Source organism: Caretta caretta, chromosome 3 (genome assembly GCF_965140235.1).
Source record: "Caretta caretta isolate rCarCar2 chromosome 3, rCarCar1.hap1, whole genome shotgun sequence".
Lineage (NCBI taxonomy): Eukaryota > Metazoa > Chordata > Testudines > Cheloniidae > Caretta > Caretta caretta.
This window is the reverse complement of record NC_134208.1, coordinates 101,453,017-101,585,029: the sequence shown is the minus strand read 5'-3', so window position 1 is coordinate 101,585,029 and position 132,013 is coordinate 101,453,017. Positions and strand designations below refer to the sequence as shown.

General features: G+C 42.0%; 2 protein-coding genes across 5 annotated transcripts; one reads left to right on the top strand and one right to left on the bottom strand.

The window, feature by feature from the left end:
* The first annotated feature begins 30,713 nt into the window (after positions 1–30,713).
* CCN2 (cellular communication network factor 2) lies at positions 30,714–34,247 on the top strand. Its single transcript, XM_048844537.2, is given in 6 exon segments — positions 30,714–31,050; positions 31,053–31,150; positions 31,274–31,496; positions 31,860–32,111; positions 32,352–32,566; positions 32,929–34,247. Coding segments are annotated over 6 exon segments (1,407 nt in total). The 5' UTR covers positions 30,714–30,728; the 3' UTR covers positions 33,226–34,247.
* A 19,766-nt stretch (positions 34,248–54,013) lies between these two features.
* Positions 54,014–127,271, bottom strand: ENPP1 (ectonucleotide pyrophosphatase/phosphodiesterase 1). 4 transcript variants are annotated; one of them, XM_048844529.2, is made up of 25 exons: positions 126,791–127,261; positions 99,904–99,976; positions 98,573–98,689; positions 97,640–97,765; positions 97,158–97,218; positions 94,519–94,616; positions 87,468–87,547; positions 85,641–85,760; positions 83,736–83,863; positions 80,803–80,868; positions 79,391–79,463; positions 77,219–77,327; positions 75,327–75,458; positions 74,401–74,432; positions 71,968–72,095; positions 70,084–70,153; positions 67,370–67,457; positions 65,345–65,517; positions 64,757–64,808; positions 61,938–62,092; positions 60,067–60,202; positions 58,471–58,548; positions 57,494–57,626; positions 56,505–56,661; positions 54,014–55,537 (listed from the first exon to the last, which is right to left on the bottom strand). In XM_048844529.2, exons 1-25 carry the CDS (start codon positions 126,959–126,961, stop codon positions 55,370–55,372), a joined length of 2,724 nt encoding a protein of 907 aa, XP_048700486.2. In that variant the 5' UTR covers positions 126,962–127,261; the 3' UTR covers positions 54,014–55,369. The 4 variants fall into 4 exon arrangements, 3 of the variants coding, with proteins under 3 accessions (XP_048700486.2, XP_048700487.2, XP_048700488.2); XM_048844530.2 differs by having other exon boundaries at positions 83,754–83,863; positions 126,791–127,260; XM_048844531.2 differs by lacking the exon at positions 98,573–98,689.
* Positions 127,272–132,013: the final 4,742 nt, after the last annotated feature.

Here is a 132,013-nt window from a genome sequence, read left to right as displayed (position 1 = left end):
CCTGAGGTGGGCTTTCTTAACCCCAGCACAACCCCTTTCTGGAAGTGTGTGGGGAGGGCCCGGCAACTTATTCTCCCCTGCTTGTGCTCTATAGCACCTTCCTGCAATTTTACATGGGAAGGAGGAGCCAAAGCAGCTCATAATTCCACCAGGTCTATGTGTTGATCTCAGTAATTAGTGCCAGCTCCTTCCACCAGCTTTCATGCAGAGAGTGTTATATACTGGCTAATTCACTCAGGCCACATCTATACTATAAACTTTCATTAACACAAGTTATGCCATCATACAGATACTAAAGTGTGTACATCGTTTGTGCACATGAATACTTGGCTGCTTGTATCTGCGCTGCATGTACCCACCAGGAGTGCTCGTGTCAATGCGAAGTGTGGTGCACCACGGGTATGTATCCCCATGTGCCACATGCCACCATTTGCTGCAATGCCTTTTGGTAAAGTTTCACTATGTGCTGGTGGGGGTAGAACTGAGTTACTCAGGGATCTCTGTGAGCTAGGGTGTCAAGTCCCCAACATGCAATTGTCTCCATCCCATAATGCCATCCATAGCCCATAATTTTCACACTTATGCTTTTAAATACCACAACCGACATGGCACTTTTTGGTGTGTGCCATCTCTGACAGAAGCATGGAGCCTGTAGAGTTCTGCACTATTCTCATGAACTTTACAAATAAAGGATGCAAAATATTTCTGTACTTGCAGGCCCGCAAGAGGAACCGCAACAATGATGGAACTTGACAATTTCTTTGATGACAGATTGCTGAAGGATATAGCAAAAAACAATTCAAGGTTTAGGGGGTGGCATTCATGGAGCAGTTGCAGACTGGATGCAAAAGGCCACACTCATGGATCTGTGTGCCCAGCTCAGCCCAGCCCTCCTGCGTAGGGGCACCAGAATGAAAGCTTCACTGACAGGGGAGAAGTGTGTGTTGATTGCCCTCCGGAAGATCATAGAATCATAGAATCATAGAATATCAGGGTTGAAAGGGACCCAAGGAGGTCATCTAGTTCAACCCCCTGCTCAAAGCAGGACCGATCCCCAATTAAATCATCCCAGCCAGGGCTTTGTCAAGCCTGACCTTAAAAACTTCTAAGGAAGGAGATTCCAACACCAGATGGCTACCGGTCACTGGGAAATCACTTTGGAGTTGGACAAGTCACAGTGGGGGGCATTGTCACACAAATATGTAGGGCCATTAAGCATCTCCTGCTATGCAGGCCTGTGACTTTTGGTAATGCAAGACATAGTGGATAGATTTGCAACAACGGAGTTCCTGAACTGCAGTGGAGTGATAGATTGCGCACACATTCCTATTTGGGCACCAACCCACCTTGCCATTGGTACATCAACAGAAAGGGTACTTTTCTATGGTTATGCAAGCATTGGTTGGTCACCAGGGATGCTTCATTGACATGAGTGTAGGCTGGTGAGGGAAGGTGCATGACACTAACCTCTCTAAGAACACAGGACTATTCAGAAAGCTGCAAGCAGGGACATTTGTTCCTGATGGGCAGATTACCATTGGTGATATTGAAATGCCAGGAGTGATTCTGGACCCAGCCTATCCCTTGCTTCTCTGCCAGTCATACACTGTCCTCTTGACAACACCAAGGAAAGATTCAACTACCGACTCAGCAGGTGTGGAATGACAGTTAAATGTGCTTTTGGTAGAATGAAGGGGCACTGGTATTTAGTCACTACACTAGATCTCAGTGAGAAAACGGTCCCAGTGGTTATCGCTGCCTGCTGGGTCTTGACTTCTGCATCACGTCTGTGAGGCAGAGTGGGAAAAGTTGCCACCAGAGTGGAGGTGGAGTGGCTGTTTGCTGAGTTTGAACAGCCAGACACAAGGGCCATTACAAGAGCCCAGTGTAGAGCTATGTGGTTGAGGGAGGCTTGGGAAGAGCACTTTAACAGGCCATCACTGTAGTGTTCTTGGCCTGGAGCTTTGGGTGTTGGTGGGAATTGTGCAGTGCTTGCTCTACATGTATAACTGGGACCGTGTATTTTACTGAAGCTAGGAATCATGCAGTGTTTACTATACATTCATAAATATGACCAGGTGTTTTCTTGAACCTATGAGTTCTGTGATGCTCTACACTGGATGCTGAGGACCATTAGGCATTCTGCAATATGTGTTGTGAATTAATAAAGGTGATTTTATTTTCAAAAAATAGAAATGTATTGAGTGACAAAAACAGTGCAAAAAAACAACAGACAACGCGACGCAATCTATAAAGGTAAATTAACATGATGGAACTTTAAAACTGGAGAGGCAGCAAACATTTCTATCCATTTCAGTGCACAAAGAGTCTGTGGTGGTTGCACATACACCAACTGTGATTCTCACAGGTCTGTGTGTGTGAAGCTGTGGTTTTCCTGGCTGTCCCTGGGCATGGAGTGGTGAGGGTATGGATGTGGCCTGTGAAGCCACATGGAATGTTGAGGGGTGTAGGGAGCTGCTGGTATGGAATTCTCCAAGGACTGCAAAGGATGGGGATGCTAAGATTTTTGGACCTGTAGGTCAAGCAGCATTTTTTGCAGCATTGGTATTTGCTGCCTGAAAAGGCCCACTATGTCCTGGTGCATCTCCCTCTCCTTTTCCTAGTCTTTTTCCCTCTCTGTTCTCTCCTTCTCCATGCTGTCTGCGATGTTGGCCCTCCAGGCCCTTTGTTTGCAATCCAACACATCATTGGCTTGCAGGATTTTGCTGAACACGTTCTCCCTCATCCTCTTCTTTCTCCTCATCAGGGTCAGGCATTCTGTTGGTGTGGAGGGGTTACCTCTCAAGTCTACAATGGCAGATAAAACAGACAGATGTATCATTGGGTTTACAATCACAACAGAAAGGGAAAGATAAATTTCAAAACTCCCTTCTCTTACTGCCATAACTTTCAGTAAGACATGTTTATTGAGACTCCAGCTTTAAAGCACTTCTTCACAGCCCGACTCTCCAGCCCCAAGCATGATGAGTATGGCCCAGCAGGAATGTTAGATGGGGAGGAATGCTGGTTGCACAAGACAATAATATTTGGGTCCTTATTCCACGGATACAGCTTTAGGGCAATGGAACTGAATATAGGCAGTATTTTCCACATGTGGTGGTGATTTTAGCCGATATCTCACTCCTGAGGGTTAACAAAGACACAGAAATCCCAGAGGCTACTGGCATCCTGAAACTGCTCAGGCCCTTATGCCACTAGCCTGTGTACTGCAATGGTGCCTGTGAGCTTGTTGTGGAAAGTGTCCTTCTGTGGAGGAAGAAATAAGGCAGCCATCCCTAGAAACCTTCAGGAATGGATTGGAGAATATCTCAATGAAAGTTTCATCGAGATCTCAGGAGGATACAAGGGATAGCCCTAGTACAGAAACAGCCTAACCCTAGAGGGGAATGAAAAGCAGATAACCCTACCTCTGTTTGTTGTACTGCTACCTCTTCTTGTACAAGTAAAACAATGAAATGTCAATACCTGTGTCCTGATACCTTGGGGATGGGCCAGGCACCATCTTTAAATTTAAACATTGCAAGACAAAATACCTGCACACCATTACCTGAGATCCCTTCCCTTTCATTGGGCTTGTCCATGCTCAACTGCTGAGACTGGCTAGAGTGTGGTGGTGTCTTGAACAGGTCCTGGCTTGTGGCATGGCTGGACCCTGTCAGCCGCATCTCCCCCCTCCTCTTCCTCCTCCTCCTCTCTGTCCACAGCAGGGGTCCTCTGTCTCAGGCTCCTCCAAGGAATCCAGAGTGGTCTGCAGGATGCTGCAGGATTTCTGCCAGCTATGGCATGCAGCTCATTCTAAGAGTAGTCTGCAGCTCAGCACCAGATCAATTGTTGGCCTCCCTGATCCTGTGGTATGTCTGCCACAGTTCCTTCTCTTTCCCATGGCACTGCTGCTGATCCCTATAGTGCCCTTTGCCCGCAATCTTTTTGTGAATGTCCACATTTCTACAGCTGGTCTGTAGCTCTGCCTGCACACCCTTTTCTCCCCACAGGCTCAGGAGATCCAATACCTCCTGTTTATCAAGGCAGGAGTGTGTCTAGTGCGTGGAGCCAGCATGGCTGGTTGGGCAGTTGCACATAACAAGAGAATGCTGCTAGGTGTGTTTGTCAAGGTGGGCAATCAGGAAAAGGCATTGCAAAAATATGTGAGAGGTTGTAAGGGGGTAGGGAGATGCTTCCAGTCTCTGTGGTGTATGGGCAGTGAAGTTCACAACTGTGACCAGAGCAGTCACTGTCACAGGGAATGGGGCATTGTGGGACAGCTGCTAGAGCACTGTTAGGGTTAATACATGTGCAGTTATCGACATGTGGACTGCGTCGACTTCAGTAGGTCGACCATGATTCCACAGCTTTTTGGGAGATGGTTTTACAGCGTCACCATAACAGGGCACTTATGTCAGCAGAAGACAAATTTGAGTGTAGACACAGGCACAAATAGGTCGACACTAGGCAATTTATTTTGACCTAACATCATAGCGTAGATCAGGCTCAATGATGAAGGAAACAGACATATAGGAGAGAGTCACAGTTGAGCCCTGCTTCTTTTTGCCATTCTGCTGGTATAAAGGGGCCTTAAAGGGAATGCACTGGCTTGCACAGAGCTGTCAAAGTAGTTTTTTGCTCCTCCCAGTCCCCAGTGTAGCAGGTATGAGACGGTGGGCTGGGAGAGGAAATGTGCATAGCCAAAACTCGGTGCTCCAGCTCTTCTCTGCTTCCCATGTCCCAGGAGGCCTGGAAGCCCCCAGATGAGTCCAAAATATAGTGAGCACAAAGGTGACTTAAATGATAGATTTCATGATTGTAAGAAAAGGAAGGAATAAGAGTAGCAGAGTAAGAACAATGATTTTCAAAAAAGCAGATTTTAACAAACTCAGAGAACAGGTAAGTAAGGTCCCGTGGAAAAAAAACATCCTAAGGAGTTCAGGAAAGCTGGCAGTTTCTCAATGAGACAATATTAAAGGCACAACTACAAACTATCCCAATGCAAAAGAGAGATAGGAAGAATAGTAGGAAGCCAATATGCTCCTTCAGGAGTTCTTTAATGATCTGAAAAGTCAGAAAGGAACCCTACAAAAAGTGGAAACATGAACACATTGCTAAAGAAGAGCACAAAAGAATAGCACAAGCATGTAGGAACAAAATCAGAAAGGCTAAAGTACAAAATGAGTTACACCTAACAAGGGCAATAAAAGGCAATAAGAAGCAAAAGATAGATGAAAGAAAGTGCAGATCCTCTATTTAGGGTGAAGGAGAGCTAATAACTGATGACATAAGAAGACTGAGGTGTTTAATGCCTATTTTGCTTCACTCTTCACTAAAAAGATTAATGGTGACCAGATACTCAACACATTTAATATTAACAACAAGGGGGAAGGAACACAAGCCAAAATAGGGAAAGAACAGGTTAAAGAATATTGAGATATGTTAGATATATTCAAGTTGGCAGGGCTTTATGAAATTCATCCTAGAGTACTTGAGGAACTAGCTGAAAGCAATCTCAGAACCATTAGCAATTATCTTCAAGGTGTCATGGAAGAAAGGTGAGGTCCCAGAGTACTGGAGAAGGGCAAACATAGTACCTGTCTTTAAAGGGAAGCACAAATAGGACCCAGAGAATTATAGACCCGTCAGCCTAACTTTGATATCTGGAAAGATACTAGAACAAATTGTTAAATGATCAAATTTTTAAGCACCTAGAGCAGTGGTCTCCAAACTTTTTGGCTCGCGCACCCTGAGGGTGACCTGCCGCAGGCGTGCCACCGACGGAAGAAGACTGGAAGACCTGCCGCAGGCGCACCACCGACAGAAGAAGACTGGAAGACCTGCTGCAGGCGTGCCGCCGAAGGGGAACACCAGCCATGGACGTGCAGAGCTGCCGCCGAAGAAAAAAAATGGTGGAGTGCTGTCCAGTGGCACTACTGTGGCCGCGGACCCCCTGGGATCATCTCGGTGCGCACACCCCAGTTTGTAGACCACTGACCTAGAGGATAATAGGGGTTATAAGAAATAGCCAGCACAGATTTGTCGAAAACAAATAATGCCTGACCAACCTCATTTCCTTCTGTTACAGTTTTACTGGCCTAGTGAATGAGGGGAAAGAAGTCAATGTGACATATCTTGATTTTAGTAAGGCTTTTGACCCAGTCTGACCTGACAGTCTTGTAGACAAACTAGGGAAATGTGGTCTAGATGAAATTACTATAAGTTGGGTGCACAACTGGTTGAAAGACGGTACTCAGAGAGGGGTTATCAATGGTTTGCTGTTAAAATGGAGGGAGTAGTTAGTGGGGTCCCACAGGAGTCAGTCCTGGGTTCAGTACTATTCAATATTTTCATTAATTACCTGGATAACAGAGAGTATGCTTATAAAATTAGAGGATGACACCCCGCAGGGAGGGGTTGCTACCACTTTGGTGTGTATTAGCATGAGTGTTGTACACAAGGAACGGGCGGTAATTGTCCTGCTCTATTCGGCACTGGTGAGGCCTCAGCTGAAGTATGGTGTCCAATACTGGGTGCCACACTTTAGGAAAGATGTGAACAAATTGGAGAGAGAGAGATTCCAGAAGTGAGCAACAAAAATGATAAATGGTTTAGAAAAGCTGACCTGGGAGGATGTTTAAAAAATATCAGGAATATTTAGTCTTGAGAAAAGAGGACTGAGAAGGCACCTGGTAACAGTCTTCAAATATGTTAAGGGCTGTTCTAAAGAGGATGGTGATCAATTGTTCTCCATGTCAGTTGAAGGTAGGGCAGGAAATAATGGGCTGAATCTGCAGCAAGGTTAGATGTTAGGAAAATCTTTCTAACTACAAGGGAATAGGTTTCCATAGGAGGCCATGGAATCCCCATTATTGGAAGTTTTTAAGAACAGATTAGAAAAACACCTGTCAGGAATGGTGTAGGTCTACCTGGTCCTGCCTCAGCATAGGGGGCTGGATTTGATAATTTCTCAAGGTCCCTTCCTGCCCTACATTTCTATGATACTATAATTCTCTCCTAATCCTCTTATCCTTATGCTGAGGAGGGGAAGAGTGTAACAAAGAATCAAGGCCATGGTGTGAGCAGCTTCTTCTACACTGCTGATGGCAATTCCTTGGACCTCAGTGCTCAATGGTCCCAAATATGACATCTACCTTTATACTCAGAGCCCAGAGCCCCATGCTAAAAAGGAGTTTACCTTAATCTGCCACTGGTGGCCAGAGTAGAACTAGGTCTGTTCTCTCTGGAGATTGTGGTGATCTTTATTTACATGCATTTGGACCAACCATCAACCTGCTTGAGAGACTCAGGTATTTCCATCCTCTGTTTAAAAGAGCTAGCACTGTACAATTTATAAGAGATAGGATAGGTCTCCTTCAGCTCTTTCATTGCTTGGGAAATGCCAGGATGGCATCAAATTAACAATGGCCAATAAAAGAGAGACAGGGGCTGGGTCAGGAGTGATGGGGAACTGGGTGACAGAACTCATTGGAATAGGGAGCCTTTCATAAGACTTTCTAAGATTATGTCTACACTGCAATTGGACACCCATGGCTGGCCCATGCCAGCTGACTCAGGCTCATGAGCCTGAGGCTAAGGGGCTACTTAATTGTGGTGCAAACATTCAGGCTCAGACTGGAGCCATGGCTCTAGGACTCTGCAAGGCGGAAGGGTCCTAGAGTCCGGGCTCCAGCCTGAACCTGAATGCCTACACTGCAATTAAACAGCCCTTTAGCCTGAGCCCTGCGAGCCAAGTCAGCTGGCAGAGGCCAGCCACAGGTGTCTAACTGCAGTGTAGACATACCCTGAGTTTACTGCTTCAAATTCATCCCCAGTCAGTAGTGACTAAAGCTTTTCTATTTGATCACACTTTTGGTGACCTTGGCATGGTAGCTTCAGTCCAGCTCCTAATCAAGAAGCGTCCACATCCCTGAACCATCACCACTAGGGTTTGTAACCTGGTTTGCAGGACTGGCAGAAACCAGTGATGGAAAGGGCCTGGAAACTGGATCACTGTATAACTCCTAGAGGTGGCCTGTAAAGTCAAGAATATGATAGATTGCAGGGAGGGTTGATGGGGTAGGGCAGCCTGCACTGTACCTGTTCTGGGCCTAATTTGCCATTGCTCTGCATCTTATGGAATCACTTACTCTAATTCAAACAGTGAGTGTAAAAATGTTGCTACCGAGTTAGAAAGGTAATATTTTACACTCATTTTGCACTGGTGTGAGTGACTCGGCACGATGTGGGAAACCATGAATAAAGAGAGGCCTTCAACCAGAGCTGTCAATCCAGCACCTTTCACAGGCTGTAAATTCACTTACAAGGTTTTTTTAGTTCCTTTTTTTTTTTTATTACCCCAGAAACAGCTCTAGTCGCCTCAGACTGAGTAGCAAACAAAACACTCTGTTTGTCTTGGCAGCAAACACACACATATAAAACCTCCTCCCCACACACAAAACAAGGAATTTGTCTGTCTCTTTTCAAGTGTATACCAGCAGGAATGTACATTGTAAAAAATGGAGCACGACAACATTAACAGTAACATTTTCCATACATTTGGTTTTATTCTGCTCACAACAATTCCTTCTACTGTTAGCAGGGGTAAAAAAATTACAGTTGCAGGCAACACTGGAGTTAGCTGTGCAATCGCCAGTCGAGGCACCATGCAAATGAGACCACACCTTCCAAACATCCTCCTAACAGTAAGGAAAGAACTAGCTGTAAATAAAAATACCACCCCTTCCTTGAACCAGCCTCCTCTCATCGTGTAAAACAGGAGTTTCCATGTAAATAAGGCCGCTCCTTCTGAGGGCCTGCCTGCTCTCATTTGTGAAGACAGGCTCTTAAGTACATTGGTCTGTCCTTTTTCCAAACTATCAAGCAGAACTAAGAGGGGTGTAAATAGCATTTACATTCTTTTTACTCAGGGAAAATCTAGTTCCTTCTTTTGGAAAACTAAGTCCTTAGGTTCCATCTGTGTATTAGATTCCATGAGTCAATCCAAGTCTTTCCTCAGTGTTCCTCTAAGGGAGATTGCTTTATGCACAAATTACTTTCCAATAGAATATGGAAATATGTTTTAATATGGAAAAGTTACCTTACACAGTCAAGCCTTCTCAGGCTTTTACAATGATATTATATTGGTCCCTTAGCTCCAACTTATGTTTTATGGACTCTGCTAACAATAGAAACAATGACGTTTTAAATACATCCTCATTTTCCACACACACATATTCCAAATAAAGTGCAAAGTTTATTTGGGGTATTCCCACCTCCGTACAAATTCAGGATGCATTTCTAATAGGTAAAGAACTAAACTGCAGCCAGTAGTCAACATAAGCTTTTCCAGATGCCACAATGGTTTTCAAGGCCAACTGAACTGTCTCTAAATCAGCTCTGTTTGGGGACAATAAACAGCATAGATACCAGTAAAACATTATCATTGGACAGTAAATGAATTATCTGGAAACACTTACGATTTCTAGGTTGAAAAGGGAATCAACTTGAAGGCATTATCAAAGCAAAAACATAGGTCTGAAATATGCTCCTCACTTACAGTAACATTTGAGAAATGAAATATGTGGACTCCTGGTTCCCTAAACTAGATATATGGGACATAATGAAAGTGCTTGTAATGGCCTGCACTGTAGCCAAGAAGATGGTTTTTATAAAACTGGGAAAGGGTGGATTGCATTCCCACAGAAATTATGGAAACACAGATGTTGTCTAAGCTTTAAAAAGTAAAATTACCCATGTTTTTGATGTTTGCACCAAAGGAGGAACTACTTCTTGGACCATTTGATGGAAAAGTATTAAAGAAAACCATTAATGATAGTTATTGGGCTCCCACTAGCACTAGAAGAGTTCAGAGTTTGCCAGCATTTTCATTATAAATCCATTTTTCAGAAGAATATCTTTTGACTAGATGTATTAAGTTGGGGCTGAAATATGGAATGCATGCTTTCAATTTAGAACTGAAAGCCAACTTGGCCATTTACAAAATAATAGTCTGCAAAAAAACAATAGAATTTGTATTAGTTTTAGTCATTTTGTTATTGTTGTGTTACAGTGGTCATCAGTGATGAGCAACCTCAAGAGGTTTGAAATCAGTTCAGATAAGCATCCAAATTTTGTGTGCTCACTTAAACGATCCACAACAATCAAACCTGAAAAATTCAGCTGGAAATCATGAAACAGTTCAAAAATAATTCTCAAAGTCCCACAAATAAAACCCATTATCACAACACAAAGATTCACACTCAGTTCTGGCTCTTCTGCCAGACATGGAACTTTTCTTCTGTCCCAATCTGCTCTTCCTGGAGCCAACATTCCCAGCACTTTCTATCTGGAGCTCAACTTTCTGGCTCAGGCGTCCTTCTCTTTTTGGCATCTCTCCTGTTCTGAAGTAGAAGGCAGCGTATATACTGCCCTCCTTCAGAGAGCTCATCCTGATTGGCTGGGAGAGAGGGGACCCGTGTCCACTCTATACAAAAGGACCCTTAAAAGGACAGTGTCCTGGGTTTTTCCCATCCAACTACTAATTCTCTGGGATCCCTTTCTCTTTTCCAGATTCCACCATTTCCTGCACTTTTATTCATTCCAATATTTCTGGAACAAGGTCTTCTGGCTGTGTAAAGAGGTTAGCTGGGGCTCGTCTCTATCCAGGGCGGCGGGGAACCACACCGCCTCACTAGACTCGGGAAGCTGTCTTGTGGGGAATTAGTTCGGTCGTGGAAGTCTTCCTCTGTGGCCTTCGTGAGGACAGAAATAAACACGGTAAGCCGAGGCCCTAGGTCAGGGTGGGGCAATGGTGAGTCGGGTGCTCAGGCCCTCAGGCAGGGGCTGAGCCTTAACAGTGTATAATCACAAGCCCAGGCCCTAGGTTTCAAAGGGCCTGGGAGAGGGGGAGATAGCCACCCACGAGTTGGGTGGCAGGGGGGATGCAGGCCCTCCCACTCCACTGCGTCCCAGCCCAGGGCCCTAGCAGAGGCAGAAGACACGCTGCTGTGTCAGTGGGGATCCTGGCCGCAACACACTGACTTGGGTTCTGGCAGTGCTGCAGCCAGACTAGGGTCGGCTGCCCCTAGGCTACTTCCAGACTCCCCCTCCTGAGGTACCTGGGTCGGGGTGGTGTCCTCCGGGGGATCCAGTACCATGGGTTCCTCGGGATAGCTTGCGCAGGGCAGACTCATCAACTCCTCCGGGTAGCTGGCGAGGGGCAGGTTGGGCCAGTCCTCGGGTTTACCGCAGGCCGCTGGGGTTTCCCAATCACGAGCTAGGCTGGAGGCGTCAGGCCTCCCCGGCGGCTGCTCTCCCAGTAAGCTCTGGGGTCGGGCCTTTATACTTCCAGTGCAACGCCTGATCCTCTGGGGGGTGGGCTCAGAGCTCCCTGGCTCTGCCCACTCTGGTGTCCAAAAGGACTCGTCTCCCTCCAGGGCAGCAGGGAACCACACCGCCTCACTGCATGTCCCCTGTAGGCTTAAAATGCCAGTATATCTTACTACAAATGCTTATTTTATTTTACTGCACCACAACAAGGTACCTCCTGGGATCACAATACTAGCTTCTATCTGCTACTGTTGCACTGCTCACTGTTCACACTGAGCCAAAAATCCCCTTCACGTACACACGTCCCCTTTCACCTCCTTTCTGTCTATTTCTACAGTCTTCGTCCACATTTCAACCACCAGACCTGTAGAAAGAAGAATTGAAGACCATGAAATCCATTGGGGAATCTCAGTGTGAAAATAAAACTAACCTGTGAGACATTCAGATAACTATGGTGATGGGCTCTAGTACAAAGGCCAGTTACCTAGATGCACAGAACCCCCATGGAACAGAAACAAACAAGCCCTGGCCCAGGAGATCTCCCATCACAGACAGCAGCAGCTCCACCAGGGCCATGCATGCTTTCTACCCCATAGCCTTCCTGACATTATTACAATCACTGACCTTTAAAACTTGGACGCTATTGACCAGACTTTACAAAAGCTTACATTTAGGCACCAAAATAAGTGTCCAGCTACTTACTCCACACATTAAGTCACAAGTGTCACAACAGGAGTTGCTGGGTATAGTGTTCATTTGAAAATCTGGCCTTATGTTCCACCATTGTGGATGTTCCTCTTCTCAGCATTCCCCTCTCTACTACCACCACTACTCCTTAGTTCCCCAACTGTATAAATATAGACCTACATTAGACCGGAGTGAACTATGATTTTAAATTAAGTTTGGATGTTAGTATGTGTGATAGGCCAAAAGTATGTGACTAAAAAGAATGGGTGCATGAGAAAGAAAAGATGTTTGTGTTAAATTTGTAGTGATCTTGGAAATACCAGTGTAATCTTATTGAAGGTCTGGGCTGCAGTAATGGAAATAAAGTAAACATGGTTAACTGGGGACCAGGTGCAGTGTTTAGCCCTAAGACTGTGTGTGTGTGTGTGTCTCTCTCTCTCTCTTTGGCTAAAGTCTAATAACACCACTTGTTTTTTATGGCATATAAAAAGCAAGGTCTTCTAGGGGTTCGTTGTCAGAGCTTTTCCTCACCCCTCTGGAGTCACACCATGGAGGGAAGATGTATCCCAGGCCTGAACCTCTTGTAAGTATGTTGGCCAATGCTTATAACTATATTGTTACTAGGATAGAAAATATGAGGATGTATGTGCATACCCTGATATTTTGGATGTAATCAGTACCAAGTGGCCTTTGAACTAACAAAGGAATGCTTGTGTGGAAATTAAGTCATGGTAAACCTTAATAAATTTATTAGGGACATTATTTACTACACCAACCATCTTCACCCATGTTCTCCTTTTCTCCCTTGTAGCCACCCCTCCAATAATTCTCTCCTCTCCCTCCCTTTACCGTTAGCGTCCTCCTACAATCTTCAACCCTATCCACCCATTCTCCTGCTCCATTTCAACTTCAGTTTCTCCCCTAAACTCAAAATAACTGACCTGTGATGTTAAAATTGTTATTGTTGAATTACCATATCCCCTATGAGCCCTAGTCACAGACCAAGACCACACTGTGCTAGGTGCTGTACAAACATAGAACAAAAAGACTGTCCCTATCTCAAACAGTTTACAGTGTAAGAATATGACAAGAAACAACAGCTGGATACAGACAGACCTGGGAGTACGTGGAAACAATGAGACAACATTGACGATAGGCAGAAGTCACAGCACACCAGCAGCCCAACCATTGTCAGGTTTGTTGTAGGAATCGAGGCAAAGGAGAGTGTTGAAGAGGGATCTGAAGGTGGATAATGAGGAACCTCATGTTTCAGTATATGACTAATACCTAGTAACCATGGCACCTTCTTGTTCACCTCCTTCTCCTGCATGCTGTGTCTTAGATCCCTTCATCTGTGCAGAACAACCTGCAGGATCAGAGCCTTTGACTGTAAGCTCTTCAGTTCAGGGACAGTATCTTACTATGTGCTTTTTGCAGCAACTTACACAACTGAGCCCCAATCCTGATCAGAGGTTCTAGGCACTAGCCTAATATAGATAAATCACACACACCCTGAAAGTATGGCCTAGGATCACAATCCTTCCCTAGCTCAATAAATGGTGTAAAATACCTTATTTTAATTGTTTGACTATTTAGATATATTGGAAAGATTTAACAATGTCACTAATTCCTCCACTAACCCTCCCTCCCTCTCCCCCCCCCCCCCCATTTGTCTGTGAACAACATCTACATATTAGTGCCTGGAAAGTATCTCGGAAACAAAACAAAAAACAACCAGTTGGTGAAAGACCAGTAAACGCACCCTAAATCACAAAGGTTTGAACAAGGAACACTGATCCCTGCATGGCTGTTCCAGAAATGGAAAATGAAAGAGATTCTTAACATCCAAATAGGGTGAGAAGACAGTGTTCCAACAACAGATTAAAAAAAAATGTCTTTTCAGATCCAAATGGTTTTGAAAATGAAAACTGGGATAAAAAAAAAAGAATTAAAAAATGGAAAGCTGAAACATATTCACATGATTTTTTTTTTATTGTTTCACTTTAAAAAAAATACTAAATACAAAACAGGTCCTGCTGTCACGCAGCACCCTGTGTATTTTCTGTAGCTTGCAGATAAGGTCCTTTTGACAAAGATGGGATTTAAGACAAGTACAAATAGCCAAAGCTTCATTTAAAAACATAAATGGAAAAGGTGGGGGGGGGGGGGAATCAATAATTTATAAACCATTAGGAAGATTCTAGGCAGATCAGGTGCCATGGGTTGCTCCCACTTCAACTTTTCTTGGTGGGAATCTGTCATGGTGATTCTGAAACAGCAGCTGATCTGAACTCTTATCCTGTCCATGCTTCACAGGCCTTCCCTTGTGGGATTCTATTGCCCTTTGTTCTCAATAGGCGGGAAAGCATGGGTAGTGTGATGTGTTTGATAGCAGCTCTCTTATCTCAAGATAATATTTTGCATTATACAGAGCACTTTTCCATCCAAAGGTTTCAAAGTGATTTCAAAGGCTGGGTAAGCATTAATATCCCCATTTCACAGATGGGATCACTGAGGCACAGAGGATCATATTCATCCGTACTCCCAAGCAGAGTCTGACACAGGGGCAGGGAGTGAACAAGAATGGTTCACTTGTGAGCTGCCCTATCTTGCACCTGGCTATCAACACCTTTTATGGGCTGTACTGGTAGCTGTGAGGAAATGACGTGTTAGAACCTTTAGCCACACTCCCACTTCCCTGGAAATGCCACTGCTATGTCCCCTGTGCTTGGGGCTCCTGAGGAGGCATGACATATAGCCAGCTCAGACTACTGGAAATGCTTCCTATGACGAGTAAGTTCCACAGGGCCAGTTAGGTCAGCTTTATATTGATATTTTGGAGATGGTGAATCAGGCCCAGGCAGGTTAATGCCAACTCTGCAAGATGTAGAGCCCCTCCTGAGAAATGCAGAGCACTCCCAGCTTCTCATTGTGAGATCCTGTAGGACTGGGTCCTAAGCTCTCTTTACCTCAGTAAACTCATCTGTAAACCTAAGGAAGAAAAAGTGCTACATATAATGCAAAGTATTATCTAGGGATGCGGAAGCTTCAGCAAAAAAATTTAAAAAAATACATTACACTTTCAAATGTCACTCTCCTCCAGTTGATATGAAGAGCAATGGAATCCTGTAGGTGGAGTCTGGGAAACTTGTACTAAGTTGAGGTAACAGTCAATGGGAGCTGAGGGTAGGTAGCACCTCACAGTATTGGCCACTCAGTCATTTGCTCAAAGTCGCCAAACATGTTAGTGGCAGAGTCAGTAATAGATAATATTAGATAATCTAGATAGTCTAGATAATACTTAGTCCTGCCATGAGTGCAGGGGACTGGACTAGATGACCTCTCAAGGTCCCTTTTAGTCCTATGATTCTATTAATAGAAGCCCAGATTTCTGGATTCCCAGCCCTTGTATCCAGGAATTGGATTTTTACACTACTTAACCCACCCAGGCTTCACAGAGTAAATCATTCATAATAATAGGCTTAGGGTTGCAAACACCCACAGTAATGGAAAGCAATAAAAATGTTTTTCCAAGTATGTTTTTACATAACAGCCTTTACTGGCTCAGAACAAATTATTAATCTAGGGGTATAACCTGTAAAAGAAAAATTAACTTGACAGACCATAACGGCTTCTATAGGCCTGCTTCTGTCAGTGAGAAAAATCATGTTTATATGATCCCTAAATTCAATTTTTAAAAAGATTATTGTGAGCAGGAGGTGTTCAGATACACAAAGGGCATTTAGGCACCCAACTCCTTATTGGCTATCAGTGAGAGTTGGGCAATTAATTGCCCTTTGTGCCTTTGAAAATCTCCCCTCATAATTTTCACTTCTGTTTTAAGATATCACTACTTTGTCCAACTGACAGACCACAAGAGTCTCCAAAGATTATTAAAAAAAAAAAAGAAGAAGAAGAATTGCTATTCCCATCCTGGTTCTCCTGCTTGGCAAGCACAGTTTCCTCAGTTACTGTACCTTCCTGTGACAGGAGGAACAGGTCTGCAGTGCTTCAAGGAGGTGGACCCAGAGCCCTGCTGCACCCCGCCCCAGTGGCGTCCTTTGGAAGTAGCTGCACAGGGCCAAAAAATGACCCGGAATTTCAGGAATTAATTGTCAGCCAGGGATCAGAGGCAGCCCGGGGGGGCATCTCCTTAGGTTTAATACCTTGAAAGAAAGGGATGCTGCTCTGGAGACAAAAAAGGAGACTCATCAGAAACCAGGGTGACCGAACCCTGGGGAACATCTGCTATTTTTACCTTTCTGTGTGGTGAGAAAGGTGCAACTCTTTCCTTCCTTCCTTTCCTTAAATGCAGATGTATCTGTTATAACCACAAGGAACGGCAGGAGCAGCTTAGAGGAACCTCAGGAAGGTACTGGGGAGGGGGAAGCACAGTATGTGGAGAGATACTGGCCCAGAAGGCTGGTTGTGGTGGCAGGGGTAAAAAATTAATAGAGAAGAGTTTGTAAAATTAAATGGGGGTGGGACAGAAATCATATGGAGTGAACTGAATGTTTTGGCAGGGGTGAGAGGAAGAATATTCTGTCCAAAAATGTTGCATGGATCATTGATTAATTGAAATTTTGGCAGCACACCACTGGCTCAGAGACTGCTTCTGAGTCTTTAACTATGCCATCGCAATAGTGACGGGAACAGGTGCTCAAGTTAACTACTCCCTGGTGGCAGGGTGTTTTTCTGTGAGGGATTTTCAGCCATGGAACAAATTCCTCCACTTGTTCTGGTAGAATCAGTGGACGTTCAGGGCACTTGTATTATTGCAGTGCCATATTTTAAGGTGCACCTATTTTCTCATACTTCTGGTAAGAAGCTGGGCTGAGGGTTATGAATTAGGCAAAGGGGAATTTATTGTCCTGTAATTTGCTTTTTGGGTTCAATCCGATTGATTAGTTATATCTAGATTTAGTTTATGTATTTCTGATTGTATAAACGCCTACACCCACTTTCTTCAGCTGCTCCTCACTTCCATAAAAACATTTCTTTAGGGCTGAAGTATCTTTGTGCTTAGTCTCAGCTCAAAATTGAATTTGTTTAGAATCTTTGAGCAAAATATATTCAGTTATTTCTGTAACTATGCAAGGGTGATAAATAAAACACTCTTTACCAAATGTTTTTACTGCAAAGTTTATACTCACAACTCAAAAATAGCTAACTAGCTAAAATAGCTAAAAATAGACTGTTTAAAGTTGCCATTTTCATAGATCAACAGTAAAAAATGTCTTTCCTTTTTTAGAGAAGTTTTGTTGTCATCCCTGTTTAGGACCCTTTGTTACAGTCCAGAACCAAGAAATACTAAACCAATTATCTTGAAATTATGGCCGATAGTGAGACTTTAAAAAAACAACAACTTAAAGTCGCAACATCATAAGCTGAATAATCATAACACAAAATTGATTCCACTATGTACACCTTTCCTTTTCTCATTAACAATCTTTGTCACAAGGAAGAGAAATCATTATTTGAGTGCCTCATTGTGCCTGGCCCTACTCTCATGTAAGTCAAATGGAAAAGGTCCCATTAGCTTCAGTGGTGTCAGTTCAGCACCATACTGTGCAAATATAGCAAGGAGTAAAACTACTCTCACTTTTCAGAATTAATTTGCCTCTTCTTCTTCCTTGCAATTCCCATCCTGGTTCCCCCAACAGCTCCCAAGCATGAGTTCATTAATTCTGGGAGTGTTGGGTATGCTGTGAGTCTTGTTTAACTTGGCTATTTAAAGGGCTAACCTTGTTGTAACTTGGGCTCTTGGCAATACCATGCCTGTATATGACAGACCTTTTTGTTAACTTGGCTTTTTATTTGTGCATATTAAAATATTTTTAATAATTAAATAGTGAGAATTTAGGGCTACATGTTATTCCTAGAGAAAAGCCGGGCTCCAAAATGAATTTTGAACAAAAAACACAGCTTTGACAGGATTTGCATCAATAGGCCTTCCAGGAAGAAAATCAGACACCTCATCCATTCATCAACGAGTTCAGACTCCAAACACAGTGCATATGTTTTTATTACTGGAATTTATCATAATAAAATGAATAACACATTTTAATATGTTACCAAAATTATGACTCGCCTCCATGAAAGAGGTATACGATAGACTCTCTGAAGAAATTGAGCCTGTGACTTTTAGAACCAGAAGCACATATCGCCACCACTTGAGCTAAAAGAGTATCTATTACATTATAGAAATAGTAGACTCTTCTCTTCTATGTGGACTAGCGGCAGTGGGGGCATAAACACATTTAGCCAGAATGTTACGTAGGCCTTATTTATCCCCATTTTACAGATGGAGAAAACTGAGATACAGAAGGCTAAATGATTTGCTCAAGGTTAAGCAATAAGTCAGTGATAGAACCAGAAATCCTGATTCCATTCTTGTGCTCTACTATACAATACTTTCTCAGAAGCAAAACCCAGAAATAGGATTACTGTGATTTTCTCCATCAAACAACCAACTAACTGCCCAACAATGAACACCTTTTTTTCTGAAAAAAATAAAGTGATGAAACCTGAAATACTCATGAAAAGTTTATGAAATGAAACCCAAAACACAGAATTTGTTCACTTTGTAAGCATATTTATTTCTCAAACATTCAAAAGCCACACATTGTCCAGAATGGATAAAAACTTGCAATTTTGTAAGACACGACAACACAATAATCAGGTCTCGAGGCTCCTAACTAGTTAGAGCCATCGCTCTTTAATATCTGCCCTTACATACGGAGTTGTTGTCGCTATGTTAATCCCAGGATATGAGAGAGACAAGATGGGTGAGGTAACATCTTTTTTGGGCGAACTTCTGTTGGTGAAAGAGACAAGCTTTAAGTTTCACAAACCTGAAGAAGATTTCTGTGAAGCTCGAAAGATTGTCTCTTTCACCAACAGAACTTGGTCCAATAAAAGACGTTACCTCCTTGTTACCAACTTATTTGCCTTTTCAGCACCTGGCCAATTGTGAACTTCTGGATAAACTAAATTGAAATGTGCTTTAAAAAAGTACATGCATGATAATGAGCTAGCTGGACAGGAGCACAAGAATCTTGAAAACTCTGAATTAAACTATCTTGTCTTCCAAGTTTTTATTTCTGTTGTTTTCTACCACTTTGGTGCAACAGATTGTGACACAATCTCCTTTGTAAATAAAGATTTAGGGAAGAAATAGGATCTTCAATTTGAAATTCTATGAGAAAAGGGAAGAACAGAAGACAATATTCTAGTAGATGCATTTCATTCTCTTTCAGTTCTGAGTTCACTCAAAGATCTTTGTATTTAGTATCAATTGGGTTGGGTAGTGGAAAGATTACATAGCTGCTCTGAATTATTTTCTTATTTTGTCTTTGTGCTTCCAGTTTTAACTTGAATTAGCTCAAGCCAGACCTGCAGTGAGACTCTGAAATAGTGTCAAGTCCCTGTAAAAATGCCTTCATTTTTTTTGTAAATTTGCTGCCTCTCTAGATTTCCTTGTTGTGTAAAATGTTTGCTATGATTTGATCAAAGATATCCTTGCGCTCCATGAGAATTTCAATATACTGGCTAAATTCAAACATGGAAACACTATCTTCTGAAAAGTCTTTCAAGTGTCCTTTGGAAGCCAAACCCTCAATTCTCTTTTAAAGTCAACCATTAGGCTGATGGTGGTTGTGAAAGAGTTTTTAAATTTCTCAATGTGCTTTATGAATGTGTTGCTACTTTCTCAAAAACATTTGAATAGCGTGCTGCACACTCCTCCATCATAAGTGTAGATAGATTGTATGTGAAGAGTTCACTCATTTTTCCGAGTTTATTTTCGGTGTCCAAGTTAAGGGCAAGGACTTCCTTACCATAATTTTTTTGTATTCTTGACAGGCATCTTCAGCAACTTGGACACAATATTCTGTACTGGTGCTTGTAGCAGGCATTGTTGGTCATTTCTCATATTAGACCAATCATCCTGCATTAATGTCAGAGTTATATCTAATTTCCTTCATATAACTCATTCTCTGGTGCATAATATTAAAGTGGAATGCATTACAGTTGGTGAAATACCAGATTGGAACACACTAGCATGGCCCTTTCCAAACTTATACTCCCCCCTGTGGCAGCTTGATGGCAAAAAAAGAAAAAAAAAGAAGAAAAAGGAAAAGAAATCCAAGGCACACTTAGTGAGTCACGTACAGCACCATCACTATTTACAAGGAAAGAATTAGACAAATGCCTGTATAGAGTCTCAGGAAGTGTAGGCCAGAGAAATGAGAAAATAGCTGTTCCCAAGAATTCCACACCTACATGACACCTTTTCCTTAAGAATGATCTTAACACAGAGGCAGTTAGTTTACAGAGGATTTTACAACTCACTTGAAATTTGTAAAAGCAGTTTGTGTCATTGTGTCCCTAGCTCAGAGGAATATTGTGAGAATTAATTAGTGTCTGTCTTGATCTGAAGAATTCAAGAACTATGTAAGTGCAAGGTAATAAAACAATAGAAGGCAATAAATGAAAATCCCAGAGCAACCACAATTTAATCCAAAATAATCACAAATATTAACTGCACCATTGAATTAACATGTTTTTTTTCTGTACTGTATTCAACATGCTCTTTCATCAGAGGGCACCTCTTCGCTAGAAATTGACCTCAGACAAAAGCCCAAGCAAACTTGAACTTCACAACTGAATCCACTTTCCATACAGGTTAAACCAAAATGCCAAATACAAACAACTCCAAATATTGTGAAAGTCTAGATTCTAACCTGTGAAGTTGGAATTTATATTTATATTTCTTATACAACTTTTTTTTTAAAAAGTAGCAATACTGGTCAAAAACACTTTGGTGTTATTGTTACATTATTTCTAAATATTCTATGTTTATTAATTAAAGGGCACCCATCACCATTGTGTCTGTAGTAACAGTAGTGTAAACTGTAGTCTTCTGCACCATTACTGTAAAATACAGTTGGAGGGGAAACCCAATGGGTATCGAAGACAACTCTTTTTTCTGGTTGAGTTCCAGTAGGAAATCAAGATCTCTTAGAAATGTACCTCATGTTTCCCCTCCTCCCCTTGCATATTTCTCCCACACTCTACTTTCCTCGTCTGTATGTGACAAACTGTCTGAGAATGAATTCCCCACAGACACTGGTGAGATTATGGTTATAAGATGGTTTTGAGACCTGATCCTTTAGTTGTTAAATTTCCCATACATCCGCAGGTCAACAAGGAAGCCCCATCAACATAACCTTGGATGTCCTTAGCTACATCCTAGGTTCCCCATCTGCGTCACTTGCAGAGATCTATTTACATAGTGTGCATATCACAGAACACTAGCTGCAAAACTAGCCAACCATGCTGGCAGCTAAATCATCTGGAATCATTCTCCCAAAAATTAAACAATTCTAATAAGAAGCTAGTGTGTTGCAGTCACTATGTTCTTTTGTCAATTTATATAGTTTTCCTATCAATGTCTCTACATGCAAATACAATTTAAAGGCACATACAATAATCCAACTCCACCACCACCTCAGTAAAGCCTGAGTAAACACAACAGCCCTGTCATGTTACAACAAGGTCAACTCGCTCAGGCTGTGTCAGACCAAGGAGGGAAGTGAATTCCTGAGACAAGGACCCATCATTGAAGACACCCAGACCCCAAATGTATAAATCAGGGAAATGCCAGCTCAAGCACCTCAGCTGTCAGGGAAGAGCACAAGGAGAGAAGGAATCTCAAAGAAAACCAGGACCCGGACCACAGAGGGCTTTCCCAACCAAGACATTCCTAGTTATAAAAGATTCATGAAAACAATTCATCTACACTACTGCTAAGGCCCACTACAAAGGCATTGAAAATAATGCAGTGTCAATGAGTTTCATAAGGTTCTATGTGATGGTGGACAACCAATTTGGATGCCACTAATATACTAATAGAGCTGTCATTCACAAGGATCACCATAAGCAGTTGTTTTTTTAAAACCAAATGAACAAGAAATTTTAAGAAAATATACTCATATACATGTAATATATATTACACACACTGATCATAGACACTGCCATTTTCCTTGGCATCTCCCCACTTCACAACAACATAAATTAATATCTTCATAGACTGTTGCAGTTTTAATTCCATTTGTTAATTGCAAGATAATTTGGCCAGGCCCTAAGTATACCCTGAAGCTCTCAAATTTGGTCTCTGTGGATTACCAGAGGGAACAAACAGACTGCAAAACTGTGGGCTCTGCAGTGAAGAGACCAAGCCAGTTTCAGAGAGCTCAGTTTAAGTAATCAAACAGTAAGGGGGATTCAGACTGAAGTTACCAGGAAGAGTCAGAAACAAAAAAAGGTAGAGCATCCAATTACTTGGTACCAGAACATTTTAGGACGGTCTGAATGCAATCCCAGCCAATCTGCATTTTCTTTAAAATCTTCAGAGCAGGAAGTGTTGTGTCTTATACAGCCCTGAGCACAACATCAGTTCTTAATAGGTATCAATACTTTAAACTACACTCAGAAGCAAACAATACACCAACACGCAACACCCGAGCAGAGTCGCTCCTTTCCAAAAGCAGCAAGCTGCTGTATTTTTCACTAGCTGAAGCCTCTTGTTTCTGAGAGTGTCTCAGACATAGCCCCAAGTAGCGCACATTGCTGTAATCTAGCCTTTGCTGCAAGATTACAAAGTTTGGTAATAGTGTGGATGCACTACTGCCCCTCTGCTAGACAAAATCAGAACTATTCAGCTGTGAGTCATAAACCCTAAACTACTAATCACAGGTGCTGACTTTCATTTTTCTGGATGGGTGCTCCATCCCCGATCTGCCCCAAGGCCCCGCCCCCACTCCACCCCTTCCCCCAAGGCCCCACCTTCACTCCGTCTCTTCCCACCCCGCTCTCCCCATTCTCCCCATGCCCCACCCTCGCTCCTCCACTTACCTCCCCTGCTCCGCCCCCCCAAGCATGCCCCACCCTTGCTCTCTCTTCCCTCCCCTGCTCTGCTCCTCCCCTTCCTGAGTGTGCACCACCCTCACTCTGACTCTTCCCGCCCTTGCTCCACCCCCTCCCCCAGTGCCCCACCTCACTCCACCTTTTCCCCCCCACATTGCCCCCTCCCCCCAGCACCTCCTGCCTGCCACAGAAGAGCTGATCAGCAGGGGCCACTGAACAGCTGATCAGCAGGTGGCTGGTGGGTGCCTCAGCCCCAGAGCTCCCAGGGAGTCAGTGAGTATGCTAGTAATAGCTAGGGGAGACAGAGTAAACAAACCGAGGACTCCAGGACTTATTATTTGTTACTCTTCTGGCCACTCTGAACTGCATAGAGCAAGTAGGGCTAGAAGTTGAAGCTAGATAAATTCAGACTGGATATAAGGCATACTTTTGTAACAGTGCGGGTAATTAACTATTGGAACAATTTACTAAAGCTTGTGGAGGACTCTCCATCACTGACAATGTTTAAGTCAAGACTGGATATTTTTCCAAAAGACATGCTCTAGTTACAACAGGAATTATTCTGGAGGAGTTCTATGGCCTGTGTTATAAATAGGCTTGGCAGAATGCTATTTTTATTTTTTTGTAATTTTGATGGACAATATAGATGTTTATTTTTAAGTATTATCTGCAATTTTTACCAATTTAAATTTCACAGTTACAGGAAATTATGGGGGATGGGGAGGAGGATCAGACACCAGGGCGGGTCAACAAATTATTGAACAAGAGAGACAAGGTGGGTGAGGTAGCATCTTTTATTGGACCAACTTCTGTTGGTAAAAAGAGACCAGCTTTCAAGCTTACACGGAGTTGTTCTTCTGTTTATACTCCACTGCTTGTCTCTATCGCCATTTGGGCCAATGAAAGATATCACTTCGTCCATGTTCTCTCTCTAATATCCTGGGACCACTGTGGCTACAACAACACAGCAAAAAATATTTTTTTAACGACAGTAGACATTTTCAAAAAGTTAAAAGCTTTATGACCAGGATTAAAACTGCAGCAGTCTACAAGGATCTACTAATATAAACTGTCAACATCACATGTCAAAATATACAAAGTAAATATCCTTAAATCAAATCCTAATAAGTTCTCAAGAAGCATTTTCCTTACTTTGCCTATCTGTAAATTTCTGCTATTAGTGATGGACATATGTTTCCCTGGGTTTGTGTGTGTATAGCGAAATTGATGTTTACTGATATTTACAAATAAAAATATCCTAATCCTTCCAAGTCTAGTTACACAAAATAGATCATCCCAATGGTCCCTTCTGAGCTGGCCTTGGAATCTATGACTCTATGGATGGAGTTCAAGTGTCCTTCCTCCAAAGGGATGGGCTTCTATCACTTGACCTAAAGGGACACCATATACTTTTATTTTGTCTCTATCATAAAGACAGAGAAAGAAAAAAAGGATCCAGAGTGATGAGGGTGTGGCACAATCGTTTTCAATCAACAAAATTGTTCAAACACTAGAAATAAGAATATTGTCCATATGAGACTTTCCCGCCTTTACATATGCTCATACATTCTATAGTTACAACAGAAGTTACTGCTGTATGTTAATTTGATACTCACAGATAGAGCTCCTGAAAACAGACATCCCTGTCTGACTGATGCAACAGAACTGTCGTTGTGCATCAAACTGTCAAACCACCAGTTCTTGCAACACTTTTTCTTCTTTTTCTTGTTCTTTTTCAATGACAGAGACCTGCTGGGTGACTCAATGACTTTCTGTCATTCTGTGGCTCAATACAAATGGGACACCCCAAAAAGTTTATTGATTGGGCAAAATTTTCTGGAAGTTTAGCCACTTTTCCCTAAGTGTCTAAGTAGGGACTGAGGTGTCCAGGTGTAGATACACATTCAAACATTTTGGCCTTTATTTTCAACATTCTGTCAGATGAGCATATTGCTCAAATATGTATGGGATGGCCCTAATTGCACCCCTGCAGCAAGGGTAAGAGAGAGAAATTCATAATGGCTTTGGCATGCAGAGCAGTAAAACGATCACAGTGGATTTCAGACCTCCCTTGGGATGTGACCAAGTCTCACTATTTTTATGAGAACATGCTAGGACTTCCAGTAATACCAGAATGGGTGATTCAGGACCAGGAAGAAGCATACAAGTACAGAGGCAGGAGAAATTCATGCATACCACGACATCCTTTATATTACAAATAGAAGACAACATTAAAGTTTAAAAATGAACTAAAAATAATATTGTACATGAAATAAGTATTCCTAAGATCTTACATCAACAAGGGGACCATCCTACTCTCCTAACTCAGCAAAGTATCCTTGATTTGGCCCCAATAGAATGTATTGCAAACTTTAGAAAATCTGAGCAAATGCATTTTAAAACAAAATGGGATTGATTTGCTGATGTAGGAGATCAGGAGGGAGGGGCACCCTCCTGCTGTGCCATCAAGGGACATTAGCCTTCAGGAGAGGGCAGGCAATGTTTCCATCACCACTCTCCCAAGGGGTTCCTCCAGGAGAGGGCCTCAAAGGTTGCCTAGGGGAATGAACTGAATCCAGAGGCTTAACCAAAGGAACTGTATCAACTGAAGCTGATGCAGGCACACACATACCGGGTATAGCATGTCCCAGCTCCAGCCACCTCCACTCACTTTTTTGGACTGTTCAAGCCGTTGTCAAAGCAGGGTGAGGAGTGATTGTTTTGAGTCATTCCAATCCCACACTAGTTGGACTTACCACGGCTGGAAATCCTATACCCTCTAGCAAAACCTGGGAATAAACAGAGCCTGATAATTGAGAGTCAATTCCCTCTTCACTCACATGCCATGACCTGTGTTACGGGCTCTGTTTTTCCTGGCAAATACTGATGACACTGCTGACATCTACATTAGTGCAATGAACGCAGCTCCCTGCACTGTTAATGGTGCCATCAGATGCTTCAGGGGAAATCCAGATGCTCTGGACCTGGGTCTTGGCAGGTAAAATGCCTTTCAGTTCACTTTAAAGGTAATCTTGACTTAATGTAGACAGTTTTATATATGTTTGGAATACTCTCATGATTAAGATTATTTTATTTCCAGTAATCACTTTACCACTTTAAGACCACACATGTCCATGAAAAACTATGGTGACTTTTCAGAGAATTAAGCCAGAAGTTTAAAGCAACCCTTCTAGTGACATTTTCAAGTAATAAAATATCACATATTTAAGTGACAATATCTATGATTAAGGAATAAGAATGAACTCAGGACTATGAATAGGGAGTTACATATTATGGCATAGCCTTACTCATGCTGCTGAACAGTACTTAATTCCACAAGTGGTCTCCAGGGTAACAATTTGAGGCCAAATTCTCTGCTGGTGATTTTGATTTCCAAAAGAAGCTCCACCAACATAGAATCTGCCTCTGTGTCTTTAGTATTGGATTTGAACCAGCAATCTAGTAATAAACAGCTTTGTAGGTCAGAAGCCATCCCTCACACCACCCAGTCTCTCTTTGCCTGTATGCTTCTAAGAAGAGTTAATGACATTAACAAGTAAAATCTCATTGGCAGGATTAGCGGGTATAAATTGGTGAAGTTTCATTTAAGAAAATGTACACCAGCTGAGGATCTAGCCCACAGTTTTATAGTTATACAGATCGAATAAACTAGATGGAAAATATGGAAAAGCTGCTTGACAGTTCTTAGGAAAAAGAAGTGTTTTCTCTCCATTTTTCTCTGCCTTCGCAGATTCACTAGCTCATGAACCCCCCACCCCAAAAAGTTAGTGAATCTGTAGCAGTTATTGTACCTGAGCACTTTCTATACCTGTGGATATACTGAATGAGTCATCACATGAATTCTACGAAAGCCAAACAGAAAGGCAGCAAATTCAAGACAGAGTTCAGCTTTTTATTTTTACTTTATTTCCATTTCTGCGCTAGCACAGCAAATCTTGCTTGGAGTCTCTATTTTAAACAAATACATGTTGATGTACGTTTAACTGGATCCCTTAGGATTTTAGGATAATATTTATTACAATTTAAGAAATATTCTGGAGAGCTTTTGGGGAGGGAAATTCATGTACATCGTTAAACCTGAGGCAAACTAGAAATGTCTGTAGCCCACTACAAGACCATCATGATGAAAAATAGCTCAGGGTACACATGTCCATATACGGCCAGACTTCCTATAAGGAAGACGGGACTGTATGTGCATTGCGTATGGCTCCTGGATCAGATTCACATTCCTTGGGTATGTTTCTCTGGGAGCTTTTGATTTCCGCTTTGAGGGCTGGCTCAGACTTCCAATTGCTCTTATAAGAAAATATCTGAGACTGAAAGTTGAAAATGTGCAAGATTCCTTCTTTAAGTACACAAACACTCCAAGTCTAGCCACTTTCCTGTAGTTCTGCCAGGTTTTCAGTATGTCTGATACTTGATCAAGTGAACTTTTTGGGGAGAAGGAAAAAAAAAAAGAAGGAAAAACATAAGGGAAGGAATGTAGCATATCCACACCTGTACATTTTACAAGACTTAACCAAAGGAACTGTACCAACTGAAGCTGATGCAGGCACACACATACCGGGTAGAGCTGTGTCAATAGGGCTGTGCTGCCAACATAGTGAATTCTTAATTTCACCAGAAAAAATATACTGGCTAAAAAGCATTTTCTGTATAATCACCTTATATAACTCAATATTAGTGCATTTTAACCTTTTATGAATCAACCCTAAGATGTATTTCTTCAAACCATGACATGCTGCTCATCAATAAGAATAGGCTAGAGAAGACTTGATGAGTCATTTATAAACAGTGAAAGAAATAAAACAACATGAAGCCAAATTCTCCAGGGTTGGATTCTGGGCATATTTACACTGGTGAAACACCTTAGATTCCAGTGAGGTTACTCCCAATTTACAGCAGGGTAAGCGAGCACAGAATTAGTCCTGCAGACAAACTCTTACTGAAGACAATGATGGATGAGGACTGCTGTATTTGGCCCATTATGCGATTTGAGTTAAGAACAGACTTGGCCCTTCACTTTGGATTTCCTGGCTTTCTGGTGGTTTGTTACTTTTAAACATACTTTTTCTGTCAATGGACTTCTTAAGTTTTTGTTTAATAAAAAAATTATTTCTCTGAAAAAAATTCTTACACAGAAAGCTATAAAACATGTCTAGAGCCTCTCTCTGACGATCTCCTACCATATTTAGGCATTTTAAAAGGCAGTCTGTTTACCTGGTTACATTTGCATTTTGGTATGCATGTTATACATAGTTTGGTATGCATATTATTTACCCAGTACTGGGGTCATCACAGTCTTTAGGTAAATATGGATTTTGGAAAGCTTCAGAAGTTTGGAAATGTATTATTTACCATAACTGTTCCTCCAGATTTTTTTAAACAGCAAAGATATCATTTTTTTATGAAAAATTGGGATTTTTAGCAGAAGTGAGTCAAGAACCTTAACTTGAAGGCAAAGAGGAATGCCAAGAAGAACCTTAACTTGAAGGCAAAGAGAAGTGCAAGAAGATAAATACACTTTTGCAGTACAATATAGAATATAGGGTTTTTAAATGAGAGAGATTTTGAGGTACATTCTCCACTCCACACATACTCAGTCTCCCCAATGACATTAATGGAAGTTACAAACACACACACACACAGGAGAGATTATGATTATCATCTTCACAGATCAGCTACCATATAACTGACCCAAATTTCATATGCAAATATCTGAACAGGCCAATCAAATCTTGCATTTGGACATTCAGATCAGCACCTCAGTACTACAGCCCAGTCTAACTTCCATTAAAGTTGAATGAAAGATTACCATTAGTTTCCATAAAAGCTGGATAGGGTCTATAGAATGGCCATTAACATGCCTAAAGGTCAAATGTTGCCCTCAGAAAAGCAACAAGCCAGTGATGTATTTATCTGAGGACAGAATTTAGCAGAGGTACCAATCTGAGCATCCAAAAGTAGGATTTCGGTTTCTCATAAAGGCCACATATTTGAAAATTAGGCCCAGAGTGTGAATTCTTGATAACATAAATAACCATTTGCAAGTGATATTATTTATAATGGAATTGGACTGATTCAGTTTGTTAAAATTCAGTAGAAGAGATGAGATCACTTTCTGAATTTAGTTAATTTAGATAGGCTGTAAAACTGCGTAAATCCATGTTGATGTATCACAAGTGTGAAAGTGTGGGAGGAGGGAGTGGTTATATGCAAACATCTTTTTAAAAATATCCATCATCTAGACTTCAATTTGACTAACAAAGTGCATTAACTCTGTCTGTCTCATTAAACACAAGCATACTTAAACAGGTCAAAAGTCAACATGCTGGCATTCATTGTGTTAAAGCTGGGGTCAATCAACATGACAGCACAGCGCAGACAAATGATGCAGAATTGGGAAGCCATCCTTCCTGCTGAAATAAATAAGAACAGACGTGGTCCAGGATTATTTAATAAGGACCAAGATACTTAGGAGCCACAGGTTTTGGTGACAAGCCAAACTGATTTTTAATCTTATGAGGCATAATCAGCAAGAGGGAAGCAGAGATGCCCTAGGAATGTGTTACTCACAAATGACAGCTGCAAGCAGGCAGTGGGAAATAAGAGACAGTTCTTCCATGCTTCAGCCGCACTTCATTGTGCCAAGTATTTCAGGGTAAATAGGCACTCTCTCTATTCATAGAGAACATCTATTGGGGAAGGAACACATTTCAAATATTCAGTATGATTCAGTAGCACACAGACTCAATTTATAACCAGTCCTCATGATATAATTATGACTTTTTTTGGTAGTAACAAAATGCCCAGAGTGTTCAGTGCTCCAAAACTGGTTGCCAAAATTGAAAAAGTGTGTATCTAGGGAAGGCTAGTCACCCACTCTCCAAATAAGTCAGCAGAGAGCAATCCACTTTTTAAAATTAGTAGTGTCTTGTATTTTCTAGCCAAGAAATAAAAAAGAAAGAAAGAAAAAGAATTCCCATGGTTGTTCCTAGCAACCATCCCCACAACCTTTCTCCCTGCTTCCCCCCCCCCCACTTGAACTAGCTGCCTGTCACAGCATTAATCGCTTGTGTTGAATGGAACAACAGGTTCTTATCTACTATTGATGAGTATTTTTCTCTGGAATAATTTAATATCAAAGAATGTGCTTCCTTGAAAGACAGAATAATGGAACCTCCCCTCCAAATAAAAGGTTAATTTTTAATTATAGCAAATTAGTCTCAGCTATTATAGGCCAATAAACTTGATTAACAGTATCCATTAATTCCTTTCCCTCTAAATTACACCCTCTCCGATAATATTATAAGCAGCAGCAGCAATAGTTAGTATGAAAAAGTTTCTCCTTCCCTAATGAAGAATGCTGAGTTCATAACAGATTTTACATGCAGTTTCTTTTGAACGCCTGTGGGTTTTAAAACAGCTCCTTTCTTGTTACCAGGGCTGCTGGTGGTGGTTCAAATGTATCCTAGATATAGATATTTAAGACGTCTCAGCTGGTTCAGAATTCCCAGGAGTTTGTATCTTGTAGTGAAGTGCCTGTTAATATGATGTGTGTAATTTGGAGGTAGGGTGGGCAAAGCAAAAGCCGTTTGAAACAGAGGTTTGTCATCTAAAAAAATCATTTTAAACAGTATTTTACATCACGTCAAATCAGGAGTAGGAGGCTGGAAGGGGGGGAAATGCCATTTGGGGATGGAAATACAGCGCCTTTTTTGTGTGCTGAAGTGTGCCAGCTTTTGCAGACAGGCGGAATGCTGCGTGTCAAGGGGTCAGGATCAATCCGGTGCGAGCTGATGAGGCAGGAAGGTGGGGAGGAATGTCAGGAATGTCGCTGTTTGTGTAGGACTCCATTCAGCCGATTGGCGAGCCCGGGGCGCCTGGAGGGTATAAAAGCAGCCAGGCTCCCTGCTTCAGACCCATAGAACAACTCGCCTGCCAGAGAGACGGGCCTGTCGCGAGGCGCGGAGCCGAGGCGCTCGGACACAGCAGGCGGCCTTGGCCAGCGGGCAGGAAACCCAGCGCCACAGCGCGGCCCACGGGCTCGGACTCGGACTCCCTCCGCCCGCAGGACAGAGCAGCTGAGGAGCCTTTGCGCCGCCTATTGCCGAGCTTGGCCGCACGGATGGGACCCAGCAGCTTCGCCGTGGCGCTGCTCGCCGCGCTCCTCTGCTGGGTAAGTGGCCCCCCGCCCAGGGCAGGACTGGAGGGAGGTTCAGGCGGGGGACGCGGGGAGCCGAAGCGCTGCCAGCCGGGGGCTCCCCTGACCCCCCCTCCCCCCGTCTCCTTCTCCCTGCAGGAGGTGTCCGGCCAGGACTGCAGCGGGCAGTGCCAATGCGGGGCGGGGCCGCCCCCCGCGTGCCCGGCCGGGGTGAGCCTGGTGCAGGACGGCTGCGGCTGCTGCAGGGTGTGCGCCAAGCAGCTGGGCGAGCTGTGCACCGAGCGGGACCCCTGCGACCACCACAAGGGGCTCTTCTGCGACTTCGGCTCGCCGGCCAACCGCAAGATCGGCGTGTGCACCGGTAAGTGGAGTCCGGGGGGGCCCGGCTTCTCCCCGCGGGGAGGGGGCGCAGCACGGGCAAGCCGAGATCTGGGGTGCGAGAGTCCCCTCATGTTGCCCGGTTTAAGAGCCCAGTTCATGCCCACCCCCCCTCTGGCTGCCTTCCACAGGAGAGTGGGCCCTCTCTACAGGGCCCAGCTCCATTGCACTCGGGTGATCTTGTCGTCCAGCCTCCTTCCCTCCTCCCCCCCCAGCAGGAGCCATGGAGACTACTGGCTCCACCAGGTCCTGCTGCCTGCCCTCCCCACAGTGGCAGCGTGAGTCGCTGGGCTGCTGCCTATTCTGGAGTGCTTATGCCGGGCTGTCCCTCTCTCCCTGCCTGCAGCTCGGGACGGCGCCCCTTGTGTGTTCGGAGGGATGGTGTACAGGAGCGGGGAGTCCTTCCAGAGCAGCTGCAAGTACCAGTGCACTTGTCTGGACGGGGCAGTGGGGTGCGTGCCCCTGTGCAGCATGGATGTCCGGCTGCCCAGCCCAGACTGCCCTTCCCCCCGAAGAGTCAAGCTCCCCGGGAAGTGCTGCGAGGAATGGGTGTGCAATGAGCTCCGAGAACAGACGGCAGTTGGACCCGCTCTAGCTGGTGAGTTGAGATCTTAATGAATTTTGTTGGCCTCCCAGTGCAATAGATTGAAATACACAGTGCAGTGATGATGATCCTAATGGACCAGATTCAGCCCTGATGTGACTCCAGTGCCTTCAGTGGAATCACACCAAAGACAAATATGATGCCCTACCTCTATGCAGCATAATACACTAAAAGGATAGCAGCTGCACTATTGCTGTCTGCCACAATCTCATCCTGTTGACCTGTGCTCCACAGCTTACAGACCGGAAGACACTTATGGACCAGATCAAGCAATGATGATGCGTGCCAACTGCCTGGTCCAGACCACGGAATGGAGTGCTTGCTCAAAGACCTGTGGAATGGGCATCTCCACCAGAGTCACCAATGACAATGCCTTCTGCAGACTGGAGAAGCAAAGCAGACTCTGCATGGTCAGACCTTGTGAGGCAGACCTGGAGGAAAACATCAAGGTAAATATCCCATCTAATATACACTTCTAAGGATGTTTCAGCATAGATCCAGTTTTACAGAAGATGTATAGCTCTAACTTAGCCACTTTCAGAACCAAGTAAATATTATACAAGGTCTCATCCCAGTAGTGAATATTTAAGAATTAAGTTATAAATAAATGCACCTATTTTAGCCATTCGATAAATATAATGCCATTTGAACACTATTTAAACTATCTTGTTTGCATGTGAAACCTTCATGAGGATCAGAGTATTAACCTCTTTGCATATGACAGGATGAAATTAATGGATAGAAATATGAATGGGAATTGTACAATCTTTAAAAAAAGGCTTCTAAACTTCTTTCATTTGTTGCCCCACAGAAAGGCAAAAAGTGTATTCGCACCCCCAGAATCTCCAAGCCCATCAAGTTTGAGCTCTCCGGCTGTACCAGTGTGAAGACCTATCGAGCTAAATTCTGTGGGGTCTGCACTGATGGACGTTGCTGCACCCCCCACAGAACAGCCACTCTTCCTGTGGAGTTCAAATGCCCCGATGGTGAGGTCATGAAGAGGAGAATGATGTTCATCAAGACCTGTGCATGCCACTACAACTGCCCTGGAGACAATGACATCTTTGAGTCTCTGTACTACAGAAAGATGTATGGAGACATGGCATAAAGCAGGAGACACTAGGCTCTCAACTTGACCTGATCGGCATCTCATTTTGTAACCATGATTCGATAGCACAAAGTATTTAAATCTGTTTCCAAAAAGTTCAGACTGCTCCATGTGACTAAGACAAATTGTCTTCCAACCCCAAACATTGGTTTGAAGAAGAAAGTAAAATGGCTCATGGGACCACAGCAAAGCACAGCTTCAGAGGACACTGTTCATGGAGTGGTGTTTAGGGAGTACTAGGGGGCATATGCAGGAAGATCAATGTTCCCTTAGTATGGTAACGTGTGTTCCACCTAGTAGTGCAATTGAAGGGGAGATCCTTAGCATGTTTGCTGACACTGAGTGACAGCAATGGCTGGAATGTAAATTACCCAGCAAGGTGCTAAGTAAAATGTGTTCTGGTGGTCAGGACTGTAATGTTTCAGCTTTGACACTGATTCAAATGACTTGTTCAAGAAGAATCAGAATCATGTCTATTTGACTGGACAGCTTGTGGCAGTTAGTTTGCCTGTAACGAGCTAGATTTTATTAATATTGTAAATACTGTGTGTGTATATATGTACAGTTATCTAAATTAATTTAAAGTTTTGTGCCTTTGTTAATGCTTTGATACTTTAATGTTAGCTTTTTTTGTCTGTTTTGAAAGAAATAGGTAGGACGTAAAGCTTGTCTGACAATGCATTCAAAGCATGAAATAGATCCTCTAATGGAAATTGTTCAGTTAGGGTGACCAGTGAATCAAACTCAAGACAGAGATTGTTTGCGAAAGATGAGGTGCCTGCATCCTTGGGAAGCATCCATTTGTGTAGTTAAAATATGGTTGCCTCGGCTTTAGTGAACAAATGGCTTTAAGTAAAATGAATGGCTTTTCTGTAGCTGATCAGTTTTTCCACCTGGGAGCATTTGTTTCTTTCTTTGACCGTGGCTGTTTGAACAGTTTGTTATTTGTTGAGAAGTGTGACCAAAAGTTACATGTTTGCACCTTTCTAGTTGAAAATAAAGTATTATATTTTTTATATAAATGACTTGGAATTTCATTTGCCCAACACTACCCCTACTCTCTTCCTACATATTCATCAAAACAAGGGTTTATTTTGTGATATATAAAAAAATCAATGTTTTGTTAGTGGGGGTTTTTGTGTGGTTTTTTGATTCCCCAGAAATCAATACACTGAGACTTAAAACTTCATATCTATTCCAACACAAACTTGCCAGCTCATAATCATTGGTAGGTCAGTGAAAGATGGGAGGCCATTTAGTCTTTCAAACTTTAAATAGGGGTCCTGGAATGTTGAACCCAACACTGTTAAGGCACAGCTGGTTCATCAGTAACTAGGGCATGTATATAGCACTAAGTAGCTTTAGACTTCAGCTCTCTAGGTTTTTATGCCAAGCTTGTCATAACGTTGCATAGCAGGTGCTGAGATACCATCTATGTAAGCTGTTCAGTGTTACTGGACTTTTTTAATAGTTAAGCACCTAGATTCCTTCTGAGCTAAATTATAGCAAATATTTTTAAAAGCATCATTAAATTGAAACTGTCTAATTTTTGGGGTCAAATCTAGAAGTCTGGTAAAACTTCTATTGAAGAACCAGGGGGATTTCTGTTTGTGAGGACTATAATGTGGCTTAATGGATGGAGCCCTGCACTGAGATTCAGGAGACCTTGATTCTATTCCTGGTCCGTTTGAGCCTGCATCATGCTGAGCACCTTCAAATGCCCACTGATTTCAGTTGGAACTTGGGTCAACGGACACTGCACCAAGTCTGCATTAATGACAGTCTAACTGAGGTTATCTAAAGCCTGTTGAAGTCAATGAGCCTCTTTCCAGTGAGTCAGTAGACACTGGATAGGGCCCCTGAAGCATTTCTGCTTCCTCCCCAAAATGTGAGGAATTCAGCTGGCTTGAGGAAGTTGTTTTCTGTGCCCATCTGAAATATTTTAGGTATCCTCTGCCTCTAATAGTTCCTCTTGTTCTCCAGTATTTTCCTTGCAGGTTATGAATATGGTGTAGCAGCTCTCTGTTCACTCTGGAAACACTCTATATTCACATAACCAGAAGGACTGTTTAGGCAACCACTACCTTAGCTCCACCCCACCTCCCCCAATAATAGCAGAGCTGTCATTTCTACCTGAAAAACAAAAACATACCTGGACTTCAGCCACAGTTATCACTGTAAATGCTCTGTGAATTAGACACTTGAAAAGATAATCACTGTCTAACAGGCAGGGTGATGGAAGTAGTGACCACAGAGGTTTGGTGTTTGACATTGTTAGTGTTCCTAATAAAGTTCAAATTAGGTAAAAATTGATATAAAATACTGTACGTGGATGAAAATTCCCTATGTTGTTTCATTTCTAATGAACACTTAATATTGTCACTCAAGGTCATAACTGCCAAAAGTGATGCTGCTTATAAGTTGCTTGACAAGTTGTGGCTCTTCTTTGAAGTATTATGTAAAAAGTCAACAACTTCATGTGTAACTGTAATACACTAAGATCTTCATTTCTCTCACACCAAGACCAGTCATGACTGCCATTTTGTAACATAGATGGGTGCAGCCACATTAGTAGAGAAACCCAGTATCCTGAATATGTTGTTGCAGGGCCTTATGGGAATGTAATTATGTATTGTATGGTTGTAGCACTTCCTTCCAAAGACACACATATTTTCTGGTATCAAGAAGTCCATGTTTAAAAGATATGGAATCATAAGAGTACACATCGGTAAAAATGTAGGCCTCTCAACCTTAATATTGTTCCCTGCTTTCTGCCCTCGTGCTTATGATTTAGAGATCAGTAAAATCAGAAAGTGAACATAACAGGAATTATGTTCTAGGAATGGGGCAGTAAAAAGGAAATAATTTAAAAAAAATCAGTTTCCATCTAGTTTGCTTCTTCAGAAAGCTCTACCACACAGATTTGCTGTGACAGCATTTTTAAAAAACTTGTTTACTGTATTTAAGTATATTCATTCAAATGAATGTTCTGCTACATTAATACTATAGTAATTAGAATGCCACCACATATCTGACACTGATTTAATGAACACTACTCAGTTAGCCATTAGAAGAAGCAATCTACCTGGCTGCAGACCAGAGTGTCAACTGACTTGTCAAAAAGCATGAGCTCCTTTCCCCATTTCAGTATTTTGTACCATGGGCAACCACGATGCATTTGCATGGTTTGCAGCTCAGCATTCTAACACAATACAGATGTGAACTACAGACATGGATTACATCCCCATCATATGAGGCAAGCATTGTTCTCCAGATGGAATTTTGTCAGATTCCTCATAACTAACAAACATAAAAAAGACGTCCATTAAGAAACTCTTTAAGAATGAGCCACTTTTAATGATCTGTAACCACATAGGAACAAATAAGCTTTTTGAACAGAATCCAGTTGTTTGAATCACAAAGAAAGGGAGTCAATTCAGAAAACTGGTTTTTGGACACGCAGCTAGAAATAGCAAACAGCAGTTAGATCATCTGCATTCCTTCTTGCAGTGTAACATCTTTACCAAACACTGTGCTGAAAGAAAGCACCCTAGCTGTTATGCTAAATATTAAGGTCACAAAACAAGTAAAAGAACAGGAATATTCCATCCCACCATGTAACTTGATCCCACCTTCCTGACTTTGTACCCTATCCCTGAATCCCCAGCTTCTTTAGAAACAAAGCTAAAATGTGGTTTTAACTCATTCATAAGGTACTATACTTTACTTCCATATGGAGGCATATAATTACCCCCCAAAAAATGTCCAGCCAGTTAGGATGAAATACCAATGCAAGGCTTTGCCCCAAAACCAAGGAGAATCTGAGCAAAATAGCTCAGTTAACATTTTTTGATCCCATTTTCCACTTTTTCCCCTCCTTCTAATTCACATATGCCCATAGATGGAAGTACCAAAACCTACCGCATTCTTACAGTATTTTCAGTCTGACCGGAACCAGGAAATACCAGAAATTTCTTGAGAGAACCTGGTCCCAAAGTGTGCTAAAGCTCTTGACACATTCAACGCTTTAACAGAATTCAGGAACATGATTAATGTTACATCTGCACTAAAAGAATGAAACTGTATTTTTCCTGTATCAGAAGATAACTCTTGGCAATTGGATTTCGATACAGCTGTAATTGTATTGTGGATTACCCATTAGGTGAGCAGAAGCAGATTGTAGGAATTTAGGAGCGAAATTATAGGATCTGGCCTTTCAGATGCTAATTACACTTTGGCCATGTCTACAATACGAAGTCAAACCATTCCCAAATTGAAACATAGTTGGAGTAAAAAGAAAAGGAGTTCTTGTGGCACCTTAGAGACTAACCAATGTATTTGAGCATGAGCTTTCGTGAGCTACAGCTCACTTCATCAGATGTATACCGTGGAAACTGCAGCAGACTTTATATACACACAGAGAATATGAAACAATACCTCCTCCCACCCCACTGTCCTGCTGGTAATAGCTTATCTAAAGTGATCAACAGGTGGGCCATTTCCAGCACAAATCCAGGTTTTCTCACCCTCCACCCCCCCACACAAATTCACTCTCCTGCTGGTGCTAGCCCATCCAAAGTGACAACTCTTTACATAATCAAGTCGGGCTATTTCCTGCATAGATCCAGGTTTTCTCACATCCCCCCCACCCCCATACACACACAAACTCACTCTCCTGCTGGTAATAGCTCATCTAAACTGACCACTCTCCAAGTTTAAATCCAAGTTAAACCAGAACATCTGGGGGGGGGGGGGTAGGAAAAAACAAGAGGAAACAGGCTACCTTGCATAATGACTTAGCCACTCCCAGTCTCTATTTAAGCCTAAATTAATAGTATCCAATTTGCAAATGAATTCCAATTCAGCAGTTTCTCGCTGGAGTCTGGATTTGAAGTTTTTTTGTTTTAAGATAGCAACCTTCATGTCTGTGATTGCGTGACCAGAGAGATTGAAGTGTTCTCCGACTGGTTTATGAATGTTATAATTCTTGACATCTGATTTGTGTCCATTTATTCTTTTACGTAGAGACTGTCCAGTTTGACCAATGTACATGGCAGAGGGGCATTGCTGGCACATGATGGCATATATCACATTGGTGGATGTGCAGGTGAACGAGCCTCTGATAGCGTGGCTGATGTTATTAGGCCCTGTGATGGTGTCCCCTGAATAGATATGTGGGCACAATTGGCAACGGGCTTTGTTGCAAGGATAAGTTCCTGGGTTAGTGGTTCTGTTGTGTGGTATGTGGTTGTTGGTGAGTATTTGCTTCAGGTTGCGGGGCTGTCTGTAGGCAAGGACTGGCCTGTCTCCCAAGACTTGTGAGAGTGTTGGGTCATCCTTTAGGATAGGTTGTAGATCCTTAATAATGCGTTGGAGGGGTTTTAGTTGGGGGCTGAAGGTGACCGCTAGTGGCGTTCTGTTATTTTCTTTGTTAGGCCTGTCCTGTAGTAGGTAACTTCTGGGAACTCTTCTGGCTCTATCAATCTGTTTCTTTACTTCTGCAGGTGGGTATTGGAGTTGTAAGAAAGCTTGACAGAGATCTTGTAGGTGTTTGTCTCTGTCTGAGGGGTTGGAGCAAATGCGGTTGTATCGCAGAGCTTGGCTGTAGACGATGGATCGTGTGGTGTGGTCAGGGTGAAAGCTGGAGGCATGCAGGTAGGAATAGCGGTCAGTAGGTTTCCGGTATAGGGTGGTGTTTATGTGGCCATTGTTTATTAGCACTGTAGTGTCCAGGAAGTGGATCTCTTGTGTGGACTGGACCAGGCTGAGGTTGGTGGTGGGATGGAAATTGTTGAAATCATGGTGGAATTCCTCAAGGGCTTCTTTTCTGCAGAAGTAAAGAAACAGATGGATAGAGCCAGAAGAGTTCCCAGAAGTTACCTACTACAGGACAGGCCTAACAAAGAAAATAACAGAACGCCACTAGCGGTCACCTTCAGCCCCCAACTAAAACCCCTCCAACGCATTATTAAGGATCTACAACCTATCCTAAAGGATGACCCAACACTCTCACAAGTCTTGGGAGACAGGCCAGTCCTTGCCTACAGACAGCCCCGCAACCTGAAGCAAATACTCACCAACAACCACATACCACACAACAGAACCACTAACCCAGGAACTTATCCTTGCAACAAAGCCCGTTGCCAATTGTGCCCACATATCTATTCAGGGGACACCATCACAGGGCCTAATAACATCAGCCACGCTATCAGAGGCTCGTTCACCTGCACATCCACCAATGTGATATATGCCATCATGTGCCAGCAATGCCCCTCTGCCATGTACATTGGTCAAACTGGACAGTCTCTACGTAAAAGAATAAATGGACACAAATCAGATGTCAAGAATTATAACATTCATAAACCAGTCGGAGAACACTTCAATCTCTCTGGTCACGCAATCACAGACATGAAGGTTGCTATCTTAAAACAAAAAAACTTCAAATCCAGACTCCAGCGAGAAACTGCTGAATTGGAATTCATTTGCAAATTGGATACTATTAATTTAGGCTTAAATAGAGACTGGGAGTGGCTAAGTCATTATGCAAGGTAGCCTGTTTCCTCTTGTTTTTTCCTACCCCCCCCCCCAGATGTTCTGGTTTAACTTGGATTTAAACTTGGAGAGTGGTCAGTTTAGATGAGCTATTACCAGCAGGAGAGTGAGTTTGTGTGTGTATGGGGGTGGGGGGGATGTGAGAAAACCTGGATCTATGCAGGAAATAGCCCGACTTGATTATGTAAAGAGTTGTCACTTTGGATGGGCTAGCACCAGCAGGAGAGTGAATTTGTGTGGGGGGGTGGAGGGTGAGAAAACCTGGATTTGTGCTGGAAATGGCCCACCTGTTGATCACTTTAGATAAGCTATTACCAGCAGGACAGTGGGGTGGGAGGAGGTATTGTTTCATATTCTCTGTGTGTATATAAAGTCTGCTGCAGTTTCCACGGTATACATCTGATGAAGTGAGCTGTAGCTCACGAAAGCTCATGCTCAAATAAACTGGTTAGTCTCTAAGGTGCCACAAGAACTCCTTTTCTTTTTGTGAATACAGACTAACACGGCTGTTCCTCTGAAACCTGTCATAGTTGGAGTATGCTCACACTCATCATGCTGACTTGTGTTCTGCATTGTTGCAGTTTTGTCCCTCATCAACACTGATGTGTTCTAAGCCATTTCAGTCACAGTGCCCTCTGGGTACTTCCTCCATAGTTCCCAGAATATATGCCAGAGGCAGTGAATTCTGGAAGATTTTGAATAGCTTCAGGTGCACTGCAAGACAGAAGGAAGAGGAATATTTAACTGTTTGTGCTATCTCCATTAGCACTGAAATGGTATTTAGATTTGCCAAAAGCAAGTCTAATCTGGTATGGTATATATGCTACTAGAAACACTTGTGTGTAGGGATGCAAGGCATTTTATAATCATTCTAGAAGAACCAAAAGATTCATAGCACTGTGCATTTCTCTGGTGTAGACAAGATTTTAGATTTAGATGTGCCTGCATTTATCACTCAGGCAAAACTGGCTGGGTCAGAGAGAGAAAGGCACTCCAGACATTTGCTTGTCTTTTAAAGTTAATCCTATGAAAGGTAAAGAAAGATTTTTACTAGTTTTCAGCACATAACGCGAACTTTTTCCTTTTCAGAAAAAAAGTGTAACTGATTTATACAACAGGGGCCAGATCCTTAGATGGATTAGACTACCATAGTTCCAATGAAGTCAGTTGAGCTTCATCAGTTCACACCAGCTGGCCCAAGGTCCTGTTTTTATTTGACTATAACAGAGATATTCTTCTCCGCATCATCTAATACTGTACTTCCACAGCAGGAAAAGACAGAGACTGGCATCTAGTGGACAAGCAGGGTAATAAGTTATTGAGATGAACACAAGAATTTGGAAAAAGAAAAGGAGTACTTGTGGCACCTTAGAGACTAACCAATTTATTTGAGCATGAGCTTTCGTGAGCTACAGCTCACTTCATCGGATGCATACCGTGGAAACTGCAGCAGACTTTATATACACACAGAGAATATGAAACAATACCTCCTCCCACCCCACTGTCCTGCTGGTAATAGCTTATCTAAAGTGATCATCAGGTTGGGCCATTTCCAGCACAAATCCAGGTTTTCTCACCCTCCACCCCCCCACACAAATTCAGAGTGAATTTGTGTGGGGGGGTGGAGGGTGAGAAAACCTGGATTTGTGCTGGAAATGGCCCAACCTGATGATCACTTTAGATAAGCTATTACCAGCAGGACAGTGGGGTGGGAGGAGGTATTGTTTCATATTCTCTGTGTGTATATAAAGTCTGCTGCAGTTTCCACGGTATGCATCCGATGAAGTGAGCTGTAGCTCACGAAAGCTCATGCTCAAATAAATTGGTTAGTCTCTAAGGTGCCACAAGTACTCCTTTTCTTTTTGCGAATACAGACTAACGCGTCTGTTACTCTGAAACAAGAATTTGGAGATTTAGCTGAATTACATAGGAAAACACATTGTGAATGGCTAAAATTATAACCTACTAGGCAACTGAGAAGTTGTTGTGGCTGATAAGCAAAAGGTAGTTGTATAGAATTCAGAAAATAAGCCTCTGAAATATTAATATGCTACTCAAGCTTTAACCCTAGAGATATGTGATATCCAGAAAGATGTTAGACATTATTAAAGAATGATACTGTAATATGCTACAGTGCTAGATATCCCTTTATTTCTCAAGTTACAGTGTGAAAAATCCTGAAGTCTTTACTCAATCCTTCATTAGACAAGGCACCCAATGGCTTCACGTTTAACTGAGTAAGGACTTCAGGATTTGGCCCAATATAATGTACTAGGATAAAGTCATTAGTTCTCCCCAAATCAAACCCTGTGTTTATTTTTCATTTAGGAACATAGGAATTGCCAGCCTAGACCAGCCCAGTGGTCCATCTAATCCAAAATCCTGTCTGACAGTGGCCAGTACCAGCTGTTTCAGACAGAAACAGGGTTTTAGTTATGGAATAAGTTATAACTTTGATTCATGCCTTGAAGCACAAGTAGTTCAGATGCCTTTCAGAACTCTTACAGTTTGTTTTGGGTTTTTCTGTTTAAATCCCTTATATTACAACTACGGCTGTTTCTGATATCTATATAAATGGCCAGTCTTTTTTTGAACCGTGATAAACTCTATGCTCAATGATTTATTAGTTAGTTTAGTGTTGGTGACGGGTTCCAGACTGACCACCACAGAGATGGAAGTCCTTTGCTTATTAACAGAGAACAGGTAGGTCACAGCCATGCATGGAGCAAGCTTCCTCACTCTGCTCACCAGAGTGCCTTGCTGAGCAAGAGAGGCTAGGAGTGAGAGGGTGTTCAATCTACATGACAGTTCATTTCTTGGCCTTTCTTCCAAATGTGTTACCAGGTACTGCTGAGTGGAGTGGTGTATTTTTTTTTTTACTGAAGAGCCATAGCATTTTAAGCCAGCATTAAACACCCTGAGAACTTTGGGACAGATTGTGCATGGCCTTACCTGCAGGGCAGAGGAGGACAGAAAGGAGGGCAAATAAGATCATGAACAGCCTCCCCCAACCCACCACATTAAAGTCAGATAGAATTGCAGCCCCTTTTTTTGAGAGAACACATGGACTGTTCTGTCTCTGCTCTCTTAGGTCTCCATCCACAGCATCCCAATGAGGGTAAGATAGGACAGTGGAAGAGGCAGCCTCATAGGTCTACCCCTCTGACATAGTGTGGAGGTAGGAGCTGCACCCCAGAATAGGGTACAGCTAAGGCTTCTCTGGCACAATGCAGTTCCATGCCTCCCTTTATGATGCTCTGCACATACGCAGCACAACCAAAGCCTTTCTTGCTTTATTTTCATCTCACTAAACATTCTACTCTTGAATTTTCCCCAAAAGCTATTTCAGCCGTGCAGTTCCTTGTTTTCAGTGGCAAAGTACCATTGTTTTGACTTCTCTCCCAAATGTATATTCTCCTGGGTACCATATATGTGAGAAGACACAGTGCAATGGAAATGTGAGCCATTTACAGGGGGGAAAGTAGCACCTGCCCTTTGTTCATTTGCACACATTCTTCTAAGGCTAGATTTGTGCCAAGGTGAAATAGCTATCTGCACCTATATTTGTGACATCTGATATGCCAAGAGCTAATGGAGGCAGTGTTGCAGCTGTGCTGGTCACTGAATATTACAGAGACAAGGTTGGTGAGGTAATATCTTTTGTTGGACCAACTTCAGTTGGTGAGAGACAAGCTTTCAAGCTTAAACAGACCTGAAGAGCTCTGTGTAGCTCAAAAGCTTGTCTCTCTCACTAACTGAATTTGGTCCAATAAAAGATATTACCTCACTCACTGTTTGTTCTCCACAAAGTTTTTTAAAATATACCTTAGATTCGTCAGAACCCATTACACAGATTCTGGAATTTGTGTTTTGTTCACCGGAGGCAGCCAAAGTCTGACCTGTGGGACTAGCACAACTGCATATTACTACAAGAAGATCCAGCTCCGCCCAAGAGAATGAAGAATTACATGCTGGAACCTGAAGTGTCACTTGGCTGCCCTTCCCTGTTAAAGATGAGGGCAAGTGCAATCTGCTCTGTTTTATTTGATGTGAGTATTTAGGTAGCTTACTGCAGCCCTTGGTGGGTCAATATTTGAGCACTTCTGATATACAATGTTGTTCTATATCCTGGGTAATAGAAGTACACTATACTCTAACCTAGTTTTTACTTATTTTCATATTAGCACCTTGATTCAAGGTTAAAGCAATAACTCCCCAAATCCTTAAACTAACACATACTACGTACCTATCACGTGCTATATATCTCTTTTCAGTGACCTCTCATTCAAATCTTTTCCTATGATTCGAGAGGTTACAGTTCAGCAGTTTTTCAAATACTACAACAGCGGCTTGTCTTCTTAGATTACACACAAAGAAAAGGAGGACTTGTGGCACCTTAGAGACTACAAGCCTATGCTCAAATAAATTGGTTAGTCTCTAAGGTGCCACAAGTCCTCCTGTTCTTTTTGCGGATACAGATTAACACAGCTGCTACACTGAAACCTTACATTACACTGACACCTTGTGGTCACTATGGCATATTTGCAAAAGGGCTGAACCATGTTTAGTGCAATGGTTGCACTAAGGTAGCTGAAAACAGCTCAAGACTATTTCTGTTGTCTTCAGTTACACTTGCGCTATTGTGTTCCAAAACACATTTCTAAGTTGCTGTTTCTTGGGTTTTTTAAAAGACATCTAAGTGTAATACGTTGCTTATTCTTCAAGGTGAAACCACGGGTGGAAAATTCTGGACTGAAATATATGAGAATTACACGAATGGCATAAATTAAATGTATAGTTATTAGAAAACACTTTCTAATGGAGTTATCACATACTATTTATTATGAGTGCTAGCTGCATTGGTTATGATAAACCAGAATGCATTGTTTTGTGACATGTACTTTATATTTCACTGCTGTATCTATTTTAGAGCTGCAGAAAATACAGAACCTGCAAATTTCAAAAAATTGTCCACTTAAGGAATCTTCAGAAACCAATTGTTGGTCATTAATAGAGGTTGTTACATCAGATCCCCTATTTTCTAGACTTCTCTGGTGTTCCAAGCTCCCTACAGCGTAAATAGCAGCAGTTGCACCTCTTAGGCCCTCCCCTATGTCCCATATCTTTGAATGCACACACACACCTTTTCTTCTTTGGCAATAGCTCGCAGCAATTTTCCCCCCGTGAATATGCATAAAACTCATCTTAAATAAAGTAGTGTTTATTTACCAAAGAAAATAAAGAGACAACCAGAGTAAAGAGAATTTAAAGAGAGGCAGCCTGGCTGTGTCTGCAAATTTTGCGAGAGTTTAGCTCACCAGACTTTAGGGTTGCCAAGCCTCCAGGATTGTCCTGGAGTCTCCAGGAATTAAAGATTAATCTTTAATTAGATTATGTAATGTGAGGAAATCTCCAGGAATTTTTCCAACCAAAGTTGGCAACGCTAAGGCTAAGAAAGGTCTGAAATAAAAGCTTTAAACAGTACCTTCAACATCTCTGCAAACAGTTCTTCCCCCAACTTTCTGCAAGAGAGAAGATACACGTTTGGACACTGTCCCCTCCAAGAGTGTGATACCTCAGCATCTGGCATTGCAACAGTGTCCTCAATTAATGTAAGTCACACCTCTTTCTTATTGGCTAGTTTACAACTTCAAATGAACTTCTGAGTAAGCCACTTACTGAAAAATTTATTTCTCTCTGGGTTTCCTCTAGATACATAGATCACAATTCATGTCTCCTTTGTATAGCCCTTACTTTTTTTATGTATGTATGTATTTATTGCCTTCTAAAACCAGAGCTACTCCTGACCCTGGGCACCAGTTCCAAAATCCTCTCTAACTTTGGGAAAATTAAGATACCAACTTCTTGCTTGGGTCCATCTCTCTGAAATGAGTATGAACTTATGCATCTGTAATGGGCAAAGACTGGTGCTGAGAAAATACATAACCATTATGTTCCTGCACCTCAGTTTACTTCTGAGGCAGCACAGGCCAGAGTTCTATCTTTGCAGGGTTTGGGGTTGTTTTTTTTAAGGATTCCTCAAGGATACAGTATGCAAAACCCTGAATACAGGTGTTAGTAAGCTGCTAGTCATATTCATACAATTTCTTATTGAACAAACATTTAATTCTTACACAAACAGTATTTGGCATATTTTTGAATAACTTCTTTAAAAAACTACAAGATGGTAGACCTGTGTGTTCTCTATAGTCTCCCCCACTTTGTTGCTGTTGCAATTTTTAGTACACACAGACCTCCACAGATGATTTCTCAGTCTCTGTGGTGAGATCCTGAGGAGAACATCAGCCTCAGCTCCCCTCCAAACACATTAGAATTGCCTGAGCAAAACAGTCTGAACATCCTGACAGCCAGCAGCAATTCCAGGACCTGAGCGAATAGTTGACTGTCTCACTAGCGAGACTGGTGACAGGCTACAGATTCCCTAAATCAGGGGTGGCCAACCTGTGGCTCCAGAGCCACATGCAGCTCTTCAGAAATTAATATGCGGCTCCTTGTCTAGGCACCGACTCCAGGGCTGGAGCTACAGGTGCCAACTTTCCAATGTGCCGGGGGGTGCTCACTGCTGAACCCCTGGCTCTGCCACAGGCCCTGCCCACTCTCCACACTCTCCCCTGACCTGCAGTGGCCTTGGTCCTCTCCCTCCCCACCACCAGAGTCTCCTGCATGCCACAAAACAGGTGATTGGGAGGTGTGAGAAGCGCTGATTGGCGGGGCTGCCAGTGGGCAGGAGGTCCTGGGAGCTGGGGGGGAGCTAATGAGGGGCTGCTGACATATTACTGTGGCTCTTTGGCTATGTACATTGGTAAATTCTGGCTCCTTCTCAGGCTCAGGTAGTCCAAGCGCTGTGGCATAACCTTCACAGAACACATCTCTTGATCAGCTGCTGAGTCCACAGGTCTGTCTCCCACTTCCATATTTGTAACCATTTCCCCCTGAGCTCAGATTGTCTCAGCTGTCAGAGTGAAGGTATTGAGTCTGCAAGTCTGCTTGCTTTTAATAGAACCTTTCAGTGAAGAAGACTCCAAAAGCCAGTGAGAATGTATACGCAAAAAGAAAAGGAGTACTTGTGGCACCTTAGAGACTAGCATAAGCTTTCATGAGCTACAGCACACAAGTACTCCTTTTCTTTTTGCGAATACAGACTAACACAGCTGTTACTCTGAAACCTGAGCATGTACAGTAATAATTACTACACCCCTCCCCTAGGTGTCTCTCAATCCTTCTAACTAAGGATATGTCTACACTTATCATGGATCCACATTGCAGCGATCGATCTACCAGGGTAGTTTTAATGGGTCTAGCGAAGACCCGCTAAATTGACCGCAGATTACTCTCCCGTCAACTCCGGTACTCTACTGGAACAAGAAGCATAAGGTAAGTCAACAGGAGAGTTTCTCCTGTTGATCCAGCATGGTGTAGACACAACAATAAGTGGACCTAAGCGACATCAACTCTAGTTACGTTATTTACGTAGCTAGATTTGCATAACTTAGGTCAACTTACCCCATAGTGTAGACCTGCCCTCAATTACCTACCCTGGTCTTTGCAGGTGTGCACTGTACAGAGATGCAAGAGTTAACTAAAATTCCTATCTCCACCCCACTGCTTCTCTCCCTTTCTTGCATATGGGTTACACCCCAATCCAACACCCCTCTACCACCTTGAACTTTTATTTAGATCCCCATCCAGACTTCTTGACAGAGGCTCATCCTATTCAAAACATGCCTGTCTGCCTGCAATATTATCTCAGCTTCCTTAGTAGCCAGAAGTGTTAACAGTCAAAATTATTAATTCTTTAAATTTAAAGCCAACTATTCTGGCTAGAATTTGTCTCCTGTTATGATATGTGAGGAGTTCACACCTCTTACAGTCATTGTGGCTGAAAACTAAGGACATCTGTGCTCCAGTTTACATTGCCTAAACTTTGACACTAAGGACACATCTGCACTAGCATAGCATCAGGGCTGGGAGACTAGGTTACAGAACAGTTATGATCCAATGATTAAAAATATTCCTTTGTCGAGTGTTCTTAAATCATATATCCCTGATCTGTTCAAGCCTATAACATAAATTAGGGACACACTTAGATCCTCTATACTACAACACAGAATTGCTAATAAATGGATTGTAATGCTGTTCCTTGGATATGCCTAGTACCATGGAGTACGTAATGTTATATACAGTGTTACTTTAAAAAAAAAAAAAATGAGGCTCCTCTGTCTCTCAAAGCACATCTCTCATCTGAAAAAGGCTTAGAACATAAGTACATAAGAACGGCCATAATGGGTCAGACCAAAGGTCCATCCAGCCCAGTATCCTGTCTTCCAACAGTGGCCAATGCCAGGTGCCCCAGAAGGAATGAACAGAACAGGTAACCATCAAGTGATCCATCCCCTGTCGCCCATTCCCAGCTTCTGGCAAATAGAGGCTAGAGACACCATCCCTGCCCACCCTGGCTAATAGCCATCGATGGACCTACCCTCTGTGAATTTATCTAGTTCTTTTTTGAACCCTATTATAGTCTGGACCTTCACAACATCCTCTGACAAAGAGTTCCACAGACTTTGTGTTGTGTGAAGAAATACTTCCTTTTATTTGTTTTAAACCTGCTGCCTATACATTTCATTTGGTGACCTCTAGTTCTTGTGTTATGAGAAGGAGTAAATAACACCATACCAACATAACCTCTTCCAGTCTTTTCCTTTTCTGCTTCCAGTTGCTATATGCTTCTAGAGAGGTTGCTGGCCCTTCTGGTCAAAAGCAATGATGGTACCTTTCAATTAAATCCTGGCCAGACTGAAGTCAGTGGCAAAAAATACTGTTTGTTTGGGGAGGAGAGGGCAGGATTTTACCTATTAAATGACACATCAGTGCTCAAAGATGACTGCTACCATGCACTTGCACAGTGCCTTAATCAGCATCATTCTCTCTGTTGCCTGGGGTACAGTATCTCTGGCAGTGAGAAAAATTTGAGAGATGACACAAGAATTTACATGGAGCACAAAAGAAATGGTGAAACCAGAGGTGAGAAATTTCTGGGGTATTTTCACAAGAACCAAGCCAGAGATTTTTCAATTATGGGAGCAGAGGAAAAAACCCTACACTTTTCTTATTTCAAGTCATACATGTCAGAGTTCAAAATGGGCAAGTGGACTGTAGTTAAAATGAGAAGGATGTCAAAGTCGAACAAAGTTTATTTAATTGTAAGTAGTATAATTTTAGAGTTACGTATCTCTTTCAGAGGGAATACTACAGGAGAGCTATTGAGTTATGAGGTGCCAGCACAGATATACAAAACTCACATTTATAAAGGTCAGAGTAATTCACTAGTAGCCTCTAAATATGGAAAGAAAAAACAGGAGAGTGAAAAAGGAGGAAAGAACAAAAGGAGGCTCACTATATTTAAAACCTTGTTTTGAATTACCAAGCTATAAATGGAGCTATAAATATGATTCAGACAAAGTTGGCCCTCAGGAAGAGCTCCCGAAGCTTGGTGTCCTGTTTCCTACTCTGGGAAGTTGCAGAAGGAGCAGATTGGATGTGGGGCTGGAGGAAAGAATTTTTGTGGGGTTTAGGAGATCCATAATTAATTGATGGGTTGGGGGGTGAGTAGCTGTTTGGCCAATAGTTTTGCTCAAAAGAAGGGGGGATGGAAAAAGTCAAAACATTTTGTTTTGATATTTTCAAAACAATGTGTTTCAGTTTTTTGTTTCAAAAATGACATTTGGAAATTTAGCTAGATTTAGCTAAAAATGAAAAGGGTAAAATAACCACTCACAGTGAAACAAAGTTGTTTTGTTTCTAGTCAAATTAAATGTTTCATTTGATCCGATCTTGTTTGTTTTTTGGCTTAGCCACTGAACCAAAAAAAATCCATTATTCGCCCAGTTCTAGTTACATGATAAGCGAAGCTCCACTACAAATGCTTAGTGGAGTGGACCACATTTGTCTGCATGCATTTAAGGTAGAGCTTAAGCCCTGAAATGATAACATGCTCTTTGATGGTAGTGGATGAGTACATAGATATGTAGATTCAAAAAGGAGATTTAAAAAAATCTTGGGGTTACCAGTACTGTGTAAGCACACCATGAATGCCCTCTGTTTCAAGAAGGCACTTTTCTTATTCTGTTAATTTTAAACTGTTTATATTTTACATCACAAGCTAAATCTAGGAACCATTTTACTCACCTGGGTATCTTTGCCCTTAGAGCATCCTACATAGAAGGGAAAACAGCAGCAAACTGAGCTTTATATATCTGGAGAAGGACGCTGTGATCCTTGAACTTTGACCCAGGCATTAAAGCATGATGGGAAACGTAGTGCATTATTTTAGCAGTCTGGTGAGGTCCCTAGGGATTCCCCCTTAGGTCCGAGGGGAATCCTCAGGAAGCCAGTTATGCTAGGTTCTGCTAAAATGATCACCAGTGAAAAAGTCAATCATTTTAAACTGTCATCTTTAGGTTTCAGGGTTAATGGCCCACTAAGATAAAAGGGCTAATGTTTCTGGCTATTTGCAGTCTACGGACAATATTGCTGTGTTGTTTACATTCAGATCACATTGGGAGGGTTCTCTTCACAATTAGAAGGACTTGAAACTCTTTTTTAAAAGAAAGCTACGATTCTGGAGCACAGTTCTGTAGCTCCTGTGGGCCGACTTCACAGTCACAAAAGGGGGTTACATTTATTGTAATTTGTGCCCTGTTGAGGGAGAAATTTACAGACAAACAGTAGGGAATTTTCTTTTCTTTTAAAACTTTGTCATCCAAATTTTGTTGTAATGAAATGTTAGATCATGTTGATCTTGACAATCCGTTACATTTATTCATTTGAATTTTAAAGAATTTTAATACAATTTGTATTTTTCCATACTACTGACAGTGACATTCCCAGATGAAAAGTATATCTCTGTTACTCAGGATTATCAAGTCTGTTAGCCAACATATTTCAGTCTGGTTGCTAAAGCACTTGCCATTGACATTCAAAAGTAGGATGCTCACATTCTGTTGGGAGCTGTTTAGTTTTAAAGTTTTATCATATATTTTTTCCTCAGGGTCCAATGTGATACATATTATTAAAACAACCACATTAGAAAAGTTAGCCACTAAAGTTGCCATATTAAATTGTCAAATAAAACAATTCCCTGTACTGATCATTTGTATTCCCTCATTAGCTCATAGCTCCTGTATGAAGTTGAGGGGTCTGAGGCTAAACAGCCCTTGGGTAATATGACCATTTTAGGAAGCAACCTCTTGCTAATGTCTGCTTTGTATTACAGGTGAGACTTTCAAAGCCACCTGGAGGGGCTGGGTTGACAAATCCATTGAAGCTTGGTGTCCAAATCCACTAGGCATCTTTGAAAATCTCACCCAATGTGTTTATTTAGATGATTTTTCCTTTATAATTCAAATTTTTTTTACTACCTGTGAAAAATTCTATTTAGAAAGGGACTTTCCCAGTCCTTGATCCATATCCCCCCATCTGCCCCTGAAGGGGAATTCTGGGATGTCATGGAGAGAGTTAAGGGGTCTGATAGGTAGTTCACATTTTCACACTGCTCCTCCACAGAAATTTGGTGCATGACTTGAAAGAGTGGGTAGGGCAGTGATCCACTCCCAGGCGAAGACCCTTGATTTACGCCATGCCCCAAAGCTAAATCTCTTGTACAGGAAAGAGAAGGAAGATGGTGTGTCTAAAGAATTGCATCTGACAGCAACCAGACTTAATTTGCTAATACTAAGCGACTTAAAAACAAGCAGACTTTCAGGTCTTCTCATACTTTGTAAAGAAGCAATTTTTCCCCTCTTACAGGCTATCTTTAAAAAATTCAGTTTGTGGTAGTATGGTATTAAGGCAATAGTCATGTTTTATTTAACACTTTGAGTAGCAAGAGAAGAACTGAAACTGGTTTTATTTTGAGTTTATTGGCAAAGTCTTCATGGAGGCTTTTTCGTACCCCAGCATCCTTTGCAGCAACAAAACTAATTTTATTAGTCTCGTGTAGACAAATGGAAGTTTTGATGATGCTCACTATAGTTATTCTTGTCCTGTCATAATTCCAAGAACCCATAAAATGTTCTGCTATTTAAGTGCAAAACCTAAGATGATAAAACTAGAAAGTTGCTGAGGAAAATTTAGGCTAGGGAGTACTAGAGGAGCACTGACTGTTGCATCAAATTCCTATTTCAGAATTCAGCAGCTGTAGGAAACTTCTCAATGCAAAAAACCCTGTATTTATGCAGTTACGTTTGCATAGTTCAAGTAAATACTAATTTGGCAAGTTGCACACATTGTCTCATTTCCATTTTCCTGGTTACAGGAATGGAGGCCCACCCCTGCTGTAAAATATTTCACACGAAAACCTAAATTAAAAGAATATTGTTAAAAGTTGCCAAGTCAAGCAATCAAATTCTCAAGGTTAATTCAGCCCCCTTGTGTGTCTGCAGTACGATGCACTCTTTCATTACATGATCACATACAACTATTTTCCACAGAACCATTCAGAGCACAGAATGGACAGTGCTCATTTAATGAAGACAGCTGTTCAAGATTTTGTTTTCTCCTGGTTCAATGCATGGTCCTATGTTTTATCCAGTGTACTTCTAAACCCTGCTCTGAAGACAGAATTATTCATTTCCCCATGTGTTTTTCTACAGCACTCATTACTACAATATTCAAGTGCTTCATGGTCATTAAGGAATTTATTTTCACACCTCCCTTGGAAGCTTAGGGGTGTTATTATCCCCATTTTATAGCTGGAGCACTGAGGTAGAGCAGGGGCCAGGTCCATGCCACTTCCCCCAACTCCCATTGGCCAGGAATGGTGAACCGCGGCCACTGGGAGCTGCAGGCAGCCGTGCAAATGTAAACAAATGGTCTGGTGGCCCGCCGATGGCCTGCCCTATCGGGCCACAGGTTGCCCACCACTGCTCTGTGTGGACCTGCACTGGAAAGGGATGACACACGTTTCACCTGATGTCACACATTTGCTGATGTCAGAGGCATGGTGAGATTCAGAAATCCTAGGTTCCATTCCAGGCTCTAAAGGAGTGTGTCCTCTAGTGCAGTGGTTCTCAACCAGGAGTCCAGGGTCTCTTGCAAGGCCACGAGCAGGTTTCAGGGGGGCCACTGAGAATGGCTAGCATTCTACTCTCCAGGGCCCAGGGCAGAAAGCCAAACCCCACTGCATGGGACTGCAGCCCAGAGCCCTGAGCCCCACCACCCAGGATCGAAGCCAAAGCCTGAGTAACTTAGTTTTGCAGTGCCCCCTGTGGGGTGGGGCCCCAGTTACCCTGCTTGCTATCCCCTAACGTCAGCCCTGGCTTTTACATGCAGAAAAACAGTTGTGGCAGAGATGGGCCGTGGAGCTTTTATTGCAGGTTGGGGTGGGAGAGGGCCTCAGAAAGAAAAAGGTTGAGAACCCCTGTCTAGTGGACAGATTCTCCTATCCATTTCCCCCTCCCCCCAAACTTGACCCCCATTTGCCACTCCAACCTGTCCCAGTCCTGTCTCTTCCCCAGCCTACCTACTTGCCCTAATCCCAGTTTCCATTCCCCAGACTTCTCATCCTAGCCCTTGTCTCTTTCCCAGCCAGTTCTAGACTCTCCCAAGAGGCTTGCTGAGTCCCAGTCCCCTACCCACTCCCAGTTTCTTTCCCCTCCTACACCTAGTCCCAATCTCTCCCACTCCACACAGCTCCTTGTCTGATCTCAGTATTCCTCCCACACATATCTCCCACCCTCCACTCTGGTTCAGGTTCCTTGCCCAACCAGTTCCAATCTCCTCTCCTTCCTCAGCTTCCCAGCCCAGCCTCCTCTCCCATCTCCTCTCCCAGAGCTGCAGGAAAGCTGACAGGTGTGGAGTTGCCCACGGTTCAGAAACAGCCCTTAGGGGAAGATCTATTAATAGGGATTTGCTATGTTCTAGTAAAGAGGAGAGGACAGAAGTTGATAAACTACAGATAGAAGCTGAAGAGAAACAGGCTTGTTTATACTCTGGTTATATGTTTATGGAGAAATTCTTGGTCATAAAATTGTCTATACTAGGATATAAGGTATATTTTATCCTAGTGTGGCTATGCCCCATAAAGGCTAGATACCACTTTTTTAAATGGACTCAGACTCTGCTGTAATCTGACCCTGTCAAGGAGTAGATCCATATATTGGAGTTTCTATTTGACTGCCCAAGGTATCTGGCATAAAAAAAGGAAACAAACTGCAACAGCCTATGCTTTTTATTTGTCGAAGTTGATGTTACACTAAATAATACTATCATGGTCATGATGCAATGTTGCTGCAACACACTTGCACTTCACACAGTGAAACTACTTTAAGAGAATGTTATGCTTGTGACAGAAGAGATCAAGAAAATACACACAGTGAAAGGAGAAACAGTTTAGGGGCCTGATCCAGTTCTACTGAAGTCACTGGAAAAGCTTTCATTGACTTCAATGGGCTTTGGATCAAGCCCCCCTACATTTCTAAGCTAAACATAGCTATGCCATGCTGAAAAGGGGTTCAGGAAAAAAAAAATCAGCCTTGCATGTTAGTGTGGGGGAAGATCATCTTTCATTATTAATGAAAATGAAAGCAATGGTCTTCTGAGCAATGGTATTTCCCCCCCAAAAAATGTCAGTTCTTCAAAAGGACAAATTCATTCCACCAAATCGAAAAGCCACCTTGAACCTTTAAGAAAGCAAAATGTATTAATCAAATCTAAGTTCATCTGGAGTGAGATAATTCTCCAAACTTGTCCTAAGATATTATTTAATTTCTTATTATACATGTACTCTGAAGCACCACATCCCTGCATAGTCACAGAACACGTGTGTAACATGCACATTTCTCTTTAGTTCCTGGTCCACTACAGGATAATAACCTACTACGGCAACCAGTTATAAAAGATATTGTTTTAGCTAGAGGCCTGTGCCATGGTGCTGAAAGTCTTATGCTCTTCCCCTACTGATGACCCATTTGGGGGTGGATGCCATTACCCATGCAATATAGCTTTATGCGGCATATTGCATGATATTTTAATAGCACAATGCTCAAAATCTAATTCACTAGAAGTGAATGTCTAATTCACTCACTATTTCACTGCCCCCACCCCCCAAGAAGCCAGAATTAAAAGGAACCATTGTGTATGTTACATTAATCAGGATTTTAATGGTTTTCCAGGACGTTTACATACTTGCCAATTATCTCTATTTTTGATCAAAATATTGATAATTATCCCTCCCTTATAAACTTCTTCCACTCCACTGTAATTAAAAAGATTTAGAAGGTTCCATTCATTTTCTCCTCAGTGTTTCTGTATATAAAGTTCAAATGCCAGCAGATCAGCTTTAATAACAGACACAATTCTACCGCATTCAAGTGGGAGTAAGACCAACAGAAGCTGTCTTCCTGTGTTATACTTAGTCCATCAAATATCCCTGAGATACGAATGTGGCACAGATTCTTTCCAATTCTCAGTATGGTCAAATGCTCTCAGTAAGTGTTCCAGCTCATTTAAAGACTTTTTTCCTGTAGATAAAATAGTGTATTTACAAAATTATTTGTGAAATAGACAAATTTCACTCCATGGGAAAAGTTGGTAAATATGTTTTTAACTGTAAAATATCAGACACTGGCTGTTTTCTGTCTTGGTAGAAGCTGAGTCCAGTGAGAAGTTCTACATCTCTGACCCGGGCTGTATGAAACCTCATTCGCTCTTCAACCCACAAAAAGTCATGTTTGTGTCTCTGTTGGGGTAGAGAAACGAGAGAAAAATTAGGGATATTCTGAAGAATTCTGTTTCAAGGTTTACACATACAATATGCTAGTGGAAAGCTGTTTTGTAGAAGTTAAGGCAACAAATTTTCACAAAACATAACCAAGAAGTTGAAGAGATCAGTGGATATTAAGCATTTACAAATATAACTAAACATAGCACCTGATCTTGTTTTCACAATTTCATAGATTCCAAGGCCAGAAGGGACCATTGTGATCATCTGGTCTGACCTCCTGAATAACTAAGGCCATAGGACTTCCCCAAAATAATTCCTAGAGCAGATCTTTTAGAAGAACATCCAATCTTGATTTAAAAATTGTCAATCATAGAGAATCCACTAGTTAAAAATGTATGCCTTATTTCCAGTCTGTATTTGTCTAGCTTCAACTTTCAGCCATTGGATCATGTTATACCTTTCTCAGCCAGACTGAAGAGCCCGTTATCAAATATTAAAAATAAAAGTTAAAATTGGCTGTCTTATATAAAAGGCAATATTAATTTAGCAAAGTGATCCTGTAAACTCAAAATGCAACTGATTTTAACCTATTGAGTTATAAAAATGTGGAATCCAGTGGCAGGGGAGGTAATCATGTCAACAGCAATGGATTTGTGTGTCAACTATTGTGATTGATACTATAGCGGTCTCTGTTTAAGTGTCATGATGATTCTCTCACTTTATTGTGTTTCAAACCCACCAGCTCTAACCCAACCACTCTTTACAGTTCAAAAGAGCAAAGCACACAACATAGCTACTTTCACACGTAAATGGATATACCACACTTCTATGTAAATTAAATTGTTTAATCTCACTCTAGGACACCATGATAAAATACTTCAAAAGACTTTATAGCCATTAACTAATTCCCCACTGCTCTGTCTGCAGTGCGAGCCAGGCCTGGCTTCAGATATATACATGGAGCTGAACAAAGGTTACTTACTGCACAGCTTTCACTGTTGTCTGGCCTGTGAGGTACAATGAAAGATAAGGCATCTAAAGCCCCTTCACACTGCAAGGGGGTCTGGGAAATATTTTTACAACTTGTCAGCACAATGAAGTAGTGAGTTGGAACCAGAACTTCTGGGTCACGGGTTAATCTGAAATGCAAAGAGGTGGCGTTTTAGATCTACTTCCTCTAAAACTATCAAATTAAAGTAGCGCAAAGGACACATGGCACAATGACACCTGGTGTACTTTAGCAAACGGTTTTATTAACCTCCTTGGCCCAAGAGAAACCTTCAGAAGCTTAGCACTAGAATATGCCATTAGAATACTTTGAGCTTTGAGGAGCATTCTAGATTGCTGTCACACAAGCAGAGTTTGGCTGGCTTGATGGTCTGAAGAGTAGGTCTAGTGATGGTCTCAAAAAGGGAAAACCATGATTCATCATAAAAATAGGCGAGAATCTAAAGTAGATTACTGGCAGAGTTCAGAGCTCTGGCTCACTTAAAGGAACGCCCAGCTCATCTGTTGTTTTGAACCAATCTTGCCAACTATAAGAAAATAGCAAATCTTTACAGAGAAGTCTATCAATAGAACTTAGCCCGTTACTCTGAATCAGGAAGGAATCAGACTACCAAGGACAATGGGCTCCTTCCATTGCTCCTGTTTCCTCCAGTACTGGAAGCAGCCTCGTGGAGTTTTAGGTATAACCCCATTCTTACAGCTGCCACAGTTCCCAGGTGGACCTAACGTACAGGGTTTGTGATTCCATACTTCTGGGGTGTTTTTTTCTTTTTACCTTCTCTTTTGTTGGGCTCCAAACACATCACTTTAAAGCTACGTGACTGGCTACACATTAGCTGATGTATCCTGCCAGGAGCCCCTCTTGGGAGATAATTTTTTTTGGCAACTAGTGTCATAGTTATTATGAAATGATTAAAAAAAAGGAAAGAAAAAAATCAGCATTAGAAAGGAGAAAATTCCCACCTCTTCACTTTTTCTGGAGTATCGTACAGCCCATTGGAGTCATAATCGAACACAGGGCCACTGACTACATTGACACCATTTCTTGCCAGAGTGTATTTTGGCAGCAGGACATCATAGAAATAGTTCCATAACACTGGAATACAATATGGTAATGGAAAATGTTATGTCGGGGGAGAATTTTTGAAAATAATTGCACCGTGTATTTATCAGTATACAGACAGCTATGATGAAGATAGAAGAGAGATGTTTATTGTTAGTCTCCAAGGTTCTCCTCATGCCTCTCAGAGACTGATGTCCCAGTTAAGAGTGAGCCACCTTATGTTCCCCATGTGAAATATAACTGTATTAGGCTGATGCAGACCGGCTTAGCAGGGGGATTAGTTCTGTATCTAGTTTCTCAGATACCAACTCAATCCCTGTGTCCTACATGCACTCATGCATGTCTAGCTTGCACATCCCTTCTCTGCTAGATGTGAGATTGTTGCCTTTATTACTACAGCAGACCAGATATCAGATAAGAAACAGAGGTACAAGACCATCTTTGAGCCTAGAAAGCACTCCTAAACTGGGAACTGGTTTTGATTATTTAACTGCATCTGCGTCCATTAAAGAAACTCGGCCCAAAATACACGCAGGTGAAATTCAGACAGGAGGAAAAATAAGCAACAAAATATTGTAAAATGTCAAATTAAGAAATGAGTTCTGGGCCTTTGTTTACATAGGACCTGAGACTGGGAACCCCAAAATCATTGTGGTGAGCAGTTATTCACATGAGCAATTCCACTGACTTTCGTGAAACTATTCCAATGAGTAACTCCTTGTCTATGTAAGCAAGGAGTTCAGTCTGGCCCAATTGTTACCAATTATCTTGGCTGGGACTTAATTTACAGAGGCAGCTGAGCCAGGGAACTTTTGCAATGATTTGGAAACAAGCAAATCAGCAATGTTTTTGCATGTAAATAGATGCACATAATTACCTTTAAACTCATGATACATTGGCACAATGTTGCTGTTAAATAGTGCTTCATAGGAACTCTTTGTGTCTTTTCTTAGATCTAAAAGAAATGAATGATGATTCATTACTTTGTAGGGTCACTTGGAAAGCCATGAGATGCCAGCTACATGGAGGTTAAATATATCAACTTAAAAACGTTACAGTGGGTCTGACCTGTTTCAAAAGAGTAAATGCACTTGGGGCCTGATTCTGCTCTCACTGAAGTCAATGGGGAGGTCTGTTCATTCTTTTAAATGGGTGTTAGATCAGGTGCATAGAGAATGAAGCAATCTAGGCAGCAGCTCCAGTAAGTGCAGTTGTCAAATATAAAGTGGACACATTCCTGAAAATATTAAAATCTGTGCACACTTTTAGATTTCACTGGTCACCTCTGGATCACTGCATGAGTTTTAGGGACTGCTACCAACTCATTCTGCCTGCAGAATAGATGAAAAAAAGTAGAAGGGCCCAGCGCTATCTAACCCTAGAAGATTCTGCCCTAGCACCCAAAACTTAGTGTGGATGCTCAAATAATCAAAAAGAAATAATACCAAATAATACCAATAATAACTGATTCTCCACTGCCCAGCACCTTGTGTAGCCATTTACATCTGTGCAAAGTAGGGGTAAAATGCTACTGGAGCAGAATAGCAGTGTTTCACATTCACTTTGCACAGGTATAAATAGCTACACAAAGTGTTAGAGAATCAGGCCCAAAATATTTAAGTGCAAACAATTAATTATTTTACTGAAGACCTGATGTGGGATAATACTGTATTTCAGCTATAAAATGAGTTCCATCCTAGTTGATTGAAGGAAGTTTCCCACTGAATGTTATACCTCAGTATTTGACATGAGCATTCTTGTCCACAAAACATGGGTTTTTTGAAATAGTAACAACCACTTAGGAAGAAAGGTTGAAATTTGAGCTACTTGTATTTTCCCAGTTCACAAGACTTGATTCAGAGTTCATAAACTCTTTTTCCCCTTCCTGTGTGAGGTGCCATGTTAGAAACTTGACTACCTCTCAAACCTCCAGAGGGATGGTGGAAATAATTCCATGCTGTTGTTTAAAGGGATGAAGAATGTTCTGACGCAAGGTTTTTCCATCTAGTGAACCAATACACTGTAACTAAGAGGGCAGGCCTAGCCAGTTACACTTTTCACAGCTGGTGAAATCCTGGCCTCACTAAAGTCAATGGCAAAATTTCCATTGACTTCAGTGGAGCCATGATTTCACCCAGTATTGGTCTAGCTGTAAAATTTTTGCAAGTGATTTTCCTCCTTTGCTTTATTCAAGACACCCTGAATTGTCTTTGGTGACAGAGGGAGTAAGAACATCTTGGGCATCCTGCCAACCACCAAAGTAAAGTTTGGAGATTCCTACGTCTTGCATATTAGCATAAATTGCAGATTGAAATGGACCACACTGCAAATGGTTTAGGAGTAGCAACCTGATGCCTTCAGTTAATTCCCTGGATCGTTTTATTACAAAGGGTGCCCCCTTCCACTATTGCATGAACAAAAGAAAGGGATGACAGAACTCAAACAAGTTGTGTGAAGAAGACAGTGAATTTACTTGGAGGGAAAAGGAATCCGTAGTTCAGTTGATGGTGACTTTTGTAAAATGAACAAGTCTTGCTAGAACTAGAAGGGATACGAATGTCCACATGTAAACAGCTGGACACGTTTTCCACAGAGGCAGTCCAGTTATCCTATTGAACACAAACAGAATAATAATTTGCTGTACAAACAGCTGAGTCACCATTATGGTTCACTTCAATACTTGGGTTTACAAAACCCTAAAAAATTATCTGCAATTGCTCTTAGTTGTGTGAGGAGACTAAGTTTCAGAAGGATTAAATGTTCTTGCATGCTTATTTTGATGAGGCAAAAATTGCTTCATGAGTATCTTATAAATAAAACAACCGAACTTAGGCATTCCATGTGCTATGGGAAGAAATTCCTTTATCAAAAAGAAAACCTAGATGTGCACGTTAGAGGTGCCTGAGAGCCTTCGGGAGGTGTTGTGGTGGTGAAGTGATTTAGCAGTCCTGGATTTTATTTTTTGTGAAGTATTTGTTTGCCTGTAGCTTATTCTTAAGTATAGTTTTGTATGATGCATTATTTAAAAAACAACCAAACAAAAAACACATTTATTGAAAATCCTGCAATTTCGCCAAGTAATCAGACTGAATAACATTCTCTGCTGATTCTAAAGTGTTTTTAATCTAAGGCCACTCTAAGAATACTTTATTTCATAGGAATATTTATTTTCTATACCATCATGTGTGTTTCACTCTATTTTACTTTAAAGATACTTGCCCTGGAATCATGTGAATATTTATTATAATTTCAGTGATGAGTATTTAGAAGGTGATATCGGGGATCAGTGTATTTGGCAACAAGTTATTGTTAGCCTCTTCCAATATTTAAGAATTGGATTTGGTTCTTGTCATCAGTTACTGTCAGTATCTCAAGTCAAACATAGGTTATTGGGCTCAATACAGAGGTAACGGGGTGAAATTTAATGGCCTGTTTTATAGTGGAGGTCAGACTAGGTGATCTAATGGCCCCTTCTAGCCTTTTAGTCTCTGAATATGAATCTATCCATTTACCAGGTGGCATAGAGGAAAGAAGGTGGGTATTTTTGATTTTTAAATATTCTCAGAAACAAAAATGGACAATTCTGAAAAGCCTGGGCTAGTTGCAACCACAAGATTCCCAAGTAGACCTCCCCTGTTCTGCATGGAAAGCATGTTCATGTATGAATAGTGAACACTGGTTGTCAGCCTTCACTTCACCTCCATTTCTCCCTTCCTCAGACTACATATATGGGCTTCCTGCCTTGAGAAAGGGAAGGCACAGGTCAAGGACCTGCCTGGTTTCTCATCATACACTAGCCACACAAGAAACTACATAGGATGCCCTTTAGAAAAGGGCCCCCTCGTACTATGAAACCATTCTTAACGTGGGGGTTCCAGATGCAGCCACTACCATGGAGGCTATGGACCCAGACTGCAAAGGAGTGTGCCTATCCAGAGACTCAAAGCCAGAGTGGATTCACAGGGCCTCTCCACCAATGGCTTTTGCCTACTGGAGATTGCTACAGCTCCTGGGGATCTGCTGGTTTCTGGAGGCAGAACTGGAGCTCACTTCAGGGAAGGAAGAGGAGCCACAATCCATCCATTGTATGTTTTCCTCCCTACATTCCCTCTCCTGTGGGTGTTTTCATGGGACAGATGCTATGGGCAGCTATTATGTGAATTTTGGGGCAACAAATATTCAAAAGCAGAGCTGCTTCCAGCCCTGAAATTCCAGTTTACAAAATTCCAGTTTACTGAAATTCCAGTTTACAAAAAAACAAAAACAAACAAAAAAAAACAACCTCTGACCAAAAAGGGTAACAGTAGGAAGAACAAAGCATTACAGAAGCCAGCAAATACTTACGTATTTGCTAACAGTGTAGGCACTCCACAAAGTCATATTGAGATCCTGGCTGTATCCATTCACATACTGGTGATGGTAAAGGAGGTAATATGTGCTTCTCTTCTGTAGAACCCTGGGCCTCCCATAAGGCAAACTGTATTTCTCAATCTTCTTTACTAGAGCAGAAACAGGGTTTATTACAAGTTCTATACACTTTGCATATTTGTTGAGATTTTCTGCAGTGCACCCTCATATTTCTTGTGATGGCAAGAATTTGCCACAATTTCCAACTACGACACAGAAAATTATGATTAAGACAAGAGTAAGAGAAAGGTACTAGCCTGCAGAGCACCTCCATGATCATGCAACAGATTGGTATCAGATATTTAAATATATAGTAGAATTAAACTCAAAGAGGAAGTAATGCATTTTGCCAGTACAGAGTAATCATTTAAAATTAGAGATGGTTCTAAATTTCCCAAAAATCTGGGTGGGTGTTTCAGTTCAAGTGTTTCTTCTGGAACCCACCACTCTTAGTGCTTAGGGAGAGACCATGACTAGTTGATAGGTTTGGGACAGACTTCAGTTTTACTGAAGCAATGCAACTAAATAGTAAGTCATATAATTGACTTTGATTTCAATGTGCCTTACACCCTTTTTCTACCAACTGACTTGAGAAAGCAGGAAAAAAAAATGCCATTACAATATAATTACACTATTGGAATGAAACTACACGACAGTGTAATTACAGTCACTCTAATAAAAAGTGTGCCTAATTTCTCCATACAATGCAGAATAATTCAGGACAGGGAACATTTCAATGTTTTTGCACCTCTGTAATTGTGTGTGGCTCCTTTCCCTGTGTGGCTATGAACTATTCTTTTCTTTAGAATCCAGAAGGGATTTATCTATTTGCATTCCCCCCCAAAAGTATTACAGGATAGTCACTGGTTTTTCTTTTTAAATCTGTAGTGACTCCTTTCACTTGTGCCGTAGAATCCCAGAGTTATGAACACCTCGGGATTGGAGGTTATTTGCAACTCTGAAATGTTCGTAACTCAGAACAAAACATTATGGTTGTTCTTTTAAAAGTTTACAACTGAACATTGACTTAATACAGCCTTGAACCTTTAGTATGCAGAAGAAAAATGCTGCTTTTAACAATCTTAATTTAAATGAAACAAGCACAGAAAAGGTTTCCTTACCTTGTTAATTATTTTTTTAAACTTTCCCTTTATTTTTTTAGTAGTTTACATTTAACATAGTACTATACTGTATTTGCCTTCTTTTTGGTCTCTGCTCTGTGTACTTCTGATTCCAAATGAGAGGTTGGCCTGTCAGTTTGTAATTCTGGTGTTCGTAACTCTGAGGTTCTACTGTATTTGGTAAGTGTAGTCACTATAAATTTTAATATCAAGATCTGAATTACTGGAGTATTGTTATCTAAACTGTTAAATGTGCAGAACGGTCCTGCTTCCACTGAAGACAATGACATTAACATCAGTGGGTGCAGGACCAGGCCCTTAGACTTACATCTTTACAAAAGTGAGTTAATTGGAATTCTGGGCCTGATCCTACAGTCTTTACTTAGGCCCTGATTCAGCAAGGTACTTAAGTATGTGCTTAACTTTAAGCAAGTCAGTAGTCCCACTAACTTCAATGGGACTACCCACTCAGTATCTTGCTGAATTGGGAACTCAAGCAAAATTCCCAGGATCAGGCCTAAAAAGTTACTAAGTGGATCTCATTTTATTGATCATCTGCATTGAGTGCTACAAAGTACAGAAAGCAAGAATTTTAAGAGGTTCTGGGGTATGTTTTTAAAGTATCTGCTGTTATTGTTGAGTAGACTAATGAAAAACTCTTATCCCACTGCCTACACCACATCAGTCTACACATACCTGCCAAAAGCATCAGGTTATTCATGAGTGGACAAAAAATGTCTAATCCTGCCTTCAATGGGGACATAACCTTACAGATATTAATGGGAGTTCCTCATGGGTACAGAATTTATTTTCATGAGAGGTGGTGATGTCACCTCTGTCTTGTATACAAACACAGAAGAAGGTCCATACCAACTTATTGATCTTTCTGACATTCTAATCAACCTGAATCCATTTTTTATATTATTAATGCCAGCAGATACAGTTCACATAACCATTAGTTACATTTTAGTTATGATGACTTAGTCACTGGCTATTGGTCAAAGGCTCATTTAAGAGGAAAAGAACAGCTTCAGTGTGGTCATAACAGAATACATTCTATTACAAATCACAGTGATGCAGATATACTGTTAACCATGTAAATAAACCTATTTTATTCTTATGACTAATACTCTAGACTGTCTAAAGTAAAGATCTTCTGTGTTTCATCATATATGCAGGCTTCAAGGCATTAACATTTGCGGGGTTTTCCTAGCTAATTTTTCCTCGTTAAATTCTTATGTATCCGATGTTGTAAAATTCAAAAGCTACTATAGGAGAATTCAAGTATATCTAGATAATCAAGAAATAGATGGCATATATGCCATATCAGTTCTGTATTTAACAGAGCAACCATGAGGTAATGGGCCCAAACACAGACTACATTTCTATAAAAATATACTGCATAGTAATGGTATTTTAAAGAATGGCAGTTTACAAGACAGAGGGATCTATTTGTAAAAATGAATAGTTCAGGTGAATACCAGTAAAAGATGAGATTCTTTGTTCAGCCCATGTACTTGAGTAGGGCTCAGGATACATCTAGGTATTGGTCAAACTGTTTTTAAAGTAAAACCTTTTTATTTTATTTGAAACAAAACAAAAACACCATTTGCTCCTATAAAATAAAATGCTTACCTTCTGATGTAGTGTGATTTAACTGTTGCTGAAAATCTCTTATGGGCAAGCCCTATAAAACAAAACACAGGGATGCTACTATTTGTTATATAGAGCACATTTCCCTGCCAACAGTTCTCAGCAATAAAATACAAAACTCTTTGTTAACAAATTCAAGCCCTCTGTTCCACAAGCCTTCCACACAGGAACTCCCAGTGAAGTCAACTGGAGGGCTGCCCATCAACAGCATACATGATCAAGGTTTAAAATTAAGAAAATAAAGTCTTCAATTTTATGTACAACTATAGTCCACGGGAGGAAAATTCCCATATGATAAAGTCAAGAAGGCAAGAGTTCAATGCTTCTCTGTCAAACCTTGCCTTCCAATGGCAGCATTTGGTCCTACGCGAAAAGATAGATCAGGCCCTCTATACCTATTGCTCATTAAAATCAACAGAAATCTTTCCTTTGATGTCAATGGGCACTCTATCAAGCCTATAGATGGCAAAATTATGAATGTCGTGATCACACTCAGGAGTATGCAGTTTCAGACACAATTACAAAACAAATTATTTTGGCTCAGCAGTTTTATCCATCTGAATTACTTACTGCCAAATCACATGAGCAACCAATGTCCAATGAAGAGGTGGTTTTCAGGAGTGGATAAACAGAAGGATGACTTTCTTCCTCTGGATGTCTTGGAACATAAACAGGATTCTTTAAAAGGTGGTTTAGGCTTCCATGAGTTCCATTGTTGTAGGCTGGTGTTATACCAAGCAAATCTACAAACAGTTCAAACTGAACATTAAGGGGGATTGAAAAAAATACATGGCAGTTTGGCTGTGACTATACTCATGTGGGTGCCATGACTGCAGCATTGCCTGTTTCTGTTTTAGTATTCCTTACAGTCAAACTAAGTCAGGTGGCAGATTAATGTAGCTGCTTTCACAGCCAGCTACCACTTGTGACTGTCACTTGTAGTGAAGGAGGGAGACACCATTTCTCATCCACCTGCCTCCTGATAGTGGAGAGGGAAGGGACAACACCCCCCTATGCAAAAAAACAAACACACACTTGTACCTTGTGGGAGTTGAACTTGTAGCTTCCAAATCTGAAATAGTGGCTAGAACTCTAATAATTGGTGCACAAAGTTGAGCACACAGTTTTGGGGGAACTCCTGATCAATTGTTATCTTCTGAAAGTTGAGATGCTGGCATGGGTACCTGTTGAAGGCACTAGGGCCTACAGCTGAACTGGCTCCTCTGAGCTGCCAATACAGACCTCCACTCTTGCCTCTCCCCATAAGAAGTGATAGCTCAAGGGAGAAGCTTGCCTGTGGAGATTAACTGGTGACTAATCTACTATATTCTTCATCAATGATAGTAGCAACAGTCCCAGAAGGACGCAACAATGTATGTACAAATAAGAGAAAAAGGGGCACTGCTTCCTGCTGATGGCCCTGATCCACTAAAACATTTAGGCACTAGAGCTTTCCCACTGACTTCAGTATGCCTATTCACAGGCTTATGTGTTTTTGTGGATCAAGGCCTTTGGTAATAGAATCTCCCTTGAGGAGGACCTAGTGCAAGGGTGAATTCCAGTGAAAAAAGGGGAAGGAGGAGTTTCCAGGGGAGGCTTTAGAGCAGACAAGCCAAATCCGTGTGTGGGAGAAATGAAGAAATTGGGCTTGTTTTTGCTTAATTGGCTTGTGAGTTGCTTGTTGGCTAGTTTTTGGCTTGTAGCTTGTTGCTTTTTTGGGGGGGGGGGGGGGGGGAATCAACTCCTGGCAAGGAGAGGCAAAGGGGGCAGAGAGTCGGGGGTGCACAGCAGGCCCACCCCAGTCCCAGACTGCACGCCAAGGGGATCTAGTCACAGAGTGATGCGGTTCTTAGGGATTGGCCTGTTTTGGCCTTATTTTGAAATGGGATTAGCTTGATTCTTGGCTTATTGTGAAAGTTGGGGTGCTTATTTACTGCATGAAAGTTGGCAACTGTGCTTCAGAGGGTGGAAAAACAGGTGGAGACCCCCGGGGACACAGAGGGAACTAGCAGGTGGAGAGAGAGATGTGGAGGATTATAGACAGACAATGGAAGACAGTGGTGAGCTAAGAAAACCAAGAACAGAGAAAAGTAAAAGGGAAGAAGAGACAACGTAATATGAGGGGAGAGCAAAGGAGCCAACGAGGCATTCAGTTTTCAGAAAGAGATCTTAGGTTGATGTTGCTGTTGCAATAAATGGTAACGTTACAGGAAGTAAAGTAACAAGGGTCCTGAATAAATTGTATGAGGATGTGCTGTCAGTGAGCACACAGGCACGCAAGGAAAGCAGGAAACACATAAATCAAGTAATCTAGACAGGCTACTTTTTGGCAGGGGCAGGACAGATTAGTTTAATTCTTTTATGTCAAAAGTCAAATTGTTCCAATCAGAGAGTTCATATTAATCTTTTACTCTAGGGGTGTGATTTTTCTCAGGAATAAACATGGCTTCAAATTTATGAAATGCATTAGGCTCTAAGAGAGAAGCTTCATCAGAGATTTAAACACGTGGTTTATTAAGATTTTTATTTTTATGCCCAAAAGGTTTTCACAGGCTTATGAGGTTAAAAAAAAAAAAAAAGATTGCTTATTCTTACCACATATCAAATTATAGATTTCAATATTTTCAAATGGGTCAACTTGAGTCTTGAACTTGAATCCGGGTCCAAAGCCAATAAAGAGAGCCTACAGTTTAAACAAAACTCCAATTTACTTTTGTCTTTAAGGAATATTACAGTAAAAAAGTACACATATTATTACATTAAAATGTAAATGGATAAAAGTGGTTTCAGTTTATCACCACATCTTTGACGATAAACATATACATATACACTGAACTAGCTGCAGATTTCTTTTTTTTTTTTTTTTTTAAAGATAGATATATATTTTCACATGACAACACAGGGCTAATCATGGAAGAAATCTGAAGAGGTAGAAGAAGCATTTCCAGAAGATGGGAGAGGTGGACAAGTCTGAGCAAATCTGAGTTTGATTCACAGCTGGCTTTAAAAGTTATCTTCAGCAAATGTAAACCTTGTGATGTATGAAAGTCCCTGCTCTCTTCCCTCCTTTTGAGCAAATTATTTCAGCTTCCATATGCTTACTTAAATAAAATCACTTAAAAGGAACTTAGTATAACGGTTGTCCCAACATGACTGGCATACGTCACCTGAACAGCTTATTTGCAAGCCTTTAGTCTGAGGCACTCATTGGTTTTCCCTTTCTGGATGAAAACTGCACACCCAGTAGATCACACCCATCTTTCCAGAAGCGATATAATACTGTTTCCCTTCTATATCACCTTCCTTGGCAAGATCTAAAAGCTCTTTGCAAACAATGATCACAATCTCAGATTCAGTCACTTTCTCAAGGTCACACAAGCTTGGCGGCAGAGCTGAGAAAAGACCCCAGGTGTAGCTTTCAGTCCCTTTGAATTAACCATAAAACAATCCTTCCTCTTGGGGGAAGGGAGGGTTGGAAAGGCTAACTGGCTAGATTAGGTGAATAATACAAATATGGAGTAAAGTCAATTACATGTGTTTAACTATGACTTTTAAGACTGTTTGATCTCAACAATACATAATTGTTGAAGGCATGTACAGGTTTCTGTAGTAAGAGTCAAATTTCCATTGTATTTACTAACTCCAGCTCTATAGAAGGAGCACAGAAATGAACAGAAATATTCATACATTCCAAGGCAGAAGGGACAATTGTGATCATCTAGTCTGACCTCCTGTATAACACTGGCCATAGAACTTCCTCAAGTAATTCCTAGAGCATAGCTTTTAGAAAAATAGCCAATCTTAATTTAAAAATTGTCTGTGATGGAGAATTCACCACAAACCCTGACACAATGTTCCAGTGGTTAATTACTTTCACCATTACATATTTATACCTTGTTTTCCATCTGAATTTGTCTAGCTTCAAGTTACAAATAAATATTTTAATTATTAAATATTTCTTTCCCATACTTATAAACTAATGAAGTCACCCATTAACCTTCTCTTCTCTTCACTATAGGACATGTTTTCTAATCCTCTAATCATTCTCTGAACCCTCTCCAATTTATCATCAACATCCTTCTTGAACTGTAGGCACCAGAACTGGACACAGTACTCCAGCAGTGGTCACATCAGTGCCAAACACTGATGTAAAATAACCTCTCTATTTCTATTCAAGAGACCTGGTTATACATTCAAGAATTGCATTAGCTCTTTTGGCCACAACATCAGGAGCTCATGTTCAACTGATTATCTGCTACGATCCCCAAATCTTTTTCAGAGTCACTGCTCCCAGAATCGAGCCCCTATCATCTGAGAATGGTCTACATTCTTTGTACCTAGCTGTATTAAAATGTATATTGTTTGCTTGTGCCAAGTTTACACCAAGTAAACCAGATTGCTCTATATTAGTGACCTGTCCTCTTCATTATTTACCGTTCCCCTAATATGTGTGTCATCTGCAAACTTTATCCTTGATTAATTTTATTCTCAGCATCTTGATTTTGTGCTGAGTGCTCATATCTTTCATCGTTTTACCCTCCCCTTTTGTTATAAGTTTAATGCCTTCCTGACTACTCTAAGCTACCAGCTGACCTTGATGAGTCTTCAGCAACTTGGCCTTCCAGCCAAGACACAAAGTCCAAATAATACCCCAGATGGGGTTCAAAGAGTCCAATAACTATATAGCATATTTGCCCTTGCTAGAGTCATCAGTCCTAGCTCTGGGCCCTTTATTTGGGCTCCCAAATAAGACCTGTCCCCTTCTTGGGGTTTATAACACTTCACCTATGGCTAGTAGGGGAATTCTGGGTTCCAACCCAGGGACCCTATAAACTGCAACCACATACTGTACTATTTACTCTAATCCATAGTTGCTACTTCCCCGGGCCTCTTCCTACCATGCCCTTTATCTCCATCCTTATCTCAGGGCCAACATCCACAGGTTCTCTAGCTCCATCCCCCTTCTTCACTCCTCTCATCCCAGCCAGGAACTGACCCGCTAAGGCCCTATAGAACCTTTTCTCTCAGTCTGCTGGGCTGAGATTGGCTATGGCTTCCAAGATGGCTGCTCCATTGAGGCCTCTCTAAGCAGGCAAAAACCACCCATCTTTGCTTCTCTTTTTCTCCCACCTCACTGCTTCCTGGGGCAGGGTATAGCAGAACAGCATGGCCTGCAGCAGGGGGCCCTGGTATACCCCGTCACAGGGTGTGTCCTGGATTAAACAAACATATGCATGAAAATCATCCTTTGCAACCTGTGAATAAGGTGAATTAAGCTATCATAAGCATTACCATCTTCTGAATCTTACCTGCATGCTCATGAAGCGATTGTCTGAGCCATGGAATCCACCACTGCAATATTTGACTTCAGATGGTTTCCTATTTAAAAGAAGTCACAGGGTATGTAACCAATAATACTTACTTTACAAAATGTATTTATGTTAAAATATATTCAGTAGCTTTGTTTGTCTGCATATAAAAGGGGACATTAACTAAAGTGAAATCTATACCCCAGGGGCCTACAGAGTCTGTAAGCTCTGGAGGAGTAAAACCTTTAAATTTTGAAGAATAGAGGCTGCCATCTCCAGTTATAATCTCTGCAAGTCATGGGCAGCACCAGCCTCTTCCCAGTGGGTGGGCTGAGGTGGGCTACACAGAAGATGGGGGGTGGCTGTGCCCTCCCTTGCCATGAGGCCCCACCCCTCTCCTTAGTCTTGCCCCCTGCTCCTCCTCAGTTAAGTTCCAGCCCTGCCTCTTCCCCCGAGGCCCTGACCCAGTCGGAGGCTGGAAGCCAGAGCTGGGCAGCGTGGGGTGGCTGCTGCACTGGCTGGTGCCATGGTGTGGGCAGCCACGGAGCTCCCCCCTCTACTCCTGCTGCTACTCAGGACCCTGGGGCTGCGGCTGCTCCTCAGCTCCCCACCACGCTTCGATGCTCGCAGCCTATGTGGGGGGACCTGCCTCTGGGGCCGGCAGAGTCTTCTGGGAGTAGTGACTGCAAGGGGTTGTGCCCAGGAGCATGGCTGTAGCAGGTCAGTCCAGGCCACTGTGGGGAGCCCCAGATCCTCCACCTGTCCTGGGAAGCATTCCCTGGTGGGCGGGGACACATGCCAGCGGCTGTTCTCAGGCATCCTAGCACTCTGCCCGGGCTTACTTCTGTGCGGCTGCTGGCGGCTGCGCTGCCTTCAGAAGTGGGTGGCCAGAAAGTGGCAACTGCTGCTGGCCAGGTGCCTAGCTCTGAAGGCAGTTGTTGCTGCCAGCAGCAACAGAGAAGTAAGTGTCATGGGTACGTGTTGGTTTCATGATTTGATTCTGATTGTGTTCATGCAATAATTTGATCAGTTGTTTATCTCAATCTATCTTCTTGTTGATTTATTGATTCCAATGTATACTATTGTTAATTCCTTGATTAATTCCTGTGATCTCTATTGTAACCTCAGTTCAATTATTTTACTGTTTAGTGTTTTAGGGAATTTAGTAAAATTAGTTAGCTTTACATTTGCTTGTCGTAAAACATACACCAGACATGTTCTCTCATCAAATGTCAACTTGCTATATATGGACCACTGTCCCACTCCTAAATTAAACCCTTATTACCACTACACAATATACACTACTATTCTGGCAATGATAAATGTATAGGTCAGAAGAAACAATGCAATTTCTGACAGTGAAATAAGAAAAACAAGACATAATGGGGGATGACTCAGGAAATTTCACCTCTCGGTCCCCAGCAAAGTTTCTGCCTGGGCTGCTAGAAGTACAACAGGGTCATTCAATAGCTTGTGAGAAGTGAGTTGATTCACTGCAGTTCACAGGTGGACACTGATTCAGCAAAGCACTTATACGCTTAACTTTAAGCGCATGCTTTGGGAATTAAGCAGGTACTTAAGCGCTTTCCAGAAATAGGGTCTTAATTGACCAGTGCCACATCACAAAACCCACCAACACCTCAGGCATATTTAGCAAGGAGAAATTCATATAGACTAAGGTGATCCCACAAAGTCAGGGACAAGGGCAGTGTACGAAAAAGCTTACTTTGTGCTACAACTATTCTGTGGATAAACGGAGACCTCAGTCTCCAATGGCTGTCAATCTAGAACCATTCACTTGTTCTTTTGCTTTGGAGGAGAAAAATTAAAACAAGTCAAGAAACTCTTTACTGTACAATCAAGTACTGATGAATGGTAACTTACCGAGCGAGTTGCCACTGGGGGTCTAAATAAAAATGTACTTTTTCAATTCGGTCGTTGCTGACGTAGTGAAAACGCTTGGGTAAGAACTCTTTCATAAATGCTTTGAAATGCTGATCTGGGTCTATGCACTGAAATTTTTAAATTAAGATATACATTTAATAATGTGTGAAAAAACTAGTCCCATGACCATCATGCATAAATTCTTATGAACATCAGAAACTAAGTGCTTAATAGTGCTTTAACGACAAAGGGTCTTGTTCAACTCCTGTTAAAGTCAATGGGAGTCTTTCCATCACCCTCAAAGACCTATTGGATGGTGCATAAATATCAGTTACTTACATTTGAGAATCGGTCAATCTGTATTTTAACGCTTATATTTAAGGGATGCAGTCAACTAATTTTTTTTAATTATCTAATTTTTTGCTCCTTTTTCTGATGAGCTTCTGACCACATTGGACTTGAGAACACTGGCTGGTATTAAGACCTTTATTAATTGAGGTCTCTCTTAGGTAAGAGACATCACATGAACAGGATGTCAAAGTCTAGTGGTGTTGCATTGTCCAGTTTGAGAATGCTGCAACACTCTATTATGGAAAATCATACACATACAAAGGTTTTAATATATTGGTCACCCATGGATATTTAATATTCTCACCCACCAACATTCCCTTTTCCTTTATGTAATCCCCACTTGGAGTTTGCCAGCTCCTGGAACACCAGACTGAGCCACTTAGGGGGTCCTATCCTACAAACTACAACAATAATAGCTACCAGAGCCCGCTGACACCATTTCCGACCATGCTTGGAGTCAGAGGTGGGAACAGAAGGGGCTAGAAAATCCTGATGAGGCCAATAAGGAGGTTTCTGTATGGGGTGATCTGGACAGTGAGTATCATGCAATGTCAGCTGAGAGAGGAGTTAAAAATAGAAAAGTCTAATGACCGACAAACAAAACTTAAGTCATGTATCAGCCAAAAGTGAGTCACAGAGGTCACAATCATAGAAATGTAGAGCTGGAAGGGAATTCAAAGGGTCATAAACTTCGGCCCCCTCCACTGAGGCAGACCCAAGTAAACCTAGATCATCCCTGACAGATGTTTCTCCAACCTGTTCTTAAAAGCCTCCAGGGTTTCACAACCTCCCTTGGAAGCTTATTCCAGTCCCTAACTATCCTTATATTTAGAAACCTTTCCCTAATATCTATCCAAAAATCACCTTTTGCTGCAGATTAAGCCCATTACTTCTTGTCCTACCTTCAGTGGACATGGAGAACAATGGATCAGCATCCTCTTTTGAAGGGCCCTTAACATATTTGAAGACTGTTACCAGGTCCCCCTTCAGTTTTCTTTTCTCAAGACTAGACATGCCCAGTTTTTTTAACCTTTCTCATAGGTCAGGTTTTTGAAACCTTTTTATCGTGTTTGTTGCTCTCCTCTGGAATATCTTCAATTTGTCCACATCTTTCCTGAAGTGTGGCACCAAGAATTAGACACAGTACCCCAGCTGAGGCCTCACCATTGCTGAGTAGAGCAGGATCATTACATCCCATGTCTTACATACACCATTACTGTTAATGCATCTCAGAATCATATTTTCCTTTTTCCTCAACCGCATAACATTGTTGACTATTATAACCCCCAAATCCTTTTCAGCAGTACTACCACCTAGCCAGTTATTCCCTATTTTGTAGTTGTGCATTTGATTTTTTCTTCAAGTGCAATACTTCGCACTTGTCTTTAACGAATTTAATCTTGTTGATTTCAATTCTCTAATTTGTCAAGGTCATTCTGAAGTCTAATCCTACCCTCCAATTTGCTTGTGACCCTTCCCAGCTTGGTGTCATCCACTAATTTTATAAGAATACTCTCGACTCCATTTTCCAAGTCATTAGTGAAAATATTGATTATTGAGTAGTACTGGACTTAGGACTGACCTCTGTGGCATCCCACTAGATATGCCCTTCCACTTTCATAGCAAACCACTGCTTCTCTTTGAGTACAGTTTTTCAACCAGTTGTGCACACACCTTATTGTAATTTAATCTAGACCACATTTCCCTAGTTTGCTTATGAGAATGTCAGGTGGGACTGTATCAAAAGCCTTACTGAAATCAAGACACATCATGGCTACTCTTTTCTCCCTATCCACTAGACCCCCATCAAAGAAGGAAATTAGGTAGGTTTGGCATGAGTTGTTCTTGACAAATCCCGCTGGCTATTTCTTATAACCCTTATTACTATAACCCTTGTCCACTTTTCTCCCTGTTGTTTCTCTACCTGTCATTGTGTCATATCTAGACTTGGGTAGTAACCTGTTTGGGGCAGCGTCCTTCTCTTTTTATATGTTATGTAAGGAACCTAGCACACTGCTGCTGTAAAATAATAAATGTCAAAATGAATCAAGAAGCATGAGCGACATTAAAGACTACACTTACTGTAAGTTGTCTGGTAATGTGCTGGTAATCAACTGGAAGAGTCAGATGTAAAAATTAGTCACCTAAAGTTTAAACAAAAAGATGCAAAATAAAAGGCGTCCAACTATGGAATGCTGATTCAATACCATATAAAGCAGTTATCTAGGTTAAAAATAAATTTCTAAATGTAATCAACTTGTTTTTCCTGCATGAAAACCAAGCAGCCAATAGTAAAAACAAAATCAGTAAGAAAATCTTCAAGCTATACTTTTAACTAGCCTTTTTAGGAGAGGTTTCCCTTCACATTTTCTTCTCTCCAGTCACTTTGGTTATTTACTTGTAACGTTCAGATATTTATAGTTTAAATGGTGTTGACAGAAATGGATGTTGCCAACAAGAATCTGACATTCCAGATTTTATTGCAATGTGCACATAAGAAGCAGTAACTGTTGTGCTAGTCTAATAACTTGGAGCTTTCTTGATATAAAACTTAATCTTCGTACAGTGTTTATAAACATATTTCTAATAAACTTCCAAGGAAAAATCCCACCAAAAGAAACAAAATAAATTTAATCCAGCAACCTTCCTTCATAGAACTTAAGGCCAGAAGGGACTAAGTTATCTAGTTTGACCTCCTGTATATCACAGGTCATTAAATTTCTCCTAGTTACCCCTGTATTGAATCCAATAACCTGTGTTTGGCTAAACCATATAGAGATTAAGGGCCCCAGCTACACATGTAAGTGAACCATGTTTTTAAATGCCTTTAAGAGCAGAAGATTTATGCTTCTAGGTCATAACAGTTTCCCCAACCCTTATGGTTCATTTCTCTGTAAATTTGTACCAAATCTGAGGAATATCAGTATATTCGGTACATATTAATCCTCACTTAATTTTAAAAAGTTTAGAAATAGATAATCAAGTAACACAAATTAGCAACTACATACAAGAGAAATACTCATCTGGAATGTTTTGGGGTCTTAAGCGAGCTGCAGGGCCAGGAATTATTGTGATATCTTGAACATTCTCCATATATGTGCTCAGATATGCTGTTTTACTACAGCTAGCTGTTTCCATGCCTGCAAAAGGGAAAAAATGTTATTTTTAAAAGAGGTAGTACAAATCTGCAGTACTCCTGATAACAGAGTGTATAGCTGTTTTGTACAAAGGGGAAATGTAGCTTCCCTGGTTAAATTATCACCAAGCACAATATAATCTGAACAGCAGAAAGGAACTGTAAACTCATACTGTACATAAACATCTACCCTTTCAGCAGCCCAGTAACACTCCCTCATGACAGTTCTCACAAGAAAACGGAAATAGATTTTCACTACTGAAGGAGAAAAATAAAGGATACTGTGGGAGCTGGACTGGTAGAGTGGATAATGTTTCACTTCTGGGCTGTGGTCAGAAATCTTTAGTTTTATACACACAGCCCTGCAGTAAATGACAGGTCAAAGGAAGCTAGTAGAAATAACAGGTCATGGCTGTGGCTTTCAGCTTCATTTGTGCAGTGTGTATACGCACACCACAGTGACTACTAAAGAAAAACAAACACAGGATGTTAATAATAAATAAAAACTAATTACAGTCTTAAAATTGAATCTATTGCTTTGAAGTCACTTAAGGTGGAATGGGGGGGAAGAGAGAGCTGGGTGCAGCATGTGAAAAGAAATGAACTATCATTCCCCCCACCAACACTACAAATTAACAATAAAAGGACTGATTCTCAGGTACAATGCGGACCCTTTACACCGATCTGGCACTGTAAAATGTAATTTACATTAAGGCCCACTTACACCACCAGAGAGCTGTAGAGGGGCTGCGGTGTAAATAAGAATCAGCTCCAGAATATTCTTCTATACAAAAGAAGACATCTGACTTTAAGCATGTCTACTATGGAAACAAAATGCCACCACCTGCTTCAATGGGTGAGGGAACTTGAGGAGGCCAGTGGTGAAAATGGACAGTTCCAGCAGGGAGAGAGGGAAACACTTGCTGAAGGACACCAAGTAGCTTCTCCTCATATTTGTCTCTTGCAGCCATTGGCCAGCTGGGAAGGTAGAGGTGCTGATTGGCCAGCATTCCCTAGCTTGCAGGATTTAACCTGGAGTGGGGACCATGTGGACCCTCTTTTGGCTCCATTCCATCAGCCCCAGCCTACTCTCCTTAAACTAGGAATGGGAACCCAGACTTACAGAGTCTATGGGTCCAACTTATTGACCATTTAGGGGTCAGGAAGGAATTTTCTCTCCCATGGGCCAGTTGGCAGAGGACCAGGGAATTTTTCACCTTCCTAGAGGCACCTTCAAACCACAGCGGGTTAGGTAGCAATGTGATTAATACATAACTGAGGTACTTTGGTTGAGTTGTTAATTCATCACAATTTGTGGCAGGTTTCCAGTGCAGTTAAGAGGATAAAATGAATGGTTCCCAGAGGTAAAAATAAATAAATTTAAAAAATGGCATTTTGGTGATGGGCCTTGGGCTCATGGGAATCAAGTAAGACCTTGCGGCCTCTGTGGGCCAAGGTCAGACTTAGTGGCCTTCACACCTTTGGTCCGTGCCCTTCTGCATCCTCTGTTCCTCTTGCAGCGGGGGGGGGGGGGGGGTGCTAAGACCGATTCCTGGGGGGTAGGCTGAGGAGAGCCTACCCCACACTGAGTTTCTATTGGTAATGAGCCCTGTAACCCCAAACTGGAACCAATTAAATATCTGGTATAGAAGAGTGTGGGCAGGTACTGTCCCTTCCCTGTGCTAAAGGTTAATAAAATTTGCAGCCTGCCACTTAATTCCATGCATGTGTCCTCATTTTGCCACTGTTTACATATCAATTTACCATGATCAGATAGAAGAATAATGTTTAGGCATTTGTGCAAGTTCATTTGTTTGAGACCATCCATCAGCATCCCAACTATGTTGTCCACTCTCTGTAGTGCGAGAATGACCTGCAGAATAGAAATGTGGTGATGTAAAATAGATGTTAAGCATTTAGAAACTAATTCATATATCTGTATTTGGTGAATGTAAAATGTAAGACACAGTATGGACCATATTCAAATAAAAGACCTCTTCCGGCAGACTCTGTTCACATAAGTATTCCCAGAGGTTTCAGTTGAACTATTCATGTGAATAAGAATTGCATGGTCAGACCCAAGTTTTCACTTCAGGTTAAATATGAGCTATTTGTTTAAAAGGAGAAATTCTTACAAAAAGATAGTCCAATCAGTTTCATTTTCACATAAATTATATACTTCTGTCATTTGGGTCATTTTAACTGGGAACATAGGGATGGACTAGTGACTTGGGGTCTTAATCATTGGTTGAAAATTTAATTTTAAACCAAAAGAAATGCCATCCTATAGCTCAATTCTTCACCCTTTTTCATGTTTAGTACTTATTGACAGTGGACTCTGTGGGACTACTTGCAAGAATAATTTAGATGCATAAGTAATCAATACAAGCAATTAATATTTATAATAAGCTAGTTACATTTGATGGGACTACTTGCATAAGTAATTCTACTCAGTGTGAGTAAGGGTTGCAGAATCATGCTCTTACAGAGCTAGTCAGATGTCTTTACAGTGGTTTTTATTCTTCAAAGTGTTTCTGACATACGTAACCTACATTTTATTTACTAACCAAAGATAAGAATAACTGAGTTTTATATTACCTGGGAAGGGGAGGGGGGAGACAGAAACACCACTGTCAAGCTCTCATTGGCAGTTAATCAACTAAAGAACTACATTGATCTTTCAGTATTATCACAGAAACAGTGTTCAGTTTGTGAAAGCGCTCCACAAGAAAAATTGAAAGCTTCTTGCTGTTGATGGCTCCAGTGAAATTTGGAAAAGTCAGTTATAGATGCCAAAACTTTTCCTGAGTTCAAGATAGTAGCATTCTCTAATATTCCCAAATCACTGAATAGTTTTTCCCCCTTCCACCTCTTCTTGTTTTTGTTAGTGCATTTACTGAAGGATGTAACACTGACCCGTGGTGGAAAATGAAGGCTTCTCTTTATTTACAGCATAGACAGTGGTAGTATCTGCTTCCCCTATGCCAGTGGTTCTCAACCAGAGGTCCAGGGCCCATTGCAGGCTGTGAGCATGCTTCAGAGGGTCCGCCAAGCAGGGCCAGCATTAAACTTGCTGGGGCCCAGGGCAGAAAGTCGAAGCCCCACTGCATGGAGCTGAAGCCCAAGGCCCTGAGCTCCACCACCCAGGGCGGAAGCCAAAGCTTGAGCAATGTAGCTTTGTGGGGGACCCTGTGGCATGGTCCCACAGGCAGTTGCCCTGCTTGGTACCCCCTAGTGCCAACTTTGGCTTTTATATGCAGAAAAACAGTTGTTGTGGCACAGGTGGAGCCATGGACTTTTTACAGCATGTTGGGGGCGGGGCCTCAGAAAGAAATAGGTTGAGAACCCCTGCCCTATGCCGAAGTCTGACATGGAAGGAGATATGATTCATATCCACCTAACTGTGGTCTGAGACAGCCAGCAACCATGCCAGTTACAACGTGAATAGCCATCCACAGAAGTGGCCTGGGATTAGAGCTGGTTAAAAGGTTTCATTCACCCCACCTCTTCCGACCCACCCTTAAGTGAAAAGTTTTTTTCCCCCCTCAACTGATAATGTTCATGAAAACAATTTTTTCTTTCCAAAAATTTCTAGTATTTTGTGTCAAAAGGGAGAACTAGTGTATGATGAGTGGGGGGAAGGGGAGAGGGAGACTAAATATACACCATTTACAACCTCATCCGCATTTGCTATTTTACATTATAATTAAAGTTAGTACCTAATTTGTTAGCATTGAAAACAGCACATTTATTAAATGCCCTTTTACTAGGTATGTTAGGTCATGTTCACCCTCCCACAAAGTCGTTGTTCTAATAAATACACTGCAGATGAGTGGTCCAGTTTATGGCTGTTAAATTAACATGCTTTACAAAGCTTCATCACTAACTCAGTACATAGTTTGAAAAGAAAAGAAAACAAAAAAAACACCTACTTACTCCACTGCTGACTGGTCCAAAGTTATGGCCTGAGGAATCTGGTTCTTCTAAATACAGAGTGTAAAAGTGTGGTCTATATCAAACAGCACCAAAAATGTAATATTTTATATACACATTGAAAAATAGTCTGGAAAAAATTATAATTCAACAATGGATATCAAGTAATAGAAACAACCGTGCATCACTTAGTGAGGAAACATTTTAAAAGAAGAGAAAGGTATAGACAATTTGCTTAGAAACAGGCTTGAAACAACTAATTTGTTGATCATAAATGATCTGGGAAAAGGTGGTAAAATTGGCCAACAATACAAAATTACTCAAGATAATTAAGTCCAAAGTAGACTGCCGAGAGTTACAGAGGGATCTCAAAACTGGGTGACTGGGCAATAAAATGGCAGATGAAATTCAATGTTGATAAATGCAAATTAATGCACATGGGAAAACATAATCCCAATTATTTATACAAAAATGATGGGATCTAAATTTGCTGTTACCACACAAGAAAGATCTTGGAGTCATTGTAGACAGATCTCTGAAAACATCCGCACTATGCAGTGGCAGGCCAAACAGTTAACAGAATGTTCGGAACCATTACGCAAGGGATAGATAGTAAGACAGAAAATATCACAATGCCACTACATAAATTCATGGTATGCCTACACTTCGAACACTGTGTGCGGTTCTGGTCACCCCCTTTCAAAAAGGATATGTTAGAAATGGGAAAAGTTCCAAGAAGGGCACCAAAAATGATTAAGGGTATGGATCAGCTTCCATATGAGGAGAAATTAAAAACACTGGGACTCTTCAGCTTGGAAAAGAGATGACTAAGGGGGGATATGACAGAGGTCTATAAAATCATGACTGATGTGGAGAAAGTGAATAAGGAAGTGTTATTTACCTCCTCACACAACACAATGAAATTAATAAGCAACAGGTTTAAAGCAAACAAAAAGGAGCTATTTCTTCACACAATGCGCAGTCAACCTATGGAAATCATAGCCAGGGATGTTGTGAAGACAAAAAGTATAACTGGGTTCAGAAAAGAATTAGATCATTAGAATTAGATAGATCCATCAATGGCTATTAGCCAAAATAGTCCAGGATGCAATCCCATAAACCAGGGACTTTCAGATTCTGGGACTGGACGAGAGGGGATGGATCACTTAATAATTGCCCTGTTCTGTTCATTCCCTCAGAAGCATCTGGCATTGGCCACTGTCAGAAAACAAGATACTGGGCTAGATGAACCATTGGTCTGACCTAGTATGGCCACTCTTATGAAGTTATTGAAATAATGCACACAGGGTATTAAATATAAACAACATTTACATTGCAATGTGTTTATTAATCATTATTATTTCATTATTCTAACACTGTAAACAGAAGCTTTACATTTGAAATTTAATACCTACCTTTCATCTTTAGGTAACTGCAGCCAATGAAGAATAGCTATCACCCTTTCTTCAAATGGGATTGAACTGTATCAGAACAATACAATAGCAACTGTATTTCAAAGAACTGAAAATTATGTTCACATGAGTTACGAAACCTGTCTTCATTTCAAGATCATTGAAATCACTTGGCAACAATAAGGTTGGATATCCATTAAATATATGACAGGTTTCAGAGTAGCAGCCGTGTTAGTCTGTATCTGCAAAAAGAACAGGAGTACTTGTGGCACCTTAGAGACTAACAAATTAGTCTCTAAGGTGCCACAAGTACTCCTGTTCATTAAATATATCTAGATCAATATTTTGGAGTACTACAATGATGGGAAATTTTACAAATAAAAGGCTAAGAGCCTGACCTAAAGCCCACTGAAGTCAACAGGAGTCTCTAGCTTCCATGGGCTTTGGATAAGGCCCTAAATCTTGCTTGCCTTCCTCATACAAGCAGTCCAACTGATTTCACCAGGCATGCTCACATAAGGTGAGAAGGATTTGTTCCATATACTGTATTTTTAACATCATTCTGGTGTTTATAATGTGAGCCCAGTTGCCAAGTTTCTAATGACCACACATGGATAAAATCTGGGATCAAAACTCTGAAGTAGACTGGCAATCATAGATTAGTATACACCCACTAAAAACAGCCTATATGTTACTGAGACAGCACCACTTGTTGCTGATGACTGCGGTAGCTTGAATGACACAATGCAAGTGACCCTGTTCAACTAACTGGAGAAAAGTGTAGAATGTCCCACAAGCAACCAACAGTCAGAATCTACGTGACAAGAAAAATAGGACCTGAGAAGAAGACTGAGGAACTCAGGGAAGATTTTTATATTATTAATGATGATCCTCAAATGCACATATTTTTTCCACTGCAGAGAAATGTTTATTCATAGGTAGGAACAACAGTTGACCATAAAGGCTACTGCCTTACTGTGAAATACCTTGAAAACTTGCAATAAGATCAATTTGACAGTGAAATGTTTCCCATAACTACCTCATTACATAGAGTTTTTCAACTACATAGACAATATCATGTAAAGATTTTCCTACTTCATGTAAGGGAAGAGCTCAGATTGAGTGATCACTGTTAGAACGTAGGTATTTGTGAAATATTTGCACCAAGTGTAAATATAAGACAGGAACGCATCACCAGATTCAGATGGCAAATCTTTTGCATACCTCTTCTAAGCATGTTATAACATAATAGGTTCTTCAGTCAGTTATACATCATGCATAATGGAAAATGCAGGCTCTGGCTAGTGGGATTCTGCTTTTTCACAATGTGCAGGTGTGATGTTATGAGTGTATAGAATATCTCATTGAAAGGTGACAGGGCCAGAAAGAGTTAATTAACTCACAGACTGACCTGACCCATGGCCGAACTTTAGAGACTGGTTAGGAAGATATGTAAATGTATAGAGTTTTGAAATGCAAGCCTGTATTGTTAGGGATAGAAGAGTAGATGTTTGCTCAGGTCTTGTGATGTAAGCAAACCAGTCTTGTCTATGGCTATAGCTTTGATTCGAAGATCAAAAAAGGAATATTAACATATACTTGAGTGAAAGTATTATTGTCTATGTCTCTTTGAAGGTTGATATAACCTGTATCTGAACTGTTTAATGGATACATTATCCTGTGTAATTGCCATGATGTTTGGAAGAAGGAAAGTTAAGCCTATTGTTTTCTCACGCCAAAAGGCTGCAGGAAATGTATGAAAACCTTGGGACACGATCTTTCTTCATCTCAGATCTGCTTTGGGTTTCAAGAGGGGGAAACCTTAAGCCATAAGGATTGAGATCCCCAGTCGCTGACTGGAGTCACCTTGAATATGGACATTGGACTATAACCTATGGACGATTTCTAAAGGACTTTTGGCAACTACAAGCTCATCTCTGCTATGTATCTGAACCTCAAGAATTGAATTCAAGTCTGTATGTATGTTGACCTTTTAACCAACTCTTTTCTTTTTTCATAAATTTTAGTTTAGTTGATTGACTGTAAGCATGTATTTTGGGTAAGATCCGAGTTATAGAATATCAGGGTTGGAAGGGACCTCAGGAGGTCATCTAGTCCCACCCCCTGCTCAAAGCAGGACCAATCCCCAATTTTTTCCCCAGATCCCTAAATGGCCCCCTCAAGGATTGAGCTCACAACCCTGGGTTTAGCAGGCCAATGCTCAAACCACTGAGCTATCCCTCCCCTCCTCCCCCCAATATTTGACCTGGGTCTGGGGCTTGGGATCAGGAGAACCTTTTCTTTTATATGATGAAATAAGATTTTCAGAATTTATCATCATGTGTTTGACATGTGTGACTGGATGGAGGCCTGAGGCTGGGTACTTTAAGGGAACTGCATTATTTGGACTTCTGAGTAACCAGTGAGGTACTATAGAAGTTGGTTTGTGCTGGCTTGGTAAATCTAAGTATTGGAATATCCACCAGCATTTGGGGTTTGTTTGCTCCGTTCTGTTTGCAGTTCACCCTGATTGAGTGACCTCAGCTGGCTCGCACAGGCAGCACCGTCACAGCAGGACTATATTAGTAAGCAAGAAGATATTTATCTTCTGTCATCTATCATTTTGTGAAAGCTGATCCAAACCAGGAAAGGAAGCAGAACAAAGCCTACATATCATTTTCTCTCTCTCACACACACCCTTATTCAAGGGTAGTCAATGGGCAGACCACGAGCCAAATCCGGACCATCAGATGCTTTTGAACAGACTGCAAAATCTTTTTATTTACTTATTATCATTATTGTTATTATTTTTGTATTATTTTCTCTGGAGTCTAGACCATGATTAGACCGTGACCAAGACATTTGGACCTTGACAAAAAATAACTGACTACCTCTCCCCTAATTTATTGCTCTACCAAAGGAAAACACACACATACCACATGATGTTTACATACCGATTGTATGTTTTATATAAGTCTGGAAAAGTTCCATTAATTCTCACATCTGATCCAGGCCAGAAGAATGTACCAGCTTTTAGACCTTGATGCATAGCTGTCAGCCAGATCTGTGGGATGAGGACAAGTATAATTACTTAAGGCATGGCTACACTTGCAGATATAGAGCGCAGTCAGTTAAACCACCCTCGGAAAGCGCAGTAGGGAAAGCGCTACAGTGTGTCCACACTGTCAGATTCAAGTGCACTGGCGTGGCCACATTAGCAACTCTTCCAACGGCCACAGAGAGCAATGCATTGTGGTAACTATCCGAGCATGCAAGTGGCTGCAACATGCTTTTCAGATGGGGTGGGGTGGGGGTGGAGTGGAGTGTGACAGGGAATGTGTTGTGTGTATGTAGGGGGAGAGAGAGTGGGTTTGTGGGGGCTGAGAGCATGTCAGCATGCTGTCTTTTAAGTTCAGACAGCAGCAGACCTCCATCCCCCTGCCCCTCTCTCTCTCCCTCACACACACACAGCAAGCAACATTCTACACTAATGGTTGCTTTGTCCCAGAGCAGATAAGCAGCTGGCTGTCAGAAACGGAGCTTTGAAAGGGCATGTCTGCATTCCTGCAGCCAATTCCAAAACAATGACAAGAGTGGCCACTTGACTTAAGGGGATTATGGGATGTTTCCAGAGGCCGATCAGAGTGCAGCAATGCAACACCTCGTTCACACTGACGCTCGGGTGTTCGTTTCAGCCGAGGCGCAGCAAGCGTTATGCTTCTTGTGGAGGTGGATTACCAGGAGCACTCCAGCTGCAGAGTCCAGGTGCTCTAAGTGCCTTGCCAGTGTGGTTGGGTCATGAGTTAGGGCGCCCGGGGCTGCTTTAATGCGCTCGAACTCACAAGTGTAGCCATGCCCTTAGTGTTTGTCATAAAGTCCCAGCTCCTGGAGTCCTGTTATTTCATGAGAATTTCCACTTTCATTTTAAAAAACAAGTTCTAGCATTCATGTTTGGGAGAAAAGCTTAAAAAGGTGACTTGAGAATAGCCTAAAGGTTCAAAACCCAAAAGGCAAATAAGAACCAAAAACGTATTTTTTGAAAAACCTCATGATTTTTAGCCAAGATCATGATTTTTTTGAGGCCTAACATGATTTTTGAATGGTCAGGTTGGCAATATTATGGCAAGTTGGGGGAAAAGAGGAAGCTGAAACTAAGTTGGGAGAGGATAAGTGGGAGACCTAGTGAAGGGAAGATGAGTAGCATAGGCTGGAGGAGAGGAAGAAATGGCAAGAGACAGAGGATGGAGAGTGAGAGACCTAAAAGCCAGAGAAATGGAAAAAAGAAAGGCAAAAAACACACACAAACTTTTAGTTTTAGTTCTTTCTAAGGCATTATTTCCCAGGCAGAAAAGAGAGGAGGCGGAAGGGTGGGAATCTTTGGGTCACTGCAGCTGGAGTATGGAGAGAGAGTTAGATGACTTTGAGCTCTGGGTATCCAAGGAGTTGGGACTGTACCAAGATGCCTTTCCCAATTAGCATCTGCAGGGACCTTGGACTAGAACCATTCTACAGAATTATACTTTTTGGAGTGGGGCTGGAGAGGAGGCGGAAAATGAATAACAAAAATGTTCCAAACGGGGGTAATATAAATAAGATCATTAACAAATCCTGCCACCTAATTTTTTCATTATTGCAGTTTACATGTAAGCTATTTCAAAATCCATTTTACAGCTGCAACAATGTAATCATGTAGTTATGCTGAGTGACAGCTTCTTGGCTGCCTTGGAAATGCTCTCTGTAACATTGTTTCTCAGTATCACCATTTTCCTGAGAAATAACTAAACAACATAACCACTCTCTCTTGTGTGACTCATAGCAGTATATTAGTTATTAATACTTACAGGCTGTCCTTGGTACCACTGTGGATTAAACTTCTCTGCATTTTTAAGTGAGAAGGAAGCATTTCTATGGGGGTCGTATATCTTGTTATCAATTATACCATGGGATTCTGGATACAGCCCCTACAATGAAGATTGTGCCATTGTATAAAAAAGAAAATCCTTTTTATATAAATCCTTATGTACATGTCACAACAGTGTCACATTTCACTGCTACAAAGATCAAATACAGATTGATGCTTCTCAAAAGTAACGCAGCATTTTTCAGACTTTGTGTAAGTGGATGCAAGTCTATTGACTTACAAAGTCTGAATTTGGCTTGACCTCTTCAGGCTGAGTTTACAGCCTACTTGCTATAGTTTTCGCTTATGCTCTTTTAGAGACATTTAGACAAAACAGAGCCTAAATGGATGGAATAACTTTAGCCTTTCTGACATCTTAAGGATAGCACAGCTGGTTTGTCACAGAACGGGATGGCCTTCATGAAGCAGTTGGGCGGATCCCCACCTGTGACTAGATGCCTCCGTAAGATAACGAACCAACAAGTAGCTCACTGGTGGGGAGCGGCAAGAGTAGGGAGGCTCCTGAGGAGACCATGTGACAGGGAAAGGAGCCAGAAAGGTGCTTACTACTCCAGCTAGGTGAAAGGCCAGGCTGGGGATACCTGCTGTGTGCCTGGTTTACCTATTTTGATTGATGTTGAACTGTGTTTGTGATTGAATAAACATATGCCTCAGAGAAAGGAATGGAATAGGTGATAGTGGGGAGCTTTATTTACACTATCTGGAGAGTTAGTCCCCCAACTTTCATAAGAGTGGGAGAACTGAGGTAGAGGAGGGTCTGATGCCAGGTTAGGGGAAACCCCATTACATGGTGGCAGAGCAAAACTCTCTCTACCAGGCCAACTCTTCAAATTTGGGAGTGTGTGTCTTTAGGGGAGGGGGGCATTAAACAACTTTTTTAAAAAAATAAGTAGAGATCCAGAGACTGTGAACATAACAGCATCCACTGCCACGCCACCCAAAGAGACAACAGCACTGATGAGTCAGGAGCAGAAGGCAGTGAGGCTGTGATTCCATCAGTCTTAATTTGAGTTCTAAACTCTTTGACCGTCAAGCTCAAGCTGATATACCCTAGAAGACAGTAAGACACAATCCAGTTTTGGAAGCTTTTTTTTTTAAATTGGTTTATTTTCTCCTGTATATATTCAAGATGGGAGAAACCTTAGAGATCAGTTGTTTGTGACACCTTCCACCCTTGGGCTGCCTCTAAGCCAGATTTGAATCTCAGCCAGCCTTAGATCTCCTCACACCTTCAAAACTCATGAGATATTCAGATTGCTGGTTCCATTTCAGACCTCATCTATATCTACATAATGCTACACTTTCTGTTCCATGGGCAGGGCATAAGGCAAATATCTTCCCAAAGAAAAGGAATGAGAAGAACCTAGCTTGCTTCTACTCCACTGGCCAAAACTGTGATTCAGCAAATTATGCCAGATTCATACCAATGCACAAAGTGAGGAAGGATACCAATTTATAATGCCACAGGAATTCCTACACCTGGTATTGGATAGTTTTTATGAATTATCTGGATCAAGTTCATCTAACCAGGCATAAGTAGTCTTTATATAGTGATTGTCACACATTAAGCCAGATCTTAGCATGAAAAGAAAAGAAGAATAGTGTGGAATCTACATTTTCATGGCCCTGTGGGAAATCTTAAGTATTGTTCTTGCTGGATTTAATAATCAACAAATCCCGTTTCCCCTGGAATTGATTAAATTCAGAACAATGTATCTTCTAGAGAGAAAAACACAGAAGTTCTTACTGTGACAATGGTGTAGTGATTGGGGAACGTTTTTGTTGGATACACTGGTCTCATGTTGGGAGTGTATGTTCCACATTTTTCTAGGGAGGAAAAATGTAAAGTTACAAAAATGAAAAAAATTTCACAAGACTCAACTATGTATACATTCAGTTTCAAAAAATCACACTCCTGTAGAGTTGCACTCTACAACATTCTAGAATTCATACTTATGTCGGAAATGAATGTGTCACAATTGACTTAATAGCGAGTGGTAGGAACACATTCTAGATACCCCTTATGGGGCCAATCTTTGACTACTGAAGTCAGCGGTCACAGAATCAGGCCTTTTAAACAATACCTGGTGCAGATGTATATAGGAATGATCAAAGAAGTCACGCTGCTCCAGTTAGAACGCAGACCTGGCAGCTAGTGAGAGGGCTGTGCAGGGTGAGCTCTAGTAATGATTTCAGTCTGGGAGTTCCCAGAAGCAAAGTAGCTTTTACCTGAGGGCTATAAATGCTGTCTTGCCCCAGTTCTCTGAACCATCATTGTTATACCAATAAAATAAAAGCCAGCCGGATCTTATTAAAGGGGAAAAGGCAAAATACCACATTTATTGTGAATACAGAAAGAATCATAGTAAGCAGTTAGTTATAGCTATAACATTCCATTCAATCTCATATTTATTCACACATTCATTCATACAAACACACACACACACACACACAGGTTCTGCAAGATTGTTATCATAGTTACCAGCCTTAGAGTTGCTCATGCCAAGCCACTGGCCAGGTGGCCTGGACATGAGGAGGGAGCAGGGCCTTGTCAGATGCTCATCTGACGCTCCTGGAAGTTAGTTTGCAGAATCAGACCCCAAAGTTCTCACTTTTTAGAGTCTATTTTTGTAGGAATTTCTTTCTAGGCTAGTCTATGGGAATTGCTTTATCATGCTGTTGCTGAATCAATCAGCAGGTAGCACATTCCTGAGGGCTCCGTGCTGCTAGATGTTATCTTGTTCTTTGGTTCTCCCATTCTTGAGGCTGTTGGGTGGATTCCAGTCTGCCCTCCGGGGGTCCTCTGGTTATTTCCACTTGACGCCTTCTTCAGCCAATGGACACTGGATTCTTAGGCTGGCCACCTCCCTGATCATTCAGTTATTATCCACACCAAGCATCCATCCACATACATCCTCTATCTCTATTTTAATCACAATTGTTAATACAACAAAAGGGCAGGGAGTCTCTGGGTGCTGTTTCTGTTGTTAGAGTATTGCTTTGAGTCTCTCTCTTTCTGTGAATTGCTTTGAGAACAGACTCTGTCTTAGAATGTACTAACACAATTAGCAGCTTGCAAGTTTCACACATAGAGGGAGAGAAACAGTACCAAAAACCAAAAGACCTCTTAATTAGTAATACCCTGGAATTTAAACTATGGGGAATCAAACTCATTTGTGATTTTAATACAGAACTTCTTTAATATGATCCAACATCATCTGACAAATTGCTGTTTACTTTGCTTTCAGTTTATATACACATCCCATAAAAAGGAGTGTTCATCATCATGTTCTCTAGGCATAAGCTCAAACTTATGTTCTTGCCATAGAATTGCAGGTCTCTTAAAAAAAAAAAAACGTCATTGCCAATACATATGAGAATGAAAAATCATTCATGTTAGGCCAAAATTGTCAAATTTGGCTTCCTAAAGCAAGGTGCCTAAATCTATACACAAGCACCTAAATAGGTGTTCTCTTCTTCTGAAAATTAGGACAATAATCCTCACTAAAGTACCAAAAAAAAAAAAATCACACAGACCAAAAGTTGTGTGTAAAAGGATATAGATAAGCGTAAAGTTAATGAGTCATCAGATTGATGTTCTGCTCCGTAATCTATGCATGCACTTTGGATCATTCTCTCCCATATATTCAGTATAGTATAGATCAGGAGTGAAAGTAAGTCTAGGGACTTACCGGTACGGGCTGGGCTGGGGCCGGGGCCAGCTCTGGCCCCCGGAAGTGGTGGGGCCTTGGGTGGAAGGGGTGGGGCTGGGGGAGGTCAAAGCCAGCCCCGGCCCACCCTGTACTGGCAAGTGCCTCCTTCCCCCTCCCCGAGGTAACAGCGGCAGCTGGGGGCTCTGGCAGCGGTTTAAAGGGCCCTGTGTGGGTAGCAGCGGCCGGAGCCCTGGGCCCTTTATATCGTCCCCGGGGCCCCGCCGCCGCTTCCCCAGGGCTCCAGCAGCAGGACTCTGGGGACGGGGCTCCGGCCGCCACTACTGCTCCGGGCCCTTTAAATTGTCCCTGGAGCCTGCCTCAGTTTGGCTTCTTAAATCCTAACTGTTAAGTGGAATGAACGGGAAGTTTATATCCATGGGCCCTGGTCCTGCAAATACATATGCATGAGTAGTTCCAATAGTACTACTGACCTGCATAGTTACTCCTGTGTGTAACTATTTGCCAGGTCAGAGGCTATGTGGTACTATTAATTTAGTCAGTGTGCTATGAAAATAAGTTAGCAACACATTGATTTACAATATTAAATGACAATAACTTACATACAGCACCTACCATTCCAGAATGTTTCATTACAAACTACAGGCCAAAATCAAAGACCACTTAAATCAGTAGGATTCTTTCCATTGACATCAATGGCTTTCATCAGGTTTCAAACCTTTGACAAAATCATGGGGAGGAGGCGGCGGCGTCATTGTGCTGTAACAGCAGTAGCTGAAGACTCTCTGCCAGAATTCCTCCAAGGGCCCACGGTTGTGTACACTACATCAGGAGCTCCAAACTTTGAAAGGGTCCATCATGTACTTCCTCTCTCATGCTGGCCCAGCTCTGCTGGTCAGTGCAGAGGTGAGGTCTGTGTACCCCAACTTCACTTTGGGTAAGATAGGGCTATTGCTGGCTCCAGGCTAGCACAGGGCTTGCACCCCCTATCCATACTGTGGCGGTCCCCTGCACAAGGCACGAAGGAGAGGCTAAGGCTCCTTGAGTCATATCCTATCCTCCTTGTACTCCCATGCATTGACAGCCAAAACTGAGCTATATTCCACATACTCGCATGTACATATCATAAATCATTTAACCTGCAAATGAAATGCAGGCACCAATAAGGTAAAAGGTGTCAAACGCTGAACAATATCCCCACCATTTTACATAATAGGATGTGACTTCAGCTCGTCACAACATTTCTAACACAAGGAAATTTCAAAGCCAAAGCCAAATCGTTATCAGTTTTAAGTTTTCATTGGTAAGGCTTTCTAGATCCAGGGCTCTCTGGTTCAAAGTGACCAGAGAGAGACTAACTCTTGCACTCTCTAGCTTGATGGCATGGCACTGGCCTGGGATGTGGGAGATCCAACTTCAAGCCTGCTCTATCTGGGATGAAAAGCACTGCTCCGAGTCAGGCAGAGCAGGTTCAAACCTGGGTCACCCACATCTCAGGCCAGTACCCATGTCACCTGACTAGAGAATGTGAAAATTAGTCTCTCTCATCAGGAGTGCCTTAAAAAAAGCTCAGCTTTCAATCAAAAAACGGACTTTTTGACATAATTCTATTTCATTAAAGTGTTTGAAAAATTTTGATTTGGTTCAGTACAAAATGAAAACAAAATTTCAAAACCTTGAAAGTTGCTGTGATATGGAATTGTCATCCTCCGGTCAGCTTTAGTTGTGATGAATATCATAGAACTGGAAGGCACCTTGAGAGGTCATCTAGTCCAGTCCCCTGCACTCATGACAGGACTAATTATCTAGACCATTCCTGACAGGTGTTTCTCTAACCTGCTCTTAAAAAAAAATCTGCAAATGATGAAGATTCCACAACCTCCCTAGGCAATTTATTCCAGCGCTTAACCACCCTGACAGTTAGGAAGTTTTTCCTAACGTCCAAACTAAACCTCCCTTTCTGCAATTTAAGCCCATTGCTTTTTGTCCTATCCTCAGAAGTTAAGAAACTATTTTTCTTCCTCCTCCTTGTAACAACCTTTTACATATTTGAAAACTCTCCTCTCAGTCTTCTCTTTTCCAGACTAAACAAACCCTATTTTTTCCAATCTTCCCTCATAGCTCATGTTTTCTAGACCTTTGATCATTTTTGTTGCTCTTCTCTGGACTCTCTCCAATTTGTCCACATCCTTTCTGAAATGTGATGCCCAGAACTGGACACAATACTCCAGTTGAGGCCTAATCAGCATGGAGTAGAGCAGAAGAATTACTTCTCGTGTCTTGCTTACAACACTCCTGCTAATACATCTCAGAATGATGTTCGCCTTTTTTGCAACAGCGTTACATTGTTGACTCATATTTAGCTTGTGATCCACTATGACCCCCAGATCCCTTTCCGCAGTACTCCTTCCTAGGCAGTCATTTCCCATTTAGTATGTGTGCAACTGATTGTTCCTTCCTAAGTGGAGTACTTTGCATTTGTCCTTATTGAATTTCATCCTATTTACTTCAGACCATTTCTCCAGTTTGTCCAGATCATTTTGAATTTTAATCCTATCCTCCAAAGCACTTGCAACCCCTCCTAGCTTGATATTGTCTGCAAACATTATAAGTGTACTCTGTATGCCATTATCTAAATCATTGATGAAGATATTGAACAGAACTGGACCCAGAACTGATCCCTGTGGGACCCCACTCATTATAGCCTTCCAGCCTGACTGTGAACCACTGATAACTATGCTCCGGGAATGGTTTTCCAACCAGTTTTGCACCCACCTTCTAGTAGTTCCATCTAGGTTCAATTTCCCTTGTTTATTTATGAAAAAGTCATGCGGGACAGTATCAAAAGCTTTACTAAAATCAAGATATATCACATCTATCGCTTCCTCCCCCCCCCCATCCACAAGGCTTGTTACCCTGTCAAAGAAAGGTATCAGGTTGGTTTGACACGATTTGTTTTTGACAAATCCATGTTGATGGTTACTTATCATATTATTATCTTCTAGACATTTGCAAACTGATTGCTTAATTATTTGCTCCATTATCTTTCTGGGTACTGAAGTTAAGCTGACTGGTCTGTAATTCTCTGGGTTGTTCTTATTTCCCTTTTTATAGATGGGCACTATATTTACCCTTTTCCAGTCTTCTGGAATCTCTTCCATCTTCCAGGACTTCTCAAAGACAATTGTTAATGGCTCAGATATCTCCTCAGTCAGCTTCTTGAGTATTTTAGGATGCATTTAATCAGGCCCTTGTGACTTGAAGACACCTAATTTGTCCAAGTAATTTTTAACTTGTTCTTTTCCTATTTTAGCCTCTTCTGATCCTACCTCATTTTCACTGGCATTCACTACGTTAGACGTCCAATCACCACCAACCTTCTTGGTGAAAACCAAAACAAAGAAGTCATGAAGCACCTTCCACATTTCCTGTTATTATTTGTCCCCCTTCATTGAGTAATGGGCCTACCCTGTCTTTGGTCTTCCTCTTGCTTCTAATGTATTTGTACAATGTTTTCTTGTTACCCTTTATGTCTCTAGCTAGTTTGATCTCATTTCATGCCTTGGCCTTTCTAATTTTGTCTGTACATACTTGTGTTATTTGTTTATATTCATCCTTTGTAATTTGACATAGTAGTTTCCACTTTTTGTAGGACTCTTTTTTGATTTTTAGATCACTGAAGATCTAACTCCTGCTTAAGACAGGGTGTTTCTTGCCATACTTCCTATCTTTCCTACGCAGTGGGATAGTTTGCTCTTGTGCCCTTAATAATGTCTCTTTGAAAAACTGTCAACTGTCTTCTTGTTTTTCCCCATAGACTTGCTTCCCATGGGACCTTATCTACAACTCCCTGAGTTTGCTAAATTCTGCCTTCTTGAAATCCATTGTCTTTATTTTGATGTTCTCCCTCCTACCATTCCTTAGAGAATCATGAACTCTATCATTTCATGATCACTTTCACCCAAGCTGCTTTCCACTTGCAAATTCTCTCCCAGTTCCTCCTTATTTGTCAAAATCAAATCTAGAACAGCCTCTCCCCCTGGTAGCTGTCTCCACCTTCTGAAATAAAAAACTGTCTCCAAAACATTCCAAGAATTTATTGGATAATCTGTGCCCTGCTGTGTTATTTTCCCAAAAAGAAGTCTGGGTAGCTGAAGTCCCCCATCACCACCAACTCCTGTGCTTTGGATGATTTTGTTAGCTGGTTAAAAAAGCCTCATCCACCTCTTCTTCCTGGTTAGGTGGCCTGTAATAGACTCCTAGCATGACATCACCCTTGCTTTTTACCCCTTTTATCATTACCCAGAGACTTTCAACAAGTCTGTCTCCTATTTCCATCTCAATCCAAGTGTACACATTTTTAACATATAAGGAGAGAATGTTTTCATTGTTATTTTTAGATAAACAGAATGTAGTCCCTCCAGATTGTAATTTGGACAGCACAGCAAGCCTGACATTGCTACTCAGGCAAGAAGTACCATGGGATTTTTACAAGTGGCCAAGAGTTTGGTTGTATGCCTTATGTTTAAACTATCTTTATAGTTATAAGGGATAAAAACTTTGGGCTTTTTTTAAAAAAGAAAACAACAAAGTTCATATTCTGTAAAACACCCCAAAACCTGTGGGAAAATGCACTAAGACTACAGCCGGTTCTGGTCACTCATTCATTTAACAAAATGAAACTCCTCCCTCAAATGTTATCACTTTCCTACTCCATGCATCAGGTCTTACATTTTAGTACTCATTTCTCATATTTTCTCCACCTCAATTTCCTTTTCAAAATACTGAAATGCTTTCTACTCCTCTTTCCATTATTTTGTCACCTCCCCACCTAAATACAAGTCACTCTGCAGGCTGAATCATACTTTAGAATTGGTATGGAGTCAAAACATCACATTAAACTAGTTTATTTTTCACAACAATGTAAATTCATTGCAAAATTAGCACTGCTTAACCACAGAAAGGGCTGCTCAACCATTTTCAATCTCTCACTGAGAGCCCAAAGAATACTTGGCCAGCTCCTGGTGAAGTGTTTAAAAGAGTTCTCCTTGTACTCTTAAAACAATGGACAGCTTAGATTTTTCTAATTAAGCGTCATGTTATCGTCTAGACAGAGAATCTACTCACGTAATTTGCTAACAACAGGAAGAAGTTCACCCCATGTGTGCAAATACTCTGCTCTGAAGCCATCCAAAGAAAACAACAAAACTGGGGGTTTCGTAAACCTGAGCAATTAGAAATGAGAGTTAAAAAAAAAAACATGGAATTTAATATCTGTACAGTGTTTTTTCAGTGTAAAGAGCTAAACAGATGCTCATTAATGTTCACAATTAGAGCTGGACAGAAATTTTTCAAAGTTTGTTTGCTGAAAAATGCAGTTTCAGTCAACCAGAAACTATTCATAAATTTGACCTGATAGTTTCTGCTGGAGAATAGTTTTTCAAGGTCAGCAAAGTTTGCCTTTCAGCCCTTTTATAAGGTTTAGCCCAATGCGTAACATACTTGCCTGGGCCATGAGAGATGGGGGTTTGAAGCCCCACTCTGGGACAGAAACTTGAACTCAGAACTTCCCTCTTCCAGACCAGTACTCTAACAGCCAGGCTACAGGTCGTTCTGCAGTTAATTGATCATTCTCACTCCTGTTGGAGCTGGTCAACTTTGTATAAATGCTTAAAAGTCAATTGAGCCAAATAGCAAGAATAACTCGACAGCCTGGTGATTAAGGCACTCATCTTGGAGGTAAGAGATGTGGATTCAAAGTCCTCCACTGAATCAGCCAGAGAAATGATTGGAATCTACATATCTTGCCCCCTTGAGCTAGCCTAACCTGAAACTTAAGGATGTCTGACACATTCTTTCTCCACCACCACAGGAAAAGACAAGGATTTTTCTTTTCAAAAGAAAATAAATTTATCCCTTTGCATAAATTGTGTAGATCCTGATCCTGCAGAGACTTCAGTGCAAGCATGTGACATTCCCATTGAAGTCTGTGGGATTACTCAGGTGAATAAAGTTAAGCACAATTAAGCTTAAGTACTTATAGGATCACAGCCTTATTCTACTTTGGATCATCAGAACCCACCCAATAAAACCCAAAACAAAAAATTAAGAGTGATTTAAAAGCACAATATATGCAAGTATGACAAGGAAACACCAATTGTTGTTTCTTAAGTAAGGCTACATTAGGAAACACTTTGACATACACTCAAAATACAAAAAAGTCCAGTTGTTGTAGAGACCCGAGAGCAATTCTATTAGCTCATTTAAGTATTTCATATGTAATAACCCAACTGATCCACATAATGGAAACAAATTAGGAAGAGATGGGCAAAAAATATTTTTAAAATTATTTCATTTGGAGTTAAGTAGGGACTGTGAAGACATCTGCACAGTGGTCCCAAACACCCATGCATGTGGCATATCCATAGTAAATATAACACAGCGATTTTGGTTTCAGAAGCCAGTGCTCACAGCCCAGACTGAATCCCAAACAAGACTTGAATGGCAAAATTCCCCAAACCTCAAGTAAATAATATGCTGTTGGCTAGTGTAACTATCCTTATGTTTCAAAGCCAATTTTACTAAATTGCTAGATGAGGCTTGGTCCTCCAAGGTAAAAACCAAACCAAAAAAAAACAAACAAACAAAAATTCTGAGAGCTGGAACTGATTTAATCTACAAAGTAGAATAACTATAGGAGCTACACAAATCTTGGCAGTTCCATAGGTGACATTTTATACACATTTTTAAGGAACTAATTTGCATACTGTAGATAATTTGCATATGATCACAAAATTCCGTGTATGGTCAATACACCTTCCACCTAGCAGTGGTGGTATGTAGGCCATGGAGCTGCCCAAAACCTAATGCTTATCAGGACGTCATCTGGGGTTGCTGGATTAGGTGGGTGGATTCTAGGGTGCTGGAGTTGGTGGGTAGTGGAGCATGTATAGGGTAGTTGGGAAGTTGCCTGAGTACTGCTCAGGGGGCACTGGGGTAGGTGTGTAGTAGGAGTTGAATGTTGTGCTGACTGGGAGGGCAGCTGTGTCTGGCTGGGGTCAGTACTGAGCCCCCTTACCTTCTGGCCCTGCCAGTGGGATACTAGCTGCTGCTGCAACCCCTTAATTTCCTCTCATTGCTGCTGGACTCTTCCATGCTCAACTCCCACTGGGGAAGCAGCCACAGGAGAGTCCTATGGGTCACGTGGCTTCCTGTCCCCATGCTTCACAGTGGCCTCTAGCAACCAAAAGGGCCCACTGCTGCTCCAGTTTACAGGTCAGCTAGAGGTAAGATTTGGGCTGAGCTGCAGGTAGGGATGACAAGGCATGCAAGAGGCATGACACTTCATAGCCCTGAATAATACTTCAATTGACTTCCACGCCTCTCTAGCTGGTTGCACAGAGCACATTTATTTTTAGTTCATAAGTCTGGAATATCTACCATTTATACCACAGCAAAAATTTGTTACCTTAAAAGACCCAATGCTGCATGATTCTGAGATGGAAGAAGTGAGCACCCAGCACTTTGCAGGATTGGACATTTATGTGAGATTGTTGTAAAATGGTGCTTGTATATCGAACCTTTTACCAGGATAAGAACACCTATATTTGTAATATTACTGATACACTATAAAGGATAATGGAATATAATTACTATTCAGAGACTGCTGAGGTGAGGAGTGGTTTATTTGATTGTAAACAGAGAACATTACCCTTAAAAATATTGTTCTAAATGCAAACTTCCAAATAAAGAGAGACTATCCTTACCCTGCTGGGCACTGGGGTTCATTTATGTCCTCACATTTTTCTTCAACCCAACTTTTCGCTCCTAAAATAGGTATAGTCACATTAAGAAATATTGTACAGTTCTCATATTAAATTAAATAAAACTGATCTGCTAAATGTCCATCACAATTTCTCAAAACAAAAAACAAAACAAAAACAAAACAAAAAAGGGCATAAAACTTTTCTTTCAGTTTTCACACTGTTAGGAAGCAAGGCCAGGAGTTCTCAGGTAGCATCATTACTTGTAGTAATCTTCGTAGTGAGAACTTGGCAGCCATTAGCAAAAAGTTGGCCAGAAATCAAGCAACAATGGTAACAAGATCTAAAGATTTGAAAAAGTGAGAAAACTAGAGCATGCTCTAGACACAAGTTTTGTACTGTTATCATTATTCCTGCTTCGTAACTTTTCTATTGTTCCTTTCAAACAAGCAGGGTGAGGTTGGAAAGGTAAAATGGGAATTTACCTTGGCAAACTATATAATAATTGACACAACAATCTTTGTTTTCCACACAATCGTCTGAACAGGAGCAACGATTCTCTGGCCGCCTCTTCTCTCCGCACCGGAACTTATTGCAGGTCCATATATGAGCTACAATCAAAAATCAAATGCAAAAAGTACAATTTTTAGTTCTTGTCTACATGCAGATTTATATGAGTAGTTTCTGTAGCTAGAAATTTTTTTTTTTTTTATGTTGACAGGAAGCCGCCCCATCGACCAACCCTCCTCCTTTTTGATCCGGGCTTGGGACCGGAACCATCCAACATGAACAATCTGGATTTAGACAAGGGAGATTGTGCACAGATGCTAATTTCACCCTGAGACGGATTATTGAGAACACAATTGAATTCCCAAGGCAGTCTTGCCATCAATTTTTTGGACTCTCAAAAGGCATTTGATAGTGTAAACAGAAACTGTGGAAACTGTAGAACAATGTGGAATTCCAAAAAAATTAATTAACATTATGAAGGCATTCTATGCCAACTCAAAATGCTGCATTAAAATGGATTGAGTAAGCCATTCAGGATCAAGACAGGTGTAAGGCAGGGGTGCATCCTGTCTCCCTTTTTGTTTATGCTAAGTCATCGACTATGGATTAAAACAATGCAACAGTGACACATATTGCCTAAAATGGAACAAATCAAGACTATTTGATCTAGACTTAATAATAGTAACCACTGTAGCTTCATCAATGAAAGCAATAATGGAATCACTAGCATAGACAGATCAATGGCATTTTAACCACAATGTTCTTAAAGCAGGTCTAAGCAACACGGTGTTTAAACCGGCAGTAGCTGCTGATGACCTGTCTTCACTAGCACTCCCGCCGGTGGCGCTAACTTATAAGGTAGAGGATGTAACTGTTTCCCTTTGTCTCCCCAATGTTTTCACCCTTACCTGGCTGTACACATGCTTCCTGGAAATCTAAGCAGCAATTTCCAAGTTTGACGCAATCTCTATCACAACGGCAGTTTCCAAATGTCCTTTCAAAGCAACGGCCTTTGCAAGTTTTGACTGAAATATTGGACAGTGTCATTACTTTCAGTAATCTCAGTATTAGGAATTTAGCAGTTGTTAGCAAAAAGTAGGGCAGAACTCAAACAACAATGGTAATAAGATCTAAATATCTGCAAAGGACAGAAAACTAGCACCCGCTCTAGACACAGACTTTGTATCATTATAATTATTCCAGCTAGAGGTATGATTAAAGACTAAAAGTATTATGATTAACATTCCTTCATGTCTTTTCCATTGTTTCTTTCAAACGAGCAGTGTGTAGCTATTAGGATGCTGTTGGGGAATACGAGGTGGGAATTTAGAGGTCAATGGCTAAACATTGATACTGAATTGGTCAATATGCCTAGAACAACAATAAGATCATTGTAGGGAATGATACAGCTATATTGTACCACTGTTTAGACAGATGTGTTTATTCTAGTTTTCTAATATTCTGTGGTTGCCTAAAGTTAGATATCATGGTGACTGGCATATTAAATATATATTAGGCAGCTGGTTTATTTCCTGATAAATAAAATCACATGTACTAGCCCCCATCTACAAGGTCTGACGTAAGTATTTCACAGTTACTAAAAGAGAAAAACAAATAGAGGATGGAAGTCAACTACTGAATCAAGAGTCCACCTCATCTCCTGCTGCTGATCAGTTCATCGGTCACGAAAAAATCCTGGTTCTCTCTGCAAAGCCTGAGTAAAATGGTAGAATACCAAATGGATTCCAGTGGGGATTTAACAGTAATTGGAGTATCAGGGTAAATACCATCACGGGATTATTGGCTGAGCTTGAAAAGGCCTTACACTCAACTCAACAGCATTTCTGTGTTGTGAGTCTGGTCAGAATCTGTCACAATCCACTCCTGCTTGGATTTCTTTGATGGAGGATTTACTCATTTCACTAGTCAAATTGTTTCCTCATTTGTTCCAGTTCCTAGAATACAACCTCCCAGTCTCCTGTCTGGGCAAACCTTATAATGGTGCGGGGCGGGAGAGGGAGGGAGAAGAGAGAGAGAGAGAAGAGGCGGAAGACACCAATGAATTAGAAGAGTTCCCACAGGCAAGTCCTTGGATGAATGTGCTGGCAATTGAAACTACTTCAGGTAAAGCACACAACTGTCTTTCCCTGCAACATAAGGATGATACTCTGATAACTTCATGATCAATTTTAAAAAGGAATTGCTCAGACTATTTATATTGGAGAATTGCGTTAATTACCATCTCTTGAACAGCTAGGCTTCAGTCCAAATATACATCCTAGGATTATGGTTAGCACACAGGCAGACAGTACCTGTAATATGGGAAAGAAAATAAAAACTGAGTTAAATGTCACTGTAGGATCATTTTGAAACCCCTCTTTTAGGTAATGAAAATCTAGTTATCCAGTCTATATGAAGCCATGCAAGCTTGCAGCAGAAGCTGATAAATTTACAGATTAGGAGACCAATCCCATAGCCAATCACACAAGTAGTCTTTACTTGTGCAAGTAATCCTGTTGATTTCAATGAGACCATTCACATAAATCAAGATTGTAGGACTGGGCCTTTACTTCTTTCACATTCCTTACAAAAATATTAGCACCAGATACTGTCCTATGTCAATTGCTTACAACGCTTTTCCTTCCCCAAAATGAAAGTTGATTTTCAATGCTTCTGTGACTGGTGCCTAGAACAGCCCACACTGAGAATGCCACGCTCAGGGCAGACTGCAAGAAATAGGGCAGAAACACACCAAAAACTGGTGATTTATTCTATAATTAGATTCACCAAGCCAGTAACAAAAGAGGTTCTGTAGAACCACACACCAGTAAAAAGTGGCCGCCAGTACCAGCCCGTACAGCTGACTTTAAAGCACTGCTGCAGCAGCACTGCGACCTCGCTGCCCCTTTCACACACACACCCCGGGCCACTGCCCCAGGGCCAGCGATTTAAAAGGGCCTGGAGCTGCAGCATCGGCGGGAGCCCTGAGCCCTTTAAATTGCCGCTGGAGCCCCGGGCGGCATGAGCCAGGCAGCACGGATGGGCTGGCTGGGGCAGGCTGACCCCCTACCCTACCCCTTCCACCTGAGGCCCCCCCTGTTCTGGTGGGGCCAGAGCTGGCCCCCGTACCGGTAAGAGTTCAATTTTTCTTTCACCCCTGTTGTCAGCCAATCCTTAGTAACTAACTGAAGATGTATTAATAAAAGAAAAAAGTTACTGAATGGTTAAAGAATCATATACGTTACAAGAGATTGCTAAATCCTCAGATCAGAATTGTAGCATTGATGGTGAATATTCTGGTTTGCACAACAGTCTCTCTGGAATCATTTCAACAGGTCAGAATCCAAAGGCAGCTTATATGTAGAGTCTGTTAGAGTCATTCCATGGATTTTGCAGGGTATTCGAAGTAACTTCTTGGCAAATCTTAGTCCCACATCTTAAGCTTTACCTCTTTAAAGATCAGCATACTAGAGATGCAGAATCAGGCCAGAGGTTTCTCTTTTGTAGCTGAAACAGGCGGTCAAGTGTTTTGAGCACAGCATGTGACCACAGCTCCTTTTTTGTCAGCACACACTGACCCATCCTTTGAAGTTAACATTCCAGTTCCTATGCATACACAGGTAATCTAGTTACACTGATTTATGGATGGGAACTGCCTGCCATTCATTATAACAGGGATAGATAAGCTGAAGACACTATAGGTAATATTATGAGTTTCCTGCAGTGCCTCACATCTTTGATCTTCAGATTAACTGGACACAGTCACATGCATAAAATAAAGGCAATTAAGATAGGAAAGGGATTTAGAAGAAATTAAATTAGCTTGTCGATGCTAAAAGGAAGTAGGTAACCTCAGAAAAATACACTTAGTATCTACTCTGATTCTTATCCATACAAGTAAACAAGTTAGAGCAGGGGTCACAACCTTTGCCACCCAGCCACTCAGGGTAAAGCCACTGGTGGGCCGGGCCAGTTTATCTGGAGCCTCTGCAGGCATGGAGCCCTGCAGCTCCCACTGGCCATGGTTCACTTTTCCCGGCCAACGGGAGCTGTGGGAAGCAGTGGCTAGCATGTCCCTCATCCCGCACCGCTTTGAGGTGGCAAGAGCAGGTGGAAAACAGAAGGGGAAAAAAAGTTTTAGGAAACAAAGTTTCAGATTTCAGGTAAATATTTCCTGGAAAGACTAGCCTTTATCTACTTGATGAAACTTTGCTCTGGGGGAGGGGAGGAGTCGTCAAGGAAACAAGTTGCAGAATTAGTCCTTTGACTGTAATGTTATGAATTAATTATGTATTATGCTGTGGTGAAAATATTTTCAATACTTTACGAGCTCATGGCTCAGTTAACTATGAGCTCTTTAAAGAAAAAAGATATTTATAGTTAGCTACAGATATTCGAGTTCACAAAACAGGTAACAGACAGTATGAAGGCAACCCCTTGAATTTGTAGCATAAGAACGGCCATACTGTGTCAGACCAAAGGTCCATCTAGCCCAGTATCCTGTCTTCCAACAGTGGTCAATGCCGGGTGCTTCAGAGGGAATGAACAGAACAAGTAATCAAGTGGTCCATCCTGTTGCTCATTCCCAGCTTCTGGTAAACAGACGCAAGGGACACCATTGCTGCCCGTCCTGGCTAATAGTCATTGATGGACCTATCCTTCATGAACTTATCTAGTTCTTTTTTGAACCCTGTTATAGTCTGCACCTTCACAACATCCTCTGACAAAGTTCCACAGGCTGACTGTGCATTTTGTGAAGAAATACTTCCTTTTGTTTGTTTTAAACATGCTACCTATTAATTTCAGTTGGTGATCCTTAGTGTTTGTGTTCTAGTAAATAACACTTCTTTATTTTCTCCACAGCAGTCATGATTTTATAGACCTCTATCATATCCCCCCTTACTCGTCTCTTTTCCAAGCTAAAAAGTCCCAATCTTATTAATCTCTCCTCATATAGAAGCTGTACCATACCCCTAATCATTTTTGTTGCCATTTTCTGTACCTTTTCCAATTCCAATATATCTTTTTTGAGATGGGGCGACGAGATCTGCATGCACTATTCAAGATGTGGGTGTACCATGGATTTAAATAGAGGCAATATGATATTTTCTGTCTTATCATTCCCTTTCCTAATGATTCCCAACATTCTGTTAACTTTTTTGACTGCCACTGCACAGTGAGTAGATGTTTTAAGAGAACTATCCACAATGACTCCAAGATCTCTTTCTTGAGTGGTAACAGCTAATTTAGACCCCATCATTTTATATGTATAGTTGGGATTGTGTTTTCCAATGTGCATTACTTTGCATTTAGCAGCCCTGAATTTCATCTGCCATTTTGTTGCCCAGTCCCCCAGTTTTTTGATATGTCTTTGTAGCTCTTCACAGTCTGCTTTGGACTTAACTATCTTAAGTAGTTTTGTATCATCTGCAAATTTTGCCACCTCACTGTTTATCCCTTTTTCCAAATCATTTATGGATATATTGAACAGTACTGGTCCCAGTATAGACCCTTGGGGGGACACCCTATTTACCTCTCTCCATTCTGAAAACTGATCATATATTCCTACCCTTTGTTTCCTATCTTTTAACGAGTTACTGATCCATGAGAGGACTTTCCCTTTTATCTCCTGACAGCTTACTTTGCTTAAAGAGCCTTTAGTGAGGGACCTTGCAAAGGATTTCTGAAAATCTAAGTACACTATATCCACTGGATCCCCTTGGCCCACATACTTGTTGACCCCCCTCAAAGAATTCTAAGTTAATGGGGAGGCATGATTTCCCTTTTACAAAAATTCAGAGATCACTCTGGATTTATGATCTCCAATCTATTAAGAAACATTAAAAAAGAATATGTGGATGTGGTACAGTACACGTCAGAATTACACAGCCCCTGACTAACGACACTTAACAGACAATAACAGTTCATATTCAATTAAAAGAAACATTTAGAAACAATCCATTTAACTGTGGCATCAAAGCCATACCACAAAACAAATGTAAATGCAGTACCACCAGCTCTAAAGTGGTAATATTACAATGCGTAAAAAAACAACCTGAAGATGTTTAGATAAAACCTGGATGAGACATAAATACCACAACACCATCCATAAATCATTGGTGTTATTTTGGCAGCTAACCACCCCATCTTGTACCTCCAAATAATAGGACTATAACTCATCTTAACAAGCAGTACCCACAATATGATCCTGGTCACCAGAGTAAATGAATCCTTCACTGTGGTCAGGAAGTCTGGTTTGAGCATTGGCCTGCTAAACCCAGGGTTGTAAGTTCAATCCTTGAGGGGGTCATTTAGGGATCTGGGGCAAAAATTGGGGATTCGCCCTGCTTTGAGCAGCGGGTTGGACTAGATGACCTCCTGAGGTCCCTTCCAACCCTGATATTCTATATACAAAAGGTCAGACTAGATGATTTAATGGTTCAAATAGTAATGTTACTGTTGAGTTGCACTGATTCATGTTCTGGGGTCCTCATGAATGCCAGCTTCACAGCACCACAAACCACATACAAATTACAAAAATAGTCTTCTGTTTAAGACAAGCCAGAAACTCACAGTAAATACACAGCATGGAAAAAAAAACTTGGGACAGATCCTCAGCTGGTGAACTATGCTGATTTATACTAACTGAGGATCTGCATACTTGCATTCACCCATTATCTTGGATATTCATTTACTGGGCTTTTTTTAATTAGTCTCATTATCTTTTTAAGTTACACCATTATAAAAAAAGCACTTTTTCATTCCTGCGATGTTGTATAGCAATCGTTTCTATTGCAGAATCTGAAGGCTATCGTATTTTATTTCTGTAGCTTAAAAGTAAGGTTTGTTGAAGAGGGATGGATGTCTCAGTAGCTTGGTAAAGGGACATTTCACCCACAAACTGCCAACCAACTCCAACACAGCAAAAGAAAATTGTTACCGCCTAACATTTAGTAATTTATGTGGATCTGAATTAAGGGTCTGATCCAGCACCTACTGAAGTCAACAGGTGCCTTTCCTTTCAGTGGGGTTTGGATCAGGCCCTCATTTCCACAACATTTACAATTGCTACTCAGTATACTACTTATGGCCAAGTTTTAGTCCCCACTGCATGGCCTAAGGAAAAGGTTTCATAACACCCACAAAACTGCCATCATTAGGGCAATCTCAGCAGAGAGGCCAAGGACCCGATAGGCAAGGCCCCTGAACAGCCATCTTATTCATCAAGGTGCTGCCTCCAGACAAGAGTTGAGGCTCACTGCCAGGACACTATGGCTCCCTGTGCCTGGTCTCTGGATAAACAGCGTATAGAAGTTGTCAAATTAGCACCTTTCATGAGAAGTAAACATGCCAAAAATATAAAGAAAATGTAAAAAAAAAAAAAAAAAGGCTGGGGGTGCTTGGTTGTTGGGGAGAAGCATCATATGAATCTAGTCCAAAAGCAGAAGGTAAATAAAGTTAAAAAAAAATCAGAGCTTGGCATCAGTAGAAGTGCCCCTTGACCTTGTCATGTCCTGTAATTTCCAGATATAATTTAGCTGAAATGCCAGAGAGAGTTGCTATGATAAACAGTATCTGAGAAAGTTTTCAAAACAAAACGACAGAAAAATATGCTGTTTTTCTTAAAAAGACATTTGTGTGTGTTTATTTTGGAACAAAACAAGACAATATTTCCTCTAAGGATGAATCTCTGTCATCTCACTGCTTCCTCTATGTGGGAGGACACAGGAAAAGCCTGAGCCTATAAACATGATGGGTGTTGTCAACAGATGATTGGAGAGATGCAAAAGCTGTAATCCAGAAGACATTTGGAAAGATCCTTATTTTGAGTTTGACTGATGGCATAGTGACACCACGGTTAGGCAGCAGGTTTGCATAGGTCACTCACTAAGGACCTGATCCTGTGGAATTGAAGTCAATGGGCGTTTCACCATTGACTCCAAAGAAGTAGGAGCAGAGACTAAGATAGGGATAATGTAAATATTGCAGCTATGACACCCTGGAATTCCAAGGAGCTAAGCCATACTGAACCAGAGAACCACTATCATGGGCTAAGCTGTGGGTGCTCATGCCTAATGATGAAAGCCAGAGTCAGGAACCAGGAGTCAGAGCTGAGGGTCAGAGCCAAAGTCAGGAAACAAGCAGGGCTAGAGTGGACTGGGGCAGGGCAGGAGTATGGCTAGGAACAAGGCAGGCACAGAGGTGATTGCAGCTACAGGCATAAATGTTGAGCAGCCACCAGCCTGGGCTGCTGGGCTTAAGAGCAGACCTGGTGATGCCTCTCAGGGAGTCTGGTTGATCAGGATGTTTGGCTGTAGATCAGCTAGCTGGTCTCAGGTTCAGCTGCAAGTCTCAATTCCAGACAGTGTCCTACTGGGTGATTTACAGAGAAGTTTCTCACCACTGCTTGCCCCCTGCCATGCTTCCTTTGCTTCCCTGTTCATTCAGAATCTCACTCTCTTGCCCTGTCCTAGCGCTACCCCTCCATCCTTCCTCCTCTCTCTCCACTTTTCTTGTCTACCCCTTCTTTTGCACTGACAGCTCTCTAGTATTCCCCATTCTGATTTCAATCCCAAGAAATCTGATAAAATCATAGTTAATTAGAATCATTTTGAAATAAATGTCTCCTTCCCTCCCCTTCCAATTCCCCACTCTCCCTCTATTGTCCTTCCTTACTTCCTGTACCTAACATGCACCTAGTGGTCCTTCTCTCACTCTCTACCCTAGTCTTTCCTCTTTCACAGTGTTTTTGTCCCCAGCAAAACTCAACCTCTCCCCAGTTCAACCCCAAGCCTTCTTAAATAAATTTTGGAAAAAATGCCTACCAAGACACCTGCGTAGTTAACAAAGCCCTAAAGCCTCGTGGTTTTATTTATTTAATCCTGGTTTTCCATGGTTTACTGTCTCCAGATGTCATGCCATCTCTATGTATGGGCTAGTCCTGAGGGTCTCACTCTTTCTCCTATGCCAGCTCTACACCACCTAGAGAATTCCCCAACACCTGTGAAATCTTGAGAAAGGAAGGTCTACTAGTAGCACAATCAGGCGGAACTTAATATTGTAAGATCTTTGGGGGAACGTAGCATGTCTTGTTTGTCAGACAAATGTAAATACAAACATAGCACAAGAGAAATCGTGAAGAAGAAACAAATAAGAATAAGAAATAAGTCATGTCAAAGAGGAAAACCTGTTCTGCAACCTGCCATAGAAGAGAGGTAGTCTTTAATGATCATGTTACCCGTTTAACACAGAAGCTGGGGAGTTACCTGTTTAACACAGAGCAAAGTCGGTCTGTCTTCCATTCAATCTCTTTTTGGAAGTTACGGTGATGTATGGCTCAATAGTTTTATATCGCAAACAGGAAGATACTTGATAGTTCTGTATTCTCCTTTGGCAACATCTGTATCATACCAATCAAATTTCTTGAACTGAAGTTAAGTGAAAAGGCACATGGCCACAGAGATGTGTAGGGAGGGGCAGTCCCATATTGTGTCAGAGCTGGGTAGTTCACTGAACACCCAGTCTTTAGATAAACTGTGGATTGGAACCCCAAAGTGGGTCATGACCCCGTTTGAATGGGGTTGCCAGGGCTGTTAAACTTGCTGGGGCCCAGGGCTGAAGCCAAAGCCCAAGCCCCACCACCCAGGGCTGAAGCCCTCAAGCTTCAGCGCTTCCCAAGGCGCAGGGGAGGAGGGGCTCAGGCTTTGGTCCCCTTTCCTGGGGTCTTGTAATAATTTCTGTTGTCAGAAGGGGGTCGCGGTACAATGAAGTTTGAGAAACCCTGGATTAATGTATCAAACAGATGTAAATGTAATATTTTATACTTATTTCAGGTTTCTAAGTATTTTTCTTATGCATCTTCAGACATATTCCCTGACTTCACACTCTTGGCCCATATTAAATGTCTACTTGTAATCTCTTATCTCGGGAACGGAGAGAGTGTGAGGTTGGAGGTCAAGTGTTAAAGTCAACACATTGATTCTGTCTGACCACAAGACAGCGCTTGCAAATCTGAGGTGTGGGAGCTGCACATCTGGCGATCTTAGTTACCCTAAAGCAATGCATTTGAGGTATCTGGATTATCCTTACAGCTATATGCAAAAATATCAGGCGCAAGCTGAAGTTTGCATGTCTGCAACCTCCTTTGAACTGAAAAGGGAGGGTTATTTTTAACAGATGTACATAGTTGTTAGTTCTGCTTCAAAAAGAAACATGGAGAAGGACTATTTGTGGCATCTAAACTAAACACTCCCCAAACTATTATTAGCATCTGTCACGGTTCCTTCCCCACTCTGAACTCTAGCGTACAGATGTGGGGACCTGCATGAAAACCTCCTAAGCTTACTTTTACCAGCTTAGGTTAAAACTTCCCCAAGGTACAAACTATTTTACCCTTTGCCCTTGGCCACCACCAAACGTTTATCTGGGTTTATTGGGAAAACGTTGTTTGGAAACATCTTTCCCCCCAAAATCCTCCCAACCCTTGCACCCCACTTCCTGGGGAAGGTTTGGTAAAAATCCTCACCAATTTGCATAGGTGGTGACCACAGACCCAAACCCTTGGATCTTAGAACAATGAAAAAAGCATTCAGTTCTTGAAAAGAAACATTTTAATAGAAGAAATAGTAAAAAGAATCACCTCTGTAAAATCAGGATGGTAAATACCTTACAGGGTAATTAGATTCAAAACATAGAGAATCCCTCTAGGCAAAACCTTAAGTTACAAAAAGACACACAGACAGGAATATTCATTCTATTCAGCGCAACTTAATTTCTCAGCCATTTAAAGAAATCATAATCTAACGCATCTCTAGCTAGATTACTTACTAAGTTCTAAGACTCCATTCCTGTTCTGTCCCCAGCAAAAGCATCACACAGACAGACCCTTTGTTTTTTTCCTCCCCCCAGCTTTTGAAAGTATCTTGTCTCCTCATTGGTCATTTTGGTCAGGTGCCAGCAAGGTTATCCTAGCTTCTTAACCCTTTACAAGTGAGAGGATTTTTCCTCTGGCCAGGAGGGATTTTAAAGGGGTTTATCCTTTCCTTATATTTATGACAGCATCTAAACTGAACATTCCAAGACTATTATTGCACACTATTTCCACCAAAGATTATTCAAGGGGAAAGAACCCTTAAAAGTAGCTGAAGTCATTGTCAGCCATTATGAACAGCCTTTAGGGAGTTTACCAAGGAGTGATAACTTTTCATATGATAGTTTTCAGAGTAACAGCTGTGTTAGTCTGTATTCACAAAAAGAAAAGGAGGACTTGTGGCACCTTAGAGACTAACCAATTTATTTGAGCATAAGCTTTCGTGAGCTACAGTTCACTGCATCGGATGCATACTGTGGAAAATTTCGTGAGCTGTAGCTGGAGCACAAGTCCTCCTTTTCTTTTTTCATATGATGGGGCATTTCTTTACATTTACCTGTGGGAGACACTGACATACAAAGCTTTCTAAATACTTAAACACAAATACATCACAGACTGCTTTGGCAGCCAGAGAGATGACAAACTGATTTCAGCAGAAAAAGAAACAAAAAAGGTAAAATGAAGGATTAAATACTTAGGATTTAAAATGTTTGCCACATAGATCATAATATCCTGCAGTACCATTACAGCTGCTGGGTTTTTTTCCCATTCACTTCTTGCCAATATAAAATATAGACTGTTAGCAAATGGAGAGGAAATTCAGAAAAGTAAAGGATTTACTTCCTGTCTAATTTTTAAAAGGAAAGGAAGCAAATGGTGCTGGTGTTTAATCATGAGGGAAGTTCTGTTGAAACGTCAACGAAAACAGAGCTGAAAAGTGATCTTTGTGTGTTAGAAAAGGTCAATAGACCTTTTCAAAGACTATTCTTAATCCCAGCAGGGCTGCCAACTTTCTAACCACACAAAACCGAGCACCCTAACCGTGCCCCTTTCTCCAAGGCCCTGCCCTGCTCCTTCCCCCTGGCTCTGCCCCCAACTTACTCCATTCCCCCTCCCTCAGTGGCTCGCTCTCCCCCACCTTCTCACTTTCACTGGGCTAGGGCACGGGGTTCGGGTGTGGGAGGGGGTGAGGTCTCTAACTGGGGGTGTGGGCTCTGGAATGGGGCCAGAAATGAGGAGTTTATGGTACATTATAAACTTTTTTATTTCATGCTCTTTAAGGACTGCCTGTCTTCCTTCTGGACTATTCTTGAATCCTCGTGTTGGAGCAAAAAAAATATAGCTGTTACTCTGTGGTACTATCATTTTAGATGCAGTTGTGATAAAAAAAATGCTGAAATAGGCAGATCTTCCTTTTACAATTTCACCTTTAAAGTAGTACTGAGTGTCAGGAAATGCAATGAGTAATACTAAATGAGCAGTATGATAATAATAATTATTAAATAACTGAATTGACTTATTTCGTTTAGGAGACTCCATACAGGAGTCAACATACAGGATTCTGAAGACTATCCACCTTCAAGATCACCATCATTTTCTATAGTTTCAGAATTATCTGCCAATGACAGTGTTTCAGTCACATCACATGTCACCTAGCCAAAGTATATGTAGCAAAAAGAAAAAGAAAAAAAAAATCATCCAGAAACAACCATAGGTAAGTTTGTGATAAGAACCAGCAGATTACTAAAAGACGCCCGCACCGCTTCCCGCAGCTCCCATTGGCCAGCAACGGCAAACCATGGCCACTGGGAGCTGCGAGTGGCAGTACCGGCAGATGCTTAGGTAAACAAAGCATCTCACGGCCTGCCAGGGATTTACCCTGAACAAGCTACTAACCAAGTTTGGGAAACCCTGGTCTAGAGGGTAAAATTGTTAACTGAGTCTCAATGGGTGGAGCAATGTCCACAATGATCCTGTTGCATGCGCTTGTGTGACAACAGAAGAAGGGAATGTCTTCCTTACAGAAACAATTTATACATCAGGAAATGCACACACAGCAGAATACTTACAAGAAGTAGCAGTAAAAGCTATAATAAACTGTGAAAAAAAATTCAAATGTCTAGTATGCAGCTTGGTCACAGACAATGCTGCAAATGTATCCAAGATGAGAAGAAATTAATTTAGAAGAGAGTGAAGAGAGTCCCAAGCTAATAACATACGGTTGCAGTGGTCAAACAATGCAGCCAAAGACTTCAGTGTTCCAGAAATAAAGGCTAATGTTGTTGAAATTGCAAAATACTTCCATAACAACCACTTTGCAGAAGCTGCTCTGAAAAAAGTGGGAGGAACCAAGCTAACTCTCCCACAAGGCGTGCGATGGAACTCAATAGTGGACTGTTTTGAGCACTATATCAAGAACTGGCCTAATCTGATGACAGTTTGTGAACAAAATTGTGAAAAAATAGATTGCACTGTCACAGCCAAAGTTCTCAACACGGGGCTTACGAGAAATGTTGAACACATGAGGAGTACCCTGAAGCCTATTTCTGTAGCCGTAAACAAAATGCAGGGAAATAACTGTTTTATTGCTGACACTGTTGAAATCTGGAAGGAACCGAGTGAGATCTTAAAAAGAGAAATATGCAGTGACAGAGTTAAATTACAAGCATTAAAAAAAGGAATGGGACAAGCACTATCTCCAGCTTATTTTCTCGCAAATATTCTCAATACTCGGTACCAGAGTCAAACCTTAACTGCTGAAGAAGAGGAGTTGGCTATGACATGGACATCAAGCAGTCATCCCTCCATAATGCCAATTACAATAAACTTCAGAGCTAAGGGTGAACCATTCAAGAAATTTATGTTTGCGGATGATGTTTTAAAGAAAGTCCCACCAGTGAACTGATGGAAGTCACTTAATTACTTGGCCTCAGAGACTGTTGAAGTGATAATCTCATTTTTAACAGCAGGAGCTTCTTCTGCCAGTGTAGAAAGAATATTTTCTTCCTTTTGGATTAATTCATTCCAAATTAAGAAATTGTTTGGGACCTGAAAAAGCAGGAAAGCTTGTTTTTCTTTTCCAGATTATGAACAAACAGGAAAATGAAGGTGAAGATGACAGTTAGCTGCAGAAGCCAATATTTTAAGTTTCTCATGTTGACCTGGCTGACAGTAGATTTAATTTTTTTAGTATTTCATTTAACTATTTAACAGTTTTAACAAAAACAAACCTGATTCTAAAAAACTTGAATGTTTAAATTCAAAAATTCATATGCTTGTTTTGTTAAAATATTATGTTTGCTGTTGAAGAAAGAAATCCAGAATACATAACGTTGTTGTTTTAGTTAAATAAAACAATTTAAATGTCTGTCTGGTGATGTTCTCCTCCTAATGCAGCATGGCAAGAAAATCCTCCAAATATTAATGATTAACTTGTTGAATTGGAGCTATTTATGAAGTCACTGGGAGGCAAACTGTCTGCTTCATTTACCTTTGGTAAATGAAATAACCAAACAATCATTCATTTTCTGATATAGCTGTAAAACTAATCTGAAAAGTTTTCAAAATAAATCACTTTAAAAAATGTATAGTGTGTACCTTCTAAAAACGAAACCTACATCTATCTCTGAGTTGTGATGTATTAAGGTTATAACAACCAACAAGAATGCACTTTTATGTAGAAATCCATGATTAAAACGAGTTTTCCTGACTTGTGATTTAAATCAAATCCACCCTGAATCTGTCCCAACTTGTTTTTAGCTCAGATACTCAGCTTCTTTCCCCAGACCTGAATAAGAGCTCTGTGTATCTCAAAAGCTTGAACTTTCCACCAACAGAAGCTGGTCCAAGAAAAATTTTACCTCACCTATTTTGCCTCTCTCAAAGAGTTTATAGTCAGGCCAATGACCCAGATGGTAAAACAGTGCTCTATGGCAAAACAGTCTTCTCTACATTAGCCATTTTTTCCTAAAATTTCCCACCATTTCTAACACCAGTGCAGCTCCACTGTCAGTAAGAATTAAAAGAGTTTTAATATGGACAACACACAGGAGATTTTATCACTGTCATCTAGACAAATGGTGCATGAGAACACACTTCCACTTCTGGATTGTTCAACAACAACTAACTGTGACTATTATTTCAAGTATTCGCTACACATAGTTAGCTTTTCATGCTGTGTGACTGGTCATCTAAAAATATTGCTTATGCTTCTTAAATGGATGACTCAAATCCACCAGCAGTTTCTAAGATTGCTACATGAATTTCCAGCATAAAATTATCTACAGTAACTCCTCACTTAACATCACCCAGGTTAACGTTGTTACATTGCTGATCAATTAGGGAACATGCTCATTTAAAAGTTGCGTAATGCTCCCTTATAATGTCATTTGGCAGCCGCCTGCTTTGTCCACTGCTTGCAGAAAGAGCAGCCTGTTGGAGCTAGCTGGTGTGGGTTTGGAACCAGGGTGGGCCGGCAGCCCCCCTATCAGCGCCTCACTCCCTTAAGTTCCCTGTGAGGCAGCCACCCAGCAGGCTATCAATTGCCAGGCAGTTCAGGTGTCCTTCCCCTCACTGCCATGTGCTGCTCCTATCCTCTGCCTTGGAGCTGCTCCTGGGAGCCTCCTGCTTGCTGGGAGGGTACGGGGGGTGGGGAGGGAAGAATGGTACTAATGTCAGGGTGTCCCCCTCCCCTCCCCCCTGCTCCTTTAACCGATCTCCACAGAGTGGGGGGCCGGGGAGGAGGAAGACAGGAAAGGGCTCAGGACGGAGGGAGTTTGCTGGCAGCAGCTGCTATCTCAACTTGCTGATCTACTTAAAAAGGCAATGTACTTAGAGTGGGGTCAGCGTACTTAAAGGGGCAATGCACATCTCTCACACACATAGGTTGTGTGTGTCTCTCTCTCTGTCTCTCTCTGCCATGCTGTCTCCCCTCCCCCCATTTGTGCTGCCTTGTAGAGTGTGAGGCTACATTAACAACATGTTAACCCTTGAGGGCTCAGCTGAATGCTAGTTCATCATCTAGCAGCAAGGCATTCCCTGGGAAATATCCCACCCCCTTCATTCACCACCTCAACCAAGCTTCACAATCATCATTGCTATGTAAAGTATTAAATTGTTTGTTTAAAACGTATACTGTGTACATATAAAACAGTCTTTTGTCTGGTGAAAAAAAAGTTTCCCTGGAACCTAACCCCTGCCTATTTATGTTAATTCTTGTGGGGAAATTGGATTTGCTGAACATTGTTTCACTTAAAGTAGCATTTTTCAGGACGGTAACTACAATATTAAGCGAGGAGTTATTGTAAATATGTATTTGCATTAATCTTGGTGACATTTTGTCTGGCAGCTCATCTGAATGTTCACAGAGAGACTGAAAATGCCATTGAATTTTGCATTCTTTATTTGAACTAATGTTCACAAAAGTTACTTTGTAAGATTCACCTAGCCTATTTGGAACCATAATAATAATGCGTATGTAGTGCTTTATATGTTCAAAATGTTAAACACACTAACTTAGAACTAGCCTCATGTCCTAATTCATTATATCTAGCTAGGAAAGCCTCTGTACAAATATGGAGAGAAGTCCTAGCCCCACTGAAGTTAATGCTAATACTCCCATTTAATTCACCCATATTGTTTATTTGGAGCACATACTGATGGCTAGTAGCCAGTCAACAGTAAAGTTTTGAAAAACCTGGAAGAATTTTGAGTCTGCTCCCACAACTATATTGTCATTCTCTGTAATTTTTACCTAATTCAGCAGATATCCAGCTTCCATGGTAAAAGAAACTGGAACAATTCACCCCTTGTGTGTTTCCACGGATGTCAGTAGAGTTACTCCAAGGAAGAATTGGACTCAGCAATAAATCAGAAGTAAGCCTTGCATGAACTAGATATTTATCTCTTTCAGACCTCATCTATATTAGAGAAGTTGCAGCAGTGTATCTAATTATAACCCCTAATGCAGGTATAGCAAAAACAAAATAGTTATATGGACCCCATTACTCTGGTTATCTGAGAGCCTCACAACACCCCTTTGAGGTAGAAAATGTCTATTGCCCCCATTTTACAGATAAGGAACTGAGACACAGTGGATAGGTCTATACCGAGTAAAAAAAAAAAAACAGTGGCACCAAGTCTCAGAGTCCAGGTCAGCTGTCAGTGTAAACGTTCAGGCTTGGGCTGGAGCCTGGTGTCTGATACCCTCCTTCCTCACAGGGTGTCAGAGTCCGGGCACCAGCCCAAGCCTGAATGTTTACACTGCAATTTTAAAGCCCTATGAGCCTGGGTCAGCTGACCTGGGCCAGCCATCGCTGTGCCATGAATCTTTTATTGCAGTGAAGACATAATTTTCCCAGAGTCATACATGAAGGCTGTGGCAGAGCAAGAAACTGAACCCAGACTAATACCCTATCCAATGAACCAGTGAACTTTCTGAATATAAACAAAGCCTCAGCTCCAAGCAGTATTCCTTCAAATAAAGTTTCAACTTTGCATCAGCACTTGCCCTCTATCATCAGATATGCGGGATAGCTATTTCATTTGAGCAAGTAAAAACTGAAAAACAGAGCGCTACAAAAGGGTCATAACTTAGAGGAACAATTAGCTTTCCTAGATTTTCCCTGCTCTGGAGGAGAAAGATTATTCCTTTTTAACTTCTTGTGTCTCCAACACCCAACTCCAATATCCACCACACAAACACACACACCTTCTTATCCAAAGGTATAGAAATTGTACACCACACACATGATTTCTATAAGCTTAATGAGGAGCTAAAACAAATTCTATAGGCTGTGTTACATTCAAAGCCATCTTTGGAAAATGAGATTACCAGAAAAACAAAATCAAAAGTGACTGTGTTCTTAAAACTCCTAAAAGTTAAGATTTTCTCATTTTTATGAAATAGAGTGGGTAACACTGTATGTAGACATGTTGGGGGAATATAATAATAAAAAAAAGGAATCGGAGGACCCATTCAATTTGAAACTAGTACTTTTTATTTAACAATTAAAATGAACACCTTTAAAACTCAAACATGAAATTGATGAAGCAGGAAAGTTGTAATGTTGCAAAAACAAAGACAAAAAAAATATTATATAACGTCCTTGTTCCCCCATATTGCTATTCACCTTACTTGCAAAATAAAAGAATACTTCAGGAAGACCAGCAATATTTTTTAAACCGAGATCCCCCAATAAGAGCACATAGAATTTCAAAATTCAGCATATTATGGAGTTTAAAATTGCTATTTCAGACTACCCATTAAACCTCCATTTGGTATCCCAGCATTAGTTACTCTGATCTTTTGTTTTGCCTACTTATTACTTTTCAGGGGCATCCTTTAGAAATTTTGTGGCGATCAACCACATTACTATTATTAATTATTATTATTATGTATTGTATTGAGGTAGCAGCTGAAAGCCCCACCGGAAAGCAAGGGTCCATTGTGCTAAGCACTGTACAAACCCATAGTATGAGCGTCCTTGTCCCAAAGAACTTATAGTCAAAAAAAAAAAAAAAAGACAAGACAAGACAGACAAACGACAGGAGTGGAAACAGATTCTCAGAGGGGAAGTGACTTGCCTAAGATTCATAGACTTTAAAGTCAGAAGGGATCATTGTGACCTCCTGTACACTGCAGGCCACAGAACTTCATCCACCCCTGTAATAGACACCTAATCTCTGGCTGAGTTACTGAAGTCTTCAAATCATGGTTTAAAGACTTCAAGTTAGAATTCACTATTTACATTAGTTTAAATTTGCAAGTGACCCGTGACTCTTGCTGTAGAAGAAGGCGAAAAATCCCCAGGGTTTAAGCCAATCTGACCTGGGGGAAAATTCCTTCTCGACACCAAATACGGCAATCAGTTAGACTCTAAGCATGTGGGCAAGACCCATCAGGTATATACCTGGGAAAGAATTCTCTGTAGTAACTCAGAGCTCTCCCCATCTAGTATCCAGTCTCCAGCAATTGGGAATTTTTGCTCTTGGCAGTCGCTGATGGGCCACATGCCATCATAGGCAGTCCTATCGTACCATCACCTCCATAAACTTATTACGCTCAGTCTTAAAGCCCTTTAGGTTTTTTGCCCACACTGCTCCCCTTGGAAGTCTGTTCCAGAACTTCACTCCTCTGATGGTTAGAAACCTTCATCTAATTTCGTGCCTCCAGCTTTCACCCTGACCACACCACACGATCCATTGTCTACAGCCAAGCTCTGCGATACAACCGCATTTGCTCCAACCCCTCAGACAGAGACAAACACCTACAAGATCTCTATCAAGCATTCTTACAACTACAATACCCACCTGCAGAAGTGAAGAAACAGATTAATAGAGCCAGAAGAGTTCCCAGAAGTCACCTACTACAGGACAGGCCTAACAAAGAAAATAACAGAACGCCACTAGCTGTCACCTTCAGCCCCCAACTAAAACCCCTCCAACATGCATTATCAAGGATCTACAACCTATCCTGAAGGATGACCCAACACTCTCACAAATCTTGGGAGACAGGCCAGTCCTTGCCTACAGACAGCCCCCCAACCTGAAGCGAATACTCACCAACAACCACATACCACACAACAGAACCACTAACCCAGGAACCTATCCTTGCAACAAAGCCCGTTGCCAACTGTGCCCACATATCTATTCAGGGGACACCATCACAGGGCCTAATAACATCAGCCACACTATCAGAGGCTCGTTCACCTGCACATCTACCAATGTGTTATATGCCATCATGTGCCAGCAATGCCCCTCTGCCATGTACATGGTCAAACTGTCAAAAGAATAAATGGACACAAGTCAAATGTCAAGAATTATAACATTCATAAACCAGTCGGAGAAAACTTCAATCTCTCTGGTCACGCGATTACAGACATGAAAGTTGCGATATTATCAGAAAAACTTCCAATCCAGACTCCAGCGGGAGACTGCTGAATTGGAATTCATTTGCAAATTGGATACAATTAACTTAGGCTTGAATAGAGACTGGGAGTGGCTAAATCATTATGCAAGGTAACCTCTCCCCCCCCCCCCCCAGATGTTCTTGTTAAACCCTGGATTTGTGCTGGAAATGGCCCACCTTGATTATCATACACATTGTAAGGAGAGCGATCACTTTACATAAGCTATTACCAGCAGGAGAGTGGGGTGGGGGGAGAGGGGAGAGAAAACCTTTTGTAGTGATAATCACCCATTTTTTCATGGTTTGTGTATATAAAAACGTCTTCTGTACTTTCCACAGTATGCATCCGATGAAGTGAGCTGTAGCTCACGAAAGCTTATGCTCAAATAAATTGGTTAGTCTCTAAGGTGCCACAAGTACTCCTTTTCTTTTTGCAAAAATAGACTAACACTGCTGTTACTCTGGAGCCTAAACTTGTTGATGGCCAGTTTATATCCATTTATTCTTGTGTCCATATTGGCGTTTAACTTAAATAACTCCTCTCCCTCCCTGGTATTTATCCCTCTGATGTATTTATAGAGCAATTGTATCTCCCCTCAGTCTTCTTTTTGTTAGGCTAAACAAGCCAAGTAATGCGAGTCTCCTCTCATAAGGTAGGTTTTCCATTCCTCGGATCACAGGTCATCAGTGGCAGAGCCAAGAATAGAATCCAGGTCTCCTGAGTCCCAGCCCTGTCCTCTAAACATTGTATCACACTGCCTCTGGATTGCTTTTGTTGAATCTTCTAATCAGAGCTACTGGAGCAGAATTGATAATTATACCACATGGACATAATTCAAAGCCCACTGAAATCAATGGCAGTATTCCCAATGATTTCAGTAGACTTTTGGCTCAAACCCAATGTGATTCCTCTGTGACATTCTATACCTTCGGGGAGCATGCTGTAACCCCCATATTCCTCATTGTCATATCATCGTGCTCTTACGTATAAAGCATGCTTTGTAAGGTATCAGGGGAAAGGTTATGATCTGCTGAAAGTCATTTCTCTATCCATATATGTATATATCATTAATACATTATGAGCATTGTGTAGTATTGTTGTCACTAAAACGTTCTGTAAATTGGAGGAATCAGCCAGAAATTAGCTTCCCAGAGGCAACAGCAAAGAAAGTAACCAATGCCGGGGAGGGGTCTCAAACAACCATCAACAGCCATTGTCCAGCAAAGGAGCTACAATGCAATGACTCACCTGTATGAGGCCACACTAGGGGAATTGCTCAACCTTGCTTGGAGAGACTCAGTAATGCTCACCTGACTCTGAAGGGGGGGGGGGGGCGGGAAAAGGGGGAACAAAGCCAAGAGGGAAGAAAGGACATGATAAAAGGGAGAGACATTTGCCATGCTCTCTCTCTCTTCCACCTACATCTACAGACACCACCACCACATGACTGAAGCACTGATCAAAGGGGAGACCTGGCTGAAGAGCAGCCAGCTGGTGGTGAGAGGTTTCAGAGTAGCAGCCGCGTTCGTGAAAAGAAAAGGAGGACTTGTGGCACCTTAGAGACTAACCAATTTATTTGAGCATAAGCTTTCATAAGCATCCGATGAAGTGAGCTGTAGCTCACGAAAGCTTATGCTCAAATAAATTGGTTAGTCTCTAAGGTGCCACAAGTACTCCTTTTCTTCCTGTGGTGAGAAGCATCTAAGTTTGTAAGGACATTGAAAGTGTTAAGATCAGCTTAGAATGCATTTTGCTTTTATTTCATTTGACCAAATCTGACTTGTTATGCTTTGACTTAGAATCTAAGTGATTATATCTTTATAGTTAATAAATTTGTTTATTCTACCTGAAGCAATGCGTTTGGTTTGAAGCATGTCAGAGGATCCCCTTGGGAGAACAAGTCTGGTACATATCAATTTCTTTGTTAAATTGATGAACTCATATATGCTTGCAGCATCCACTGGGCATAACTGGACACTGCAAGACGGAGGTTCCTAGAGTTGTGTCTGGGACCGGAGATACCAGCTAGTATCATGCGGTTGCAAGTAGCTGGGAGCTTACACGCCAGAGGCTGTGTGTGAACAGCCCAGGAGTGGGGGGTTCTCACAGCAGAGCAGGGTACAGCTGGCTCCCAGAGTCAAGGATTGGAGTGACCTAGCAGATCACTGGTCCAGATAACACCAGAGGGGAACATCACATCCTCGCAATCGTGTTTTTTCTTACTTCTAAATTTTTAAGTACCAAGACACATTCTGTGGGTTGGTTTTAGGTGCAGGACTGGAAAATCCATAGTTTGGACTTCGGTTTCCATGTGATCATCCTCCTTAGAGAGGCAAGGTCAGCGTTGCTTCCCCACAGAACTAGAACTCAGTCCAAAAATCTACCTAATCTCAGGTGCTCTGTGGGAGGCCAGGGACATTTCTTTGGAGCCCCTGTGCCTCTGCACTGCTTCCTGGCCCAAACAGTCCCAGTAACTTCCCATGTACACCTCCATTGGTTGTGACTCCCAGTGCATCCCCAATTGCAGTGGGGGAAAAGAAAATAATCAACCTGACAGCATAATCTTAATACTGGGTTATATATGTTTTTTCATGGGTTTCTAAAGGAAGACCTAGCAATCCCCAACTCCTTCCCTTCCCCATAGGGCTCTCATGGAGGGTCTTCTGTGTGATATTTAATTTGATTTAAATAATAATAAAAAGATGCCTATACAAGATTCTAAGCAACCTAACACATTTGGTATTCCAACAAAACCCCAACAGCAATACACACACACCCTACCCCTCCTTTCCACCCTTCATCGTCCTGGGAAGCACACCCTTGGCCCTCTCCAAATTCCCCAGCAAACAGCTGTGTTTTGCAGCATGCCCGGAAGGTCACCAGATTTGAGCTACTTTGGACCACGGGGGGAGGGAGCAAGTTCCTGAGTACCAGGTCCTTCACAGAGAGCATGCTGCCACCTACTCTGTTTTAATGAGAGAGATCCAACTTTATCATCTATGCTGACTGGAGCTGTGGCAGTATGGTATTGGAAGAGAGGCAACCCTTTAGGCTGGCAGGTTTTAGGACACGGAGATCAACAGGCAGCTAGTAAAGATCTTGGAGAGTTGACGCCATGTACTCCCAGCAAGACGCCCTTAGTAAGCAAGCCACCAGAGTCTGTACTAGCTTCAATTGCCAAATGGTTTTAAGATGCAGCCCCACGTAAAGCAATATTTTATTGCAAGAGTTTAATTCTGAGGTAACAATGGCAAGGTCGGCACCCTGAAAGAAAGCCTGCAGCTGCCTACCCAGAAAAGGCAGCAAAAAGCTGGCTGGGTTACTGCTGCAGTATGATCATCCAATAGTTGCGAGTGGTCTAGAGTACACTAAGTTTCCAACCCTGCACACTAGTGGTAGATGAACTCCCTCAAAGAGGCTGTTATTATTTCTGCCATCTCTTCAATCGGTTTCCCTCAAAGCACCATTATTACTTAATTCTTGTCAGAATTGAGCCTCAGCCAGCTCACGCTCATCCATGCACCGATCTCTGGTGGACACTGATTGAGGCACATCATCTGAGTTGGTGGAGACTGAGACATACAGTTGGGTGTCATCAGCAAACTGAAGACACAAATCTCATGTCTTCTTATTAACCTTTATGACAAAGTTCCTCCTCTGCGTTGGTGGGTCCTGCACTTATTGGTGGATTTGCTCGCCTCGGAGCTTCATAGCAGCCCTCAGTTTGGCCACTTTTGCTAGTGGCTCAAGCCTGCCGTTCACTCAGCTAACCTCATCACTGGCCAGCATGGGAAAAAGGAAGAAGAACAATCCCCGCAGTCTCTGCTGATCCACTGTGAGGGTTGGGGAACAACCCGGAGACCTTCCCCTCTGGTGGAACCCACAGTCCAGGTCAGCTCCTCCTGTGTCTGATCAGGAGTTGGGAGGAACCCGGGCCCGCCCTCTACTCCAGGTTCCAGCCCAGGGCCCTGTGGAATGCAGCTGTCTAGAGTGCCTCCTGGAACAGCTGTGTGACAGCTACAACTCCCTGGGCTACTTTCCCATGGCCTCCTCCCAGCACCTTCTTTATCCTCACCATAGGACCTTCCTCCTGGTGTCTGATAATACTTGTACACCTCAGTCCTCCAACAGTCCGTGTTCTCACTCTCAGCTCCTAGTGCCTCTTGCTCCCAGCTCCTCACACACGCACCACAAACTGAAGTGAGGTCCTTTTTAAACTCAGGTGCCCTGATTAGCCAGCCTGCCCCAATTGATTCTAGCAGCTTCTTAATTAGCTCCAGGTGTCCTAATTAGCCTGCCTGCCTGAATTTGTTCCAGCAAGTTCCTTCTTGTTCTGGAACTGCCCGTTACCTTACCCAGGGAAAATGGACCTGCTTAATCTGGGACTAATATATCTGCCTTCTAACTCTCTCCTGTAGCCATCTGGCCTGACCCTGTCACACCTTATTAATGGCCCCATATACATGTTGTACAGGATTCAGGAGGAAGGGCAGCAGAATGGTACCCTGTAGCACACCACACTTGAGAGTTTTTTGGGAAGAGGAGCAATTGCCCACAATTACCTATGGAGATCTCTCTGAAAGAAAACAATGAAGCCACTGAAGAGAAGCCCCTATCAGGGTGTGCAGGCAAGTCAACAACAACTCATGATCAATGGTATCAAATGCAGGTGACAGATCAATAACCAGCGTGGAGACTTGATTCCTACCAATGGGTGGGAAGGGGAACAATGCCACAGAAGTGTGTCTCTCCCCATTTTTTCCCCCTCCACCCTGATCCGAGTCCTCTGAGTCCATTAGTGGAGAGAATGATCTGGCTACCAGTCAACAACTTTTTCACTCTTTGGGCCAGATCTTCAACTAGAGAAAATTGACATACATCCATGGAAGTCAATAGAATATATCAATTCACACCAGCCAAGGATCTGGCCCTCTGTTTATGCTAAAGACCATTTCTGACTCAGGTTCATATGGATGGTCCATGTGAGATAGTTTTCATCCAAAGCACAGAACTCCCCACATTTATACTCAATGAACCAAATACAGTCCCAGTGCAAGGAGGTGTAACTCCACACCACTTTTTGGTCTGCCCACAAACCTCCATCAGCCACTATACGTTCCTGTGCGGAGTGCCTTTGCTAAGTACTGTTCTGCAGCTTATAAGGGCTTGTGAAACCACCACCCTAACCCCACCCCCACAGGTAGAGCCCCCATACTCTGTTCCCCTTCACACAGAAGCGATGAAGTTCTTCTGTAATTTGGGTCTTGCACCCTTGTGACTGAGGGCAAGCCACATGATGCCCTATATATGCACAACTTCCATTGACATCTGTGGGACTAACCTGTAGCTAGAGAGAGGAGAATGTAAATGAGCCCTGTTGCTTTCTGAAGAAGCGAAAACCTTAATGCAAGTGCTCTCTGATCATCAGCCCTGAATCAAATGCATTGTTCAGTATTTATAAAAATCCTAGCACAGCTGGGTATGAAACCATTGCACATATTGTTACATCTACAACTAGAAATATTCTCTCTAGAAGCACTGGAGAGATACAATCTCTCCATTATAGCCATGTTTAAGGGAGAGACTTTCATTTCTAATCCCACTTTTAAGGGCCCTTTGGCTATAAATACTCATACTTTTTCTCAGTCTACCATCACCCCAATTTTCTGGAAAGTTTTGTAAATTCTGTGTGACCATTCTGCATTATCGGAGTGTCAGCAACAACAGCAAAAGTGAAGGGCAAGTCATATTTTTAAAGAGATTTAAAAAAACCCACCTTTATTTGTGCTTGGATTACTCAAAAATTGCTTCATTTAAAATTTCAGACTCTCTGTGTATGTAATCCTCAGTGAGGGATGAATACTGTGACAAGTCTGAGGGAGAACACTGGTTGAGCAAATAGGGCTCTGATTTAGCAGAGCACTTAAGCACACCCGTTACCTTCAAGCATGTTTAGGTCCATCCTTGTTCAGCAAAGCTCTTAAGCATAGAACTGGGAGGGAAAGTTTTCCCATTCCATGAAAAATTTTGAGATATCAAAAATGTTCCCTTCAGCATTAGGACAGAACAGAAACATTATGAAATGTTTCTATGAAAAAAACAAAAATAGATAATACAATAGCCAGTATCACACAAGTTAGACACCTGATTGACAACAGGGTCTTTGTCTTGGTCTCCCATATCCTAGGTGAATGTCATAACCACTGGAGTACACAGTCAGTGTCTCGTTCTCTGGGACTATTTAATTATTAATGCAAAGTGGAATAGATTGAACAGGAGTCAGGACAGAGTGAGAGGACACCCACACCCCTCAACATATGTGACAGGCTGGTGGTTAGGATGTGCACGTTGGATGTGGGAGAGCTAGGTTCAAGTCCCTGCTTCAAATCAGGTGCCTTGAAAAAGTGAGCCAAGTTTTCACCATCAGCCCTTTCCAGCAAGCACCAAGCAATTTTGGGGCTGTGCTGACCCTATATAGCAGGGGTGGGCAAACTACGGCCCGGGGGCCAAAGCCGGCTCTCCAGATGTTTTAATCGGGTCCTCGAGCTCCCACCAGGGAGTGGAGTCGGGGGCTTGCCCCACGCTGCGTGACTCCTGGAAGCAGCAGCATGTCCCCCCTCCAGCTCCTACGCATAGGGGTAGTCAGTGGGCTCTGCATGCTACCCCTGCACCAAGCGCCGCCCCCACAGTTCCCATTGCTGGGACATGCTGCTGCTGTTTCTGGGAGCTACTTGAGGTAAGCGCCCCCCCGAAAGCCTGCACCCTGACCCCTTGCCCCACCCCTGATCCCCCTCCCACCCGCCAAACCCCTCAGTCCCAGCCCAGAGCACCCTCCTGCACCTCCAACCCCTCATCCTCAGCTCCACCCCAGAGCCCGCACCCCCAGCAGGAGCCCTCACTCTGCACTCCAACCCCATGCCCCAGCCCGGAGCCCCCTCCCGCACCCAGAACTCCTCATTTATGGCCCCACCCCACAGCCCACACCCCCAGGCAGAGCCTTCACCCCCTCCCACACCCCAAACCCCAATTTCGTGAGCATTCATGGCCCGCCATATAATTTCCATACTCAGATGTGGCCCTTGGGCCAAAAAGTTTGCCCACCCCTGTTCTGTAGCTAAGTATAACATATAGAGTATGGCTGTAACCACCTTCCAACACCACACCTCCTTCCCCCCTCCATCACACACACACACACAGAAGGCTTTTCACCAGTGGGGCTGCCGGTCAGTTCTACAGCAGAAAAATCTGCCAAAAACTCTGGGGTGAATTTAGCATGTAATATAATTACACTACCTACAACAAGACTAAAGGAGACTCACAAGTGATTATGTACAGTTCACACTTACAGCTAACAGTTAAAGATTTTTAAAGGCAATTGTGAGGTGGTGCACAGTTCATTTGAAAGTGTAAGCAGAGTTTGTGTGTTAGCCCTAATTATCAAACAGGTTGCAAGTTCACATATATATTTGAAAAGGTACCTCAAAGCTGTAGGCTTTACTATACTGTACTTAAAAATTACTGCTTATGCACATACAAGCAAAAGCAATATTTTGTATTTCTATAGTGTCTTCTTCCCAAGAATGCCAAAGCTCTTTATATACATTAATCATTTTAGGCTCATAAATCCCTGTGAGACATGAACATTATTATCTTCATTGTACAGATGGCAACAATGAGAACAGAGGAGATGCAGCTGTACTAGGAAACTGACCCATTACTAACAACCACTGTCAGCAATGGGTCTCCCTGAAACAGGACTGAAAATGGTTTCAAGGGACACCATAATCTTCTAATTGACATAACTTTAAAAATTAATGTAAAGTAGTTTCTGGTCCTGCACCTGTCCTTCTGGTCCACTACAAATTTTTCAGTCACATTTTTGTCTATTTTCTTCTCCGAGGTTGCAGTGACAAATACCCACAACAGGGAATAAACCACCATTGATTTCAAAGAGAGGAAGCAGTGAAAATGAGTGCTATTAAATGCAGAAAGTAAACTAGATGGTGAAAAAGAGAATCCCCGCTCCTCTAGTCTCTTTCAGATAGGATATTACTTATAAACGTAGAAGATAAAATACTTTCTGACAGAACTGTGGAACACTCTCTCTGAGCTGCTAATGGAGGCAGGATGAAAGTGTGTTCAGCCCTACCACTCAGAGAACCCTTCAAGAGTCGCAAAAAGAAAAGGAGTACCTTTTCAAGAGTCGGTAGTGCTAAAAACTGTTCTGTGCCTCCTTAACAATTAAACCATTTACAGAACAGGATGACCCACCGCAGACAACCATGGTAAAAAATGGAGTACTTGTGGCACCTTAGAGACTAACCAATTTATTTGAGCATAAGCTTTCCTGAGCTACAGCTCACTTCATCCGACGAAAGCTCATGCTCAAATAAATTGGTTAGTCTCTAAGGTGCCACAAGTACTCCTTTTCTTTTTGCGAATACAGACTAACACGGCTGCTACTCTGAAACCTGCCATGGTAAAAAAATGGGTCAATTTCCTGGTTGGACCCCGAGAGCTGTGACTGGCTCGCCTACAGCCAGGCAATGAGCAGAGTAATGAGTGGAACGCCCGTGCAGGGCTCACTCTCCTGTTCTCCGACTACAAGGATCTCAACGTGTCGCAGAAGTTATTTTTTTAAATGCCCTGTTGAAGCACATGGCAAAGCCCTTCGCACAAGATGTTTTTAAATCCAGAGTCAAATTAATGCAAGATAAAGTGAGGCACTTGGCATTTCTGCCTGGGTATATCTCACATACCCACACTGGCTACATCAGCCATGCACATTAAAGCGCCACCCCGTTAGGCTTTATTTAATGTTATGGTACAATTGCTAGTTCCTCACACTCCCTCTTGAGGGGAAAAAAAAGTGCAGAGCCAAAGACAGAGGAGCGGAGGTTGCTCCGCAGCAGGCTTTTTCATTCCTCTGCAGCATTTCAGCACTCACCCGGGTGCCTTTGGAACCAATCAAGGGGGCTGCCCGGCTCCTTACGGCCAGCGGAGCAGGGCAGCCCCAGGGAGCTGGGGACCACTGTTCCCGCTAAACTGTGCGCTTGTGTGCGGGCACACAGATCCCAAACCCCGCGCACAGGGCGGAACACCACGCGCACAAAAACCTGCGCACAAGCACAACAATTTGCACAGAAGAATTTTTTTTGCCCACGCGGCCTGTCAACATTTTGCACAGAAGACATTTTTTGCGCACACAGGGCCTGTCACAAATTAGAGGGAACACTGCTGGGGACTAAGGTCCTACCGGTGGCTATTCATGGCCCCCTCTGCAGAGCAGCTGGACCCGGCCCTAGAGGCACCTGCCCTGAGCCCCTAGCACCTCGCTCGCCTCTTACCAGGGAGAGCACTGTATAGGTGTTGGGGTTCTTGCTTTTGCCTCTAGCTGCTTTCTCCGGCTCCTGGGCGAGCTCCATGGCTGGGATCATGGGCGCCGCCGCCTGCTCCGCTCCGTGGCTGAGGCTGCGCTGCCCGGGCAGGCTCCCCGTGACGTTCCCGTCTCCCTCCATCGTCCCCGCGCCTCTAGCCTGCGGCGCTGTCTCCGGCCGCCGCTATTAATAGGGTGACAGAGCAGCCCCGGGCCGGGCCGGCCCCGCCTCCCTCCTGGCCCGGCGCACGCCTGGCGCCTTCCCCCGCGGCTCAGGGCTGGAGCGGGAGCGCGGGGCGAAGCCAGTGCAGCTTCCTGGCCCGCGGCTGTCCTGCGCTGTGGGTGGTGGTATTAGGCGGCGTTTCCCTGCGCGCCTCTTTACGCGGCCCCGCTTTCTGCTCGCCTCTCTCCGCGCCCTTCTGGCCCCCAGCCCCCGTCCCAAATGGCTAAACGCGACGCGCCTGCTGGGGGTGAGATAACGTGGCTCCCAACAGACGCGGGAGGAAGAGGAGGGGGGCTGGGGGTGGCTGGCAGGGAGAGCCACGCTGCTTTCCTGTGCGCCTAGAAAAGCGTTTCCCCCTGGCGTGCCCAGGCTTCCCCCGCAGCCCCTGCCCCCCAGCTCTGCGCACAGTGAAGCAGAGACATGGAGGGGGGGGGGGGGGCTTCAGTCAAGCTGAAGAGGATGGGAACTGCTCCTCCTGCCTTACTGGTAAAGGGACCCCTGCCACAGTGTTAACTCTTTACTCCCTGGGTTCAGTCCCAGCAGGAGGCCAGGAAGGTTTTCAGTGCCAGTCTTGTCTCGTGGTCTGGCTTTGGAAGCTGGCCTTGCTTTGCTCTCAGCTGCAGCACCACCCTCCACAGGAGCTCCTCTACTGGGATATTTTCTAACAACAGTTCCCTACAGTGCCAACAAAGGGAGCGTACTAGCTCGAGATACTGCTTTAGTGCAGAGGTTTTCAAGCTGCAGGGTGTCCACTCCAAGGGGAGCCTGGAATAACACGGGGGCAAGCAGCAACACTGGCGGCTTATGCCAGCCCCGCATGGCAGGGCCTGTGCTAGCCCCCGGGGGGGTAGGGAAGGAGTGCCACTACCACCCCCAACTCACCTCAGTGGGCAACCTAGAGCTGGAACTAGGGGTGCAGAAGCACCCCCTGGCTTGAAGTGGTTTCCATCATGTATAGGGTTTACAGTTTTGTTCAATGGCTTTCAGCACCCCCACCGTACAAATTGTTCCAACACCACTGAATCAGTGTCAACATCTGCCATGGCCATGCTAATTTCCGCTCCCGGACATCTGCATGCCCAGTACTGGCTCTACCCCCAGAGACCTTTGCATGCACCTTCCCCCACCCTGAAAACCCAGAGATCGTTGACAGGTAGTCAACGTAGAAGCAGCGTGCTGCAAACTTTGGGTGTGCCATTTGTGAGTATCTGTGTATATGAAACTTACAGGTATCGGTAAGATATGGGCTATCACGCATACTTTGTATGTGTCTGTTTTTATTTTTATCTGCGGGGGCACACACAACCAAAAATTGTAACTCAAAGAGGGGGACTCAGCTCAAGAAGTTTGCAAACTGCTTCTTTAGTGCATGCGTTTTCCACTGTCTGTTGTTTAGTTTCTTTTCCATTTCTTGGCAATGCTGGGTGAAGTTTTCTAATTAAGTGTTTAAAACCAGGAAGATATTCAACAATAGCATAGGGCAGCTTTACCGTAAGTCAGGCCGCTCTTGACTTTAGTATTTAGTTGTATCATATTTTGTTGTTTGGCTAGACGGACACATTCACACTACATAAAATGGTGAATGCATACTAGGGTAACGCATTTCATAAATGTGATTGCTAAAAGCATGGCAATCACCAGATAGGATTTAGGACCGAAGCCAATCACAGTCCACACACCCTATCAGGTACACACCATTACATCTAGATGCGCTCACATATGTTCATCATTTGCTCAACAAACTCCCTTTAAAACCCAGTAATGTTACACACATCCAACTCTCCACCGTCACACTGTATTGAACAATCTTAATTCTGACCTCAGCAAGATTAATATAATTTAAATGACACTTTCACTGTATTATTACCTAAAAATTCCCATTTCTTTTCCCTTCTCTCTCCATTCCTAGCACCATCTCTGCCTGTATTCCTTCCCCCTCCATTTTTCCACATTGTACACAGTTCCCACTTATAGAAAGATTCAAGGCCAAAGGGGGCATTAGATCCCCTAGTGTTTGACTTGCATAATACAGGCCAGTGACTCTCATCCTTATATCCCTGCCAGAACACTTTCTAATTCCGTGTACCCCTCACCAGCCTCCTGGCAAAATACTAAGGGTGACTAGTGGCAGCCCTAGTGTTATACCAATAAAATAAAAACCAACAGGATCTTATTAAAGGGGAAAAGGCAAAATGCCACATTTATTGTGAATAGAGAAAGAATCATAGTAAGCAGTTAGTTATAGCTATAACATTCCATTCAATCTCATATTTATTCACACATTCATTCATTCATTCATACATACACACACACACAGGTTCTGCAAGGTTGTTATCATAGTTACCAGCTTAGAGTTGCTTGTTCCAAGCCACTGGCCAGGTGGCCTGGACACAAGGAGGGAGCAGGGCCTTGTCAGATGCTCATCTGATGCTCCTGGAAGTTGGTTTGCAGAATCAGACCCCAAAGTTCTCCGTTTCTAGAGTCCATTTTTATTGGAATTTATTCCTATACCAGTCTATGGGAATAGCTTCATCATGCTGTTGCTAAATCAACAGACACATTCCTGACAGCTCCCTGCTGCCAAATGTTATCTTGTTCTTCGGTTTTCCCATCCTTGAGGCTGTTGGGTGGATTCCAGTCTGCCCTGGGGGGGGGGGGGGGGGGGGAGAGGTCCTCTGGTTGTTTCCACTTGACACCTTTTTCGGCTGATCAACACTGGATTCTTAGGCTGGCACCTCCCTGATCATTCATTTATTGTCCACACCAAGCATCCATCCACATACATCCTCTATCTCTATTTTAATCACAGTTGTTAACAAAGCGAGATAAATACAACAAAAGGGCGGGGAGTCTCTGTGTGCTGTTTCTGTTGTTACAAAGTATTGCTTTGAGAACAGACTCTGTCTTATGATGTACTAACACAATTAGCAGCCAAAAACCAAGAGACCACCCTCTTAATTAGTAATACCCTGGAATTTAAACTATGGAAAATCAAACTCATTTGTGATTTTAATACAGAACTTCAATATGATCCAACACTAGTCTAATGATTCTACTATGAATCAATAGAAAGGAGGTCTCTCACTTGTGATCCATGGAAGGTTCTATAGAGAGAAGTTGTTTGCCTGTTCCATGTCCTTGCTGTGTTCCACTGTCCACTATGCAGCTTTGTTGAACAGCAAAGCTTTTTGGGAAGATGTACTGACTTAATTTAGCAAGGTCTTACCCCTTCCCAGGCCCGTCTTATTCACTGTAGGCTCAATTCTGTGCCTATTTCAGTGAAGAATTGCGAAAGGGGGAATATTGGTAAAAAAACTCAGTTATTGTAAATATTGGTGTGCACACCGCCAGCTCTGTTGAGGTAGGCATTTTTATTAGGTTAACCAGACCTGCTGGCCTCCGGGAAGGTAGCAGGGGACCTGCTGGCCTCCGGGAAGGTAGCAGGGGAAAAACGCATAGATTAAGCTATGATTTCAGAATCTAGGCTGTGTCACTTGCTAAGTAATACCAGGAGTGACAAAGAGATTGAAATATCCATGTTAAAATGTTTAAAAGAAAACAGGGTAAGCCAGTACCGGAGGGAGGAATGGAGTCAGAAGGAACTCCAACCTCACCTTTTGTTTAAAAAAAAAAAAAATTACACCTTTTAAACAAATCCTTCAAAAATTTGGGCACAGTCCTTGGACTAAACAAGCCCTAGCTGATGTCTGCACTGTTTTGGACCTGGAGGATAGATTGGCTCAGTGTATCCTCATATACAAACCTTCTAGTGCTGCCAAAAGAGATGCAGCAGCAATTTGGTTGTTGTGGGAGGCATGTAAGGATTCTTACCTCCGCTTGTCCTCATCTAAAGAGGAAAAGGCACAAACGGAAAAGGGAGCAGACAATTGAAAGGTGCTGGCTACAAATACCCAAAGCCAGCTGAATTAAGGGAATTAAGCAGCTAAACTTTGTGAAAATGTTAAAAAGGAAATGTGTTAGAGAAAGAGCATTCTTGGTTTCTTTGCAACCATTCTGAAGGAAAAATGGGCCCTTTTCCAAAGGAATGTCTGTAAATTAGCCAGGCAAAAATAAACTATCTGATTAAAATCATTTGACTGGACAATTTAGTCAAATTTGCTAAAAGTCAAATTTTGCTAACATAAGGGGGTTCTATTGGAACTTAGCTGCCTCAAATGTATAAAGGGAATGTAAGATGTAAAAAAAAAAAAAACACACAGTGTGGAAGGGATGTTAAGGAAAAGAAAATGTGTATGTATCTATCTGTGTGTGTGTAAATATGTAAAGTTCTAAGGACCAATTGGTTTTGGTTTTGGTTTAAATAATGCCACTAAAAATTCATTTGACTTTTTAATTCAAAGTTGCAAAACTGACAGACCTTTTTGCTAGACACAGGTAATTAGTGTTTGGCTTTGGGATTTGGTATTTAACCCTTAAAAGGTAACTCAATGCTTTACAAAATTTAAAATGTTTTTAAGTTGTGGCCGCAGCAGGGCAGTCAAAATTAGGAGAATAGAAAAAAAAATTGGATTCTTTTTGTTTGGTTGGTTGGTTTTTGTTCGTTTGTTTGTTTTTGTAACAAAATAGCAGATGAGAGCTGTAGTAAAAAAATAAATAAATAAGAAATTAAAAAAAGACAGTGCCCCTCTGAAGCAACAGCAGGGATGAGGTGCACAAAACAAAAAGAAGCAATGTTAGAAACACTGAGCCTTAAAATGGCTACTTAATGCTATTAGGGTTTCAAAGGGAGCCACAATAGGTTGGGTTTTCTTTTTCAGATTGCTGTGTGTTTCGGAAGCAGAAGTTAAAAGTAATCAAAACTCTGGTGAAAGTTGATTGTGTCCCTTTTAAGATAGTCTCTGAGCTGCTGATGGCTTTAAATCCAAAAGCAGGAAGCGTCTGTGAAAATGCAAATTACCTAAATGATAAAGGAAGGAAAGAACTAGCAGCACAAAGGAGCTGCAGATAAAG

Bases quoted from the DNA above. Each gene is read 5' to 3' on its own strand.
- ENPP1 (XM_048844529.2), bottom strand. From the start codon at position 126,961: ATGGAGGGAGACGGGAACGTCACGGGGAGCCTGCCCGGGCAGCGCAGC. The intron at 77,328-79,390 runs GTAAGTAGGTGT...TCTATTCTGCAG, and splicing joins TTGGACCAGTCAGCAGTGGA to GTCATTCTCGCACTACAGAG. The intron at 62,093-64,756 runs GTAAGCATTTTA...TTTCTGCTCTAG, and splicing joins AAATCACACTACATCAGAAG to TAAAGAAGATTGAGAAATAC.